The sequence below is a fragment of the Copadichromis virginalis genome, linkage group LG8, assembly GCF_057382275.1.
Source record: "Copadichromis virginalis isolate Kocher_CV1m ecotype Utaka linkage group LG8, C_Virginalis_male_GT1.1, whole genome shotgun sequence".
NCBI classification, from domain to species: domain Eukaryota; kingdom Metazoa; phylum Chordata; class Actinopteri; order Cichliformes; family Cichlidae; genus Copadichromis; species Copadichromis virginalis.
The window spans coordinates 2,694,000-2,838,178 of NC_140625.1; the positions used below are offsets into that span (position 1 = coordinate 2,694,000).

The following is a 144,179-nucleotide window of genomic DNA, read 5'->3' on the forward strand; positions in this document are numbered from 1 at the left end:
CCGCAGCACGCTGGTGTCCCTCCGCTCCGTCGAATAATTGGTACTATTTTTGCTAATACTACACCGACTATTACCGCCACGAGTCGAGGCTAATATAATGAACGGCTAATGTTCAAATTCCTTGTTATGCTCCCGCTCTGTTAGCGGGACTGCACTTCTATTTCTGCCATCACAAGCAGCATTAATATAGGAAGGTAACAATTCAGGAGGAAATTATGTTTATATCATCTATATTTTGTTTAATATGTTCTTTATATTAATATATATTATAAATAATGTAATCATTTATCCATTCTACTAAAGGTATACGTTTTTCATCACTATCCCAGTATGAAAGTTGGGGTTTTTTGGTGCGTGTGTGTGAGAGAGAGAGTTTTTTTTTCTTTTTTCTTGCAAAATTACTATTAATCTCTACTCTTTAATGGCTACAAAGAACATACCCAGTGTGCTTGGGGGGTCTCAACAACAACAGTCTGCCTCAAGCTGCTTTATGTTGTAAGGTAAAGATCCTACAATAATACAGCGAATACCCCAACATTTAGTTGACTCCTTATGAGCAAGCACTTTGGTGACAGCGGGAAGGACAAACTTCCTTGTAACAGGAAGAAACCTCCAGCAGAACCAGGCTCAGGGACTGACGGGAAAAAGACACACAACTAGAGATTATTAATAACTAATAATTACATGCAGAATGGTGTACAAACACACATAAAGGTGAGTCAAGAAGAAACACTTAAGGAAGGATTAAGGGTCATCCTTATAATATTCTTTGTCAAAAAGGAACGTTTGAAGCCTAATCTTGAAAGTAGAGATAGTGTCTGTCTCCTGAATCCAAACTGGAAGCTGGTTCCACAGAAGAGGGGCCTGAAAACTGAAGGCTCTGCCTCCCATTCTACTTTTAAATACTCTAGGAACAACAAGTAGGCCTGCAGAGCGAGAGCGAAGTGCTCTAATAGGGTGATATGGTACTACAAGGTCATTAAGATGAGATGGGGCCTGATTATTTAAGACCTTTTATGTAATAATAAGGGTTTTTAATTCAATTTTGGATTTAACAGAGAGCCAATGAAGGGACACCAGTGAAATATACTCTCTCTTTTTAGTCCCTGTCAGTACTCTTGTTGAAGCATTTTCAGGCACTTAGCCTATTCATAGGTTTACAGTTTTTAATGTTGAAGCATTAATAAATGATAGGGCTTCTCTGAACAGTCTTGTTGCAATGGGGTCTAAAACACACATTGATTGTTTGGAGGAAGTAATTACTGAAGGTGAACTCACAAAGATCAATTGGACAACAAAAGTCTAAATAAATATCAATGGTATTGCGCTGTGGAGATGTAATACTTCACAATGTATGACTAGCCGAGTAATTGTTGTTGTTGTCACTGGTCGGATTTACTTGTTTAATCTAATTGTTATGTTTTTATGTGATGCCCAATGTCAGTAAATTATTGTGTCCTGAATGTTATGCATCCATCCGCCACCAGGTGGTGCGTTGTTGTTTGGGGGAGTCTTGTATCTCAGTCCGATCTTCTTGTTAACACAATTAGACTGAGATACAAGCAGTGGAAATTTTCTCAGAAAGGTGGATGGGCTCTGCCTTAGCGATAGGGTGAGGACTTCAGTCAGTCAGGAGGTGTTCAGAGCAGTGCTGCTACTCCACATCGAAAGGAGACAGCTAAGGCTAGGTGTTTTGGCTGGGCATGTCTTTCCAGGAGCAGGCCCAGGGTATACCTGGAGACATCAGATAGAAACTCTGATTAAGGTCCAGGAGGACGACAAATATCAACAAATACAATTAAAACACTTTCTGGGTCTTTGGTTGATTGATAACCTCGAGTGGAAGATTGTTGCCACTCACCCGCCTCAACTTGAGCTTCAAGGATTCTAACAGTTAGTATGACTCGGGTGTTGATTCATTTAAACTAAGATAATCCACCTGCTGTAACCAGGTGTCCGTAAGGCAGAGTACATCAATACGTTGATGAATTATTAATTCATGTACCAATAGGAACTTAAGAGAGAAACTTAATAATCTGCATTTCACTGTTTTACTCTTTGGTGCAGTTGTAATTCAGTTGAAATTAGTTCATTTATATAGCGCCAAATCACAACAACAGTTGCGTCAAGGCGCTTTATACTATAAGGTAGACCATACAATAACACGGTAGACCCCGCAATAGTTGTAGATACCACATTGTTCTTTCTTTGGGACTTTTTGTTGTCTTTTGGTGGTCTGGAGCTGACGCAGTCAGGTCACCTACTAATCGGAAGGTTGGTGGTTTGATCCCTGTCTGCTCCAGACTGTGCACTGTATGAACACTGAGTTCTCAGAGTAGAAAAGCACTATATAAGAACCAATCCATTTACCAGACTGAAACTCTGCTTCCTGGTCTCAACTCTGGATAGTTTGGGGTGTTTGACCAGATTCCTAGAAAAGAGATTAGCTCCATCCAAGGATTGGATGTTGTAGCTCCTAACAAGACCAGGTATTCCCCAGAAAGTCTTCCAATTATCTATAAAGCCCACATTATTTTTTGGAACCGTTCAGACAACCAGCAATTTAAGAAGGACATGTGGCTAAACACATCACTCCTGGTCCAATTAGTGGGAACCAGAGAAAACTACCTAGTACAACATTGTTTTGACTGTTACATACTGATTCAATTCAAATTTTAGTGACCTCTTATTGATGTAGCTGACTGGTATTACTGCCAATGGGAGTTATAGTTTTACAGAATTTATGTTTATCCTTAGCCAACAGTTTCAGAGCTCCTGCGATGTCACCTGCTTTGGCCACTGGAAGATACTTCACTATGGTTGTTGGTGTCAGCTTCATGTCCAAAAACAGAATCAGCAATAGCCAGAGTTTGTTTGGTGTTGTTTATTGGGTTGGATGATTGAAGTCCTAAGAAACATGACATTTTGGCAATTTAACAATTTATTCATTTAACAAACACAGGCCATAGAACCATGTGGAAGGACGATACACAGCCACAGCAGGCTGGCACTTCCTTCTCATGCTAGTCACCACTTGGTCACACACTGCTGTGGGCATTCCATTCTTCAATGTCACAAGTCAGCCAATGTGAATATATTGGTCACTCTGGCATGAACAGCACGGCCAAGTTGATCCCACAGGTGTTTGGTGGGATTGAGGTCAGGACTGCAGGCAGGCCATTCCATTCTCTCCACTCCCAAATTCTGGATGTAGTCTCTAATAAACCCCATTCTCTGGGGAATTAACATTGTCATTTTAGAGGATAGAGTCCAGGCTCAGACTGTGGAGATATGGCATTGCTGTTATGGTAAGCTGTTTGGCAGGCAGGGGTTGGACCCAAACGCAGGACTCTGAGACGGAGAACTTAACTTAAAGCAGCAGCTTTTATTTGTTGGCAAAAATGAACCTAGAAACAAAATACATGAACAATAAAAGATAAATAAAAATTCAAACTTGGACTAATGAGCTGAACTTGGGAGATGAGACGAGCACCGACAACTAATGCAGAGAATACTGCAGCTTGGATTTGCAGAACACCAGCTTGAAGTTGCCCAGTGGCATGGGCCCTATCCACATCAACCAAATGTGGCATGCACCAGCAGATGCCAAATGACTGCTGTAGTATTATTGTAAGCACCTAGGATATCAGAGTCAGTGGCACCAAATCATAACAACAGTCACCTCAAGGCGCTTTATATTGCACAGTAGATTGTGCAATAATACATACAGAGAAAAACCAACAATCATATGACCCCTATGAGCAAGCATTTTGGTGACAGTGGGAAGGAAAAACTCCCTTTTAACAGGAAGAAACCTCCAGCAGAACCAGGCTCAGGGAGGGGCGGGGCCATCTGCTGTGATTGGTTGGGGTGAGAGAAGGAAGACAGGATAAAGACATGCTGTGGAAGAGAGACAGAGGTTAATAACAGATATGATTCAATGCAGAGAGGTCTGTTAACACATAGTGAGTGAGAAAGGTGACTGAAGAAGAAACACGCAGCCTACGTCTATTGCAGCATAACTAAGGGAGGATTCAGGGTCACCTGGTCCAGCCCTAACTATATGCTTTAGCAAAAAGGAAAGTTTGAAGCCTAATCTTGAAAGTAGAGATAGTGTCTGTCTCCTGAATCCAAACTGGAAGCTGGTTCCACAGAAGAGGGGCCTGAAAACTGAAGGCTCTGCCTCCCATTCTACTTTTAAATACTCTAGGAACAACAAGTAGGCCTGCAGAGCGAGAGCGAAGTGCTCTAATAGGGTGATATGGTACTACAAGGTCATTAAGATAAGATGGGGCCTGATTATTTAAGACCTTGTATGTGAGGAGCAGGATTTTGAATTCTGGATTTAACAGGAAGCCAATGAAGGGAAGCCAAAACAGGAGAAATCTGCTGTCTTTCTAGTCCCTGTCAGGACTCTTGCTGCAGCATTTTGGATCAGCTGAAGGCTTTTCAGTGAGTTTTTTGGACATCCTGATAATAATGAATTACAGTCGTCCAGCCTGGAAGTAATAAATGCATGAACTAGTTTTTCAGCGTCACTCTGAGACAGGATATTTCTAACTTTAGAGATGTTGCACAAATGGAAGAAAGCAGTCTTACATATTTGTTTAATATGTGCATTGAAGGACATGTCCTGGTCAAAAATGACTCCAAGGTTCCTCACAGCGTTACTGGAGGCCAAGGTAATGCCATCCAGAGTAAGAATCTGGTTAGATACCATGTTTCTAAGCTTTTCAGGGCCGAGTACAATAACCTCAGTTTTATCTGAATTAAGAAGCAGAAAGTTAGCGGCCATCCAGGTCTTTATGTCTTTAAGACATTCCTGCAGTTTAACTCATTGGTGTGTGTTATCTGGCTTCATGGACAGATAGAGCTGGGTGTCATCTGCATAGCAGTGAAAATGTATGCTATGTCTTCTAATGATGCTGCCTAAGGGACGCATGTATAATGTAAACAGAATTGGTCCTAGCACTGAACCCTGTGGAACTCCATAATTAACCTCAGTGTGTGAAGAGGACTCTCCATTTACATGAACAAACTGGAGTCTATTAGATGGATATGATACAAACCACTGCAGCGCAGTTGTTAAGCTGAAGGAGCGGACTCTATGGCAGAACACACAGAGATGTAAGAAGTGCAAAAGGTGCTTTTTATTTACAGTGCCCGGAGTATTTACATAGGCTGGGAGGTTGTAAAATAAACGAGGGAAAACCAGGGAAGGAAGCTGACACGCATTCGGAGTGAACGGGGAAATCAGCGCACACAGGGTGGATCTACGGGAAAAAGGGAAACGAAGTTTTAGGGGAAGACACCAAACAATCGATAGCAAACGGCAACAGGCATGGGGAGAGTTGGGGAGCTCACTTGTCACACCGTAAATCTCCGGGATGCAGAGGTAGATCTCAAGGTTGATCTCCATAGAAATCCAGGAAATGCGGCTTCACCAGCACCTGGCAGCACCAGCACCAGCACCAGCACCTGGACCCATCACCCGGGTGATGGGTCCAGCTAAGGATACAGGAATGCGGATAAGCAGACCAAATCCAAAACATGGGTTTGCCGTAGTGCACACCGCAGAGCTCAATCAACACATTAAAACTCAGGGAGGCGACAACATTCCGACACCAGGCGTCCGTCGCGCTGCTCCTTAAGAACGCGCTATCAAATGACGTCTGATGTACCGCTGGTGTGCCAGCATCCTGTGACACACCGCCCCAACTACCTGTGCTGAAAAAGGAAGCAAAACCCATGAAGCCACACCAGAGAGACCCCACCAACTCCTAATAGCAGTACCTGTAATACCTACAGCATGTTCTAATCGCTCTAATAGGATATTATGGTCGACAGTATCGAACGCTGCACTGAGGTCTAGCAGGACAAGCACAGAGATGAGTCCACTGTCAGAGGCCATAAGAAGATCATTTGTAACCTTCACTAAAGCTGTTTCTGTGCTGCAGGCATGTGCAGGCAAGGATGTTTGATATGAAAGGAAGGTTGGAGATTGGCCTATAATTAGCTAAGACTGCTGGGTCTAGGGATGCTTTTTGAGTAAAGGTTTAACTACAGCCAGCTTGAAGGCCTGTGGTACATAGCTGATCATTAGAGATAGGTTGATCATATTTAAGATTGAAGCATTAAAATGGTAGAAGTTAACTCAGAAAGATCAATGGGAGAAAAAGACTAAATGAATATCAATGGTAATGAAAGTAGCTGTAGATAATGTTACATCTGTGAGATGATTATGAGTTATTTTTCTCTAATGGTTAAAATATCTATCTATCTATCTATCTATCTATCTATCTATCTATCTATCTATCTATCTATCTATCTATCTATCTATCTATCTATCTATCTATCTATCTATCTATCTATCTATCTATCTATCTATCTATCTCAATCAGAATTTAAAATGCAGCTGGCATGTTTGATCTCTCTCCTGTGTGGTTTACTCCACGTCTTCCATCGACTTACTATAAACAAGCAAGACTAAAAAAGGAGCAGTGAAGGCAAGAGGAGGAGAATAGGGCAGAGCAAAGCAGAATGAGAGAGGGAAGGTCTGTGTGAGTCTCCTACTCATGTGTAGCCCTGTCCAGGATTGCGCATTTGTGTGCTTTTGCGTTCATGTGCTTACGTCTCAATGGAGTGGAGTGGAGGCATCTTAAGGACATCGTCAAGGTTTATATGCGTGAAGCATGTAGCAATCAGCCTGCAGTGATCTCCAGGCTTGTGGGATGCAAGATAAGGAGAGAACGAGAGCTTGACGAGCGATGGAAGAAGAGCGGCATTGAAAAAAAAAGGGAAAAGATCCTGAGGAAATGCAGTCATAGAACGGACGGACAAGGAAATGCAAGAAAGAGAAAACAAAAGAGTACGAAGAAGGCACAGAGCAGCGGTAGGTATCAGCAGACGAGTAAGACCAATTTGAAAGCAAGAGTATTGTGATAACTATGAAGAAATGACACTGTGGGATGAACATTATTGGATTCTATACTGTACTGTACACATTTATATTGTGCTTTTACATAATACAAGACCTGCTGGGGAGCTCTGCTAAAGACATCCCAGTTCCTTAAATTAGCAGAAGAACTCACTGCATATTCAAGGTTCTTTATTTGTCACATGCATAGTTATACAAGTATAACACACAGTGAAATGTAGCCTGACACGCTCCTCGACATGTGCATATTCATGCTGTTTAAAGAAATACTTCAACGGCTTTCTAGATTTCTAGCCCTAGATGAGTTGGTCAGATGTGACCAGTCACAGTCAGTGTACAGCTGAGTAGGGATGTGTTTGGTCTTCTTCGTCTTTCAGCGGCCTCCATCTAGCCCTATCCCTACCATCCTCCATCACACCAAGCCTCTCACTATCCCTCCTCTGCACACATCCAAATCATTTCAACCCTGCCTCTCTGACTTTGTCCCTCTGATATACTCATTTCCAATCCTGACCAGCCTGGTCCTGCTCTGCTTCTGGTTTTTCGTCAGCACTACCATCTCCAAACCATACATCATAGCAGTTCTCCATACCAGCTTATAAACTTTTCCTTTCACTCTTTCTGCTGTCCTCCTGACACTCAGTCCGCACTGCCTGCTCTCTTCTTCACAGATTTTGTGCACTGTCTGTTGTTTTGGATAATAATCTCCAGGTATTTAAATGTATCTACTTTCAAACACTTGACTCATCCCTCTTCTCTTCAGTGCATACCTTCACCTCTCTAGGCTCTGTTCCATCTGCTCCATACTCTCCTTACAGATCACTGTAGTCCATGCCTGACCTCATGTGCCAACTTGTCCAACACTATCACAAATAATGAGGGGCTCTCAGAACATCTGTGATATAATCCCAGCTGCATCTTGAACCCATCTGTTACTTCCACCCTACAGCTCACCACTGTCTCGCTGTCCTTATCGATGCCCTCCACCACGCTCGCATACTTCTCTGACACTTTTGACTTCTTCATCCAGTACCACACTTCTTCTCTTGGCACCCTATGATATGGCTTCTCTAGATCCACAAAGACACAGATCAGCTCCATCTGACCTTCTCTAGATTGCATTGGTAGTGCTCTTTCTGGGCAAGTACAGCTTCATGCTCACTAATCATTACCACTCTTTTTATCCTAGCTTTAGCTTTTTCCCATAGCTGCATGGCTCATTAATCTCTCTGTAGTTACTACTGTTCCATAGATTACTCTTGTTCCTGAAAATCGCTACCAGCACATTTTTCTCCACTCCTCAGATGTTCTCTTACTTCTTGAAGATTGTGTTAAACATATTACAGTTTTTCTCGATTGGTTTGGCTCATTTCTTGAAACCGAGATGACATTCTCAAAACCATAAGGTCATTTGGCCAAACAGTCTTACTGTCATGGTCCGCGGCCCGGCGTCCGGGGTGCTGTTGGGATGCCCACGCCCACGGGCGTGGCTGCTAACCCCACACCTGCATCCCATCCCAGGCGATCACCAGGTGGACTATTTAATCCTGCCCTACCTGCTGCTCCACGCCAGTCCGTAGTCGCCTCTCAGCGATCACAACTCGGCGTTTTTGCGAGCCACCTGCCTGTCCACCTGTCCGCCTGAGATTCGGAAGCACTATCAGCCTCGCCGTCTCGACCCTTTTGGAGCCCCCCCCCTCTGGTTCACTCAGCCCGGCTACCTCCGTAAGACGTATACTCCACCTTCCCTCGTATGCTGCCTTTTTTCCGCACCCCAGTAATCTGTTTCTCTTTTTTGTTTTGCAGCTTCTCACAGCCCCGCTCTCGGCGTTCCCTGCGCAGTTCACCTCCCCAGTCCCTCGGTTTCTTCTGGTTCCATACGTTGTTTTTTCGGCTACCCTCACGGGACACCTTTAGTTATAATAAATTTGCTTTCTTTATTCCCTCCTACCCTGGTGTGTGTGTTCTGCTTCTGGGTCCAGCTTGCGCACGGAACTTCGGTTCATGACAGTACGGACTGGCCAGTATGGACCCAGCAGATCCACTCCGCTCCGCTATTAATAAACAGGGCGCTATCCTCGGTCGCCACGATCAGCAGCTCCAGTCTCTCCAAGACCGTTACCAAGAGCTCAGCGACACTCAGGATAAGCTGCAAACCAGGCCGCCCGACCCCGTGCACCGCAGTGTTTCGCCTCCGTCGCTGGAACCCTTCCACGGGGAGTTAGACCTGTGTGGGGGGTTCCTTTTCCAGTGTTCCTTATTTTTCAGCCGCACGCCTCACGCTTTTCCCACGGATGCCGCTAAGATCTCCCACTTCGTGGGATTGTTACGGGGGCGTGCTCTAGCATGGGCTGAGGCTTACTTAACCTCTCACCCCATTCGCGAATGTGAGTACGATGAATTCCTGGAGGAGTTCCAGGCTACATTCTCCCCTCCGGTTTCGGAGGACGATGCCGCGCAGAAGTTGCTGGGGCTCCGTCAGGGGCGGCGCAGTATTGCGGAGTACCTAGTTGACTTCCGTACCCGAGCGGTCGCCGTAGGTTGGCCCGATTCCGCCCTCCGTGGGGTTTTTTTGCGGTCACTAAACGACCAGATGAAGGACCAACTAGCATTTCACGAGGAGACTAGATCCTTCGAGGAATTAGCATCCCTCGCCCGTAGGATCGATAGACGCTTGCGGGAGAGGGATGCCGAGCGGCGGCTTAAGCCTATGGGCTCCGTATTGCGCCCCGGGATCCGCGTTTCTCCGCCCCCGCCCACGGCTGCGTGTGCGCGCTCTCCGTCGCCTCCCCCGCCCGAACCCATGCAGATCGGACGCTCTCGGCTGTCTCCGGAGGAGAGGGAACGCCGATTTCGGGCTGGAGAATGTCTGTACTGTGGGAGGCCCGGTCACCGCATCGCTGTTTGCCCGGTCCGCCCAAACGACCCGGCCCACCGGTGAGTTCGGGGATACGGGTGGGCAGCGCTCTAAGCACTAGTAGACCCCGATTGTTATTGTCCGTTACTATCGTGACTCCTAACCAGACTTTTACATGCCCCGCGTTGGTGGACTCCGGGGCGGAACAGAAGCTTATGGATGAGAAGCTGGCTAAGAGGTTAGCTGTGTCTCTTACTCCACTCGAACCGCCCATCCCTGCGTCCACATTGAACAACCAAGTGTTTGCATACATAACTCACCAAACCGCGCCTCTACGGTTAATCACATCAGGTAACCACCAAGAGCAGCTGTCCTTTTTCACTTTTCCCGCTCCTGACACCCCGCTTATCTTAGGCTACCCCTGGCTACAGAGACATAACCCACACATAGATTGGGCCGGAAAGAGTATCGCGAGCTGGAGTGTGTTTTGTCTGGCGAACTGCCTGAGGTCAGCCGTTCCCTCCGCCTCAGCGGAACGGAGTCCCGCCCCGCCACCCGCACCGGATCTCTCTTCCGTGCCTTCCGACTATCACGATCTTCGGCAGGTGTTCAGTAAAGACGAGGCGCTCTCACTCCCGCCTCACCGTCCATATGACTGTGCTATTGAGCTGCTCCCGGGTGCATCGCTGCCCTCCAACAGATTGTATAACCTGTCTCGCCCCGAAAGAGAAACCATGGAGAATTACATCCAGGAGTCGCTAACTGCAGGACGTATTAGGCCGTCGTCCTCCCCCGTGGCTGCGGGTTTTTTCTTTGTGGGAAAAAAGGACGGGACGCTTCGCCCCTGCATCGATTACCGGGGTCTAAACGACATCACCGTCAAGAATAAATATCCCCTCCCACTCATTAGTTCTGTTTTTAACTCACTCCAGGGAGCCACAGTCTTCACCAAACTGGACCTGCGGAACGCCTACCACCTGGTACGGATACGTGAGGGCGACGAGTGGAAGACCGCCTTCAATACCCCGCTAGGGCATTTCGAATATCTGGTGATGCCGTTCGGGTTAACGAACGCCCCGGCGTTTTTTCAAGCCCTAGTCAACGACGTGTTACGGGATTTCCTGAACGTGTTTGTTTTTGTGTACCTGGATGATATTCTGATTTTTTCCAGGACGCTTGAGGACCATCGCATCCATGTGAGGAGCGTGCTGCAACGGCTGCTCGAAAACAGACTGTATGTCAAAGCGGAAAAATGTGAGTTCCACGTCTCATCCATTTCCTTCTTGGGCTACATCCTCACAGGTGGGCAGGTGAAGACCGACCCGGTGAAGGTTAAAGCGGTATTGGAATGGCCGGTTCCGGAGTCACGGAAGAAGCTTCAGAGCTTCCTGGGGTTTGCAAACTTTTATCGCCGCTTCATACGGAACTACAGCCAGGTGGCCGCGCCTCTCACCCAACTCACCTCACCCAAGGTGCCTTTCACATGGTCCCCTGAAGCCCACGCAGCCTTCGCTAAGTTGAAGCGATTATTCACGTCCACACCCATTCTAACCCATCCTGACACTTCAAAACAGTTTATTGTTGAGGTTGACGCGTCTGATGCAGGAGTTGGGGCGGTTCTCTCCCAGCGGTCTGGGCCCCTGAATAAACTCCGGCCGTGCGCCTTCTTCTCACGCCGACTCTCCCCCGCGGAGAGGAATTACGACATCGGCGACAGGGAACTCCTAGCAGTAAAACCTGCATTGGAGGAATGGCGTCACTGGCTGGAAGGGGCCGAACAGCCCTTCCTTATATGGACAGATCACAAGAACCTACTGTACCTTAGAACCGCCAAGAGGTTGTATCCACGTCAAGCTCGCTGGTCCCTGTTCTTCGCCCGCTTCAACTTCACGCTCTCCTATCGTCCCGGGTCACGGAACATCAAACCCGATGCGCTCTCCCGTCAGTATTCCCCCGCTGGCCAAACTGCCCTCGGCTGCTGAGACTGCCCAAGCATTAATCACTGAGGTTTTCAGGCTCCACGGGATTCCCCTGGACATTGTCTCCGATCGTGGTCCCCAGTTCACCTCACAAGTATGGAGGACCTTCTGCTCCATTCTCGGCGCCAAGGTCAGTCTGAGTTCCGGTTTCCACCCGCAATCCAATGGGCAAACTGAACGTCTCAATCAGGAGCTGGAGACTATGCTGAGGTGTGTGGCTAGTCAAAACCCCTCCTCCTGGGTTACCTACCTGCCCTGGGTGGAGTACGCCCATAACACCCTCACCTCGTCCTCCACCGGATTATCTCCTTTCGAAGCGTCCCTCGGATATCAGCCTCCACTGTTCCCTGAAGAGGACTTAACTCTCTCCGTCCCGTCAGCTCCACATCACCTCCGGCGCTGCCAATGTGTGTGGCGCAGCGCTCGCCGCGCCCTCCTGCGCGCGAAGGAACGACACGCGCACTACGCCGATCGTCGCCGCGCCCCAGCCCCTGACTACCGGCCGGGACGGAAGGTTTGGTTGGCTGCTGGGAACATCCCGCTCCGGGGCACGTCCCGCAAACTGGCTCCCCGTTTCATCGGGCCGTACGAGGTGGACCGAGTCGTCAACCCAGTGGCGGTCAGGCTCCGGCTTCCGGCTTCCGGCCTCTCGGCGTGTACACCCCACGTTCCATGTGTCTCAACTTAAGCCGGTCCGCCTCAGCCCCCTGTGCCCTCCTTCTGAGCCCCCTCCTCCCGCCCGGCTCATCGGCGGCCATCCGGCCTATGCGGTCCGGCGGATCCTGGATGCGCGCCGGCGCGGGCGCGGCTGGCAGTATCTCGTGGATTGGGAGGGGTACGGCCCCGAGGACCACCTCTGGGTCCCGCGCTCCTTCGTTCTGGACCCTCGTCTCATCTCTGCTTTCCATGCTTCTCTCCGCAGGCGGGGTCCCGGCCAGTCGCCTGGGGGCGACTCTTGAGGGGGGGGTACTGTCATGGTCCGCGGCCCGGCGTCCGGGGTGCTGTTGGGATGCCCACGCCCACGGGCGTGGCTGCTAACCCCACACCTGCATCCCATCCCAGGCGATCACCAGGTGGACTATTTAATCCTGCCGTACCTGCTGCTCCACGCCAGTCCGTAGTCGCCTCTCAGCGATCACAACTCGGTGTTTTTGCGAGCCACCTGCCTGTCCACCTGTCCGCCTGAGATTCGGAAGCACTATCAGCCTCGCCGTCTCGACCCTTTTGGAGCCCCCCCCCCCCCCCCCCCCCCCTCTGGTTCACTCAGCCCGGCTACCTCCGTAAGACGTATACTCCACCTTCCCTCGTATGCTGCCTTTTTTCCGCACCCCAGTAATCTGTTTCTCTTTTTTGTTTTGCAGCTTCTCACAGCCCCGCTCTCGGCGTTCCCTGCGCAGTTCACCTCCCCAGTCCCTCGGTTTCTTCTGGTTCCATACGTTGTTTTTTCGGCTACCCTCACGGGACACCTTTAGTTATAATAAATTTGCTTTCTTTATTCCCTCCTACCCTGGTGTGTGTGTTCTGCTTCTGGGTCCAGCTTGCGCACGGAACTTCGGTTCATGACACTTACAGTTCTGCCCAACATTATAGCTCACTAGCAAAATCAAATATCTTTCCCCAAACTCTTCGTCCATGCTTCAAAAGCATATTCCTTTCCCATATAAAAGGTCAGTACAGTCAAAATAGCACAGATCCTTCTCAATTGCCTTGGCACATGTGCATTCATTTAGTGCTTTTGTCAAAATAACCTGGATGGTTTAGCACAACACCATGGATCCCCTGCAAAAGCTCATATCTCTCCCAAAAGAGTTTATCCATGTGTCAAAACTAAATATCCTTCCCATATAAATAGTCAATGCCCCCAAAATGCATTATACCTTTGGCATTGTTTAAGCACTGCAAGTCAAAATGCTTAGACGTTTTGTCACTGAGACACAGGTCTAGCAACAGAATACCACTATGAATAAAACTAAAAGACTTTACAGTAAAATCAGCCTCCAATAAACCACTCATACTCAAGGAAACTGTAAACATTTTTATTCGTACAAAGAAATGTTAACATTAGAGAACATACTGTGAAAAGAAAACATATACAGGATTCTGTAAATGTGAACAGTCATAAACACAAACAAAAAACAAACAAACTCTAGCCTAACATACTGTACATAAAGTTTCAGAACTATAGTACAGTAATATTTTCAGTGGTCGCCATTGTCACCCTCTCTTTCCTGGCCACCATCCTCATCCCCCTGGCCATCGACGCGCTGCTCTCTGTCAGGCCATAAATTCTCATCCACATCGCAACGGATATTTTCTCTTGCGATGCAGCGAGGGAAGAAACGGCGTGAATGTCTCAACCATCCCCTACATTGATCCCCTGTGATGTCCTCACATGCAGCATCCATTGCATGCAGCAGGGCCCTCTGGTCTTGAGCCTGATGCTCATACACCCTCCACCTCCAAGCTGAAAAAAACTCCTCAATTGGATTTAGGAAAGGAGAGTAAGGTGGAAGAAACTCCATTAACATCCGGGGATGGGTGGTGAACCAGGTTCTGATGCGTGGGCCGCGGTGGAAGTTCACATTATCCCACACAATGACATAATGTGGTAGCTGAGGTCCTTCTTCACCTCTCTCATTTTCTGGGATCAGATCAGTATAAAGGTGGTCCAAAAAATTGAGGAGCTTTTGTGTATTGTAGGGCCCTAAACTGGGAATGTGTGTGGCCACACCTCTTTCTGATATAGCGGCACACATTGTTATATTTGCTCCTCGCTGGCCTGGGACATCCACAGTGGCTCGGTGGCCAATGATGTTACGGCCACGCCTTCGACCTTTGGCCAGGTTGAAGCCAGCTTCATCAACGAACACTAGGATGTGAGGGGTTTCGTTGCCTTCTAATGCCATTATTCTCTACAATAGAATAGAAATAAATCTAATCAGTCAAGTAGAGACAGATACTGCAGGGAGGATCTAAAGTACTGTAAAAACAGGGAGTGGAAAACTGAAGACAATTTCTAGGCAAAATGCTCTAGTCACACAAAGCTGGGTTCTGAAGGTAAAAAGGATAACGCAAAACAAAAAAACAGTGGTAACCATGTCTTACTGTAATAGTGTTACAATGATAGACAACCAGTAGTTGACTTACATGCACATACTGGTACCGCAGCCCTTTCACTCTGTCAGAGTTTCTCTCAAATGGTACCCTGTAAATCTGTTTCATGGTCATCTGATGTTTCTGCAGTACCCGGTCTATTGTGGAGATGCTGATAGAGTTTATATTTTGGAACATTACATTGTCTAGCAGGATTGCATTACGAATCTGTCTCAGTGTGATGGCTGTATTTGCAATGACCATGTTGCATATTTCTCGTTCTTGTTGTTCATTTAGAAGTTTTCTTCTGCCACCCACTTGAGGCTGTCGTCCAATCCTAGACATACAAGTCAAAGGTCAACACTGTAAATTTGTTACAAAATGAGTTACCAATGTAATTGTACTGCTGTTTTATGGTACTAAAAGTGTGATGCACTGCACAGTGACTGGAATACTATTCACAGTATTTTCTCCATTTTTTTCTTTGTCATTTTTATAGTATCATATAACATGACATGAAGATATTACAGTACTCTAGGCCTACACACACACCAACACTGAATAGTTCAATAGCATAGTTCTGTACCTGTTTTCCCTGCGAAAGGTTTGGATGATGGAGGAGACTGTAGACCGAGGCACATTAGGCTGCACTCGGCGACCTGCCTCTGCCATTGTGAGGCGATGGTTTATAACGTGGTCAATAAGGGTGGCCCGGATTTCATCTGGGACATCATGGTGCCTCCGTGCTCCTCGGCCTCTTCCCCCTATTCCTCCACGCATTCTCACTCCTCCTCTTCTTCTTCCTCCTCTTCCTCTTCTTCTTCCTCCTCTTCCTCGAGCAGGAAGTTGCTGTTGTACTTGGCGAGGTGCTTCCATGTTCACACTGCAAATGAAACTGGCCCCGGGCCAAGCTCTGTCTATATACTTTTGGCAGCAGTCATAATCATAGACAACACCTGTCAGGTATCTAAACAACCTGTTTGATTGGTCATCTGAGATGTGGGAAACTGCTCCTTCGTTAGTTCTAATTTCACCTGATTGATTGTCAGGTACTGTCATAACTTTATCAAATGTTCCAAGACATACTTTCATGGTATTATATCTTTGACTAATTTTGACAGTTGAACAGACAATTGTGCATATGATGACTTACACAATGAAACCATGCTGATATGTTTTGGAGTGAGTAACCATTTCACTGAAAAATCAACTAATCAGTTTAGATCGCCAAGATCTATTTATTTGGAAAATGTGCTAAATGTGGGCTCATTGTGCTAACTGTAGCTACTTGTACATAATCATTTGAAAAGAAGCACAAAGTCACTTGAGACATGTACTAAAGCATTAGCAATTTGATGAAACCAATGAAAAATGACATTCTGTTGTGAACAATTGCAAGGTGGTTTGGAGATTTGTCCATGTTATTTTGAGAAAGTCAACTCGGTTTCAAGAAATGGGCCAAACCAATCGAGAAAAACTGTAATAAAAAATGTCCACGATGATGCGGCTCATCTTTGGGGAAGATCAGTGCACCTACAGGATTGACTTGGAATCAGTGATGGTGTCATGCAGAGACAACAACTTCCTTCTTAATTCACCAAAGACATTGGAGCTCATCGTGGACTTCAGGAAGAAGGAAAGGTTACTCAGCCATTACTCGTTAACAGGAAGTGTATGGAGAAGGTTTCAGTTTCCTGGTTTTTGGGAGTCCACATCACGGCGGACTTGACCGGTGGTGTTAACACAGCTGAGGTGGTGAATAAGGCCCAGCAAAGACTTCATTTCCTGAGTGTGATAACAAAAACAAAAACCCCAACAACATCCACCTCAAACTGCTGGTATCCTGATATCGCTGCTCAATAGAAAGATTACTGACGCATCGTCTCTGTGTGTGGTTTTCCAGCTGCACAGCGGCACAAAGCACTTCAGCAGGTTATCAGAGTTGCCCAGAGAAAAGTCAGTTTGCCCTCTCTGGAGAAACTTCACAATACCCACTGTTTCAGGAAAGGCCCCAAATTTTGTGTGACCCATCACACACATATCAAGATCTTTTAAATTGCTGCCATCAGGCAGACAATACAGGACAATAAAATCAAGGGCAAATAGGCTAAAAAAGAGTTTCTACCCCACAGCCATTCAAAGATTAAACGCAATTAAAGTATAATTTCTAATTATTATCAATGAGATTGATGCAATCTCCTGTATATTGGGGGCCACGATGGCTGGTTGAGGGTGTGTTCAGGCCAGATTAGTACTAAGACCGAGAAAATGTGATGAATAAACACTTACAGCTGGCAGTCACTATTGTAATGATAAAGTGAAATTTACACTTTGATCTGAGCAGCAAAGCTCTGCTAATATTTCCTGACTCATTTTTACAGGCTTCACACGCTGAATAAAAACACACACACTAAACAATATGTATTATGTATGTCTATGATTCTATTTTGACTTCTTTCAGTTGAATGATTGGGACAAAGAGAGATTGTTGCTTTCATTTCATTTTAAAGTTGCCTGGTGTAATTACTGGGATGCAGAAGTAAAAATTCAACCGCCACCACTGCAGTGTACTCACAAAGAAAGACCCAAACACCTTGCGTAATGGGAATTGCCTTTTACCAGAGGCTGATCTTCAGAATACAGCATATTTGTTCTGTTTGGTTTGTCTGCAAATGTGTATGTTTCTAATTAATGTTGTTGCTCTCTATGACATTAGACCAGTGAGCAGCTGAGGGTGAGGAGGTGTTTTCTGTTCAGCCCTGAGCCTCTGATGCTTTCCCAGACGGATTGTGTGACCAGACAGGCTCCTCTCCTCGCTGAGCTACACGCTGTAGCAGCCGCCTTCATGAATAACAAGTAGCTATAAAACCAGACCCCCCTCCCAGTCTTACCCACATGCCTGAACATACCTGCACAATACACTAACATGTCTGCATGGGTTTACAAATATCCTGATACAGAAAGGCACAAGCTCATAGCTGCAATTGTACAAGCTCAGATGCTGTTATTACTTAGATTATTATTACCTAAATTATTATTATTACCTAAAGCAGACACACACAAAGAAGCGCCATTCTGAAAGCTGACAGATGGGGTTTGTGTGTACTGATTACAGTTAGGTCCGTGAGTATTTACACGATGACACAGTTTGTGTTATATTGCCTCCGTACACTACCACGGTAGAGTTTAAATCAAACAATCAAGAATTGCAGATTCTTACCTTTAATTCAAAGGGATGGCAAAATTGTTTTTGTACATAGTCCCCATTTTCAGGTGATCAAAAGTAATTGGACATTTGACCAAAAAGCAGTTTCATGGTTGAGGATGGCTTAACCTTCCTGCCTTCTTGGGACCTTTTTGTGCCACTGCTATGTGTTAAATGGCTGCCATTTCCACTGTGTTCAGTGGAATATAACCAAACTTGCCACAGGATAGTTTTTACCTGTCAATGTTAATATTCCAGTGTGAATTCCTTAAATCAGCCAAAAATGGCTGAGCAGCAGAAATCCCCACACCCATCACCCTGGGGACCATTTTCTGCCCATTGACTTCCATTATAAACGCTATTTTTCAACCCCAAATTATCATCATATGATTTTATTTTTTCTTCTTTTCTTGGATGTCAATGAAGACTCAGGGCCTTGAAGTTTTAATTTTTAAATTGCAAAAAAAATGCAAAAAAAATAATGGCAGGTCAAAATGTATGTTGGTGCCAATCTTTGGTCCATCTAAAGGCCTACTTATAATGACAATCACATATTACTTCAACTGGTTTTTTGTGGAAATATTTAGTTTCGTTTTTTGGTTTTTGGGGCTTATAACACAGGGCGCTCATGTAATAACACTGGGATTTGAAGGGTTAAAACAACGAAAATATAATTAAAACTTTACATGAATATTTCAGGGAGAAGTAGTTTTACAAGGTTGGCTAATTTAAAGTGGAATAAAATATGGATATATGGTCTTTTTATGGCGTGGCTGAGAATGGTCCCTAGGGTGATGGGTGTGAGTTTTTTAAAGGATGGCAGGAGGGTTAAGCAGATTAAAAAAAATCTGGGGTTGATTCAAATGTTGAACTTGTATTTGGAGGCTGTTTACTGGAACTCTCAATATGAGGTCCACATAGATGTCAGTGCAAGTGAAGAAGGCCATCACTAAAAAAAAGGCCAAATCAACAATGAATGTAACCACAAAGATGATGAAACACAGCTAACGTGTGGAATTCTGTCTGTGGTTAAGAAAATGACTTCAGAAGCCGTCATGAATGTAAACACAGAGGGTTTCACAACAAAGTGCAAACCGCTGGTTAAACTCAAGAATGGGAAGGGCAGATTAGGCTTTGCCAGAAAACAGAGCTTGCACAGTTCTGTAAAATATTTTTGGACAGATGAGACCAAGATGAATTTGGTACCAGGTGAACCAAAAAGACTGAAGAAAGAAAAGAACAGCTGATGATCTGTTATGGCATGCACGAGTGCCTATGGAGTCAGGTCACTAGTGCTTATTGACCATTACATGACAAAACACTTTTCTGCATAACAACAAGAAACAGACACTTTTTATTTGGCCCATTGGACTTTATGAAATGCTTCAATATTACTTACCCTGATGTACAGTAACCACCTAACCCTTTGCTTTCCAACGTTTATGCGATTAAAGGCATTGTTTATTTTAAAAAATCGTGCTTTCACTTTTAGGTTATTCAAAATGTATTTTGTATAATAACAGCTACAGACATGAAGACTGAACGTAAGGTGGAGGTCAAAGGGCGCGCACCTGCCGTTTTCATGCTCTGAAAAATATTTCCCTCGTGGTTGGCTAGAGCTCGCCACGAATCGACAGCAGACCAATCGGAGCACAGTAACTGAGTTTAAAATGCCACTCACTTAACCAAATGGATGTGATTGGCTAGCCAAACGTGGCCAGCCAATTACAATTTCAGGTTCGTCGTAAACAGACTGCACTGGCCAATAGCATATGCGGAGGGAGGGTGTTTATTTTCCCTAATGACGACAGCACCTTTCTTGTGCCAGGAACTGAGCAGCGAAGCAGAGAAGGAAGGAGGAAATCTGATGGGAGGGAGCGACTACAGCAGGAATATTTAGGATACGCGCTTCGTCGTGTAGCTATGACTCCAAGGACACTGCAGTGAGGTGTTCCTGGTGTGTTGGCTAGCTGATGTACGACGAGATTAGCTAGCTGTTTCTGTTTACCGAAGTTTGGGCTGAAAAGTTCACGGCGGTGCGGGATCGGCGTTTAACATTATTATTGGCTCTGTTCTACTGCTGAAACAGACCTACAGATACAGAAGACATGGTGTCCTGGATGATTTCGAGATGCGTTGTGTAAGTACAGAGACCGCTCAAGGAGAACTTTCCTCGTTTTATGAGCAGCCGCTGTTTGCCTGGCCTGCTTGGCTAACCCGTTGTCGTGCTTAAGCTAAGTGGAGGCTCGAGTCATTTAAACTTGTACATTCGCTCTAAAACAACATCGCTTACGTCCATGCAGAGCTACAAAGTTGTTCTGTTTATGAAATCTAGTGTTGTGGGGACGCAAGGTATGTAATCTTGTCTGAAGCTAATGCTAACAGAGTCATAGCCATCCGTGGTGCTGGTGAGTCAGTCCTAAGGAACTGTGACTATTGTGAAGTGGAACTTTACAAGCCTTTACATGTTCCACTGTGAAGGAGTGTCAGGTACAGCTGTCAGCCTGGAGATATAACTAACCAGCAATGCCCGGTTCAACCTGTTATCCACAATGTTGTCAAGACGCATGAAGAAGTGCGCTGCTATAAGTGGGGGACGGATTTGGTTACTGGATAGTTATTAAATATCCAATGGCATATCACTGGATATTACGTTGAAATTACGTATGATTAAAGCAGGTGTTTAATGTGTTGGGAGCATGAGAGACATGTTGATCTGGTAAGGAAAACAGTAACTTGGGAGTCGACATAATTCCTTTCTTCCCGTCTGCTCCTCCCCGTGTCTGCGTACGTCCACAGGGTAATGGCGGATAGGAACACCAAAAGCCCTCTGGGGAGAGAATAAATGCTCCTCATTTTTAACTAGTACAGCCTGTTACTGTATAATGAACACAGTCATGGGCTGACGGTGCTGCACTTGGGCAGTTATGACGGTGCTGAAAGTACAGAAAGAAGGTGTGTTATTGTCTTAGACCAATAATTACATGCACACACATTCCTTCTAATTTTAGATTCATTTGAACAAAAGGAAAATTGTATAGCCAAGTGTACAAACCACATTCGCCTGTACAAATTGTAGCTAGAGTGATAATTTTCATTTTACTTGGACAATAACTTATCCCAATCCTGCTGAGAAAAAGCCTTTAAATCAGCATGCGGTCCATTACACATGCTCTTTTCCAGTTGCTGGTTTGAAATTCAGTGTAATTTTGTTTAGTCACACATTTATTACAGTCTGCTATATGCTTATGCATCGCCACAAAGAGACTGTTATCTCCTACACAGATAATGTGGCGAGTGTTACCATCTTTTTGCATCTCTCCACGATCTCATAGCTGGTGTATTTTATTATAGCTGAAATAAATAAGGTTGTGTCTACACATAACAGACAACTTGTTGTTAAAAAAGTTCTGTACTTAGACCCCATTTTTACTTTAACTTGCTAAAGAAACGCCAGCGGTAACAGTTTAACAGGCATCAAATTGTATTTTTGCTCCCACAAGATGATTCCAAAAAGCTGTTGGTGGAACATTCAGCATATCTAAAGTGGAGGACAACATCTCAGATGAACAATTGCTGAAAGTCATTAAATGAGAAGAAAGAGGACAGAAGTTTCAGACTCTCCTTTGCACGTTGTGTCAATCAGCTGCCACAGCAGCTCTGCCTCGACTCATTGATAACAGGTAGTCAGAAATGTGTATAGAAGGACTTTGTGTTGGTATCCTCAGATGCATGTTACCATTTTGGAATCAGCTTTGTGCCACAGCTTAAAATGTTTGCAGTTGCTAATGTTGTAGAAATGCTAAAGGTAACATAATGTATCTAATAGCGTTTAACACTACTGCCTCCTCCACAGTCAGCACCAGCATGTGACTGATTCACAACGACTTTTTAGTAAAAGAGCTTAAACAGTGTGGTACTGGTACTGACTATTACATGTTTGCTGTTGTGATGTCCCTACTTGTGAATATCCATTTTTATGGACATTGCTTACTTTTCACATCTATTTTCCTATCTGTTTTTTTCCTTATGCTTTTATTTGGCTCTAACTCATTTTCATATAGAGTTAATGTTATCTATATGTTAAAGCCATAAAGAACGGCACACAAGGATATAATACTGTGAAATAAGGCAACAGCACAGATGACGTGGCAAGCATGCAGTAACAGCAATCAGTCAAAGTCACTGCCACAGGCCCAGTTTGATTAAGGCAAACCCCAGGCTAGAGCTTTGGTTGGTTTAGCCCATTAGGCTGTGCAAGTGACCTATGTGTTTAGGCTAATGCAGGAAAACATCCCCTCTGTAAGCAGTGTCCTCATGGTCACCACCAAAAAAGGAAAGCAAGTCTTCAATTTGAGATCAAGGACTTCTGTCACTCTGCAAAGAGAACATGTAGGTATAACTAACGGTTTCTGTAGTGCACAGGGAAACCCTGGAAGTGTCACCGTAACATAGGGATAGAATCCAAGAGTTGACATTGTTCTATTTTAAGGTGATGAACTCAGCATGAGGAAAAGAGCAGCAGCACCTCATTCTTACGCGTTTCCTTTTCACTTCAGTGTATCTCCCTTTCAGCAGCTATTTCCCTCGTCTGATTGTGCCGCAGTAGAAAAATAAATCAAAGGCTGATTTTCAACCTGTTTCTAATTTTAGGCAGCACCCTCACAAGTCTGCAAGTTAATGTGCCAAATTTTTGTGCCTTTCTTCAAGTCTGTGTATTCAGCTTGTTTCATAGTTGCCGCGTCCTTTTAAGTTTAGCGACAAAGATGTTTGAGTAACCTGCTTCAGAGATAACGATAATATAACAAAGGAAGCAGTGATTAAAAGACACAGTGGGATTTCAGCATGCTCAGCTGTACAGGTCCAAAAAAGTTTTCCTTCAAAAGAAAGTTTTTGTTGTAGAAGCTCGCCTGTCTCTGCCCGTCTGAGACCCTCACGTTCACTTGTATTGAGGGGAACAAAGTCAATATTCATGCACCAGCTTCACTGTGCTAATGTGTGTGTATTATCCTAACCATAGCTCTCTAGCTAACCACCATGTGGCGCACCATTACATGCCAGCTAGCCAACTTCAGTAACCCTACAAATCAGGCCGCTGTGTGGTTGTGTCTTTATTTATATCCAGTGATAGCAGAGCTGTATGTTTTAGTTTTTCAGAACTCCCTCAGTCAGAAAACGTCCATCATCTTTAGATAGAAACTAGTGATCTAACTCTGTGCTAACTTGTAACGCTGTTAAACTTCTTAAATCCTGTTTTTCATGGATGCTTGTGTGTTCAGCTGGATTGTCACACCTTTTAGAGCAGCCACACTGATCATTTGGACGGTTTTTGACTCAGCAGTGTTTGAGTTTGGGAACTTAAGAGGAGTTTGGACCCAGAAACAGCCATTGACTGTGTTTTTAGTGGAAAAGTCATGTAATCAAGTTCTTATTCCTAAGGCTCAAACCAGATGGTGGGAGCTAAAATCTTGGATATCTCTGGGTCTCCCACTCCTCCTCTCTTCATTGTGTGTGTGTGTCTCCTGTGTGTTTTTCTTCTGTGTTTTTCTTCTGTGTTTTTTTTTTTTTTTTAAACACTGCTCTGTGTTTCTCTGTTCTTTCCTTCCAACTCCATCCATCTGGTTTTTGGTGGTGTACGATGTCAGGAAGCCAGGGAAACTGACCTGTCGCCCAGAGTCAAAACCCATCTGAAAGCATTATTTTCACAGCTGCATGCAGAGAGAGGAAGGGGTGGGGCTGTGCTGAAATGAAGCTAAGAGGAAATCAGAGGGAATATAAAGAAATGGACAGATGCTAGTTTTGGCATGATGACATTCAACATGTTTTCTGTGAGTATTTGTAGTTTTCTTTCTTATCCTCGTGCACAGGATACGTTTAAGATCACGAAAAATGTCAACGTGCTCTTGCTACCATAGTAACTATCTAAATGTTTCCTAATAGATTTTTTTAATATAAAAATATACGACACTCCTGTTGTTGTACTAAAGTGGTACTCACAGAGGTCAGACACCATGGCATCAGTAAAGATGAAACCTCTATGTAAAGTCTGTACCAGAAGCATGCCAAGGGTGTGACATACAAAACAAGGAGTCCAGCCTGGGAACGATAGACCTCCGTGTAGATGGGACACAGCTGAAAGTCTAAAGGAATCTCTTTGATCCTGAATGATTCAGTTTAAAATAAATATTAGTACATAAATCAGCACAGTCACATGACCCATAGTAATCTAATTAGGCCATGTGAAGCTCGATGACAGGAGGACATTTGATACTTTTTTCAAACTTCAGATTTGTCCTCAATTCGTCTTATGCCAGGTTCTGCTCTGGTGTTAGTTTGCACAGGTCTTTGGCTAAACAGAGTAAAGGACTGCACAGTAACTGTAGTTTAAGTGTAAATAATAATGTCTTGGTTAGCATGTTAGTTTTCTAAAACCAGAAGGGACCATATTTGGATGATGTGGTACAGTATTAAGTGGTTAGCAAGCTGTGAAACACAAACACATGTGCTAATTAGTGCTAACACTAGACTTTCATTCACGAAGACTGAGGCTCTGTTTCATACAGAAGCTATTTTAAAATGCCATTAAAAATACTGAAGAAGGTGCAAACACAGTGGAGAGGTCCAGTTCAAGCCTCAAACAGGACGATTGGCTAAAGTTCCCAAGTCAGGAGCCGTGTCAGATCAAAGTGGCTGCACTCCAGCGTCATAAGTAAATTCACCCACTTTACAGTAACTGTCGATAGAGGAACAGAACATTACTTTTACTAGGTAACGTATCAAAGTTGATAGCTATGGGGATGGAGGCCAGATTCACTGGCCGGTTTGCTGTTGCAGCACGTACGGTAGCTGCTTCTTCACAGTTTCTTGTTTTGCACATCACCAACCAGAACCTGCACCAGGTGAAGAAACGACTGGTGCGACTGCGCTGAGCTCAGTGTAGTTGTAGAGCAGAACAAAGACTACTGTGGCTGCTGCAGTCTGAAAGGGTGAAGTAGCAGTGACTCTGCAGAATGAGAAACTGCCCGAAGAATTGGCTGAGTATATTACTCAGTTATTTTTTTATAAATAGTTTGCAGAGAATTACAGAAAAGACAGATTAAAATGCATTAATTTAATAATGTAAGACAGTGTGCTGAGAAACAAGCTGCAAGTGCATTAAGAAGGATTCACTCACCCTTCCAAGTCATCAAATTCAGCTGTTTCATCGCCCTTATTGTGACAGGTGTATAAATCAAGCACCTAACCATGCAGACTGCTTCTACAAACATGATGGATGCCACCTGTGCAACAAATACAGCTGTGAAGTTGCCTTACTGCTAAATATTCCACAGTTGGTGGTATTGTAAGTGGAAGCAACTGGGAAATGACAGCAACTCAGTCACAAAGTGGGGTCAGCTGATGTGGAGACACAGCGTGTGCAGAGTTGCCAAGCATCAGTCACTCAGAACAGTGCTTCATGGAGTGGCTTTCCATAGCTCAACAGCTGCATCCACAGTGTTACGTGTCGTGACTGGACTCGAGAGCAGTAGAGATGTTCTCTGCAGTGACGTCTTCTGTCAGGCCAACAGATGAGTCTGGGTTTGACAGTTGCCAAAAGAAGGTTAGCGGTCTGACTGCACTGTGCCAAATGTGAAGTTTGTTGGAAGGTGGATTATGGTGTGGCGTTGTTTATCAGAAGTTGTGGCGCAATCCAATATAACCTCTCTGAGATGAGCCAGGAATTCTCGGGATCAGTGCCTGAACACACAAATGTGCTTCTTGAAGAATGGTCAGAAATGTCCAATAACACTCCTAAACCTCGTGGAAAGCCTTCCCAGAAGAGTTTGAAGTTGATATAGCTGCAAAGGGTGGGCCAGCATGTATTTATAGACAGACATGCAGTACAGTGTATGTGCATGACCTGTCCAGAAAATCTCTGGGAACTATTTTCCCTCCAGTTCTTAAAAAAAGTTTGAAATAAAGCTTTATTGCTCTTGATCTTGGAATGGGCATTGATTGGCTGCTGATGTTTTGATTTTGTGTGGCTTAAATATTTTTATAATAAAATGTATGAAATAGCTCAGGTGACTCCTGCTGAGACAAATCCACTCTTGAGGTTTGATTTTCCTGCCTGTGATTGTCCTACTTTCCTGGAGGAACCTTCCACACCCGCCTTCACTTTCCTGCATAACATACCGTCCTTTAAGTTTAACAGCGTTCACCACCAATATGGGTACTCATGGATTTGTTACCAAGTAATATCTTTGCCTACGTGACAGCAGATGTGGAAGACTCACTTTACATCTTCGGCCACATACAGCTCTCTTTGATTTTAAGTGGGCTGGACTTTCATTGGGAAAGTAAATTCCCAATGAACTAAAAACATTTAACTGCACATTTAATCTCTGAGTAAGAGTGTGTGTGACGAGTCGTCTAATCGTTGCTGCTGTCAGGAGTCGGTACAAGGCGTGGCTGTAGCTGCGGCGGTAGAGCAGGTCACCTACTAATCAGAAGGTTGGTGTTTGGTCCCCGTCTGCTCCAGTGCATGGCAAGTATCCTTGGCTAAGATACTAACCCCAAGGTGTCTCTGCTCCACCGTCAGATTATAGAACATATCTTACATGCAGGAAGAGTGCTTGTGTGACTGGGTGAATGAGGCAGGTTGTGTAAAGCATGTGCTCAGAGTAGAAAAGCGCTATATAAGAACCAGTCCATTTACTAGTCATTTAATTGAATTATTTTCGTATAGCATCCATAGCTGTAGTGGAGATTTTTATCAGTGGGACAGGCTGTAAAATGTGTGAAAATACAGTTAAAAGAAGAAGAAATCAGTGGGCCTGACTGCAGTGTTTTCTGGGCTGATTCTGAATCTTGGACCTTATGTTTGACACCCTTGGTATGGCGAGACCAGGACGTCCTTGCAGGCTCTTGTCCCTGTGTGTCTGGGTAGTCCAGGGTCTGATCTTGGCAGCTTTCCTGTCTGCTTTAAACGCTCACACAAAACCCATTCAGCACCAGAACAGAGAAACAGGATTCAGGTACAGAGTTTTGTTTTCCGTCGGTGGCTCGGCTGTGTGCTTCTCTGCCCTTGAACCTGCACTGACATGACGCAGAGACGTGACGAGCGTGTGAAGTCTTGGTTACCTCGATGTTTCTATAGCGACAGCTAAATATAAACAGCTCTGTTTGTTGGCAGCTCGCTGGTTACTGAGGGGACTGTGGTCCGAGGCGGTGTGTCTGTGTACGATACTGTATCCGTGAAGTCTGTGGTTAGAGATTTTTATAGTGCAAAAATGATTTAAAGGCTTCCATGTTTCCTAAAAGTCTGAAAGTTGTTCATAACTAATCAGTAAATAAGCCGATTATTTACAGCCACGGGGCAGTAAATACTCAAAGGATCCGTTCTTGGTTGCTGAGCTCTTGGTAAAATCCTCAACATGTAGCAGAAGGGTTAAATCAGCTCCTTTATTCTTACACCATCATGAGATTATCTGATATTTTTGTCTTTATAAATGTCGAAACATTTTGCAAACATGAAAGTATTTATGTTGTATCCCATCACTGCTGTTGATGTAAGTGATCAGAGTGATCGGGCACTGGAAGGCGGAGTCTTGTTTTTCTTTTAATCTGATCCAATACTGGATGATTAGAATGATCGATGTCTCCGGCCTGTTCTCGCTTCCTTGTGAGGCGTGTTCGGTATTATGAACATCAGTTCCTGTTCCAGCTGCTCGTGAGAGGAGGCTGTGTGCCTGTCTGTGGCTGCAGCGCTGTATCGTGTTGGGTGCTAACTGGAGAAGTTGAAGATGGCACTGATATGGATGATGGTATTTCTCTGGATCCAGGCTACACTTGGGTACGAGAGATTCTGTTTAGTCCAAATCTGTGTTTAGCAGATACCATTTAATCTGCTTTGGCTGTTTCCTCTGTACAGAGTTTCTCACAGGCTTCTTATCATTTGGTTTTCTCTGGTGTTTGCAGTGCTGTTGTGAGACTGGTCAGGTGTATTTGAGTGGAGGCACAAACAGACTACAGCATTAAGATCAGGATTATTTGATTTGGATGGAGAGGATCGTCCCACGCTTATGCGAGCATGTCTGGACTCGCTGTAGCCGCTGCTGTTGTCATGGTAGCTAGCGGCAGTCCGGTAAAACTCATGAAGCCCGTCTTTCTAACGTGTGTGTTTTAATCGTTTCCCGTGAACATCCGCAGAATTAAAGCACTGAAATCTTTATGATGTTAACATGAATCATTCTCACAGTTAGCACAAATTGAAGACCACAAAAATGTTGGGACTTTCTGCAAGACAGGGAGCAGGTCCATGACCACTCCCAGTCAGCTGCAGTCTTCAAAGCAACTTTAATGCGTTCAGACGACAGCAGTAAGACACGGCGAGTCTATCATTCGTCTGGTTTTTGTTTGATATGGGGCTAGTTTGGCAATTACATCGATTCTGTTTGTTATAATACAGCGATTAACCATTAAAATGAACAAAATCACAATTCTGTTTCCATCTACATGTATAGAAAATACAACTACACAAATGTAGTTGCTTCCATTCAGAGTCTAGCCAGAACCTTCAGACTTACAACAGAAATGCCCCCACAAAGAGCCATGCAGTTGCTACAAAATGTCTACATAATGTCAGCAAATTCACTTTTATAAAAGAACAAAAAGAGCGCGACTAGTTTAGTCTCCTCTTCCAGAGAGGCGCTCGCAGGTACTGGGACAGCCAGATTGCAGTAGTTTGCTGATTGCAATTAGACAGACATTATTTGCAAACCTTTGCCAATCTGTGTGAGAGTGATTGCAATCAGACAGCTATGTTCCAGCTGTGTACCTAAACCTTGCTTTGTGATCAAAAGTGGTGAGACTGTTGCATCCTGGTCCATGCTCGACCTCTCAGCCACTACATAAGTTAGTTATTTATTCATTTTTGTGAAAAACCCCCAAGAACAACCAAACAGTCCAGTAAAACTAGACAAGGTAAGCAGGGTAAAACAAGGTAACCCACAACATTGCTGATGGCTACTAGCTAACTAGCTAAAAGAGTAAAAGTTCTTTACTGGTTTTATTCTGTCCTATCGACGAGTCAGACAGCTTTAAGAAAAGACTGGTGACAATTTCCACACTTTTTACGTTAAATGTGACGTACAAAAACTGCAATGATACTAAAGCACTTATTTTGTGCTGTAGCCATGCTGTGCTTCTCCTGTCTGTCAGTGTTTCCTGTAATCTGTGCAGCTGAGTAATGTTGATGGCAGCTGACAAACTGAATGCCGCCCAAGAAGCTGTGTGTTCTTATGTGGTGCACAGTCAGGGTATATCTAGCTTGTGCATACTGGAGAGACCTGCACACTGTGCTGTAGACAGAGTAACCTCAGTGCAAGAGGCGCTTAAGGAAGAGGGATTGGAGGAAAGGAGTGTCCCACTTTAAATTTATCGAGTCGCTTATCTTGCATTGTGAGTCACTCCTTCACAGGCTTCTACCATGAACAGTATATGGTGTTTACCTAGTGTGGGTGTGTAGATGTTCATTGTTTTGCTGTGTGTAACGAGAGCTCTCCTAACGTCATCTGAAACGCTTGATCCTTTATTGCTCGTTGTGCAGTTTCTCTTTCGTTCGGGTGAAATTCAGTATATAATTAAAAAAACGAGGCCTGCACAGTCAAAAGCACCTCAGCTTCAGAAACCCAGCTTCACATTCTTCATATGATTTTCTCTGCTTGAATCTTAGCACACAGTCCTGAGTGAACAGTGCAGTATTTTGGGGTAGTGTTGAAAACTGCATAGAAACCAAACTGTTGCATTATATGACAGAGGAAAGTGGGATATAAATGAGTCCCCACATTGTTCAGATGCAAGAAATGATGGTTTTTAACAATAAAAACGCAGTTTTGGACGTTTGCCTTAGCTTGCATGGTGGCACTGCAGGCTTTCAGCAGTGTATGCATTGGTACAAACAAACCAACATAAAGATAATTTCTTGTATACATGTGAAACAGAATGTATAAACCTGCAGCACTGGTTCACCACTCAGTATCTACTGTATCATATACACCATGTACGGGCCCGTCTTCGCTATGTATGCCTGCTGATCAGCGTGTTGAAATAGGGTGTGGGTTTAAAGGCAAAGCTGTGTTTCCACATACCAGCGATGTTACAGTGCAGAGAACTTTCCTGTTAAACTTTACTAGAGAAACTGTATTTGTGTTGATTAAATTTGAGAGAAGTTGTCATGTGTTCTGTCTCCATGCAGGCTGCTGTTTGGGACTCTGTATCCTGCGTACTACTCTTACAAAGCTGTCAAGACCAAAAATGTTAAGGAATATGTAAGTTCAGAAATATTACTTTTTATTTACTTCTCTTCTCCTGCATGACTTCATCTCACACACAGACACACTGTGGGGGGGTGAGGGGAGGGGGGGTCTAAGTTATTAACATTTGTTAATGTTGTTTTTAAACATTAGAAAACATTTCATTTCAACAACTTCGACAAATTAGGAGGTAACGTGGGCCAAAATGATCTGGAGCATGATTATAGCTTTTTCACTTAATGAGTAATTATACCAGCAGGCATGCAAATGAATAATATCATCAAGTGACGTCATTTTGTATGTGAATGCGTCCAGCATGGTCCTGCTGACACAGCCGTCGTGCTTCATGTGCTTCATGTGCTGTCTGCATATGTCAGTGAAACTGAACATATGATGTTGTAAGTTTAAAATATCTTATTTTCATCATTATGTACCTTTTTCAAAATAACCTGAATGGTGATATTAACTCAGAGATGATATGTGCAGTACAGTAATAGACTATGTTGGACTAATGCAGAGCAGGCTGTGTATCCACTGTTAGTGACATTGACTGCACAGCCCCTTTTCCATCAGTACCTACTGGGATCAACTGGGTATGGTGTGCCACAGTTTTCCATTAGGTCATAGTACCTGGTACCAGGTGTGGGGTTTTTTTTTAAATAAAGTACCTGCTTGCCCCGGGGTTCCAGGCGATCCAAGCAGGCACTAAAATGTGAGGTCATCAGACTGCATGCCACTGATTGGCTGGTCAGTAGCGTCACTCGGTGAGTCACGGACAGTGTCTCCTTCATGAAAATTAAAATGGCCATTTTTGAAACTCTGCATTGAATGAAATGGCAAAAACCCCCAACAAAAACAAGGCCATGATCTTTGAGAGTGACGAAACGCCACGGGCCAAACACCAGGTATTGTGTCGACGTCCAACTTTGTTGTAGCGTTCGTGTCGCATATTAATTACATTGCAGGATGCTCGGGCGTGTTGCTATGACAACAACCTCGTTAGGTAGTACTGGATTGGGCGACCAGTCAATCCGTGGGGAGTTGATCCGAGGAGGTACTGATGGAAAAAGGAGCTCGTGTCACATTTTTCTACATTCAGGCTGCTGATGCTGTTTATTTTGACTTGACAACTTCCACTTGTTACACAACAGCATCTTTGTGCTGGTTAGCGGTGTGAAAGCAGCCAGCGCTCATGATGTTCTCCCGTATACATTCTCCTATTTACTGACCACTTTATTAGGTATGAATCGATCATTCAGTGTGCCTCTGTCTGACTTCAGAACTGCTTCATGACTGCATCGACGCAGATTCAGCGAGGTGATGGAAGCAGTCCTCAGAAATGTAGAGATGGATTTCTACAATGGCGGACCTTTAACTTGACTCTCTGCAGTGTTTACATGCTTACATATACAACACAGTTTCAGTCCCTCCACACAAAGGGCTCAGTTCTGCTTCTCTGCGCCATCTTTGTTTACTCTTTCCCACCCAGGCTTCTAGACTTCTGATTGGCCAACATTTCTACACGGTTAGGAATATATCGCCACCTGTTGCTTTGGCATGTTCCTAGCAGCGTTTTCCTTCGTTTTTGCATTTACGTGTGGGCGGGATTAAAAAAAAAAAAAAAAGAAAGCGGTAAATCTCAGTTTTCAAAAGTACCCGTGTACGTGTGGACGTAGCCTGAACCTCAGTTTGAACTTAAGCAAGCCGACTTGCTTAACTATTAAATCTATTGGTAGATTAATAGTTCTTTTGAAGTGAGTTATTTCTCCCCTGTGCCATTAGAGGACTTTAGAGTCACCCTGCCTACCAAAGCTCACTTTCATCTGTGATTACAGTCCTCCATCCTTTGAAATATTTTCTTCTCTGTCAGTTTTAAAAATGCGTTTGATGGTTCGAATGATTTGATCTTTCATCTCGATTCAGACATTCTTGTCCTTGTCTTAGGGACTAGCCCCTCTGGTAGATACCAACTTGCTTTCTTTAAGTCTTTTGCAGAATGTTAAACAGGTCTTGGGACTGATTACACATTTGAAGCACGGCTGGATGCATATAGACGATATGCCCTAGAGGTGTTTTGGCTAAGGAGTCGGGTGATGTAACTAATACCAGTGAGAGTGACATTCCAGTCTGCTGAGTTAGTAACACATTCACATACAGCTTTAACACACCCTGTCTCAGACTGCTGCGTCTTTCACCCACTTACTTTATCCTTATCTGCTCTTCTTGTTAGACCTCTGCTTTTACTTTGCTTTTGCAGAGGTTCATAAAGGAATGGTTGGAAATGAAGATCAGTACTGTTTCTTGTTTCATGAAGCAAGCTGTACTTAAGCTGACCAGGAGAAATACTTTGTGTGCAGCGCAGCAGCTATTCTGCGTCTCGTTGCTGCTTGTTTGTAGCTGCAGCTCACCCTGCAGAGGTTACTCCAGTTCATGACAAACTTGAAACAGATTCAAGTCCCAGCCTTCTTCTTTGTTCACTGCTTATGAAAACGTGCACGTACCATTGCGCTCACTGACTGATGTTAGTGATGTCGCTCAGTTTCCAGCAGCGTTGTAGTCGGAGTTGTCCATCCATGTACAGTCGACCACACTCAGTTGTAGATAAACAGGTCTGAGATCAGCCGTGTGTATCCCTGCCATGATTGAGCAGGCCTGTCTGCTCCACCATGTGAGTACATACAACATATCTTTTGCAGTGTGTTTTGGAAAACTTAAGCTGTTGTGCATCAAATGCTTTCCAGATGGTGTTTCCTGATTTAAATTTATATTAATTTTGACAAAATCTCTAACACGGTGGATTGGACTCTGTGGTTTACAGATGGCTGTAGACGCTGTACTTTCAGAAAGGTTTGTGTTAGGTGGCTACAAAAACCCAAACAGTCCTCTGGTACAAGGACTGAACTGTAAATGAGTATGAAAAACAGCCAATAACCAAATAACAGCTTTCAAAGACCTCCAGAAAGCTTGGAGAGCTGTTGCTCAAGACCACTTAAATCATTTTAAGAAGGTCTGGGATGAAGTGAAGGATGACTAAAGACCTGAGCACATGAGATGTTGCTTTATGGTGCTTCAGTGGGGCCAGTATATCGGCCAGTATCAGCTATTTGCCAGTTCAGCGTATCTGCACTTTTGATGGCTGATCAATGAACATAGTAAAGCAGAGATGTGACAGATGGCCTTAAATCATGTTGCATGGTTTTAAGCAACTTACCTTTTGGCAGCATGTGTTTGGAATACCACCAAAAGAAATCAGCTGATCCAAGTATAGTCTGGCAGAGTGTAAACAAGTAATCCACAAATCTCATAACTAACTACATACATCAGATTCTTTTTAATCCCTAGATATCAGCGTATTGATCGAGTGGTGCCCTGTCAGCACTGCTTGGTGAGGTGGGGAGAAAAACCTCTGGGAGAAGCTCCAGCACAGGTCGTGAGAGAGAGAGAACTTTTTAGCACCGATGTAAAAGAAAAAGCTGCAGTCGCTGTCTGTGCTTCACTTACAGGCTTTTCAACCAGTCAGCGTTCTTTGGACTGAATGTCATTGCCAACATGCTGGAGCCTTTTCGGAGGATTGAACTCAAAACTGCCATAAAGGCTCCGTATAAGGAATCATAGTTTGTCTGCAAAGCCCAAGAACTAAATAAATTAAGACCAAACATTATGAGCGATGCAAACACACTTTAAATAAAAGCTTGTTAGTCTCTGCAGCTGAGGAACATAAGATGTGGGTCAGTGCTTGAGAAAAGTGTTGTGATGCTCTGTGTGCACCTTAGAAGTTTTGGTATGATAGATGATAGATGACAATTTGATGACTAATCGATAAAACTTTAGTGTTTCTTTCATTTAGTCAGGATGAATTGATGGATGGTTAATCAGCTGCTTGGATGCAAGTTTGCTCAAAATTCTTTGAGTTTGTTTCAGAGGCACAACTGAAGCTCGGGTGGTCGTAACTGTTGCCCACCTTTTAGCATTTTACCTCTTAGCTGTAAGCGTGGGTGTTATCACACAGTGGGGCTGGCAGTGTGGAGCATCTACTAGGAGGCTGAGGTGTCGGGCCACCAGAATTTTGATCTAAGTTTAACCTTAGCAGTAGTGGCTGTGCAAGTCTAATGTAATGTTTCTTCTCCCCCCCCCCCCCCCCCCCCCTGGAAGGCAGTTATTCAAAGACAGGGTCAGTAAATGTCTACTGTAGCCCCAGGAAGCTAAAAGGCTGCTGTATAGGTTACATCTTAATGTCCTTTGTACTGATAAAATGAATGAAGGAGGAAAGGAGCAAATATTCTATCAGAAATGGAAAGCAGAAGGAAGCTGGGAGCTGAAATGTCTGAAGCAGAGGGAGACTGAACGTATAAATTAAACCTCTCAGTGTCAGCTCACTCTTTACATTTAGTGTGAGTGTGAGAGATGGGTGAATGTGTTTCCCTGTTGTTTCTCTTTCAAACACACTCTCACAGAGATGAGTGAAGTAATGTCATTAAAAACGATGAGAAGTCTTGGCTGACTTTCCATAATCTGCATTTTTTGATCTTGGATGTTTTTCATGGTGAACAGCTGTTCAGCATGACGGAGTGGTAGCTGAAAACCCCCCTCTGTGGGCAAATGGGACACAATTAAGCATCACTTATTTACTCACACACACCTACTGCTTGGTTTAACATGGAAATCCAGTCAGACGGGACTGGAAAGCCGTCAAAGAGGGACGAAGGAAGCCAGACCGCCGGGGGGGGGGGACCTTTGTCTAAGGAGCTTGGAAAGAAAAGCGTCTGGACTTCTTTAAGTTGCTTGAAGACGTTTCACCTTTCATCCGAGAAGCTTCTTCAGTTCTAAGGTCAAATGACCTTAGAACTTAGACCTTAGAAGAAGCTTCTTTGACTACGATGACCTGGATGACTGAGAACCTTCACAGACGTCCTCAACCTTTGTTTCACTGCTGCCAGCCTGCGAAGGAGGCAGAGGCTTAGAGAAAGAACAACATCATTTAAAAACGAGTTTATTAGCTCAAAGCTGTCCACTGGGGTTCGTGACCATGTTCGCTTGTTACACCAGTGTGGAGCAGGGTTCTTAGTAGAATAACTTTTGAATGCTCTGCTCAGCTCACTCGGGCAGGGATAGCTCAGTAGGTAGAGTGGTTGCCCCATGATCGGAAGGTCGGGGGTTCGATTCCCCTTAACAGCTACCCTGAGGTACCCCTGAGCAAGGTACCGTCCCTACACACTGCTCCCCGGGCGCCCAATGGCTGCCCACTGCTTCACTGAGTGAATGGGTTAAATGCAGAGAGCAATTTCCCCACGGGGCTCAATAAAGTACAATAATGTACACTTTCTTCTTCTTTCTTCAGTCAAAGCTGAGGTGGTTGATCATCAAAAATGATCAATTCTACCCATTTTCAAAATGCAGCTTTTTAGAAGCACCCATTATGCCTCAGGGCATGTAATGTAAGTCAAAAGAAACCCCAAGTATGTCACGTTGTGGGCATTACTATGCTATAAACGTCTTCTACTGAAGGACGCTGTCACAAATACAGGAAGTGTGCCTGTGTTTATTACACAAAGTGATGCACTCTGGGTCGATGATGCAAAATGGTGGCACTCCAGAGCCGCTTATTATAACTAACTAACTAACTGTTCAGAGCTACGCTTCCACTACTGTAGATATATTCATAGGACATCTGTTTACCACACACCGGCACATCTGTATATATGTAGCATATCTTTATATTTGTTCATAGTACACCTGTATATCTGCCCGTCTGCACAGATAGAACATCTGTGTGCTGTACAGATCACCTGTATATATTCATCTCTACTCGACTTATCTGGATATGCTCTGCTCTTATTGCACTTGCTGCTCTTGCAGTCTGCATCTAATCAGAAGTGTGTTTTGTTACTCTGTATTCATTCATGTGCAATGACAATAAAGTGGAATCCTAATCCCGACAGACCAGAATATACAAAATATGAGCTGCTTTTGGTTTTAACTTCCTGTGCGCAGGAAACGAGGGATGCAGTATGAATCCTCACGGCTATGGAGGGCCAGGAGTGACAAAATGAATTAATTAAATACACAAATTAAGTAATTAATTAAATGTGTCATTAATTAATTAAAAATTGGAATTGATTGAATGAATAAATCTATCAATAATTAATTAAAGGCACGATCATTCCATTTAAAACATTGAATTATTTATTTCCTATTTTATTAATGACACGTTTAATTAATTATATAATTGCTTAATTATTTACACATTTAATTATTTATTCCGGTTTTTAATGACGTATTTATGTCATTCATTTTGGCAGTCCTGGCCCTGTGGCTGTTCATGAATGAATTTCAGCCCATCAAAGTCAGGGGCGGGGTTAGTGCTGAAGTCACACCCATTGCTTTGGGCTGCTGCGAGGCTGTATTCTAAACTGTGATATGAGTCTGTAGGTGCTCGTATCCTTCTTGCCTTCAGTCGTATTAGTTTCCTTCTGGAAGTGTGTGATGTGTTTCATAGTTTCTAACAGTGAAACGTAACGTGACATAAAAAAGCACGCCCCACACAATCAGATGTTAATCTGATTTTATTTTTATTTTAGTAAATCTCAAAAATCCTAACAGACAGAGGTGCTTAGATTACAGTTGAATTAAAACAAACGGATGATGTCATCATTTCTTCATGATCAGCATGCTGGTTCAGACGCTGCTGCTCTCGGTGGACATGCTCCCTCTCTGTCCTCCTCGTATAACAAAGATTTTTAATGTTAGTGTTGATATTAGTAATGTTAAGAGGTGATGCATGGTTTAATGCTCAGCCAGCCTTTTAAACGATGATTCATGTCTCTCTGCCTGTAGGTGCGATGGATGATGTACTGGATTGTATTTGCCCTCTACACTGTCGTGGAGACGATCACTGACCTAACACTGGCATGGTGAGTTTGCCATGAATGTTAAACACAAACGCAGTGAATCAAACATTATGTAAACCTCGTGAACTCACATGTCGTACAGATACATCTACACTGACTGTGTGAGTGGAACAAGTTGTTTTCCTCGCTACCCTGAATAATAATGATAGAAATGTACTCTTTCCTAGTGTAACTAGAATAAACTTGTGGTAATGTGGATGTGCACTGTGTAGGAACAGAGTCACATTTGCAGGAACTTCAGGTCGAGTTTCAGTGATTTTATGAATCTCTCATGTGGCAACATTTAGCTCGAAGGAACAATGTAACGATTTTGAGGAATTGATGGAGAACGATGTTTTTTTTTTTTTTACAGATGTTATATGCAGTTAAACTTTAAAACACTGACATTTCTAAAACCAATGAGAAGTTTTTGAATATTTATTATTACTCATTAATAAGAGAAAATAATTTCTTACCCGGTTACTCGATTAATCGATAGAATATTCGATAGATTAGTCCATTAATAAAATAATCGATACCTGCAGCCCTACAGCTGTTTTATCAGACAGTCACAGAAAGTGCTGGAACATGTCGGTGCAGTCCAAAAAACCATAATAAACCTTCAGAGCTGTGTGCAACAAAAACTTGACAACAGGAGTGGGAGTGGGTGCATATCTCTTAACCTGTTTTTCTGCAGTGGAAAGCATCATTATGTACCATGGGTTAAACTTACCGTGTGTGTCTCCATATCCAGGTTTCCTCTCTACTACGAGCTAAAGATAGCTTTTGTGGTCTGGCTGCTGTCCCCTTACACCAGAGGAGCAAGTCTTATTTACAGGAAGTGTCTGCATCCTTTGCTGTCCTCCAGAGAAAGGGTACATTCATCCGTACATCCACGTGTAATGCAGGTCACACTGCTTTGTGCCCAGTTCAACTGTGTTCTAAAATGTAATTGTTGTCTTCCTTTAGGAAATAGATGAGTACATTGTGCAGGCCAAAGAGAGAAGCTATGAGACCATGGTGAACTTTGGCAAGCAGGGCCTGAGCATTGCAGCCACCGCTGCGGTCACTGCAGCCGTCAAGGCAAGTTATTCTTTTTTTAATTTTTCACGTGAGTGCACTACAGTTTTATGTTAGATTGCATGGCTAAGTCAGTTTTCATCTTCTTTCTCACTACGTTGCTACAGAGTAGGGCTGTGCGATATGACCAAAATCTCATCTCCCGATATAAGACGTCTATCGTCCGATAACGATATAAATCACAAACATTTAACATTTTCTGTAAAGTCTGTGAATCTCGGGCAGCTCGACTTGTGTGAAGTGTTTCCTGCTGGGCGTCGTGTAGCTGGAGTCGAGTGTTTTAACCGATGCATGAAACGATACATTTTTAGACATAAGTTGTAACGGCGCCGTTTTCTTTGAGTATTTATTACACGGCGTGCTGCGGGGAGAAGCCTGTTCTAACGTTTGAGTCTGAGCTTTATTTTTTAGCACCTGGCGTCTTTTTTACTTCTCATCCGTAAATAATCTGCTCTTTCATGTGATTCAGTTTATTTTGAAAGGTCTCAACAGGATCTTGAGCTTTATTGTGAAAGGTTTAAGTGGAACATAAACAAACGGACACACGATGGTGTTACCGTCGTTGTTGCTAACGACAACGCATAAAAACAGGCGCTTGTCCGTCTGTAGTGTGGTTATATTAAATATTAGAGAGAGAACTTTAAGAAATGAACATAGCCTCTACAGTGACATCAGAACCATGAACAAATATGGCTGTAAACAGTTTATTTTGCGACACTACGAAACAAACGATAGCGTAAAATGAAACGATACACGTTTTTATATCGTCATCCGATACATATCGTTATATCGAACAGCCCTACTACAGAGGAATAAAATACCAGTCTGCGGCTTCAGCTCTCTTTGCTTGCAACAGCTTCCTTTGTCTGTGTTCTACAGTAGCGCCTGTGGGCACTGAATGTCCTTATTTAGCGTGCTAAATCAGACGTAAGAGCATACAGACCAGGGGTCGGCAACCTGCGGCTCTTTAGTCCTTACAGTGCGGCTCCGCGTGGTTTGGGAAAATAAATTAGAAGTGTTTAGATGAAGTGTATTTTATTTATATTAGTTCTTTTTTAACTTGTAGTTCTAAATTGGAAGATTATTGTGATATTGAAATATAAAAATAAAATTATATTATTTTTTTCATCGCTCAAAATAAGCGTCACACTCGTGGAAGCTGAAACGGCGTGCATTTATCGAGACTTTCAGCCCCACGTAGGCCAGTTATGGACCTTCGGATCCACATTATGTCAGCAGCTCCACCGTGAACTATGTTAAAACAAACACGCTCACGCCCCACAGACGACAGCTTACAGTCCTGTAAAGATAAAGTGACTTCGTACAGCCCCGACCTGCAGACGCTGTGCGCAGAGGTTCAGGAGCAGAAGTCCCGTTGTAAACATATCACAGCAGACCCGACGATGTTTGCATGAACGCGCTTTTCAGCATCTCTTTATTGACCACTTTACACACACGCTTGCTGTACACACACAGCCGGCTGTAGCTTTGCAGCTCACAGCCCCACACATACCACCAGACGTTAAGGTGGCGAGGCCTGATTGCGGGTGCAGCTCAGGTGCGTCCGCCTCCCCTGCAGCGGCGCTGCAGACCACGCCCCGCCACACACATTAACCAGGTAAAATACATATTTAGGCAGAATTTTGCAAATATATATTTTTCATTTTTTAGCAGCATAGTGCTTATTTCCCCAGTTATTTATTAAAAGTCAGGTCAAGGCTCCAAAAGCACAAAGGTGATATGAGGGGGGCGGCTCACAGCAGTTTTTGTTTGCTGGATTATTTTAGTTCAGCTTTTGTTGTATTTCTTTAAGAGTTCAAAATGTGTTCATTACATGAATAAAATGTAGTTTTCTCTGTAGCACTTCATGGATGTCATAAGCAACACGCCTTAGTTGTTCACACAAAGCATAAAGGTAAAAAACAATATACACAGTGTTATCTTCATTTTAGATGTCAACAAGTATTTTCTTTTGCGTGGAAACCGGCTCCAAATGGCTCTTTGGGTGTTGAGGTTGCTGACCCCGATATAGACAGTCACTGTGGCATTGGTGCATGACTGAGTGCATAGGAGATGAATCGATAGCCTGTACGAGATCTTCACTTGACGATGTGTCTGATAGCCTTTGCACATGCTCACACATCCTCTGTGCATGTCTGTGCCTCAGATGGTCTTCCTGCAGAGCCAGTATAAATAAATGACATTTGAACTGGTTTCTTCAGCATTTCTTGAATACCTGAGTGATTCAGATACGCCCAGTTGATCTCACGCTTCACAGCACCTGAGCAGTGGGGATGCACTACAAAGAAAAAGCGAATGGTGTCAGGTTAGATCCACAGTAGTACAGCAGTATTTAACTGTGAGACACTACAAAACAGTGAACCCCTGTAACAAATTAATAACTGCTCACATTATTATTATGATGCTGATGATGATCAAGGATTAGTCTGGTATTAAGTAATTTTATTTGTTTATGGGAGCAGCTGAAAGCAGCTTTATTAAGCAAGACTGAACAATTGAAGCCCATGTTCAGAAATGGAGGAATAATGACTAACTAGTACATTATTAATGATTAATAGTATGTAGTTATTATAATATCGAACTATAATACAATTCTATTGTGTGTTTGTGTGTGTAAATAAATAAAGACTCAGAATTAATCTGAATTGATTGGACCGCTCAGCCAGGATTTAGCAGGTGCAAAGTTCAAGTATCAGAAAATGTTAACATTATGTTAGGATGGTCTCTGTTAGTGTTACTATAAGATGACATTAGCTATGTTACCTTAGCCTAAGCATTTATCCAGTGCTTGCTAACACTTTAGCCTGTGGAGCGGTGTCGGCCGTGTCAAACTAAACAACTTGAATGTTGTTAATGAGTTCAAACTGAAGGAAGTTGAGTTCTTGAGTGGTATTTCCACGACTGCATTGAACAAGGTTCTGCTGACCGTGCTACCCATCGACTCTGAATGGAGTTTTTAACAGGCCATACTTCATTTAAGCGTAACTGAAGTTCTTCAGTGGGATTAGTTTGTGGCTGACTTCAGCTGAGTAACAGTGTTATGGTCTGTTTTAGAGAAAGAGCACCTGCTTTTTCACATAATGAACGAGGTCAGGTGTGCATATTCTAACACAAAGAGGCAGCACTCAGCAGGATCAACGACAGGTCTGGTTGTTTTTGTGTCCTTGCTGTGTCAGTGCAGCCTCCTGTCTCCACTTGCCTGAAACACCCTGTTAATCAAAGCGATGCCTCTGTCACTGCCCTGCATCTCACTTCTCTCTCGCTGCCTCACTTTGAGTCTCCTATGGTTCCTCCTTGACATGAAGATCTTCTTACATATTTCATCTTTGTGTTCCCCGTTTGTCTTTACAGTCTCTTCTTTTCTCCGCATGCATGTTTTGTCATCACAGGGTTAGTAGCAGTTTTTCATTTCTTTAAAATAGGCTTGCATCTTACTAGGAATTTGATTGACCTTGGCTTTTACAGTAAAACCATCTGAAATGCACATAAAATCAATCTGTCTGAAATGTTTTAGCTGAGCCTAGAGCTGTGGTTAGACATGCAAACCTGGCACCTACACCACATGTACCTGCTGTCACAGACTGAGAAGAAAAGACATTTCAGAGCTTTTCCTCCGTCCAGTTTACAGTTCAAAGCTGCTTCTTTGTCCATCTCACAGCATGGGACCAAGATTCAATAAATGAAGTCATAGCAAACAAAGTAAAATCTAAAATGTGTTGTAATGTGGAAGCTTGCAGTCCTGGCTGGTTTGGTAACCAACCAGTTTACCAAATGAGTATTACAGCTCGCAGTGCTCCTTTTGTGAGATGTGTCTGTATCCACACTGATAATTGATAAAAACATTTGCATTGCTCTTGGTAACTACGGGACTGAAGAACTTATTGCTAATAAGATCACATAAACATAGTTTAGCTTTGAACAGGTAATGAAGGTCACATCACAGCAGATTAGATCCGAGTACTTTCTAACCATCATCTAGGCAACTCTTGGTTAACAATTTGCTAGTTTTAAGCAGATGCAAACAATATAAACAGGGACTATTTTGATGTTCCTGTCACTGCTATCCGGATGGTGCAGACACGCAGTAAACATGCATTTAAGTTGAAAACACTGTAGTATGAAAATGTAGCATCATTGACCCGAAATGTAAGCAGAATAATTGCTTCAATGTATTATTAACTCGGAGTGCCCCAGAGAAACCCAACCACTGTCCTCCTCTGTGGTTGTGTTTTTAAGAATTTGCTGATTGCAAGTGTAACAAACTCGACTAAATATGAGTTGATATTGTGTGTTTGTTGGTCATCAGCATGCAGGGTTGTGAATGTTTTGGATCCTGGGGGAACACTGCAGATCTCAGCTGGACGTTTGCTTTTGAGATGATGTTTTCTGCATCTGCACCAACTTGCCTCCTGTCTTCCCTCTGACGTTTGTTTCTTTTCTGTCTGCACTAACATCCTTGTGTCTTCAGGGTTTCGGTGGTTCAGCAGGCTGCTCTGGGAGGTAAAAACCAGTCAGTGTAAGCAGCATGGACAGATTGTTCTGTTTCGTACAGCTCAGCATCCACCCTTTGATTATCGTCTGTGTCCAGACCCGCTGCTTGAGAACATCAGTTTTAATTTGATTCTTCTTTTGGTTTTGGTTTTGACATGGACTTGGTGGTGTTGCAGATACATGTCACTCATTATTTACGACACTGTTTGTTTTTCATTGTATGTCCCTTAATGTGTTTGACATTAATTTCATTGTTACAGCAGCATGCCGGGGCTTTATGTTTACAAACAACAAACAAAAAGAAATTAAGAATTATGTATCAAAACCTTCTAAATCACAAAGCTCTAAGAATAATAATAAATGAGCTTACATTGGTGCTACAGGGTGAAAATGTCCCTGTGAATGTCTGACTTCATCATTTTGTTCGTATTAGTGTTTACCTGTAATAGCCCAAATATACTGCTGTACATTACAACAATACCCCCCCCCCCCCCGCTGTTCATGTTCTTTGTGAAGTGTTTCCGTGGTAACATCTTCATCATCATTCAGTAGCATCCCTGATCTGAATGTATTCTGTACCTCGTTATTCACAGTTAGCGTATTCTTGTCATCATCAATTATTCGTTATATGTTTAATTGATTTAAGCTTTAATTCCCAGATCTGAAGCAGACGGTATCATTTAATCAATTCCATTAGGTATCATTTACACTAGTGGGTCTAGTTACAGTGGAAATGCAGCTTCAGAGTGCTGAAGCCTGTTGCTGTTGAAGCTGTGGTGCTGTGACTGTGGCTTTGGGCCTTGTTAATGACTCTGCACCCTCTCTGAGAGTCCAGTGTGGATGAGAGGCATCACGAAGGCAAACGAAGCCTGTTTCAGGCTTTATTTGTTCCTGAGGCTTGAAAAACAAGTGAACTAATCCTTTAATGCAGAAGGTTCCTTTCATGATGTCTCCCAGTATTTCATGTTTCTAAAAATACAGCAATGATGAAGGACAAACACAGATCGGCAGCACAACAAGAAACGAGTGTTGTGGAAAAACATGTAATGCTTCTTAAACTTTTTAATGTAAAAATGTTGTCACAGCAAAGTCATTTAAACGACATGTTTGCATTTCTGTGCTCCACCGTCGGTTTGTCTCACAGGTCTTTAAAGCTGCATGAAGCCCTGTACAGTAACAGCGCAGCAGTGCGGACTGAAGTTTAGTTTTCTCTAATGTAAATATTCTCTTCTTCATGTAAGATACTGATAGTCCAACATATGAACGATCTCCTCCACCTCCATACTTCAGTAAACTTGGATCTATTTCCAGAAGTGAAGGGTTGCTCAACAGCAGCTCACAGTGCTGTAGTTTGCAGTGTCTGTTTTTACTGTCAGATTTCTGCCGTTCCAATAATATCTGTCCTGTATTAATATATCATAGTGGTCCCAGTGAACTAGTAAAATCTGAACAGCTCAGTGTTGATATTAATCAGTCACAGCTACACGATGACATTCTGGATACAATGATGCATAAATATGTGGAATTATAATGCATCAAATTTGAATTGTAGCTGTTTAGATGTGACGTGTGTCTAAGGTACAGATAAGCAAAGAAATATTTCCAATTATACAAAATAGTTATTATGAGGATTTTGATTGGTGAGTAATGAACTCTAGATATCTGACACTAGTTGCAAGCACACAAATACGTCTGCTTTTAATTTAGACAAATTAAAGTCTACAGTGTCTGTTATAACAACTGATGGGATCAGGAACAGGACACCTGTATGACTGTAGCCATTCACGTGAAAGATGACTGCCACTCCTGGAAACAAAAGCATCACCACATGATTCAGATTATTGATAAACTACAGGCTCTTTCTGTGATTGTAACACATCAGCACTGCTGATCTCTGAGATGTTTTTGTGGTGTAATGCTGAGTGTTGTGTGTGCTGCAGGGTCAGGGGGCCATTACTGAGAAGCTGCGCAGCCTGAGTATGCATGACCTCACACAGATAGACCAGCAGGACGACAGAGGAAACCAGCTGTACCAGTACAGCTCCCATTCTTCCAACCCTGCTGTCAGGAGGTCTCGCAGCAGTGACGCTCCGGATGGAGATGGTACACACACACTCACACACACTCGTGCGCTTCTCTCATAAACGTAACACAACTTCTCAATCACAACAATTCATGGTAAAGGAAACAGAAAGAGTAGAGCAGCTGCTGCTCCACATCGAAAGGAGCCAGCTGAGGTGGTTCGGGCATCTGACAAGGATGCCCCCTGGGCGCCTCCTGGGTGAGGTGTTCTGGGCATGTCCCACCGGGAGGAGGCCCCGGGGCAGACCCAGGACACGCTGGAGAGATTATATCTCTCGGCTGGCCTGGGAACGCCTTGGTGCTCCTACGAACAACCTGGAGGATGTGGCTGGGGAGAGGGAGGTCTGGGCCTCTCTGCTTAGGCTGCTGCCCCCGCGACCCGGCCCCGGACAAAGCGGATGAAGATGGATGGATGGAAACAGAAAGAGAAAACAGTTCGTAAACAGAAACCTAAAAGAATAAAATCTGTGATTAGAGGTTTGACTAGAACCCTGACAGCTGATTGATAACATGTTTGATATGGTAGCTTTTTCTAAACAATGCTAAGATGAGATTTCCAGCCAAAGGTCAGTCCTTCGTGGTGGATGAAGGTGGCGTCGTTCTGTCTGTCACTGGTTCTCGCCACAGTCTCCATGACAACTACAAAACGTCTCGTATCTGAGGAAGCCTGCTGGGGTTTGGAGCTTTGCAGTGAGCCGGTGACTGGACCTTTATGTTCCCCCTGAAAAGTGTCTCCCTGCTGTGCACAGTTCAAAACCAACCAGGACCCTGAAGAGCCTGAGCTCAGCGTTTAGACTGTTGTGTGAGCAACGATGTGCGCAGTGAGCACATGTGCTCAACACATGCCATGAAGGGATGAATCCCAAACATGACTCCTGGAAAGATATCAGTGAAACTCTTTCCAGTGATATTACGTTTTTATTTTATTATGCGTTTGGCAAAAAACGCCAAAGCAGTAATCCATGAAGACTGACGCTGGTGATGAATGAGAGAACATTATTTTATTACAATGCTGACTAATAATAATTAAGAATAATGACAACCATCATAAATAATGATGATGATGGTCAGAAGAGAACAATAAGGCACACATGAGCAGGACTTTGTTAGACAGCTACATTGTTACCTTTGCACTTCTCTGTGTGTGTTTGTCCTCAGCGTGATGACAACTGCAGGCTGGTTGGATTTCAATGAAAACACTGAGTGTGAGATGACTTCCCAGCAGACACAGGGGATGAGATAAGGCTGTGTGGGATGCCAGTGGAATGTCAAACACACTCTCCTGCTCGCGCTCTCTCTCTCTCTCTCTCTCACACACACACACACACACACACACACACACACACACACACACACACACACACACACACACACAGCAAGTAGGTGAGGTGTGGAAAGAGACAGAACGGGGGGTGAGGTGAAGGAGGCGAGGACAAAGATGAATGGAGATGTAGAGACGGATGGGTGGATGTAAGGGAGAAAGGCTGCTACACAGCATCAGGATACTGAGAGAGAGACTGTATTATGTATTCAGCTCAGACGACGAGGAGGAGCTACAGAGAGATGAAGACGGAGATGTTTATGCCTAACAACTCTCTTTTGTGTGTGCTCCTCGCTGCCTCTGAGGCTTCATATGTCTGTCATCCTTTTAACAGACTTAAAAATGACTGGTGATGATGCACATTAGGGCTGTTCGATATAACGGTGTATATCTGATGACGATATGAAAACGTCTATCGTTTAATATTACTATCGTTTGTTTTGTGGTGTCACAAAATAAACTGTTTATGGTTTATTTTCTCATGGTTTTGATGGTCGCTATAGTGACTGTATTAATTTCTTAAGGTTCTCTCTTTCGCTTATATTTAAAATAACCACACTACGGACAGATAAGCGACTGTTTTTACGCGTTGTCGTTAGCCACAGCAATGGTAAACCCTGCATTTGGCTCCGCTTGTTTATTTTCCACAAACCTTTCACAATAAAGCTGAAGATCCTGTTGAGATTTTTCAAAATAAACTGAAGTGATGACAAACAGAAGGACCAGTGAAAACGAGTGGCTACCTCTGTAGCATGGACATGGTTTGGTTATGAAAAGTCTGACACGGACCAGAAAAGCGTACTGAGGTCCCCACCTCAGACTCAAACACGACAAACCTCTACCACCCACGCAAGGATCACGTGAAACAGTGTGGAGAGAGTTTACGGATGAGAAGCAACGAAGAGCCGTCAGGTGCTCAACATAAACCTTAGACTAAACATTAGAGCACGCCGTCTGATAAATACTCACAAAGAAAATGACGGCCGTTATAAGTTATGTGTAAAAATATATAGTTTCATGCATCAGTCAAAACATTCAGCTCCAGGTACACGACGCCCAGCTGGAAATACTTCAGCTGCCCGAGATTCACAGAATTGAAAATGTTTTTGTGATTTCTATCGTTGTCGGGACGATAAATGTCTAATATCAGGATATGAGACTGTGGTCAAAGGGCACAGCCCTACTGCACATTCATTTTACTATTAACAGATCTGATGCTTAATAAATCCTGCATAGAACCTTTGTGTTGTTACGACCACGTGTGGATGAGACGCACGGAGTCGGGGATGTAGAGGTGAATGAGCTTGAATACCTTGAGCCATAGTTTTCACGTGATTCGAGAGCTGCGGTACTGCGGCCCTTTGCCTTCCAGCCATCCTTTGAATATCTTTGAGTTTACCTTAAGCAAAATACCAGACAGTTGCTGTGTGAGACGTACTAATCAGCCTTTACTTAAAGCTGCCACGAGAGCGTCGAGTACGGTACCAGCACATGAACGCACCTCCCCTAACCCTGCGTTATAGGCTCGCACCAATCCCTGCTTCTCCACAGCGACCCGGCTGTCAGTGGCGGCTCATGTAAACTATAGGAACAGTTTACCCGACATCGGGTGACAAACGAGAACACTACCAGAGCTGGTCCTGCACTGTCCAAGTCAACAAAACATAAGATTTGTGGTAGTTTGTTTAAACCAGCTATGTAACACTTAATTTTGCTTTAACGATGAATAATACCTGTTTTCACCTTCTTCACATTGACCCACCCAGATGGAAAATACTTTGAAAGCTTTCAGTCCTGTGTTAAGAGCCTACACAGTATAAAAGATGGGTGGAGCTTCTGTGGCATCACCCACTGGTTTCCATTGTTGGAAGGATGCAAAGATATGGACGGGGAGGGATGGTTTGTGACTGTAAACTGTACACAAACTGTGTATGACCCAAAATAGTGACTGAGACCATAAGAAGCCAGGTTTTTCTCACTGACGTCTTTATGGAAGAATGCAGGTTACAGAAGTCACAGCCTCGGTTTGTACTGTCTGTGGTTCTTTGCCACAAAAACACAATAGAAATAACAACAAGGTCGACAAGAAGAATTGAGGATGACATCATTGCTATGAAAATTGCTGTCAGTTAATTGAAGAGCAGGGAACATGTTCCACTGGACAGTCTACAGATCAGAGCACTGCTGAGGCATGGTGCACTGTTCTGGATCTGCACTGACCACAGGGTTAGGGTGTTTGATTCCCATGATGCACCCAGTGCATCATGGGAATCCCCAGCAGTCTACACCTATTGCAGCATAACTAAGGGAGGATTCAGGGTGACCTGGTCCAGCCCTAACTATATGCTTTAGCAAAAAGGAAAGTTTGAAGCTTTAAAAGTAGAGATAGTGTCTGTCTCCCGAATCCAAACTGGAAGCTGGTTCCTGAAAACTGAAGGCTCTGCAGGATGTTTCTGTGCGAGCGCCGGAGCCGTGCTGTGCAGTCGTGAGTGTCGTTCTCTGTCACAACACATGATGTGGTTTCTTCTTTTTGCTAGTAACTGATTGTGAGTGTGTTTGGTAACGATTCATTCATCCAGTCCAAATCAACTTTGTCGTCATACTAATATTCAAGTATAGTGCATACAGTTGATACAAGTAGGAGTGTGTATTGGCGAGAATCTGGCGATACAATATGTGTCACGATACAATATATTGGGATACTAAAAGCCAGACGATATTTGTGTTTGTGTTGATTGTATGAGAACTCACAGTAAACAGTCCAAAGTGTTAAATGAGCTGTTAACTAAAACAGAGGGATACGTTTCACTCTCCAAGTTCAAAATGAATGGAGAAATGTCTTATCAGAAGATAAACAAAAACCACTTTACTGATAGAAGTAAACAATGTAACACTGAGGTCTTACTTAGTGAGTACTATCATTTTAAAATACTAATCCAAAAACTGCTCTCTGCAGCATCAAAAAGAAGCACTTTTATGTGACCTTAACATAAACAACTATACATGAAAAATGAAATTGCTTGAAGAATTCATCCAAGTAAACAATATAAAGTGCTAATAAAAGAAGCCCTGCCATGTCCACCAGTGGAACACTTTTTGTGCAACCTGAAAAGGAGTTTGTTCGTCTGTGACTGAAGGTTCCACGGATCAGTATGTGATGAGCTGTGATCTCGAAGTCCAAGCAGCTGTCTGCTGAGCTGGGAGTCCAGGACTGTCGCTGTGACTTCTTGGTACAACTTTGGAGAGCGATGTCTGCGATATGTTGTCCGGAGAAACGGTGTAACGGGGCTCCAGCGTTGTAATCATATCACCGAATCCTTTATTCTCTACTGCGCTCAGACAGCGCAAATAGAAACAAGTACCGACTGCGCTGGTTTTGTTGCACGAGTCAGTTGCTGGTAGTTTTAAGGTTAGCATTTGATGCTACGTTGCTATGGTACTCGTAAATTTGTGTTACCTGAGTATTTGACTGTGGCGGTGCAGATTTTACGGACTTTGTAGCTCTTGTCAAAGTTTTACTGCCTTGTTTTGTCCTAAATCCAAAAGAAGTCCACACATCTGCTTTGAAAGCTGCTGTGTCCTCTCCTCTTCTGTCATCAGTGAGCTAGCACAGTTTGCCACACGTCCGCTGGTCCACTTCTTAGGTTTGGTAAAATAGACGCTTCTACGGCACATCCAGTGTTATCGCGAGACCTTGTTTTTCCATCATAGTGAAAGCGGTAAACACTAGCGGCCGGAGTTTGAATTGCTACACATAAAAGAAATACACAGTAAATGCAAGTAAATTCTCAATAAAAAAATCGATAACACTGCTTTTGAATATCGATTCAGTATCGTAACACGAAACATCGCAATATTCCAATGTATCGATATTTATCCCTGGATACAAGAGTGCGATAGTGTGAGGCAGTCCTGTCCATGATGTGATGTCCACGAGCTCGTAATGATAAGCTCAGTGCAGTGAAGCTGCAGATGTTATTAATAATGAGCTTGTGCTGTTGTGTGTTTATGACAGTGGAGCCAGAGAGAGGCGGCACTTCTGGTGTGTGCTGCCCTCTGCTGGGACACATGCGCCTCACAGTCATCGCTCACACTCTTCAGTGTTACAGTTTTCCTGTTGTTGGTCCTCACAGGACCTCACCAGTTTGATGGTTTTGTGTCTCGTTGTTGTTTTAGTATCGTTGTGTATTTGATTTGTGCTTCTGTTTCCTGTTTATATTACTGTACTGAATATTTCAGTTTGAGTGTGCTTATTGACTGTGGGCCCTTTTAATAGTAAGAACAGTATAAAAAGTCTTACGTTGAATTTGGTGATCATTGTTGAAACTCAGACGTGTTGGTCAGCACGGACGCCTCACAGCAGGAAGGTCCTGGGTTCAAATCCGGGCACTCCAGCTCTGCCCAGAGTCCCAAACATGCAACTCTGAGTCTGTCACAGCTGTGAATGTGAGCGTCTTAATCTCTGTGTGTTAGCACTGGGCACCTGTGCAGGGTGAACCTCTTAAGTGGAGGAGAACAGATGGATGCAAACATTGTGTGTCTTGGTGATTCCTGACGTATGTGTTTCTGTTCTCCAGAGTACTATTATGATCAGGAGGAAAGGACGGACGAAGAGGCCGAGCCAACCTTCTCTGAAGACGAGGCTGTGAGTCAGAAAGGACTGAGGCGATCGCAGAGCGTCAAACTGTCTCGATCCAGAGTTCGCAAAGACGTGAGTGTTCTGTTCCACTGAGTACGCACATTAGTGTGTCGATACATCCTTCTGCCACAGTCAGTAGTGCTGAATCTCTGGACTGCATGCACACTGATGAGTGTTTTTCTTAAACGTTGTCACCAGGCTCGTTACGGATCACTGAAGATTAAAGGCAAGAAGAGACCAGCGCTGAGCGCCGTTAACTACGGAGTCTGAAGACATTACTGCTGTCACATACATACACACAGCTGAGCAGGCTGCTGGTTGGTGGATGGTACTGTCAGCTTGTTTTTAGCTCTGACTTTTCACTCTGCTGAGCTCTTTGACGATCACCTTTCTGCTGACATATTTATTACACGCAGTGGCTCAAAGAGCGCTCGCTCTCAGCGAACACGGGCTGACTTTGTTGTGGGACGTGTGATTTGTTTCTTTCTTCGTTAGCATTGTAGACGTGTTTCTATGTGTGTCTAGATTTTAGATGAGCTGTTGATTTGTTTGTAATTTTACAGGACACATGCCACCTAAGGCGTCCTCTGTGAGGAGTTCATAAAGTCATGCTTCACTAGTTTTCATGCTGTTGCATCACAGCATAACAGTAACCCCTCAACAGGCACAAGCTTTGGTTTCTCCACTATTGTCAACTTTTTGCATCAATGATTTTTCTTGTGCAAAAGACCAAAATCTCAAAGTTTGAGTGAACCTTCAACTATTGTGTGCTTGGCTGGAGTCACGTGACACTAATGGCTAACACTCATACTCTACATAGACATTTACATTGCTTTTAAAATAGCTTGTTAAAAATCTTAATTAAAGCTTTATCAGGCAGTTGTTGTAAGAGCAGCAGAAGAAGGGCGAATGTCTAATAACACGTCTGTCTTATTAGCAAACATGAGCGAGCTGCACATTCAGCTACACAACAACAACACAGTTGTGTTACTAAGTGCATTCAGGAGTAAATCATCCTGATTTGGATTGAACTTCATTCCAACTTTCAGCTCAGAGTGAAAAATCACTGTTCTCGTGGTGGAATATAAAATGTTGAACTTGCATTTAGAATAACCAAAGTTGTTTTTATTATATATGTTTTTATGATTTATTTAGCAGTTCAGCTTCAAACTCTATTCGAAAAGTTTGGCATTAGTTCTGCTTTTGCTGCCTTTTAGCTGTTTTACCTGCTCGTACCACTATTGTTGGAGTCTGGACTTGTGGCCTAATTGGTACCCACTTACAGTACCAGTGGAGAGCAATGTGAAAGCATGAACATTTGAGGAGAGCAGGCCTGACAGAGCTGATATTCAGACTCTTCTGTCGGGGGGAAACAACGTGAATAAGAGAGAGTGTCAGCACTTGTGCAGGCCTGCAGCTCCCACTCTTGATGATTATTTTCTGTTTTTTATTGGTGCACTTTGTACTGTGTCCCGATCACTCCCTGGTTGTAAATTTCAAGTCGTGTTTTGTGCTATTACTCAAGTTTTGCTTTCTGAATGGTGTTTTTTTGTGAGGTGATCAAAAGGTGTTTTGTATGCAACCATGTTTTGCACATATACCTCCTCTTATACTTTTTTATCTTTATGCTGTCCTTGCTTGTCATCTCAATTTTAATGTAACTAGCTGTGAGAGGATGCAGAGCACGAGGTGGCTGATGGATGCTGATAACAGCTGCTCGTAGCATTCGTTTCCTCGCACACTGCTGGTTGAGCGACGTTGTGATTTCTGCGTTTCTCTGGCAGAAACGATGTCGATGTGTCATCGTGCTCCTGGTTCAGCAGGTCGTCCTAAAGCAGAGGAATTTTCAGCCTTTTTTTATTTGCTTTGATGCAACAACAAGCCAAACGTATTCACATCAGCGGGTCCATGTAACCATTGTAACTGACTAATGATACCAAAGCTTTATGTATCCACACAAAGCACTGTGGCTGTATGACCTTTGTGGGGAAGATACCTGGTGTGTGGAGGTGTAATAAAAGAAAGTTTGTCTGACTGCAGTCAGGCCAACAGATCCTGTGGTCTGTCCATTATTATTCAGTTCTGAGAGTTTGCAGTGGATCTAATGTAGCGCCCATATTTCCTGTTAAAATCTTTGTGTGAGACTATGAAACAATACTGTACAGTGTTAATATTACAGATGGTGAAACAGACAATTCATTTTATTACAAAATTATACAAATGTATGAACTGTACTCCTGTGGTGTTGGGCGCTGTAACAGTACTCTGGCCCATGGTCATAATTCATATTTCAGTGTGTGGTGCCACTCGGGCTTTTTCAGGAGCAAAGTGTGGACAGATCATTTTTCATTTGCTACTATTACAGTTTTTCTCAGTTGCTTTGGTGCATTTCTCACAACAGAATTGATCTCTGCACCACTACTAAGGCTCTTCTCAAAACAATTAGTGCAAACTGCAAAACATGGTGGATAACTTGCAAAAGCGAGTCACTTCATCAAAACAAATATATCCATCCAAAGCAAGTACTTATATCAAAGTGTCAGGGCGTCACAATTACAAGTCACTACACCAGCACCTTTGCTCACAAAATCAAATGGTTTGAACATGTTCTCATTGTGACGGAGTTCTTTGTAGGTGCTTCCCAATGACATGTCAAGTCTGGACAGCATGCACGGCATGTTGAAAACCATAACTTGCAAAGGAAAATCAAGACACTTCCTCTGCACTCTTGATAATATTTAATTGAAACTGTTCACAGCTTTGTGCAACTGGGGAAATACAGCAAATCAAACATTTTACAGCAAACAAACTCACATAGACAGTAAACCTTACTGCAGTAGTCATGAAACAAAAACCTGAAAAACAGACACTGCTGCATATCAATCATTGATATCTAGACGCTCCCGTCTGTCTGCCCACATATTTGCATCAACATCGCAGCGAATGTCAGCTCTTTCGATGCATCTATGAAAGCATCTTCTGGAGTGTCGAATCCACCCTTTGCAGGACTCTGCTGTGATGTCATCACAAGCTGCATCCATAGCTGCTAGCAGGGTCATTTGGGTACGTGGATGCCTGTCATATACCCTCCACCTCCAGGAAGAGAAAAACTCCTCAATTGGATTTAGGAATGGAGTGTAAGGAGGAAGAAACTCCATAAGCATCCTGTCGTGTGCTGCAAACCACTGCCCGACTACAGCAGAGTGATGGAAGCTAACATTATCCCAAACCACTACATACATTGTCCGATTGTCACCAGGATCATCCCTTTCATTTTGTGGGATTAGGGCCCGATAAAGAGCGTCCAGAAAAGCCAACAGGTGTTGTGTATTGTATGCACCAATGTGAGGAATATGGGTGTGAACGCCATTTTCTGAGATTGCTGCACACATTGTAATATTTCCTCCTCGTTGGCCTGGGACATCAATGGTGGCTCTTTCGTCCACGCCGTCTGCCTTTTGTGAGATTGAATCCAGCTTCGTCAAGATATACAAACGTGTGCAGGGGTTCCCTGGCCTCCAATTCCAGGATACGCTATCCAAAGGATGAGAATAAAAAAGTCTGTAATGGTGCATTTGGCACAACAGATTGTACAGTTTGAACTGTGAATAGGATTACAGTAACATGCATAAATGTAAGTGCAGTACATGGCCTAAACTTTTACAGTAAACAGAGGTACATATGCAAACATGTTTTACCTGTACATACTGGTGACGGAGCTCCTTCACTGTTCCGTTCAAATGGTACTTTGTACAACTGCTTCATGGACATTTCATTCCGTCTGAGGACTCCGTCTATGGTGGGCATTGATATTGACTGAATATTTCCAAAGATGGTGTCATCTTCTACGACAGCTCTTTGTATTTCTCTCAGTCTCAAAGCGTTGTTTGCAGCCACCATTGCACAAATTCTTTCCTCTTGCTGCGGAGTCAAAAGTGGACCTCGTCCACCTCTTCTAGGTTGTCTAGCAGTCCTTTAAGCGCAAACACGCTTACAGTAATGGTTACAAGACTATCATTCTAAACTCCTTTCTTTACAGCATTACTGTATTGTACCACAGCACACTATGCCACACCAAGTCTGCGCTTCAGTTACACTACGTCTATATGTAAAGATCTATAAGGTCATGTCCTAATGCAAATCTCCTGTATGACTATGAAAGTGCAGAGCAAATTAGTTTGTGCTGAATAACTACATTACAGTATGCTCACCTGTTTTCCCGACGAAATGTCTGAATAATGGAACTTACAGTAGTTCTCCCAACATTTGGCTGCACCCTTCGACCAGCCTCGGCCATTGTGAGGCCATGGTTTATCACATGACCCACAAGTGTTGCTCTGATTTCGTCAGGGACGTGTCTATGTGGTTGGCCTCTTCTTGCCCGGTTTTGTCCTCGTCCTCCACCGATCCTCACCCCTCTTCCACAAGGCTGACGTTCCATGTTCTGCAGTTTTGTAGATTCAGTATGCACCTCATGCCAATCCTGTCTGTTGGTTTACATTATATATATACTTGTAGAGTAGGGGATCCTGTAACGCGATTCACCTGTGACTGGGTAGAAGAGGCTTTTCATTGGTTGCAAGTAAGAGTAACACACACCAATATTCACTAGTGTGAGATAAGGTTCACCTGAGAAAAGTAATTTATGGAGATTTTCATGGAAACTCCTTAAAAATAGGGTTTTCAAAATGGGTGTACAAATTGTTTGACAAGATGTTCAACAATTTTGAGTGCACTGACACAAGCAATGAAATGAAGACTATTAGTTGTAAGGACAATGACTATTCAGCCGGCACAAGTATAAATAATTGTGACATTCATGATCAAAGCAAGGAGATGGTGATGAACAGCAAGTCAAAAGTGACCATTCTTTAGATATTTGTACTTATTCAACTGCTTCATGTCCAAAGGCATTTGCCTGAACATGAAACTGCCACAAGGTTGTGCCAAAACGACTACATGTTGTGGAGGTTGAACTGACTATTGTGCAAAGTTTAATTCTGTTGTGAGAAATGCACCAAAGCAACTGAGAAAAACTGTAATAAACTACGTAGAAGCTGATGATTGAAGCCGCCCACAGAGCAGCTTTTGGACTTCTCCCTTTGCCAGAAAAACCCGTTTTGCCAGAGCTGCTCTGCTCAGAGTTCACACCAACAGCAATTAGAAGTGTGTGCAAATCACACAGTACAGAGTTTGTATAGGGCTAAGATGAATCTGACAACAGCACATGAATGTGGTTCTGTCAATATAAGAACACTGCCCGTCACTGACAGCAGTAAAGCCAAGAGTCTGATCCCAAAGGCTGATTCTGTTCATCTGGACGTTTTCAGAGGGAGAAACTTTCATCATCAGGTGACGTCTTCAGTCTCAGCTGACTGCAGGTTCCAATCTTATAAACAGGACATTTGCATAATGACTGAAACCAGCCCACTGATGGAACAATGGGCTGGGAGGTCAGGTCCTTAATCTTAATCATGCAAATTGATGGCCATTGATCAACAACCACTGATCAATGGCCATGAGTCCCATTCGCAGAGAGTTGGGGAATGGCTGCAATCACAGCATTGTAAGATGGTGACAGATGTACCCTCAGGCCCCTCCTCCATTCAGAGATGGTCTTTCCCTCCTTGACTCCGCCCTAAAACCAGCATCCCTCCCTGTCCAGGATGTTACATCCTCATCACTGAACGAGTGTCCACTGGCCTGTAGGTGTAAATAGGCTGCAGAGTCCTGGCCTGACGAGGTGGCTCTGCTGTGTTGTGCCGTCCTCTTAGCCAGAGGTTGTTTGGTTTCCCCGATGTATAAATCCTGGCACTTAACAGCGTACACTATGTTACTCTGTCTGTGTCGGGGACCCGATCCTTGGGGTGGACCAGCTTTTGGTGCAGCGTGTTTTGGGGTTGAAAAGCCAGAGAAGTCACTTGGATGAGTGACGAAACATTTCTGTCATTGAAAACGTCCAGATGAACAGAATCAGTCTTTTAGGATTTACTTACCTGGATGATTGAGCGTGCAGCGAGCATGCAGCACCTGGACGACACTCCAGAGCTGCCTCTATATGACATCAGTTACAAAGCTGCAAGAACAATGGAACCAAATGAGATTACACACAGAGCTCTAGAAGATGTGCTTCTGTTCACTGATCTTGAAAAGGAGATCAGCCAGATTTAAAATAAGATTTTTATTTCTGGCTTTAAGCCTTTATAGATGGGCTTAATGACTTGCAGGAAAAACAGTCACCCCAGCCATAAACTGTTCAGACTGCTTCCATCAGGAAGGAGGTTCTGCAGCATCCGGTCCCGTACCAGCAGACTGAGAGACAGCTTCTTCCACCAGGCCATCAGACTGCTGAACACGTCATAGACACCTCAGCTTCACTACTGGAACTTTAACATTATGCACTCCACACTGTATATAAATGCCACTGTTTTGCACATGTCTCACTCTGTATATTTTATATATTTTATTATTATTATTTTATTTTTTTACTATTTAATTTGTAAAAATGTGTACACACACACACACACACACGCACACACACACACACACACGTAGGAAAATATTTAGTATACACATCCAGAAATGCATACACTATTATATATTGTACATATATTTATTAGTTTCAGGTTGGCCATTCTTGTATTTTGCTCGTTTGTGTTGTTGTGTTTGCACATCTCTGTTGCTTGTGGGGCTCGCACACAAGAATTTCACTCGCATGTGCTGTGCCAGTGTGCCTGCACATGTGATGTGACAATAAAAGTGATTTGATTTGATTTGAAAATGGCCCAGTGTGGTCCCAGGCCTCTGTAGTAGCAGCATATGAGCCACCTGCTCAACTAACTTACCTATATTGGTGGCCCATTCTCAGAACCAGTGCTTACTGAACTGCTCAAATACTACTTGACATTTCCCTGTAGTTGCTTCGACAGCTCTAGGTGGTTTGCAAGTGAAACCCTTAAAGTGAAGCATCAGCAGTAAGAATGTCTTCAGTGGTGTTTTAACAAATCTCTGATCCAACCGGCCACAAGTGGCGAGCTGGGACACAGATGTGTGGGCCTTAGTTAAGCGCTTGGGCATTTGGAAGAACTGAGGTGGTTTTAGAGCTGCTGCTTTCAGTCAATGAGTCAAAAACTTGTCCAAAAACAAGACAACTTGAAGCTTTTTCAGCCGCTGTGATTCTGATAGCTGACCATCTGGCAGGTTTGTCATGCTGCATTCATGCCCTGTGAGAATGATAAAGCAGCTTCTGTAAAGCTCATTTCAAAAACACATGAATAACATGAAATCCAAATGACACTCTGAGACTGACAGTCAGTTAGCTTTATTCAAAAACAGAACATCATTTTGTACAACTGTTCACATCACCATCGATTTAAAGGCCAGCTAAGCCAAACACGTGGCTTACAATGAATGAGTTTTGCATAGCTGGGAAATGCAGCAAAGTGTCCTGTGTGTAGCCACGTCTTCATCTTCATCATAGTGGATCCAGGAAGGAAATGCACTCTCTTAAGTGAATACACGAGTTTGTACAAGTGCCTCGAAATATGTGATAGTATGCATGCACGTGCTGCATGCATTAGACTGCAAGCAACACAGTAAACAAGTTGCCTCGAGTCCTCTTTATTCTGTTGTGCCGACATAAACGATCAGCTTTGCTCGTAGACATGCTGGACTAAACGCTTGCTCAGCTCGGTTAAAGCTGCACCACAGCTTCAGTTCAGGAGCCGGTGAGTGTCGGGACGTGAATGATCCATCAATAAGAATCTTTTAAAGGGATGGCTTTGTGATTAAGCTGGACTAGCCTCGCTGGATGTTCACTGACGGCCTATGATAATATAAACGTGCCCTGCCTGCAGTTTATGCTGCATTCTGCTCCTTCTGTTGTCATGGATGTTTGTGATCAGATTTTATGATGTGGATCAAAATATCTTCAGTTATTTGAGGCATCCAAACAAAAAGAAATTCACAAAGTCACATCCTGGGATGACTGTGAGCCAAACATTTAAGAGAGCTTCAGATTACTGAAGGTGCTTCTTTTGGCTTTGCAGGTAATGTACAAACTGCCACATTTGGGACTAAAAACGTGTAACTGACATAAATTGTAGTTCCTCCACCGGCCACTTGAAGCTCGCGCCAAGAGAGACTCTTTCCCCTTAGACTCACGTTACAATGCCCAGCTACCCACATTAGAAAGCATGTTCACTGGCCTCAAACAATAGTTTTACCCTGCCACAGCTATAAGGAGGGTGAGCAGCCTTTCATGCCTCTGCTATTTGGATACTGGTGAGGCTTAACTTTGGGGCTTGACACAGAGTCAGCCCGTCACCGTCTGCTCACCCCAGTCAAGATGAGTTTATTTGAGCTGAGTGCTCTGCTGCCTTCATGCTCTTTGTGTGTTGGAAACCAGGCCTGCTGAGATGCACCCGTCCAAGAAGTCAAGTATTCTGACTGTATTCACATGTGGTCTACAGTAAACACAGCTGATGTTACCATTAGAGCACACTGTAGTTTAATGTATGCGTGACCACCAGATGATATGGTACTGCAAACGCTCAGGACTAAACATTTCCATTAATGAATAATTACTTGGTTTCAAAACAGGAAATAAAATGCAGACTACAGTTTGTTAGCAGAGTCAACAAGACACGATGAATGACGTCAACATCATAAACAGTACAGACATGAAGATCCTGAGACACAACAACCCACAACTACACTTGTTTTTGAAGAACTGTGTGAAGCATCTGATGGACTCTGCCCTTTGACCTTTGAAGAACACTGTCATTATTCACATGGTGTTTGTTGGAAACCTTAATGTATCAACTCTTCAGAATAGATCAACATATCTGCTCGCTGATGACACTGTGTGCGCGTCAGCCCTCATTCCTATTGATCCCCACTGACACCCATTGATAACCCGTGTGTCTCTACATTTCTGGTGGGGAATAAGAAGAACATCAGAAGGCTTGTTTGTTTTATAAGCCTTCAAGTATCTGCTCAGAAAAACATCAATGAGTCTATTACAAGCTTTTCCCTAACACCAGTATGCTTTCTTATAATTAAGTTACACATGATCTGAATGCATCTGTGTGGATACAAAAGAATTTTAGGAGCAGTTCATCCAGACAATCGACACTCAGTCTTTACCTCTCATGTCACTTAAAATCCAGCTCAGGCCTGCGGTGCCGAACACCTGGAACAAAACGTCCAGGACGGAGTTCATCCGCAGGACCAGTTATTCTGAGAACAGCTGAGTTTGGAGCCACAAAGCACACATACACAGAATTATGTCATAACTCTTGTAGGAAAGCTGTGTGTGTGTGTGTCCTTTCATAATAATGCACACACTTGCACACACCCCCACTTCCACAACACCTTAAATAAAGTCTAAATCTGTGGGAAACATCAGCTGATCTGCTGCTGACAGAACTAAGCTGTCGTTGAATGCTGTATGAGATCTGGGTCATGTGATAACACAGTAGAAGTCTGAGACATAAGTGAAAGTTTTGGGAAAACCTTGAACCTTGCCCGTATTCCTGTCATGCTGACACACAGCCTCGCTGCTGTTCTCACAGATTAGTGAACGTTTCCTTTATCTGTGGCTTGGACTGCCTTGCACCAGTGATAGTAGCGTTATCACTTCCTCCCTCTCTGATGTTCCCGTTTGTCGTCTGATTCCACCTGAGCAGAGGCCTCGTGGGTCGAGCCGGTAGCTTTCACTGTATAACGTTTTGGCATCTGAACTCAAAGTCGTACTGGTTGAACCACATGTATGTGTGTGTATGTGTGTGTGATGTGTTCTATTACAGCTTATCCCTGTCTAGTAGCTCCTGCAGTTCATTCTGGATGTCCTCTGGCAGCTCCAGAGGAGGCAGGTCATCCAGACACAGGTCTTCCTGAGCTGGCATTTCCAACGGTGGCAGCTGAGGGATTGCGATCTCCTTTCCCTTCCTTTTACTCTCCCCTCCCTGTCCAACTCCGGTTCCCATAGGACCACCTGCTTGTGGGAGCACCCAGAGCTCGGAGCGCTCCACAAAGTCGGCTGCCTCCGAGTGCAGCCTCATGTTTTCCAGTCGTAGCCGCTCGTTCTCGGCTCTCAGCTGCTGGTTTTCGTTCGTCAGGCCGTCAACCAGGAGTCGCAAGTTCTCGATGGTCGTCTGTTGTTCTTCCAGGCGCGTTTTGTCATCTTTGGTGGTCTTAGATCCCGAACACACTGGAGTTAAAATCTGTGTTCCTCCAGTCTGCCGAGTCTGAAGCTGGTATAGTAAGGTGTCATACTCCCTCTCCCCGACGCTTCCAAGCTCTGCAGCTGAGGCGCCTGGAGAGGCATAGGGCCGGCTGCTGCCCGTGGACGGAGATTTTGAAAAGAACCCTGGCCCGGTAGCCTGCACTAGACCAAGTCGTGTCTTAACCGCCTCTCGCCGAGCTTCTCTCTTCCAGCGCTCTTGGATTAACCGTTGCTGTTTAATGTGACTGTCCCTCTGCAGCTCCATGGACAAACGAGCCTACAGTCAAGGAACAAACAATCACTCTCCTGATACAAGACATACACAAACAATCAGCTCTGAAACTCTGACGATCAGGCAGGTGGGTGAGTGACTTCTGACTTTCCTACGTTTAAGATTTGTCTGTTTTTAAGACTACTACAGATTACTACTTATTGAGATTTGCACAGAGACTGATTAACAGTAGTAGTGCTAATAAAAAAAATCCTCAGCATATCCAACCAAGAAGAGGCCACGGAGACCACATGTCAATGTAGTTTTTATTTACAGCAGACATGTGCAGGTCACCTCTGTCACTACACCCCTGAATCTGCTCTGTGGTCCTGCTCTGCCCCTCTGACACCCTCATGTCTAATCCTGTCCGTCCTGGTCAGGCCTAATGAGAAGTCTTAGCATCTTCAACTCTTTTTGTTTGTGCTGCTGTCTCCAAACCATACATCACAGCAGTGTGATGTACAGGGTCTGCGGTTACACCCGTCTCCTTCACACATGCATTCTGTCTCACGTCTACTGATTTTCATTGCTCTTCTTCAACTGTCAACATGACCACTGACCATCAGAGCTACTGATGTACTCCTGCCTGAAACTCCGTCTGTCATTCCTGCTTTTACACCTCACCCACTGTCTCGCTGTCTTCCTGATGTTACATGTTCAACATTACATTAAGTTTATTTTCCCCTTAAATTTTTCTTTGATGATAAGATGGACATTTTAGAGGAAGTGACCCTTAACTTCAGCTGCTGCTTTAAAAAAAACAAACAAACTTGAGTTGTCATGGCTTCAGTTTTCCTCTGGGGTCTACGTCAGCGGTCCCCAACCTTTTTTGGGCCACAGACCGGTTTAATGTCAGACAATATTTTCACTCATCGGCCTTCAAGGTGTCGCGGATAAATAGAACAAAATAAAATGACACGACCGAGACAAAAACTGGTATTTGGTAAATATAATATTAAACATGAATTCACTGTGTAATTGTGTAACTTTTTTAGCAGCGTCCTCCTGAAATGCGCCAACAACACTGAGAGTAACATCCTCCTCTCTGCCCCTTAATGCTCTCTGGTCGCTATGGTAACATGTAAATATTTCTTTCAAAATAAGACACAACTACAACACGGGAAAAGACCCGGGGAAACAGAGTTAACGATAAAAACCCTGAAAACCATAAATTTCACACCCGAGCCTCAACTCTCGCTGCCCGGTACCAAACGACTCACGGACCGGTCCGCGGCCCAGAGGTTGGGGACCGCTGGTCTAGATGATCTACAGCATGCTACAGGTGGTGTTAGAACTGTGTGTGAATCTGAATCAGCATGTTTACATGACAGAGAATATGTTTCACTCCATCACTGATCAAACACAGAGAGATAAAAAGATAAAACTGAGTGTCTCACCTGCTCACACACGGGTGCCTTCATTGCCTCAGTCAGAAAATCTGGTAGTGAGACAGTGTGTGTGTGTGTGTGTGTGTGTGTGTGTGTGTGTGTGTGTGTGTGTGTGTGTGTGTGTGTGTGTGTGAGAGAGAGAGAGAGATGAGACAGAATACACACCTAACACACACACAGTATATTGGATTAAACATCAGTTTAATGTATGGTCATCACAATAAGACAGAGACAGTATTTGTTGCGCTGGATTGGAGTGAAGTGGATGTATTAAAAAAAACCCAAACCCAACAACACCACCCTTCCTCAGACGCTTTCTTATAAGATGTTACCATGGCTACAACATAAAAGTATATAGGAAGTGAAATGCAGTTTGCTTATGTGAGGAGAGTCAGCACTGTAACGTTCTACTCGTTGTTTGGTTACTTCCTGATTCTGCATAAAAGCAGATCAAGTCCAGAAAGAGTCCAAAGCACATTCAGTGAACGACCTCCGCTCTGCAGAGCATCTACAGAGGAGCAATGCACTACATGGCAGGACTGTAAGGAGTGTGTGTGAAACTGAGACTACCTGCTGCTTTTCCATGGCAGGAGATGGCCTCTTCATACTTCCCAGCAGCTACCAAACGGTCGGCCTGTCTGCACTGCTGGTGAGCCTGAAGAACGTAAGACAGGGAATGCAATGTGTTACGAGAATGTTAAAGAGGTGGTGGAATGAAACCAGGGATAATATATGAAGCAAAAATACGAAACAGAGACTAGCTTCCCCTCTTTACTGTAAGAAAACTTCTTGTCATACGTGAACATTAATGCTATGAAAATGAGACTGATGATCCGATAGAATCTGAAGACTTTAAGTCTTCAGATCCGATAAATTGGATTTTATGTGATTTACTGTGTTTTTTGTTCTTGACATGTTACACTAGCTGGTAGTTCTACTGTAATCCTGGATGACCGAGTTTCAGAGCTGTAGCTAAGTTAGGAGGAAATATTAAGATCAAATGGAGAAGGGTTTCATGTGTCGCAGACATGCTCCTGATCAATCATCTAAAACCCTGACTGTGCATTGCTGACATGGATGGCCTATGTGTCTGCTAAATGCTGACAAGCGGGCCAGAGTCAGCATCCAGCTGACGTCAGAAGGTGCCGTTTTCATCTGGAACGCCTCCTCAACCAATTTATACTTGGAAAGTCGGAGAAGCCACAAGAACCTTAAGTTAACAAACAAGGATCGTGACAATGAAGGTAAAGATTTTAATCTGTAATCCCACTATTGTATTTGTGACTCACTACATAAACCATACGAAGGAAACTGACCAGGCTCTGTCCACTGCTTCAGTATCCTGATATATATCCTTTGTGTACATACAGCACCTACATCTCCTGATGATTTGTGCCCCACGAGTAAATTTGACCTGGGTGCACTTTATTTTTTAAACATCTTCTCTTTCACTTCTGCATCTCTATGGTGCGGTTAGCGTATATTGCTAACCAGAGGTGTGGACTCGAGTCACATGACTTGGACTCGAGTCAGACTCGAGTCATTAATTTTATGACTTTAGACTTGACTTGAAAAAATGTTCTAAGACTTGTGACTTGACTTGGACTTTTACACCAATGACTTGGGACTTGAATTGGACTTGAACCGGTTTACTTGAAAAGACTTGATATTTTACCCCAAATATAAAATTTAACATGCATATTATATAGAGATTGAAAATGTGACGTCATTCACGGGTAGAACCGCAAAGGATTCTGGGAACTCGTGGCAAGCGGTACTAGCGCACGCAGGCTTTCAATTGAAATCAGTCACACAGCGATAAAAAGAAACACAAAAATGTCAAGAAGCCGTTGTATTATTAACTGCAATAGCCGGTCGCATGACAGCCACGGGAAGCCGACGGGTAAAGAGATCGTTGTTATCGGATTACGTCGTTGAAGAGAAATTGTTCAGCCATGTTTCCGAAGTAACAAAGACGGCCTGGATTGCAGCCATTCAAAGATCAAATATAACGTCCCAGAACACTCCAGCTCACAGGTTAGTCTGCTCCAAGCATTTACACGAAGGTCAGTGTTTTTTAGTCGTTAATACATAATTTTTCTTAACATAATTGGTGATATAGGTTACAAGCAAGTCTGGCGCTGAACAGAAATTGTGGCGCTATGCTCCTTTATTTATTGTGCATAAATAGTGAATTGTCCTGACACAATATTGTGTTTCGCTTCTGTTATTATGGTACATTGACAAAAACATATACTTTTATTCACAGGATAAAACAGGTTTTTTGTATCACTAATTGCCCAGTACGATTACAGCATACAGTATTATTGTCACTGCTACATTTCTGTGATGCTACCAGAAATTATTTCCACTGCTAATTAATTACCGTTGAGCTCAAAGGTCCTATTAATAAACGGTTAACGAATGTATATTTATGAGGACGATTTGTGAGACTGGTAAACTTATGATACGTACGATGGTCTTTACTTTCTACACGGTGCATTTCAAGGTCCTGCACCCATCCATCGGTAAACTGTACCTGGGCTTGTTGCAGTGACCTGAAGTTACTAAACTTCATGAGTGTATGCACTCACTCCAAGAACCGTATGATTATAAATATGCATATAAATATGCTACAATGAGATAGCTGACTTCATCTAACTAGCAAATGTTTTCCAGGCTACGTTGGTGATACAGTTTTTTTAATGTGTATGATATTTTTGTCATGCGATTTTAAAGCTGGTCCTACAACCGCATCCAAGAATGACATGCAGCTTATCTCAGAACTGTCGGTGAAAATTATTCTAGGAGCTAGGTTTAATTGAGCTGCATTTTAAAGAGGTGCAATTTCACAATTTGTGTATATTTTCTAAGTTCACTATTTTGTCATGTGTTGAGAAAAACACAGATTAAAAAATTACATGGTCTAATATTTACATTTAGCATATAACTGCAACATGCTTTTTTTCGTTGTTTTTTTTTAAAGACTCGAAAGGACTTGAAATTCAAAGTTTCAGACTTGTGACTTTACTCGGACTTTTACACCAGTGACTTGAGACTCGACTCTGACTTGCCTGACATTACTTGAGACTTGACTTGAGACTTGAGGATAAAGACTTGAGACTTACTTGAGACTTGCAAAACAATGACTTGGTCCCACCTCTGTTGCTAACTATTGCATGATCCGCCATTGCTGTAAAAAACGAAACGTTCCGTTGGAGTGAATGGGGATGACGCGGCTCTGGTTCTGATTTCCGAGGTAACTGAAACGTTCCCATAAATTGGATTTCCAACTCAGAAAGTCGAAGTAGCTCCACCAATGAGTGTAAACAGCAACCCAACCGTGCCGGTCTGTTCGGCCACGGTTGTGTATTTGTCACCGACTAAATAAACCATGCGCAGAGCGCTGCTTAGCCTCTGTTCGGTGTGTTATGAGGCATAAAAGCATTGCGCTATGTTGCTAGTGATGCCTGAATGGCTCTGCTAACGAGTAAAACAGATCCATATATTCTTGTTTTTCCCGACTTTACGCCTTGAGAGTAACGCCAGTCTCTGCTCCAACATCTGACTTACGAAGCAAATGGGTCGCAGCAAAGCTAACAACAAAGCGGCTAGCCGCTAGCTCCTAGCTGCTGTAAAGATAGCCTCTTATTGCAACATCAAACTTACAAGGTTGAGCGGGCTGTCCACGACCTCCATGGAGTCGATCCTTCGACGGCTTACACTACATGAAACGCGCCTCTGTCCCTCACTGACTGTCATTCGCACTGAGATTCAAAAGCTCGAATAAAATAATTACAAGAAAATTACTGTAAAGGAAGCAAGAGTCGCCTCGCTGCACAGCCACAGCAGCGTCGTGACATCACAGCTAGCTTGCATCTTGATTGGTCAACTGTGGTGCTGGGTCGGCTTTCTTCTTCTTCTGTTAATTATTTTAACGGCGTCGGTAAAGCATGCAGCAGCATCACCGCCTGCACTGGCGTGTGGACAGATTAGCAGAGGAAACGAGCTGTATTCTCAATCCTGTAGTTCAAAGATGCTCCTGTAATAATAACATAATCTGTGGTGCTTCCTCTAACATGTAAAGTTCTGATTACGATCCTTTCAATCACGCTACTAAATCTCTCCCCACTCGCACTTATTGCATTTTTAACACTTTCTGTCATAATAGAGTAAAGACGGGGTGTTGATGGGTGTAGTGTATGGGTCAGTCCTATATGATCTCCTGCTTTGGGTTCCTGCCCTGCATGCTGTTCAAAACTACTTACTACTTAATGGATTCTCTGTAGATGTATTTGTGTGTCCACTATCTCAACATTCATATCAAATCTTCTGCATATGATTATGAATTATATTTTTTCCTTTGGTGCTAATTTTCTATAAACTGAATTCATTTTTGCCAACAAGTCCACCTTTATATTCCCTGAACACATACACGTACGGGCAGATAAGCTCTTCTTTCCTCCCGTCTACTTCGACTTGAGAGACACACAAAGCAGAAACTAGACTTGTGTCTAACTTTCTTTAACACCAGTTTAGCTTCTCATCAAACAAGCATGTAGAAATCTCACCACGTGCACCTGTAACCATGAATGTACTGATTTTTAGTATTTTTTTTAAAAAGACATGATTTTTTTAACTGATAAAATAAATAAATATAGGATAAATCCCGACTTATTTGCACAGTCTTCTACTTCCTTTCCTGCAGGCTGCATTTTATTTCAGAGACATTCCATTTTTCTACCCAGTGCGCCCCATCTTTAGCATAACGCAATTTTCCTACATTTGTTCAGTCTTTTCAAAAACGTCATTATTCTTTATGTTAAGTAATATACGACACATCATACGACAGTCGGCACCTATTTTTACTTCTTTTGTCCTACCAAACAGGAATTCTAATGTCAACTTTTACAATTTGCTATTTACTGCTTGTTTTCTGAGTTGCAGAAGTCCCTCACCACATTTGATGAGGAGCCTCTGTTATCATCAACTCTATGCTCCCTGATCTTAATGCCATGGATCTATAGCTTAACAGATTTGTTGGGTCTTTACCTGAATTGACTATTTACACTATAACTGCTTGGTTTGATTGAGGGGATTGGGATAGCTTGTGCCCTTTACTAATATACACACAATCATGATCATTTATGAACTTTTTCAATCTCTTCATTCACATGAACGAGTTCTGCTACGACTCCCCACATCACATTTCCTCTGATGGGGACACCAACGTCATTCAGTATATCAGTTCTCGGTGTGTTGCTAGGATTATGATAATAGACCACACAATGACATGATATCGTCACACTATGTTTATCTGTCCATACCTTGATTACATTCATAATATTATACCATGTCCTATTCTGGGATAAGACATACCACATGTATGTCCTATTCTTCACCTTTCTAGTCTGTCTGTGACTCCTGATTGTATACCAATATCTGACACAATCAAACTGTCATTTCAACCATATTTCTTGAATACATATTAAATTAGGCGTTTCTAACAATTCTGAAACAATTTTGTAAAATTCTTGTCCATTGGCTTCAAGACTCATTGAATTCCACAGTGAATACACGAAGAGCCATCAGACCTTGACAGAAAGTTAGTATTTCTGGAATTTAACATTCTTCTACTGTTTCACAGTGTAGTCCTTAGATAATAATTGTATTGTTTTTTCCTGTCTTAAACAGTAACCGCAAATACAGTAACACCCGGTTTCCTTGCAACAAACAGAGTCACAGTTTTGTGTGAGAGCTGCTCTTCCGAGCACATCCCACGGATCTGTTTACTGCGGAGGCCTTTTGAGTGTTTTTCAATCTTCTGTTTCTTTTTGGTGAGTCCGAAGTGTGGCGTCAGTTTCCTGTTCTTAGCTGACAGTTGTGCCCCCCACTGTGGGGGCCCCACTGTGGTCTTCTGTTGCTGTAACACAGATATGTAAATAACGCAGAGTCATAAAGATACACGCAAAAGAGGTCATTTCTTTAACGCTGTCTGTAAATCCCGCTGACTACAGCTCATTCATTACACATAAAACCAGACAGGGAAACACAGGCATCACCGAGCATCCTCCTCCTCCTGCTGCTGATTCAAGCGACCGGAAATAGAAATGTTTCTGTAAAAATAAAACCTCAACGATATTCATATGTTAGCTTGTTTATGCTACGTTATATATTAAATCTCATGGGTCTATTTTTTAAATTCATCTTTATTCAGTGGTTATTTCTGAACTCGAATGAATCTAGTTTTTTCTTTTCTTTTTCTTCACGCGGTTTTATTGCGACATAATAAACAGAAATGCTTTGCGTGCTTGTCTCACGTGACAGCCTGTTTTGTTTTCGTTTAGTGCTGAAGAGGAAGTGTCTTTCTGTTTGGTCGGTGGGATTCAAATATATAAGACAATCGCGAGCTTTTAACCGTATAATATCTTAGCAGGTATCGTACGAAGGTTCTGCTTGTTCCGTAGCCCGTGTAGCTAAGCCGACTTCCGCCTGTGCGTCCTGCGCGGACACGTACGCAGCATCCTGGCAGCTTTAAAACGAGAGTGTTAAATGAAGTACACGCCAACAGCAAAACCACTGATGCTGATGACAAAGACAAGTCATACGTGTTTGATAGTTTCCAGCATGGCCTCTTTGGTCCTGCTCATGATGGTGCTTTACGGGACCATGAGCAGCCAGCAGCCGGGCGGCTCGAGCCTCAGACACGACTACCAGCTGCTGGGCAGACCCCTGTACAAACTGGATCTGAGCTGGCCCAAGAACCCGGAGCTCTACACCGGAGACGTGTTTGGAGTGGCAGTCAACCAGTATGCTGGGGTGGTGTATGTGGCTCAGAGAGGTAATCACACTCTGTTGGTAAAGTACTTCAGAGTCAAACATCATAATGGTGACTGCGTCATCAGTGTGTCAGTGCAGATGAAGATGATCTTAATTGTTACCTGTTACGATAAGGTCGACATTTGGAAACTGCTTCATTACAGAAGTTAATTTAAACACAACAAATATAATAAAGGTAGTAAAACAGTGCTGCTGAGGTCAGATGAAGTAGCTCACTGTATCAGAGTGTAAGGGCACCAGGTGGCAGCGATGCTTTTATAGATGTTGCCAACGCAACCCAGTGTGGAGCAGGGCTGGACTGGGACACAAAATGGGCCCAGGCATTTTGAGTAGAGCCCCCAGGTATTGTAGGAAAAGCTACAAAGCCTTTGAATGAAACACTGCAGTGACAGTGATGTACAGTCTTGTTGGTATATGTATGATTTCTATACAGGTTACATCAGATGACCACTTTAGTTTAAAGATTCAGATAAATATTTATTAAAAGTGAGACATTTTAAATAAGAATAAGACAGAAAAGTATTTCTTTGTGCCCCCCTCTCCCTGTTAATGCCCTACCTGCCCCCCTAGCAAAACTTTCCTAGACCCGCCCCTGCACAGTTACCAGCTGTCAGCTACATAAAAAAAAGGATCCTGGTGTTATTTGTCTCTCAGAAACAGTTCATAACTTCAACTCATCCATGTCACCTAAAAGGTAAACCTGTTTCTCCATCACAGCTCTGATGATTCAGTAAGGACATCTCCTGGTTTCATCTTCATGTTTCCCTCTCACCACATAACCAAACCATATCATGACCAGCAGCTTTACAGCTGTGGCTCCAGCAAACATCAGCTGATACTAGAAATTAATATTAAATAAATTCTAACAACAGCTGATCAAGCTTGAACGTGCTGCTGTTGTTTAGCGCGACATCTGCTGGTTTCCTCTTTCTGGCACAGAGTGGGCGATAAACAAACAAGAGAGCCGATCAGCTGATCATTGATCAGTTTCATGATTGAAGTAGCAACGGGAGAGAGAGGGGGAGATAAGAGAAGAGGCAGCTGTGCAGCAAAGACACAGAATAACTCCAGCTTTGTAGCTGAAGTCTGGGACGAATCAATACTATTTTCTTCTGTGTATCTGTGATAAGACAAGGGGGCGGGTGCATCTGACCTCCTCGGCTGTAATTGGTCCATTTCAGAATTGATCATGGCACATTGTCCAATCAACCACCTTTCATTGTTTATGCCATTACAAAATAAGCAAAAACCAAAAAACCTTGGCCCGTAAAAACGAAAAATCACCATCGGCCGAAGGCTGGTCAGCTGTGGTGTGGAGGGACATCTGTGTGTGGTATTTAGTACATGATACAGCGCAGTTTTGAATCTGTGAATGTATTATCAAGGTATCTGTAATCTGAGTAGATACACCGAAAGAAGAAGATGATTTTAAAAAAGAAAAAATCACTCAGAAAATGACAAAACGTCAGTACACACGAGGGGTTTGACATTGTGCTGCAGTTCTCTGTTTAACAAGTGCATCAGTTTGTGGACAAACAAATTCTGCAGTGTCACAGTTTTGTGGTCAGGAGTCAGTCGTGTAATAATCAGCAGTTATTTCTCTTCTCCTCCTTTAAATGAAGCACATGTCAGCTCTCAGTCCATTTAACCCAGCATGTCAGCACATCTTTCAGCTTATCCCACACCGCTGCGACCTCTCTCACACATGCACAGCATCATACAGTTCACATGCAGATCTTGTTAGTAAGAGAGTCGCTGCATCAAGCTGACTTGTAGAGCTCCTCATGGACAAACACCAGCTCACATCATTGACCTTTTACAGCCATACGTCCTCAGCAGGGACTAAAACTAAAGGACACCAAGCTTTGTTAAATGCTGGCTGCATGTGGAGTCTGATGCAGTGCAGCATATATGTCACTGTGCTTGCATTTACTTTCCTTTAGGTGACAACGCTCCGAAGGTGCTGGTGTTCACTACAGACGGAGATTACCTCATGTCCTGGAATACAACCACCCTGGAGAAGCCTCATGGAATATTTCTAGCAGATGCAGCTTCATCGAACCCCACCGTGTGGATCACAGATGTGGGGAACGGCCCGTATGGTCACTGCATCAAACGTTACACGCCATCAGGAAAGTTGCTACAGGTGATTTGGTGCTAAGTAAAGCTGTTTCTGAAGTATCTAGTGTGATTCTAGGAATAGAAAACATCCTGTTGATTCTCGATTTGTTCGTCTCAGGTGCTTGGAACGCCAGGAAAAGCAGGTTCTGGACTGGACCCCCTGCAGTTTGATCAGCCCGCCGAGATATTTGTCCACGACTCTGGGGAAATTTATATTGTGGACGGTGATGGAGGGATGAACAACCGCCTCATTAAGCTGTCCAAAGAGCAGAAGGTGATGTGGATGCATGGAGAGAAAGGACAAGGCCTAGCTCAGTTCTACATCCCACACAGCGTGACCGTGGACACGGCCCAGAGGGTGTGGGTGGCTGACAGAGGAAACAAGAGGATCCAGGTTTTTAATTCTGTCACCGGGGAGTGGCTGGGGACGTGGGGGAGCTGCTTTACTGAAGATGCACCCTATTCTGTGCGCCTTACCCCAGACAAAAAGTACTTTGTTGTTGTCCAGCTCAACACCAATCAGATTTCACTGCTGGATGCGCCGCCTGTAGGCATGATTGGCCAGTGCAGAGTGGTCAGTGTGATCCAGTTGGCTGATGATGTGAAGCCCCACTTGGTAGACCTAGACCTGAAAACTGGGGCTCTGTATGTGGCTGAGATCGGAGCTCAACAAGCACAGAAGTTCACCCCCTTTAGTCTGGGTGAAAACTTCCTGTGACACAAGCTAAAACAGCCTGACTGATCATAAACGGTTTATGATCGAGCGTCAACAAACAGGATGTTTAATCCTTTTAATTAGCTGGCTTGAATCAAAAATCAAAAGGGGCTCTATCGTGTACTTTACAACTCTTTTTCTTTCTGGGACTCCACTACAGCAGCTTTGCATGATCACAGTAAGCCCACTGAGGCCCAAGTTTAATCCATGACAGCCCCAACTTTAAACTCTAACCGGAGACAGTCCGGATATTTCTGTGGTTTAGAAAATGTTCTGCTGAGTATCAGGGAACAAACCACTCACCAAAAACAAACTAACACGTTCTCTAGAATATAGGGCTAGACTTGGGGTCCAATCACTAATAGAGGGTTAAAGAAACTGCCCTTTATTTTAAAGTGAACTTTAAAACTGAAAAGTAGTACAATTTCACAGCCTTTTGCTCAGTGGAGTTAATTTTACCTCCTTAGTTGAAGCCTGTCCTCATTAAATGTGAACAAACAGTTTAGTCTTGTAGACACGCACGAAGAGGGGAGATGAAATGAGGTCTCCTTTAAGCAAAGACTGGTCTCAGATTCACTTCAGTTGAATTCAGTTGTATTTACATAGTGCCAATCTACAACAGCAGTTGCCTCAGAGTGTTTTATATTGTGATGTAAAAACGATATGACAGTAATAGACAGAAACCCCTCTGAGCAGGCAGAACCAGGCCCCTCCGGCCCGGCGGCTGAAGGAGAAGAGAGCAAAGAGACAAACTCGAGCCAGAGTTAATCACTGATGATTAGATCCTGCGTTACAACAACGTCTTGTTCTTTCAGCTACTTTTCAGATTTTGTCTTTTGTCAAAATAAGATAAAGGTGAAACAGAGTATCATGGTGATTTGTTTTATCAGGCTGTTGTTGTCGGTCCTCGCTGTAGTCACGTGCCATTTGTAATGTTCTGATTTTGCACTGTTTCAGCAGATCAGAGCCTCTCTGAGATGTGTTCCTTCTTTGCTGCAGACACTTTAAGTTTGTGTGTTTTGCCTGAACCAGAATCTGGTTCAGGCAAAAGGCTGGAGCTGTTCTGATAATATCATCTGATAATGTTGTTAATTCATGTATGATTGATTTGTGTTTTTTGACACAGCAGATGTGTAAAATGCTGCAAAATATTTACATTAAAATCCATCCTAATGCTGTCAGCACTCATCATTGAACACGAGCAGCCATAAAGCTGTGTCCATCACGTGGTCAGAGTCTAATCTGGCCTCTGTTCCTTGAGCACAACGAGTGGTTTGCATGTTGTTGGAAACAGGATTGTACATCTAGAATCAAGGTGTTTCCTAACTGTAGTTTCTGACTTGGCTAAATGTTGTGAAAGACTTTTCTCCACAGTCATTCACTTTGAGTTATGCTGTGCTTTGCACGGCAATAGTCACCCGCCACCATCATCACCGTGCAGTGCAAGAATCTGCTTTGCTCAGATGAGACATGCTTTAGTGTTTAGAGTAACGGGATTGTTGTATATATTCTCCCCTCATAAAATTCATCGACCGCAGCTGTTTGTGGAGGCTTGTACATCAGTGCAATGGAATACGATTTATGGGCAGTTTAACGTTCTGACTTTGTTTGTTTGGCTTCTTCCAGTAACAACTCAATGATACATTAGAACGTGACAGCAGTCGGGATTTGATCAGGAAAATCAGCCTAAAGTATGAAGCCTGATAATGCAGATCCATAACAAGGGTCTGGTTATGGGAAGAGCCTTATAACATACACTGCTGAGCAGCGGGGGAGTGAGGAACAGGTGACTGCATAAGTCAGGTGACTACAGTCACATGGCTGACAAACAGGCAGAACACGTTTACTGAGCAGGGTCAGAAATCAGATTTGTATTGTTGATTGTCATTTATGCTTAGAAATATTTACTTCTATATGCTTAGAGTTTTGTAATTAGTTGTAGATTGGTAGAGGTTTTGATCCTTGATAGTCTGCAAACTTTGTGTGTATTAGACAGCACTTTGGGAGCATGAGAGGTCATACCGTGTCTTATTGTTTTATGGTAGGATTAACGTAGTTGCGTCTGTTCTAGTCTAAGTGCTCTTTGTTTAGATGAACTGCAGGACTTCCTCACCGTGTTATCTAGGATGAACCATCTAGGGTGAGGGGGAGGCTACCCTCTTCCTGACCAAGGATGTTTGACCCTTTGATCAGCAACACACACACACACACACACACACACACACACACACACACACACACACACACACACACACACACACACAAGGTACTCTTTGTGTGTATGTAGACGTCATATGTTAATGAACTTATGCATATTCATGTAACCTCAATAAAAGAACAGTGGTACGGGAGAACGGACGAGAGCAACTGGGGTCAAGCGAAGGAACGGCGCCTGTCCGGTTCTCTCCCGTGCACGAGAAACATGAAGAAGCTTGCCTACTTGTGTCTTGCTTTGCAGTGTAATTATATTGCCTTCAACGTTCCAGCGGATGGGTTCAAGCTACAAACCTATCAGTGCGTCTGAATCTTAGTCAGAATATCTCAGCCTCTACTGCTTTGGTTACTCGTAGATCACCTATGTTTCTTCCATAATTTCATTATAAATGTCAATCATTGTTTATATTCATTGTGTTTAAGAACCGTTGCCACTCACTGGTTTACGACATTAATCTGTGATCCCATGAGGCACATTTTCAGACTTGTTGGAGACTGCTGTAATATGTAAACAGTCGGTCTGTGTAGTTTCAAAAGATCATTTTCCAATACTGAGTTCATCCAAACATGTATTACTGTCTGCTCTAAATGCAACTACAATTTAAATCCTTTACATTCAATAATAGTCCGTATTTGGGAAATTGATTTGCAGAATATCAACACATCAAACAACACACAAAGGTGTCAGGTCACTTTAAGTAGCATCCAGTAAGGGTCCCTGTCTGTCTGTCTGAGGCGCTTTTATTTTGGTGGACTGTGTTTAGGTGCTACCACTAGGTGGAGCTGTATCCACATAGTTTGTACGTCTCTCCTGCTTCTACAGCTGAACGCCAATAAAGAAATACAGCATGATGAATCTCTTCATCCTTCATTAATGTTATTGATTCACTTTGAAAGGAAGGAACTAACTAACATATTCATGTCCACACTCTGGCCTGTAAACAACCTTTTTCCTCTGACTGAATAACACACGAGAGTCTCTCAGTAACGAGGAAGCTGTCCTGGGGTCAGTTTAAGCACGTTTGCAAGGTTTTTTGTGTTGGGCCTGGAATCTGTTAGAAACAGGAATGGGTGTGTGACGCATTGAATGAACAGACACTGTTCAGCTGCAACAGCACATGTGATATCAAAGGAGAGGTAGAAGCACCTCGTGTAGGTCAAACTGAACAATGCTGATTTTATTAAAATGTGCTAACCTCAGCCTTAATGCTCATTTGGGCTTATTTCCCAACTGATTTCATCCTCAGTTATTAAAATTATTTGTAAGAGAAACTTTCAATGAAAATAACTGTTGGTTTCACCAACGTAATGTCAACGTTGTTAAAAGTTTCAAAATATGATTGGGGACATAAAACACAGGGACATAAAGGTGCTGGCAATATTTGTAATTACATTCTGCAAACAGCAGCAAACCCGGGGCTGTTGGAGCCTCGGTGCTCAGTGTGCTCAACTAAAATACTTTCAAACAAACAAAGAACATGCCAAACAGTAAAAGTCCAAGTTCAGGCTGTTTAATTCTTTAAAAAGGTTAATTGAGGTTAGTGTTCAGAATAACAGCCTGACCTATAAGGAACAGTGCTCTCTGTACTGTTCTGCCCTCGCCAGTGTCTTAGAGGAACTCTGTAGGCGTCCATGCAAACAACAGAAAAATGTGAATTGACTAATGCCTCATTGAATAAAAAGAGAGAAGCGAGAGAGATTCAGGAAAAGAGCAGAGAAAGATGGGAGGACTCGGGGAAGAAAGGGGAACTATACCGAGATGTGTGTGAGAGGGAACGGGGTCACATGGATAGGAAGATGAAGGGGTACAGATGAATAAAATACCACACAAAGCTTGGTAACACAGTGGGGTCATTGTTGCCCCGTTGTAGTGGCCTCTCAACACAGGAGCACTAATGAAAGAAGAGAAGACGGGCGAGGAGAGCGCAGAGAGATGTAGCAGCCCCGCGCTAGGAGCTGTGCACTGGGCACTGTGATGGTACCGCAGAGGAGAGCCAGAGCGTCTCAGCAAGGTCAGGGTTCAGAAATCATGAGTCTCAATTCCTTTGATTCACTTTGATCATTTCATCTTAATTTATTTAGATATTACATTTTCTACATGTATAGACAACGTCTCGTTTTAAATAAAGACTGTGGCAGGCTGCAGACCCTGCCATCTGACCTATCCTCTCCCTCTGGGACAAACACAGCTCTTTGAAGGCAACTACAAAGCTCATCCTTCTGACCTCATTTCCAGTCAAGCATCTCAGTCTCAGTAAATGCTCAAAATGTGTATAATTACCCTGCCAGGTAATTATACGAGCTATTGCATTCATTTCTTGATCTTCATGTAACTCAGCTGGCTTTCTTCAGGGTAATATTAATATTTCATCCTGCTAGTCTATATGATCTGTCTGCTAGTTCAGTAGTTTGGACAATCGTCTCACAGCGCTAACTAGTAATCCTAGTGCTAGTAATGCTGTTGGTTTTATTAACTTAAACAACTGCTAATTTGTTAGAATACATACAATTCTACAGTGTCATCAAGCTAGTCATAGAATACAAAGGACTGCATGCACTAATTAATGTTGTGTTCAGTGGAACAATGAGCACAAACACAGGACACACAGGGAGGATTTTTATGGTTTATTATTGTTGTCTTTGTTGTTTTTCTTTTGAAAAACAAAACAAAAAGAAAACGTTCAACCCTGAAACTCTGGAATCTAGTAAAGGAAATAGAAACATGAAGTATAATATATAATTTGACAGTATTTGAAATATGCATTTAATAACATGAAAGAGAGTGTGTGGGATTTCTTCGATCCTCTGTGGACGAGTCTCGTTGCTGCTCTTGCCCCGTGACCACCTCGGCCTGACGAGTAAACACAACGCTCTCTGCTGCTGCTCCTCAGGTTTCTCGCTGCATTCTCACTCGGGGGAAGCTTCACGCCCCCTGCGAGTATCTTCCTGCGACAGGTACTTCTGCTTTTCCCGATCAGCGTGCAGCTGTCGGGGATGTGTGTGTCGTTCCTGTTGACTTCCATATAATATAAAGGAATGTGAGTGTAGGAGTTGTCCTATTCTGCACACCAGGATGGTCCCACCGACACACACTTTGTGCATCTGCATCACACTTTCCTTATCATGCACGTTTCTTTTTGCTTGGCATTCTCACTCTCATACAGCTTTTGTTCTCCTTGTTCTCCTCTTCTTTTATGGTTTCTGCCTCGTTGGCTGTTTTGCTGACAGGCTCCAGCTGGATGTCATGGCTCGGAGAGAGGCGGGATCCTGAGTGTGTAGGTTGGTCTTTAGAGGCCTTCTGTATGGGGAAAGCCCACACAGTTCACCCACACACCTTCCACGCACACCCAGGAGGGATTCCACTCACCACAAAGGGCACTTCCCTGTTAGAGCTATTCATTTGTTAAACGTGTCATATTAAGGACTGAGCAGTCCCCCCTCCACCCTCTTTTTAAAAACCTGGTCAGGAAAATGAATAAAAATGTTACCAAGTTAAAATCAAAGTGTTTAGTTTGATGTTTCAGTGACAGCAGTGGCGCTCAGCTCTGCGGCTGCATCTTGTAACCAGGATCAAACACAACTTCATCAGAATCCTGCCAAACGCTTGTGTCTGAGTGTTGAATGACTATTATTAACTTAAAAACATCCAGATAATGATCATAAATGGTTCACATCTATTAGTGAACATTATTCTTATCATTTCCTCGTCTAACAGTAAAAACTAGTAACTAAACTTTTATATAATTTGCATTCATTATTATAAAGTTTTACAATTGATACAATTGCTCATGTCTTAATCTCGCAGAGGGTAGAAAGAACATCCATTTTTACTTTTTTAAAAATCTATTTTGTATATATGTGTGGTGTAATCATTTCTGATGGTGTGACAAATTATTTTCAGTTGCTGAAACGTGCGCTGGATGCATCAGGGCCATGCAGGACAGCTGTATGTGGGTTTCTTTCTTTGTTTTTATCGTCTTGATTTGACAGATGTGACATGAATTTAAAACGGAAAGTAATTTACTTAAATGCCACATGTCTGCCTCACTCTTTGCCTAATGAAGACTTTGAGGAATTCAAACATTACCTGTTTTCACTCAGTTAAATATTAGACAGCTTCTATCTGCCCATTGTGCAGATAGAAATGTGTGCAAACCGTGTGCAGGGCAGGAACAGCTATATCACTAACACAGCTGCAGCTCTTTGCAAGCATCTGTACAGACAGCACACTAATGCAGCCTGCTAACAAAAGCAGTGATGAGTTTATAGCAGTGTGAACTCCATTTCTACCTGTACATGTATCTGCAGTAGAATGTGGAGGTTGTATTGACACTGCATTGAATTCAGCACACTGTGTGATGCAGTGGGACATTATTCATGTTATTACATACAAAAGTTGTCTGTGGTAAGCACTTTTCTGCTCTGCACGAGCACTCAAAGCGCTTTCATTCCCCCATCCACACATGCAGTTTATTAAACCTTCACACACATTTTATCGGCGTCTCCAGTGACCAACTCTGGCTTCGGTATCTTGTTCTTGGACGCGTAGAACTGGAGCAGCAAAGGATCGAGCCACCTGCTCTACCTCCTGACACACAGCACGACGAGCTCCGATAAAGTCATCTTGAAAATGCAGATTATTTTTCCCATCACTTCACACCCACTCACTGACTTCTCGCTGTAGCAGAAAGCTAAAGGCATGCATGGACATTACTGCTGCTGTGTCGTCAGTCCTGTCATGTCCTGTCAAATACACAAAGACACGGGAAGATGGATGAGTTGTGGCATTGTACATGTGATGGCACACTGATGGCGCTCTTTCTACACTTAAGGAGGTAAACAAATATCAGATAACTGCAGGCAGACATACTGCTGGTTCTTTAATCAGTCTTACACATTACTTTGGATCAACTGTGGGCAAAAATCCTGGAAAATCACAGCACACGTCAGCTGAGCTCAGGAAGATCGTTTAAATGATTAAAAGCAGAACAAAAGTTAAACTGACAGAGTTTCTTTGACACAGAGAAATGAGATGTCTGAATTTACTTATGTAAAGCCTGGGAATAGCAGTCCTGAGGGGCTGGGGACAAAAGAAACAGCAGGGGGTAAAAGAGTACACTGGTGACTGTCTGGACACACACACACACACACACACACGCACGCACACACACACACGCACACACACACGCACACACACACACACACACACACACACACACACGCACACAGTAAATACATTAAGCTTTTAGTGATCAACACTATCATCAGAGCCACAAAGAAACTAAACTCCAAAACTAAACAGAGCAATGAGATCCAGCTCTTGCTCAAGCCGACAGTAATAACACGACAGTCTACGTAACTGCAGACGTGAACTGTTCTCTGTAAATCATCGATATCTAAATATCATCAGAAATGGTATCTGGTTCTACACGATGGACAAATCACCTCCGACAGAAGAAAGAAGGAGCAGTCGGGGCTGACAGATCGTATGGAGCTACCGGCCGTGCGGAGGCTGGGTGTACTGACCATCACCTTGGAGATGGATACCTGCAGTTTTGTAGCGTAGCACCGGCACATTAAAAGAGTGCACGGCATGTGCAGAAAATGTGCTGTGTCGGTTTAGTTTATGAGACCCGTGACACATTTTTTTCAGCATGTATGTAAACCTCGTAATCATTCTTTCACCTGCAGAGAGCTTCCTGACCTTCATTACAGACGGTTCATGGCTTCTGTTTCACAGGTTTAGTACCAAAGGATTATCTTTGTATTACAGTATGATGCTGACTTTGTCAGAAAAGCTTTAATGTTTCGGTGGGCTCTTTAAACAGGAGGCAGAGGGTTTTTCACTTGTGCCTGAAAAATCAAAACAATTAGCTGCTCGTGATTACAGCCTATTTTATTCATTATTTCCTGGTTCATAAAATTCTATTGATGCATAATGATATCTAAAGATCTAGCGATTTGGTCCGGTACCATAAAGTTATCATTTCATTAGTAATCATAATGGTCTCAATAGTTTTTGTAAAATTTCCTGTTAAACTTGAAAATAAATGATGACTTTAGTAAACAGATCAGACTTCAGTTGATTAAATAAACTACCAGGATTCTGTGAGGAGACAGGAGCCTGTCCGACCTGCTCTGGATGCTCTATATTGCCAGTGTGTATGAGACTGTCGCGCTTTGGTTTTTGGCCAAAGTGATGAATTGTGAACACAGAAACACCAGATTTTGATTTGTGTTTGTCAAATAGAATAAAACACTGATCCTGTTCAGATCTTCTGTCCACTCGGATTACCCAGTGATGAGCACACAAATGAAACGGGTACAGTATCGTTCCCCGGCAGAAACACTGCATCAGTTCCTGTCTGTGGTTGAACATTAACAGGCTGTGAATAGGACTGAATGTAGCTCCTGCTCTTCTGCTGCATCCTGAGGCCCTGCTGAGAGAGACAGGACACTGCTGGTGTCTCGACACCACTGAGCCCTTCAGCCACATCCGTCTTTGTTTGTCCGGACAGGACAAGACAGTGATGACAACATGTCAGCCATAATAGCCTGGTTTGTAGTTTTCTGCTATAGCAGGAACTCAGTCAGCGGCTGGCTGTGACAGAGGAAGCAGGGAGGCAGATGAGAAGCATTATGCTGAGCTTTTAGACTCGTTCCATCAAGATGCTTGTTGTCACAATTTGTTTTTCCACTGCTCTGCTGACGACCCACCACCACATTTCAACTGGGCTGACTGGGCCATTGCACCTTGTTGCTTTTCTTTTCTTTAGACATTCTCTTGTAGATTTGTGTGCCTGGGATTTACATCCTATTACATGATGCAGTTTCAGCCACGCTGTAGCTCACAGAGCCATGTCTTTATATTTTCCTCTTAAGTGCTTTGCAGAGGAGTTCATGATTGACTCAGCGACTGCATGGTGCCCAGGTGCTGCAAAACAAGTCCAAATCATCATCTGTGTGCACGGTATTGGTTTAAGGTGTTTCTGCTGACGTGCTGTTTGGTTTCCTCCAAACATGCAGCCGTGCATCACGGACAAACTTTGGTGTGAGCTGTCCAAACAACATCGTTGCAGACGTTTGGTCCTTTGTTCAAATGCAACTTTGTGATTTGTAGAGAGAAGTGGCAGGCCTTCCAAACACATCATACCTGTTCAGTCAGAACTTAAACATGTGGCATGCTAACTGAAGTCTGTTGAGTCTGAGACCTCTTGTGATTTTGCAGTTTCTCTGATCATTGCCGTCTGATCTCTTTGGATAGATTTACTGGAATGTCCACTCCTGGGAATTCTGAATGTTTTCCTTTACTGCTCATTGGAGAATAATAGACGTTAAAATGTTTAGAATCAGCCTCGTAGTCCCTCCCACATTGATGCGCCACACTGCAAAAACCTGTAATATTCTGGCACATGGGCCACCAGAATTATACTGGAAATGTACCATCCCATAAAAATAAAGAATTTTCTCCATGATCTAAAAACAAAAAGTTTACGTAATAATGAATAATGTAAAAGTTAATACAAATAAATAGTAAAATGATAAATAGTAAATGAAAATACCCTAGTTGTTTTTAACTGACATAAAATCTAATGTGTTTTAACATATTTTTTCTATATGAAATAAAAAGTAGTTACATGTGTAAAAACAATAAAATGACCTAATAACATGGTCAGCTGTTCTAATATAATTAATCAGTGCTGTTATTAGTTTGGCTTTATTTTCTATTTCATGTGAAAATTCAATAAGTGTAATAATAATGTAATAATCTGATTCATTAAACCAAAGTCAGAACACTCACTGTTATAATTACAATATAATGACAAACACAGAGCTTATCAAGTGCATCCTGATGGAGGGGCTTTATTTTGTGTGGTAATGCTATAACACTGCTGCAGCTGAGAGACTTTATCTTTTTATATAATGACATAATTTAGAGAACGACGAGATTCATTTTGCAATGACAAATCTGAAACGGTAAAGACACACTTACTTTCTGTGCCTCAACTTTTAATTCTGTTAACAAATAGACAGAAACAGAAAACTTTAACCAGTTTGTTGTGAAAACAAACATGCTCTGATTTTAATGAGCCATAAATAACAGAGTTAAAATCAAAACTGCCAGTGATCAAATGAAGGGTTCCCTCACACAGAGCAAGTTTCCCTGGTGCTTCAGACCTAAAGATGTTTGGATACGTTTAAACAGCAGAGTTACGTTTCAGTCTTGGTGCGCTTGACAACGTTTAGGTTCACTGTGAAACGCTTCACAGGAAGTCTATCAGGATGGCACGTTCAGAGGTGCAGTTTGCAAGAAGGTTTTCTGTGTCTCCAAGCACAGTTTCAACAGTGTGGTAGATACATGAGGAAGGCAGGACAGGACTGTAGGAGGGACAGAGCACACACTGCCAATCTATTAGTGGACTGCTCACAATCCAGCACCAGAGATGATGTAATAACATAGTAATAACATAATAATAACAATTAACACTGCGGACTAGGCTACATTAACTACAGTCCTTTTCATGTCTGTCTACAAAGAGTGTTACATTATGACACACAAAATGAAAGCTGATGGTGACAGTAATCAAGACAATTGAAAGCACTGTATATATACATACACATATACATATAATTTCATATACAGGGCCTTTTAGGCTTTTCAGTGAAACATCACAGCCTGACAAGTGTAATTTCTGAAAATCCTAAAAAGCTCTTGGTGCAAACTCGCCTTTTTAATAACCGTTGACACCAACAAGTCATATAATGAATCTGCTTAGAGAATAAAAAACAAACCTGTGTGAGTTCAGAGGACGTGGCACTGATGCAGTCTTGGCTCTCTGGGAGGATTTTACCTAACACTGAACCAACTCTGACTGCTTTCTACCTGCTTAGTGTTTGTAAGAAACTGTGTAAAATTTAAATAAAAAACAAGAAAATCAAACAATCGTACATTTGAATGTAATTCAATTCATATATTTACATACGTGGCCTTAATTTACTTAATAGACTGATATTTAAATTCTAAGCTTACTAAATGGTTAATGCGTGGTTTGTGTCTTGAGGGTTGCTGTAAAGTTTCCACTGATATTTAGAGTAAACATGTTAAAACAAGTAAAACTATAAACCAGCTGTGAACCTGCTGTTAGCCTGTAATGGTATTAATGGTTTGGGCTAAAATACGCCTTTGACAACATTAACCCTACACACTGAAACATCATGTTTAAGAGCACCCAATGCATTTAAAGGTTAAGCCAAGGGTTGCTGACAGACAGCCATATTCACTGCTGCCCGCACTGGTGCATCACGTAACCAAAGGACACATCGTGTGCGCTGTTTTCCATGGACACGAACTGAAATCAGACTGTTATAGTGCAAGTGTGCAGGACGAGAAAAAGCATGTTCCCTTCTTTCTATTCACCCAGGGCACCGACAGCTGAAGAACCAGAGTAACACAAGTCGCAGCATAAGGGTAGCTTTAATGTAATTAGAATCAGAAGACTTTATTACTCGCTGAGGAAATTATGTACTATTACTATTACAGCTTAGTACATGTAACATGTAACATCACCACGTTACTGAAAATGTGCTGTGATTACAGAGCACCCACACACCGCATTTTTCATCTGCAGTTTGATCTTTATGAGCGAAGCTCCTGCAGAAATGACACCGTTGTCTCCGTCCTGCTGCTCGCCGGTGTGTTCTTGAGCATTGCACTCATTTTGGTCGGAGTTATAGCAGGTAAACATTTCCACCTTTATCTCTGCTCCTTACTGAGTAACTCACCTTCATCAGTGGGACTGGCATGGGATTTTTTGGTGCTCCTCAACTTGAATTTAAACCTGACAAAGTTATTTTCTTATCCCTCTGCATGATGTGGATTATAAATGGTTAAAATGACCCGAGAAGCCGAACAAACACACACAGCTATAAAATGTCATGTTTGTTTTTTGTCTGAAATAACATTTACTGTATGATATGTATATGTTGTATATACCTGTTTTATAAAGTATGTAGAATAAGTCCAGCCATGCAATGTTAGAATAATAGGAAACAACTCACTGCACACAGAAAAAGTTGGAAAAGAAATATTTGTTTCTGTAATACAAAGTGCTCGTCTGTCAGGTGCTGCCCAGGCCGCCTCTTAGTGTCGCTCTTGCTTTTCTTCAGTGTTCCTGCCGATCTCCATCTGAGGAACGCAGAAAATGAGCGCAGAGCTCGAGGGCACACGACACACGATCGGATTATTCTCACAACTGAGTTTGAACAGGTGCAACAACACTAAGTGGTCATGGATGGGTTGCATTTTGAAGGCAAGTGAACAAAATGTGCTAAATGATGCAATTTGTGTTCAGAGATTTGCAAAACTGTGATTTAGAATATTTGACCAATGGTACAGTGCTTAGAGTTCAGCAGCTGGAAGTGATGTTGTTGGTAAGTCATGAAAAAGTTATGTGCAATAATGAGAAATCACATGAGGGGAAAATACTGAACACGGTTATTTAAATGTATTTAATACTTGTCAGTTTGAAGAGGCCTCCTGTACGGTGAAACTGTGAGACTGGCAGGTAGAATCCAAACACAGGACTCCACAAACACAAGGTGAAACAGTTTTATTGCTGATCTCTTCACAAGGAAAACCAGCGAGAAAAAAAACCAAACGATCATTCTTCACAGGAAACACTCACAAGGAAGGACACAGCCACCAGGGAAGACTGAGACCACAGACACACAAAGAGAATAATGAGGGAACAGACCACAGATGCAAACACAGCCGACACTGAAGACTAAAGGGACAGATGAAGCACAAGTGGCCAACGTGCACGGATTGACCCACAGAAGCTGAAACACAGACTGAGGGAACAGAATGGGATATAAAGGTAATAGAATAGAATAGAATAGAATAGAATTCAACTTTATTGTCATTGCACATGCACAGGTACAGGGCAACGAAATGCAGTTTGCATCCATCCAGAAGTGCTTTAGTGATATAGATATATTACAATATATATTAGCAATAATATAGATATGTGAGTATATTACAGAAATGGGTCTATTATGGTATGTTATAATGTACACGGTATGAAGTATGTTGTGAATATTCTATAACTATAAGTATGTACAGGCTGTAGTGAGTACAAGCTATGTACAGGCTATGTACAGATAATACACAGATTACTGCAACATAACACTAACACTGACACAAAGAGCCTGAACGACAACAATACAGAATAAAGAACAAAAAGCGAAACCCTGTAAACGCCCCAAACCCTGGGTCAGAGACAGGGACCATGCTCCACACAAACAGTCTTCTGCATGCTCCGTGGGACCCTTCTGTGAGCTTTAGGTCTTTCCACAGATTTTCAGCTGGATTCAGGTCAGGTGACTGGCCTTTTTATTGGCGTTTGGGATCACTGCCTCGCTGAAACGTCCACTTTGTTGGGGCGAGGCCTTTGGGGCTCACACGGTGTGTGTTATAGCATCCAAACTAGATTCTCCCAGTATTTCACAGACTTGTTTAAATGTTGTGCAGCAACAACATGTTTTTCCTTAAGCACTGGAGTCTTGCATGGTGATGGTGGCTGAATGCATTACTACTGTACCTGCTGGTTCCAGGTCTCCACGAGTTGCCCTTGGCTCTTGGACAATAGCTTGGACAATTCTTTTCAATGTAATTAATGAAGTTCTCGTGGCGTCTGACAGTAGACGCGTCTCTATATGCCCTGCTAGATTTGAACTAAAGGCCCGTCTGAAAGAGAACCCCATCTTACAGTCATTTTGATCAGGATATGTAACAAACACATTAAACTTATATCATGATGTTGCTAAAATGTAAAACTAGCCAATGCATTTGTTTCTCGTCGCTGTGAAGCTCGTCTACCATGTATCACCCAAAGCCAGGCTGTGTTATGTGGTCATTTTAGCATACAGGTACTGCACAACGTCAAAGCATGAACTGGAGGACCATCTGTTTGGTGATTAAGACGGGAAAAACCTAAAGTCTCCTCCGTATGGGTCCTTTATGTGGCAGCAGACTAACAAGGCCAAACTCTGACTTAAACCGTTACCCATGTCTGTCTTTGCACTCACATACACAGAGTACTCGTTCTTCTCTTGGCTACTTGCTCTCGGGTTTGGCGCAGCAGATGATCTGCCTCTAACTCGCCCTAGCCTTGGCATCCTCACCAAGCCTTCTCATGACCTCATCTGTGTTATTCCTTCTTTCCTCAAACTCCTCAGCCTGTCGCTCTAACGTGCTCAATGCTGCCTAACCCGGTCACTCCCAATGAAAATGTTAACATCCTCAGTCTTTTTTAACCCTCCTGCCATCCTTTAAAAAACTCACACCCATCACCCTAGGGACCATTCTCAGCCACGCCATAAAAAGACCATATATCCATATTTTATTCCACTTTAAATTAGCCAACCTTGTAAAACTACTTCTCCCTGAAATATTCATGTAAAGTTTTAATTATATTTTCGTTGTTTTAACCCTTCAAATCCCAGTGTTATTACATGAGCGCCCTGTGTTATAAGCCCCAAAAACCAAAAAACGAAACTAAATATTTCCACAAAAAACCAGTTGAAGTAATATGTGATTGTCATTATAAGTAGGCCTTTAGATGGACCAAAGATTGGCACCAACATACAGCACCTGCCATTATTTTTTTGCATTTTTTTTGCAATTTAAAAATTAAAACTTCAAGGCCCTGAGTCTTCATTGACATCCAAGAAAAGAAGAAAAAATAAAATCATATGATGATAATTTGGGGTTGAAAAATAGCGTTTATAATGGAAGTCAATGGGCAGAAAATGGTCCCCAGGGTGTGGGGATTTCTGCTGCTCAGCCATTTTAGGCTGATTTAAGGAATTCACACTGGAATATTAACATTGACAGGTAAAAACTATCCTGTGGCAAGTTTGGTTATATTCCACTGAACACAGTGGAAATGGCAGCCATTTAACACATAGCAGTGGCACAAAAAGGTCCCAAGAAGGCAGGAAGGTTAATACAACCACTACAAAAACAATATTTATGTCCAAAATGCTGACTTCACTACCATCTTCTAGATCTTTCTGTCACATATCACTCGTATACTTGTCTCTCTTCTTCACCTCTCTGACCACAGGTAAATCTACTAGTTTATAATCACTGACATACCTGCTTTGGACTGTGAGAACAGAGACTCTACCGTAGCAGCAAATCTAAACCCACAATCTGTTTGGTGTGAGGTGACAGCACTGCACCACATACTACTCTTATCTACAGCTGTGATTAAAGCAGTTGGGAGTTAAAGGTGTTGACTTGCACAGAAACAAACGAACGATGGCCCCATTGTTCCAAACAAATTCACTGAGCAAACAAGACGGCGCTGAGCAGAAAATGAGCAAAGTGACTCCGAGTGCAAGATTCTTGAAATTTCACTTTCACACAACAGAACTAAAAGTTTCTCTCCTATTACTCCCTGAGTGAATTTGTTTCTTTGCATGCAGATTAAAGGGTATTATTCACAAGAAAGGGGAATGGAGATTGAATAACTACAAAACTAATAAGGGAAATGGTTTGAGGAGTTTCTTTACATTCCCTTCTTATGAAGAGAGGGAGAGCTTTTGCTATATTTGGCTTCCATCAACCTCAGATCACATCATTTGCACCATTCAATAAAACAGTAAATACATCAGCACGGGCTCCGAGGCCTCTCTACAGCAGAAACACAACACACACAAAGATGATCAGCAGAGACAGAGGGATTCTTGATGATTTTCTAATCAGGTTTATTCCTCTTTCCTGTCATTAGTCAAACGATGACAAATCCATTTGATCTCCACTGTGTGATGTTATATGAACTTCACTGGGGAAACTCTCTGCTCTCCTGCCCAGATGAGCCTGAAACCTGAACCCTCACATTCCCTTTTTTGTTTAATTGAAGCATTGAGAGGCAAATTAAACAATAGCCTAGTGTAATTAAATCTCAGCAATACCCTGTTGTGGTACTTTCAGCTGTAATGATGTTTTTGCCTCACTCCTCTCTCGTGTTCCCCACCAATTAAAACTTGCTAAAGAGCATAAAGACAGCTGGATCGAGTTCTGCTTAATGCCACTGTTGTGGTTTTTGATTCGTCCTCCAGTGGCGCTGAAATCCAATAAATGCTATAATTGTGCTTCCTTAATGACAAGACACAGGTGCAGGGTGATTTGTTTTTCTTGATTTGGCGAGCGCCATAAAATTTATGCGAGACAAAAAAAAAGTTGCTTAATTGCTACAGAAAAAGACACTGACTTGAAGATTATGTGTGGAGGTTTGAATATAAGGAATGACCCAGAAATCAGCACTACAACAAAAAAACAACATTTAAAGACTGTATATTTACAATTTTAATATTTGGAGGATCTAATTGAAAAAATGGAGATGTATGCAAAACGGGCTTTTGAGACGGTGAAGATATATTTCAATTCCCTGTTGTGTTCTTTATGCTGGACACAAACATCCCTGTGCCCTTTCCTGACCGATGCCAACCTGTTAGATGTCTGCCTCGTGTTTTTCCTCCCCAGCATCTCCAACGTCTTGTTCATCAGGAATCATATTATTTACACTATTCTCTGTAATCTTATAGGCCATTAACAGGAGCGCACTGAACTAATAACAGTGTTTCAGGCTGGGAATGTTTCTCCCTTGCAGATCACTCTGCTCATGTTTTGTTTTTCTTGTGCTCAGAGTGCACGTACACAGCTACGTGTCTTGGTGGTGCCTAACTGCACCTAACTGTTGCATAATGAAGGTGACAAAGTTACAACTGAGGCAAGGAAGAGTCACAAATCATGTCGAGTGAAAACAACGCAGCACTTTAAATATCTTACACTTTGTATCACATCACAGTTCATATGTTCGTGTGTTTGAGAAATCCCTTTGTTGACTTGACGTGCAAAGTTCAATGAGCTGTAAAAAAAGTGTGAAATGTTTAAAATAAGCGGAGCCTTGTCACAGTCTGCTGTGTGACCTGCAATTTAGGACCTAAACCCCAGGAAAAGATGGAAAACCCAAAGAACAACTGTACTGCGTGAACCAGGTGACCACAGGAAAACTCAGACCACAGGAGCACAAAGCAAGTGGGTCTTTTTCCTCTGCAAACACTACAACAAACTAAGAATCAGACAGAAGCATTAAATAACAGAAAAAGAACGTAAAATGAGAAAACTCCAAAATGCTAGCTCACACACCCAGGATCATGACAAGCATTAAACATCTTCAGCAGTAATGCTCATTAGTATATGTCAGGGTGTACTTTCCCCTGCAGGTGGATCGGTGGGCGGGTCTTGCCTCACCTGCACCCTCCGAGTCGTCTGCTCATCAGGAGGCTGTGGATGTAAGCTCAGCTGTGACTCTGGGTCTCTGCCAGGTTCTTCTCATCATATTACCTCTGAGCGTTCCTGCCAAGTAGTTATTCCTGTGTCTTGTGTTTCTGGCTTTGATTAACGATTTTGTTTGCTGATTTGTAAAAACTCACCTGGCACAGGGCAGACACTCTGCTTGTCTCTGTAAAAGTCAACACATGCCTCTGATTTTTAACAAAAATAAAACAGACGCCTTCGTAAACTATTACCTATGAATGGGTATTACATCTATTTCTCTCAATATTTGATTGTTAAATAGAAATAATCAATACAATGAATAACTGGCACTTGATGAAGTTTATTTATTGCAGTAATTTACTACGCAAAAGGTGTGATTAGTAATTAGTTGAAACACTATAACTTCCAGGAAGTGTCTGCACAAGTTAAGTTTAATTGGTTAGTTTAATTAATTTAATCAGTTTATAAATCGTTTGAGTCATACCAGCTTTAATGTTAACATCTAAATGCATTTTAAATGGTTTACTTCTAATAATAACATAAAAAAGAGACATTCACAAAAAATTCACAAAAACAATTTACACATTTTTTAACAGCTTTACTTCACCACTGAAAACAAAGCCTCATCTACTAAAGCCAAACTCAGAGTGTGGAGGGGGACAAGAGCACAATCAGTACACGATGCACATTTATATATTATATTCTACATGTAAAATTAAAGTCAAATTTATAAAGTCAAAAAAGAAATGCTTGTGATTACTATCACAGTAACTCTGAAGATTTCTCCCCTCTCCTCTCCTCTCCTATCCTATCCTCTCCTCTCCTATCCTCTTCTCTCCTATCCTATCCTCTCCTCTCCTCTCCTATCCTATCCTCTCCTCTCCTCTTCTCTCCTATCCTATCCTCTCCTCTCCTCTCCTCTCCTCTTCTCTCCTCTCCTCTTCTCTTCTCTTCTCTTCTCTTCTCTTCTCTTCTCTTCTCTTCTCTTCTCTTCTCTTCTCTTCTCTTCTCTCCTCTCCTCTCCTCTCCTCTCCTCTCCTCTCCTCTCCTCTCCTCTCCTCTCCTCTCCTCTTCTCTTCTCTTCTCTTCTCTCCTCTCTTCTCCTCTTCTCTTCTCTTCTCTTCTCTTCTCTTCTCTTCTCTTCTCTTCTCTCCTCTCTCCTCTCTCCTCTCTTCTCTTCTCTTCTCTTCTCTTCTCTTCTCTCCTCTCCTCTCCTCTCCTCTCTCCTCTCTTCTCTTCTCTTCTCTTCTCTCCTCTCCTCTCCTCTCCTCTCCTCTCCTCTCCTCTTCTCTTCTCTTCTCTTCTCTCCTCTCTTCTCCTCTTCTCTTCTCTTCTCTTCTCTTCTCTCCTCTCCTCTCCTCTCCTCTCCTCTCCTCTCCTCTCTCCTCTCTTCTCTTCTCTTCTCTTCTCTCCTCTCCTCTCCTCTCCTCTCCTCTCCTCTCCTCTCCTCTCCTCTCTCCTCTCTTCTCTTCTCTTCTCTTCTCTTCTCTCCTCTCCTCTCCTCTCCTCTCCTCTCCTCTCCTCTCCTCTTCTCTTCTCTTCTCTTCTCTCCTCTCTTCTCCTCTTCTCTTCTCTTCTCTTCTCTTCTCTTCTCTCCTCTCCTCTCTCCTCTCCTCTCCTCTCCTCTCCTCTCTCCTCTCTTCTCTCCTCTCCTCTCCTCTCCTCTCCTCTTCTGTGACAGGGCTGGTTGTTTAACTAGTGTCTGTACAACTGAGTGGCATTCAATTATAAGCGCTATTATCAGCCTGGAGGTTAGAGCCCTGTCTAATTCACTCCTACTCTGTTGTCACAACATTAAGACCCCCCCTGCCCCCCCGCAGCCCACTGTTTTCTCCTCTTTTATCTAAACTACACACATTGGCAATCTGATAATAATACCTGATAATGATGTCTACCCCACCTCCTCTGCTCCCCACCCCCCACTAACTCATCACCAGCTAAATGAAAGCAGGGAGCGAATGAGCTGCTCCTACGCTGCTTTAACAGCATTAAAGTGTTGGGGCAGGTACGATTTCCTATCAGTTTTATTCAGCAGGAAACACGAGACTCACTGGCATCATTAGTGAGCAGACATAATGTAATCACTCATGACCAAGAAGATGTGTGCTTGTGTGTGCTTGGCAAGGGGGTTGATAGGCCTATATTACATATTACACAGCAGCGATTATTAAAAGTGAACTTTTTGGACTTTTCCCATTATGATCTCTGTGTGTTTTATCCTCAGCCCTGTTAATCTAAGGTTGACGTTTCTGTTTTAAGACCTGGACATCAAGGGGATTGAAGGTCAGAGGTCACACATTTATCACAGCAAGGTGGCAGTTAGCCGAGTGACAAACAAACAAAGGATAAATAAAAGTAAACTAAAAAGAGGATGAAATGCACGAGAAAGTAGGACTATAAATGAGCTGACGACAGAGAATAAAGGCTGGGAAAATGAACAAATGGGAAACAAAAGGAAAGAAACAGGCACCAAAAAACCAAGTCGATGATGAAAGGAGAAAAGCAACAGGACAATATTGGAAGAAGGAAGACAAGCTTTCAGTTTTTCATGGCTGCCACAGCATCCTGCAGCGACATGCCACCTCATCCAGTTTGTGTTTAGTTGGACCATCATTTATTTTCCAACAGCACAATGAGCCCAAACACACCTCCAGGCTGTGTGAGGGCTGTTTGACCAAGAAGGAGAGTGATGGAGTGCTGCACCAGACAGCCTGGCCTCCACAGTCACAGTGACCTAAACCCAATGGTTTAGGTCACTGTGACTGTTTGGGATGAGATGGAGCGCAGAGTGAAGGCAAAAGGACCAACAGGTGCTCAGCATCTCTGGGAACTCCAAGACTTTTGGAAAACCATTTCAGTAATCAAAGCTAAGGGTGGATATTTTAAAGAATCTGAAATGTAAAACATGTTTTGAGTTATTTCGTCAAAAAGGGTGACAAATGTAAAAATGTGAAAACATGAAATCTGAAGAAAAACGGGAGTGGAAGTAGTCACTTCTAACTGAAAACAAATGGTAAATGGCCTGTATTTATATAGCGCTTTACTAGTCCCTAAGGACCCCAAAGAGCTTTACATATCCAGTCATCCACCCATTCACACACACATTCACACACTGGTGATGGCAGCTACATTGTAGCCACAGCCACCCTGGGGCGCACTGACAGAGGCGAGGCTGCCGGACACTGGCGCCACCGGGCCCTCTGACCACCACCAGTAGGCAACGGGTGAAGTGTCTTGCCCAAGGACACAACGACCGAGACTGTCCGAGCCGGGGCTCGAACCGGCAACCTTCCGATTACAAGGCGACCTCCCAACTCCCAAAGAAAGCAAAGACGACAGGAGAAGAATCATAGATGTCAGAAACAAAGAGGAACGGGGCAGCTATGATGAAGCTGAAAGACTAAGCAGGAAATTAGAAGAGGAAAGGAAGCAAAAATGAAAACAGGATGAATGAAAGAGAGATGAATAAAACATGAGTAAGAAAAAGAGATGAACGGTGGCTGAACACAGGTAAACAGGACAAAGGGCCAGTTAGAAAAGAAGACAAAAAGAGGAGGAACAGCAAAATAGGAGTGAAAACAAAGCAGAAGGGGGAAGTGTTGAGGAGGACAGGAAATGGGAGAACTGAAAATGTACAAGAAATGGAGAGGAGTGGAAATGAGGAAAAATTATGACATGAAAGAGGAGAAAAAAAGGTGTGAAGAGGAAAGAAAAGAGGGTAAGCGTGACCAAAAGTGGAGAGCCTCTTTATGTGTGATGCATTAGGTCATAATACATAAAAATCCTTCCAATGCACCATTATGCTCCCCATTCTCTGTGTGTGTGTGTGTGTGTGTGTGTGTGTGTGTCTGTGTGTGTCTGTGTGTGTGTCTGCAGAAGAGGGCTGTTTGCAGTTCACATGTTCATACTGCAATTTTGTACTCTGGCTCTTTTGTCCCTGTGGTTGTGCGTCGCTGATAAGCTCCATTAACTCACTCATATCACTGTTTATTTGCATTAAATATGACATGAGTCAGATGGTCCATGTTCACAGGTCAACATGAAGCTGCTACATGTGTGGAGGAGATAGAGTTGTCTATGACTCAGATATTGAACACAGACATTGTTTCAGATAATCCTCCCACGACTGCTGGTGTTGAGCCCATACCTGACTTAAAAAGGAGACCTGATCAGCGACATGATTGGATGTGTAGCCAGACTGACCCCACTTCCTGTAAATGGCCTGCTTCTAATATTCATACATATAGAACAGATATCAGTTGATTTCAAGCTATGGCCAGGAGACCATGTTGACTTTCAATCTGCAATGTCACCAGCACACAGCATAACTATCATGGTGGAAGTAGTCACCGTGACAGTCATTTGTTTGAGACTCTGCATGATGAAGCTTCAACATCAGCCTTTGGCTGCTGCCGTGTACATTTTTTTGAGCCAGACATTTTATAAATTAGTTTTCTTTCTTTTCTTTTCTTTTCTTTCACACCAACACAATGCTTGCCATGTTTGACTTCCTGCAACATTTTTCCACTTACTAACAATTACATTCAAATTGCTGCTTTCAAGTTGCAACTCTAGCACCTATCACACCGTTTCAGGAGCTGCTGGAGCCTGCTGCCCCTGATGGGGGGGTACTCCATGTTCAGGTCACCATTTCATCCCAGAGCTAACGCAAAGTGCCAACTACTAAGCCAAAAATAAAGGAGTAAACATTAATAAACAGGTAACATAGACAACATCATTATAAGTATTAGGAAAACGAAAAGACAGTAATTGTGTATCAAATATGTAACACAACAACAAATATGCACCCTGTCCTCACAAAAGTGGTCAGAACAGGACTGAGAGCAATCTAAAACAGCAGCAGTGCTGGAAGCACTCTAACACATACTATATAGTATTAGTACTACATAGTACTACATAGTACTATATAGTACTATTTAGTACTATTTAGTACTATTTATTGCTATATAGTACTATTTAGTACTATTTAGTACTATATAGTACTATTTAGTACTATATAGTACTATTTAGTACTATTTAGTACTATATAGTACTATGTAGTACTATTTAGTACTATTTATTGCTATATAGTACTATATAGCAATAAATAGTACTAAATAGTACTATATAGTACTATTTAGTACTATTTAGTACTATTTATTGCTATATAGTACTATTTAGTACTATATAGTACTATTTAGTACTATTTAGTACTATATAGCAATAAATAGTACTAAATAGTACTAAATAGTACTATATAGTACTATGTAGTACTATGTAGTACTATATAGCAATAAATAGTACTAAATAGTACTATATATTGCTATATAGTACTATATAGCAATAAATAGTACTAAATAGTACTATATAGTACTATTTAGTACTATTTAGTACTATATAGTACTATGTAGTACTATTTAGTACTATATAGTACTATATAGTACTATGTAGTACTATTTAGTACTATATAGTACTATATAGTACTATTTATTGCTATATAGTACTATATAGCAATAAATAGTACTAAATAGTACTAAATAGTACTATATAGTACTATTTAGTACTATTTATTGCTATATAGTACTATATAGCAATAAATAGTACTAAATAGTACTATATAGTACTATTTAGTACTATTTAGTACTATATAGTACTATGTAGTACTATTTAGTACTATATAGTACTATATAGTACTAAATAGTACTATATAGCAATAAATAGTACTAAATAGTACTATATAGTACTATTTAGTACTATTTATTGCTATATAGTACTATATAGCAATAAATAGTACTAAATAGTACTATATAGTACTATTTAGTACTATTTAGTACTATATAGTACTATGTAGTACTATTTAGTACTATATAGTACTATATAGTACTAAATAGTACTACATAGTACTATTTATTGCTATATAGTACTATATAGCAATAAATAGTACTAAATAGTACTATATAGTACTATTTAGTACTATTTAGTACTATATAGTACTATGTAGTACTATTTAGTACTACATAGTACTATATAGTACTATATAGTACTATGTAGTACTATTTAGTACTATATAGTACTATATAGTACTATTTAGTACTATATAGTACTATATAGTACTATATAGTACAGGTACTGAGACGCACTCAGATTTTTTTTGGTAATATTTGTTTTATTTGTAGATGTTCTGTATTTTAACAGGAAACTTCCAATTCAGTTCAATTGAAAAACATTTATATAGTGCCAAATCAGAATTTTATATTATATGTTTGCATTTATCAGATTAACCCCCCCATAAGCACTTGGTAACATTATGATGGAAAAACTCCCTTTAACCCGAGGAAGCCTCCAGCTGAACCACGCTCTTGAACACAGTGAAGGGGAACATGACAAAAGAAACACGTGGAAGAAAGCCAGAGTTTAAAATGAATAACTAATGATTCAATCCAGCAGTGGTTTAAATACATGTAGAGTAAAAAGAGGTCAGTGGAGCCCATGCCTACTGCAACATAACTAAGGAAGAGTGTGCAGGTCACCTGGTTGGCCCTGACTATAAAGAAGGGCAGTCAGCAGTTCACAGACGTGTCCTTTTATGCACTCTGTTTACTTTTGTGTTTTTAAGATAAATGTAAAAATATGTCTGCTCGTTAGCTCATCAAATAATTAATGGCAAATCATTAAAATATGAAGTTCATCTTCTTCATGAAGAGACATTTTCATTTTTATAGCACCTTTTAACAACAAGACGATGACAATAAATGCGGCACATGAGGCGTGAAAATGCATTAAAATAACGTCTAAATGAACACAATGAAATATATAGAACATACATAAGCAGTATGTATGTAAAAATAAAAAGTGTAGCTGTGAAGGTTTCTCTCCTGGTAAACGAGAGAGTCTGAGGCAGAGAAGAAAGGAAAAGCATTTTAACGTCAGGACAGAATCAATGTGAGGAAACTAATGGATCACAAGTAACACGAGTTGGTCTAAATGTTCCTGTGTGTCAGGACTTTATTGATGGAGGATCAATACAGCATAAGTGACCCCAGATCTGTTTTGTTGTCTTTATTTATGCACGGGGCAGCCCTATATACAGGGACACGCACACACACGCACACACACACACACACACACACACACACACACACACACACACACACACACACACAAGATCAGGGGCGACACCAAGACGGGTGACCAAAATTTGCCAGCCCCCAAGACTGTCCCATTCTGGGAGAGCTGGTTCTGCTGAGAATCATTAAAGTGATGGTTGGGACTCTGGCAATCAATCAATCAATCAGTTATTATGGATTTCAAACTCTTATTTGTTTGTCATGTGTTCAGTGATATCATCTGAAATTAGAGAATAAGAAAAGAACTATATGCCTGGTAATTTGCCATATTTTTAAGTAACCCACATTCACCCATGTGTGTATACAACAGCATAATGAAACTGGAAATTCTGGTTTTCTGTGCCACCCAATATTTTTAGCAGGCCGTATACGTCCACCCCCATGAAAACATTCTGGAGGCCCACGATTAAACGTTAGAAGTTAACGAATCATTTTCACATTCATTTTCAACTTCGCTCACTTCATTTGAAGGCCTGCCTCAGTTTCATAAAGCTCATATGAGATAAACGTAACATTTCAATCAGGTCAGCTCAGGTCGGTGTTCTGCTGAAAAGGCCTCCAGGTTCTTCTTTATTAGTTTAGAGCTTCTGGTAGATGCTACAGATACTATATATACAGTATGTAATGTAGAGGAATTCTTTTAGTAGGATTACACTTAAAGCACAGCTTATTTTAATTGGCTCTTCAGTTGTCAGTATAATTCTATATTTGCTTATTTCACCAAATGACATGTTAATAAATGATAAGTCCGGTAATGTTGGTGAACAGAAAGGAAAATCCCGAGCTTGGACCAGACGCTGCTGAACCGATGGCCTTAATGTCAGACACACACTCATAGCTGAAGCTAACAAATACGCAGAGGGGATTTCCTTTCCCACCCACAACTTTACGTGTGTGTGCGTGCGCGTGTGCAGTTGTTTGTGTGGTTGCACAGGAGCATCCACACATTTCTGTGTCTTGAAATTGACATTTAGTTTGGTGTAGGCCTCCAGTAATACGAAGCAGTGAATTAAAGGTAAACTGGGGGTGGAGAATGCATATGCATGTTTTCACATCTATACTTAGCTTACAAGCTAAACAAGGCTTTATTCGTGCAAAACGGTGCTTTAACGCAGCACATGACAGACATGTGAGCAAAGAACAAAACAAATAAATCTTAAAGAACACAAAATCTGCCCTGAAACCGAAAAAATGAGCCAAATACTGTATATCACACTAAATGAGTAGGTGAAGGAAGCATCCAGAGTCCTATCAAAATAAAACTATTACTCATACTAAATGTGTTATCTTTATTTTAAAAGGCCATTGTTAGACTTTTTAAACCTAGACATAGCACTGGTCCAAAGTATTGAATTTATTTATTTTTTATCTTAATTTATTATTAAGTATTTATTGAAAGCCTGTTTACTTTCAATAAAGCTGATTCTGGTAGATCAGTAAGTTTTAGCAGTTCCAGTACTTCAAATGCAACAGTTGCAGCAAAGATGCTAAAAATATGCTTGTGCATGTCAATATGTTTTTTCTGTCCATCACTATCGTGCTTCATAATGGCCAGAAAAGTGGTTTTACAGGTTGTCATCTCACAAAGTTGATTGACATAATTATATTGGCTTTGTTTTTGAGAACTGAGGCTGGGTTTGTCAAGGCTGGCTCAGCTGGTTCAAATCAGATAAGAGATTAACGTAACCCTGTGGCTGTGATCCCACATCGGCACTGAAAGTGATAATTTAACGTTTCCATATTTTCTCAAGTTCAGATTAAAACAGACAAACACTGAGCGCACAGAACGCTTTCACCTCTGTGCAAATTATCCCCTCATGTTAACGCGTTTCTGTAAGATACTTTTTTGCTGTTGGTAAAATGTGGATGGTTTTCTGTAATTGTAAGCTGAGCTGAAATTTGTTCATAGATTTTGATCCGGCCTGTTTCCACACATGCGGCAGTTTTAGGCTGCATTTGTTCTTGGAGCCTTTTTCTAAAGCAGATTGTGAGGGGAATGTAAATGAAGCCACATTTACAGACAGAAATAAGTCCCAGTTTTCATGACAAATGTCATATTATTTAGTTTAGTAGAATAATATCTTTATATTAATATTTCTGAACATTCATCCTGATAAAGATGAACCGTAGAATTGGGATGGATTATTTTCTTTGCATAGAAACAGCCCTTCCACCACCCTCTGTCAGCTTGTCATCGTGGTCTCTCCCTGTCTCTCAGCTTTGTTCACAAATATGATTTATGCCAGAAATTGGCACACAATCAGAGTTCATAATATTATCTTTATTTCTCTCATTCATATCATTTAACTGCACAATGAGGCCTGTGAATTTGATTTGTCATTTTATCAACTGAGACTAATTGATTTATGCTGAACCGCCCGGCCTCCCCGAAGATGGAAATTGGAAAAAAAGCAGCCATGTTGTAATGTTGATGGATGGTCAATACTGGGGGCCTGACAGTGAGAAGCTCTGACATATGGTTCGGGCAGCAGTCTAGGCCGCTTTTGACAAACAAGGGTTGGAGGTTTAGTTCTGGGGGTCAAAGAAGATCAGAGTTAACCTTTGACCTTAACGTTCAATTGTCCCTGCTAACATATTCAAACAGAGCGTGTTGTCTTTATTAAATAAAAGGTCTCAGACGACAACACGACCTGCATCCATGACCCAGTAGACGTATCTTATGAGATGCAAATTTCACATTTTACATTAACAGTCTCCTGTATCATCATTTTGATAAAGGTAATCATTAATAGGGTGGAATAACTCATTTCTGTTATTCACCAATCAGTGTTGGTCAACTGTGCAGCTTATGACACCGTAGCTTGGTCAAGGCGTACAGCCCTGCATTAAACGGCTAATGTCAGATAACTTGTCTGAGACTCCCAGTACTCACAATGTTCCCAGCACATCCTGTGAAGGAGTACTGGCAGGAAAACGGTGGAGGTCTGAGTTATAAGCAAACACTAAGAAGCTTGTTTTCAGGTTTGGGGCAGACTTTGTTTCTGTCTCTCTTTCAAATAATTGTCTTTGGACTTTGAAATGCTAACATCATTGCTAAGTGCATTTTAAAAGTAAGAACTATTAGCATAATTCTGGTGACATTTAACCACATTGTGCTCAAGGTTTGGTTGGATTAAAAAAGACTTTATTTTGTAGTTTATCTTGGAAAGGCCGATGAGGCTTTGAAATAGTCTTAAGAGACATTTGTTATCATGTTACGATCATAAAAAACTCTCAGCAGGTCTGACCGTTTGAAGCTTTTGTTTAAAGACTAAACATTATTATTAACTATTTGCAACATAATAAAAATGCGAGGTGGTAATTGTGATCCTCAGTTTGCTCCAAGCATTGATTCAAATCTAGCCTCCCCCTCTTTTCGCCTCCCTGCAAATGAGTCTAATCCAATCAGTATGTTATTGCTGTGACTCACTCTGCTCAACAAGTCCATTAACATAGCTAATAAGTAGACTTAATTGGCTGATTGGCCCATTTGGCCTGGGACCTGGTGGATCATGTTTTTCTTTGATTCAGTCTCAGGTTACCAGCGCTCAAAGACTGCTGTTGATGTAAACAAAGTAAACATCTTACATCCCTTCTTTAAACACTGACTGTGTTGTATAATAGAAGAATTACTCATAAATGTTAAGTGTAATGTATCTGTGGTAGTGCATGGTTTGTTCTACAGAACCAAACAGTGAAAATTGTCTGGAAAAGGGTGGACGCGTAGATACTATCTATCATGCCTCTATGAATAGTTCGAATCATGATCTTGGTGTGTGGAAGCTTTGACTGTGTGGTGTGACATGACAGCCTTTTGGTGTCTGCCAGCTCTCATTCCTGATTCGACTCACTCAGCTGGAGTCATTCATATCTACACTGTACCATGTTCTGCACTGCTGTTTAACTTGATAAGGCCAACGTCTGATCATCAGTTCCAACAATTCTGTGTTAGTACAACATATTCAGATGTGTCAATACTTTGCCAAACTCAGGAAAAGACCCAAAGTGTTACCCTGAGATGAGAGGAAGGGTTGTGATGTTCAGTCTCCACAGTGAAGTGAATATTTTGTGACTAAAATCGAAATCTTACTGCAACTGTGTGCATGAACAAGCCCAGTGTTTTATGGTTAGATGAGACAAAGACTGAACAGGAGGTGTATTTGAAGGAGTAAAGGTGAGGCTTTGAAACCTAAGAAAACTGTCAAGCGTGGTGGTGGTAGCGCCATGCGCCGAGGCTGAGACTGCACAAAGGGTTGTTGTAATAATGAAGAAGGAAAAGTACCTAAAAATTCTTCAACTTTAAAACCTGGAGATTAGCAGAACAATGCTACATATCAAAGCTGGTTTGGGACTTGATAAAGCAGGTCTGTCCTCACCCTTATGGAAAATTCCTTCTTAAAAACCAACCAGTTTAAATGAACCAATTCAGCAGATTGACCAAATATCCACCAACAATTATGCCAGAAGCTTGTGGCTGAGCTGTAACTTGCTAGGAGACATATGACCAAACTAGTGGCGAGGTTTCTGTAAATGTACAGATCTGAGCAGTGTTGGTCAAGTTACTTGAAAAAAGTAATCAGTAACTAATTACTGATTACTTCCCCCCAAAAGTAATCCAGTTACTTGTATCTGATTACTTAAAAAAGTAATCAGATACAAGTAACGCGTTACTGCCCATCTCTGGTTCTGAACCTGTGTGGATGAAAGAAAATCCAAAACATATTTTTCTAACTCATTAAAGATGACTTTAAAAACAATATTCATTCAGCCCTGGTTTTTATTTGTATTTTTATTGAACCTTCTGACAAAAAAAAAAAAACGAAATTAAATATTAATTTGAATATATTAGTTTTAACTTGTTTCCTTTAACTTTAAAGGGTTTTAAGTACAAAATGAGCACAATATTGATGCCTTTGATCAGCGCTTTTAAAGTTGACCACAAATGTATAGCTGAAGTCGGGGAGTGAAACAGGGATGCTCAGTGTTTCCTCACAGTCTGGCACGAGACAGTCACCTGATCCAGTCACCTGATCCAGTCACCTGATCCAGTCCTAAATGTATCAGGAAGGAAAGCTTTCGTCTAATCGTAAGAGTGGAGATGTCTGTACTAGTCTAGTATGAAAAACTGTATGAACCAATTTTTTAACTCTGAGACAAACTGTTTCAAGTTTTACGCAGAAGAAAGAAAGCCAACGAAATATTGTGCATATTAAATGACATCTCCTGGTCACAATGAACTGTAAGGAAATGCATGAATTACTGAAGGAGCAACGCAGTAAAGGTAAAACAAACACACACTTAATTCTCTGCTTTGTTTGCTAATGACAGGACTCTTGCATGACAGCGGGGTCATTCATCTTTTTGACACCCTCCTACATGAACACACACACACACACACACACACACACACACACACACACACACACACACACACACACACAGGAACAGGATGTCATATTTCAAATTAAAAAGCAAATCTTACATTTTAACACAGCATGAAATTGTGAAAGTAAAAGTTAATGAAGATGATCAGTTTTCATAAAAACATTGAAGTCATCGAATGATGGAGATACACGTTTAATAATGCCTGAATGCCAGTCTGCCATTATCAGGGCTGTAAAATTTTATGATTCGAGTTCAGTGGACGAGGATCTACACGTACAGTCGATGTGTGCGTCTGTGTTCGTACAGATCAGTCGGGTCACATCATCAGACGTGTTCTTCAATCAGTCCTAGTGTCAAGTTCACTGTCTGGGTCTCAGTGTTGTGCGTTGCTTTCTGTTTATTTTGATAGTTTCCCATCTCACGCATTGCCTGAGTTTTACATTGTAGTATTTTCTTTGAATTTGTAACAACAGCTATGAAACTGCCTATTTTAGTGCTGCAGTTTGGTCAGTTTGGCTGTGACAGTGATGAGCAGTCGGGCCGGTAACCTTCATTTCTGTGCCTACATATTTTTACAGTAGAATCACTGTGATGATCACTTTGCAGTTACATAGATTGCATGTGTGCCCTCATTACAACATGCCTATGAGCTGGTCTTGTGGGACTGTAGCTACAAGTTTATATTATTAACTGATAATTATGCAATCCAGCATTTCAGTTTACGTTACAGGGTAATGTGAAAGTAATACGAGTAGAATAACAAATTACTTTATCTGAGCAATGAGTAATATTGCCTTTATTGTAGTAATGACCCTAATGCTGCTGATTGTGATGGATAATTTACTTTGGAACAGAACAAAAGACCACAAATTAGCTTCATGTATCAGTCTGAAGCCAGTGGATGTCATTAAATGCAGCACGCACTGGTTTTTCGCATTAATGTTAATGAACTGGCAGATATTGACCCGTATGATGTGCGGGGGTCTTTAAAAACCTGATTTTGATTGAACCCTTGCGTTGCCAGTAGTCATTAGTTTCCAAACAACAGCAGCAACAGCAGCAACGCAGAAGACAAGTGAAGACATAAAGCTGATGTCCAACATTAAGTAAGGCTACTATAGTGGTAAATAATTTCAACAGACAACAAGCTATTGCTGAGAAACCTGATACTATGATTAATGCTCGCACTGACTAATGGAGAAAGTTCCACCTTGTTTAGAATGTACACAAATCAACACACAAACACCCCGATGGTTAGCTGGACTCGATCTAGCCCTTATGTCTCTATGTGACTACAGGTAGTAAATTAAATAGCGATTAGTTGAAGTCATTTGTTTGCCTGTCTGACACCTGACCGGCTCTCGGGAGGTCCTGGAAGACGAATGGAGCGCTCCACGAGTACGAAGTCAACAGGTGAAGATTAACTGGCTTTAATGATGCCATTTGCTTAATGTATTTGCTGTTTTCTTTCTGTCTACTTCGCTGTCTGTGTTTTCACCACAAAGAAAGTAAAGTGCGGGGAGAATTGGGAAAAATTAGGAAAATTCAGAGTATAGTCGAGAACAGCATCGATTCAAAACCCCCAAAATGTTTTATTGTTTTTATTCTTTATTTTGATTATTTTATCAGTTGGTTTTTCTTAATCATTGTGATTTATCCACCAGCGAAATGGCTACGTGTTGCTTTGTAAGTCTTGTAACATAAGCTTCTATTAAAAGTCTATTAGTGTCTTTGTCCCTTGTATCGCACGCTTGGCGATGGAGCGTTTACTAACTACAGACTGATCACTGACTGACTGTAAACCCTCTTTGTTTGATCATTTTCTAAATAACATTTCAGTTTGCAGTAATCGATTACACAGAATTGGGAAATACTTTTCTTCACAGTAGATGTGAAAGTGCTGTAACTAAGTTTATGGATATAATTCCTCCACTGTTATCTTCTTCACTGCCCTGTGCCGATACAGAGCAGCTACCTGAACTCCCACAGAGGTTGAATATCTTGTTAATAATTGTACATCTTCACTGCATACGACTCTGGATACTGTAGCTGAAAACGCCTCAAATCGCAAGTACTTGACTTCTTGGTATAAATTTCAAATGGGTGCCTTAAAGCAGATAATCGTAAGGTGAAGAGGAAATGGTGTGTCCCTATTTTTTTCTTTAAGCCTGTCCTGTCCAGCAGAATTCTGAATGCTTTGTAGTGCCAGACGTATTTGCTTTACCTCGAGGAGACTATCTGCAGGCTCCACTTGTTAATGTTTCTGTTTAAAGATCATCATTTAGCCTAGAGAAATAGTTTGCAGCTCTATTTTTTAAAAAGAAAATAAGAAAAACCCGAGGTTTCGCTTCAGCACTGTAGCCAGGCTGATAAAAAGCCAGCGCTCTGTTGAGCAAAGCATTCATTTAATCTTAACTAGTAATAACTGAGTGAATTTCTTCACAAATAAAATTTTAACCATTAGAGAAAAAAATATTCCTAACCATCTTACAGGTGAAGGGACTGATTCTTATATAGCGCCTTTCTACTCTCCCAGAGTACTCAAAGTGCTGTATACAACACGCCTCATTCACACAAGCACTTCTAAATGCAAGTGCAAACTTAATCTACAGTCACACTCCGATAAACGCATCGGAGGGCAACTAGGGGTTAGTATCTTGCCCAAGGACACTTGACATGCAGACTGGGGAAGCCTGGGATCGAACCACCAACCTCCTGATCAATAGCTGATCGGCTCTACCACCTGAGCCACAGCCACCCCATAAAAGTACCTGTACATATCAATAATATGTACAGCTACTTTTAATACAGTGATATTTATTTAGACTCTCTTCAACTAATCTTTCTGAGTTAACTTCAGTAATTACTTCCTCTAAACCATCAACATTTTAGACCCCATTCCTACAAAACTGCTCCAAGTGGTCCTTAACCTTAAATCTTAAATATGATTAGCGTCTAATAATCGGCTATGTACCACAGGCCTTCAAGCTGGCTGTAGTTAAACCTTTACTCAAAAAGCATCTCTAGACCCAGCAGTCTTAGCTAATTATAGGCCAATCTCCAACCTTCCTTTCATATCAAACATCCTTGAAAGAGTAGTTGTCAAACAGCTAACAGATCATCTGCAGACGAATGGTTTATTTGAAGAGTTTCAGTCAGGTTTCAGAGCTCATCACAGCACAGAAACAGCTTTAGTGAAGGTTACAAATGATCTTCTTATGGCCTCTGACAGTGGACTCATCTCTGTGCTTGTCCTGCTAGACCTCAGTGCAGCGTTCGATGCTGTCGACCATAATATCCTATTAGAGCGATTAGAACATGCTGTAGGTATTACAAGTACTGTGCTGCAGTGGTTTGTATCATATCTATCTAATAGACTCCAATTCGTGCATGTAAATGGAGAGTCCTCTTCACACACTGAGGTTAATTATGGAGTTCCACAGGGTTCAGTGCTAGGACCAATTCTGTTTACATTATACATGCTTCCCTTAGGCAGCATCATTAGAAGACATAGCATACATTTACACTGCTATGCAGATGACACCCAGCTCTATCTGTCCATGAAGCCAGATAACACACACCAATTACTTAAACTGCAGGAATGTCTTAAAGACATAAAGACCTGGATGGCCGCTAACTTTCTGCTTCTTAATTCAGATAAAACTGAGGTTATTGTACTCGGCCCTGAAAAGCTTAGAAATATGGTATCTAACCAGATTCTTACTCTGGATGGCATTACCTTGGCCTCCAGTAACGCTGTGAGGAACCTTGGAGTCATTTTTGACCAGGACATGTCCTTCAACGCACATATTAAACAAATATGTAAGACTGCTTTCTTCCATTTGTGCAACATCTCTAAAGTTAGAAATATCCTGTCTCAGAGTGACGCTGAAAAACTAGTTCATGCATTTATTACTTCCAGGCTGGACGACTGTAATTCATTATTATCAGGATGTCCAAAAAACTCACTGAAAGCCTTCAGCTGATCCAAAATGCTGCAGCAAGAGTCCTGACAGGGACTAGAAAGAGAGAGCAGATTTCTCCTGTTTTTGCTTCCCTTAAATCCAGAAATGAATTTGAAATCCTTCTAATCATATGAAAGTCATTAATAGTCAGGCCCCATCTTATCTTAAAGACCTCACATGCTCTCAGACTGCTGATTTGCTTGTGGTTCCTAGAATGGGAGGCAGAGGGTTCAGTTTTCAGGCTCCTCTTCTTTGGAACCAGGTCCCAGCTTGGATGCACCATCTCCACTTCTAAGATTAGGTTTAAATCTTTTCTTTTACACATAGTTAGCACCTGATCAGGTTACCCTAAACCCCCCCCTGATTGTTTCTTCTTCACTCTCTGTGTTTAATTATGAGTTATTATTTCTCTCTGGCGCTCTTCCACATCCCTCGTCTCACTCCCAACTGGTCGGGGCAGATGCCCCTCTTGTATCTTCCCACTATCACCAAAGTGCTTGGTCATAGTGGGTCATATGGTTGTTGGGGTTTTCTCTGTAAACCTCACAATAAAAAGCAACTTGAGGCGTCTGTTTGATTTGAAGCTGTATAAGTGAAATTGAATTGAACTGAATATGAGGTGTTTCCAATAACATAAGCACAACAAGCAAATGAGCTCTTGCTTTGTCTCTCTCTCTCTCCCTAACTCTCTCTCTGTCTCACACACACACACACACACACACACACACACGCACACACACACACACACACACACACACACACACACACGATATAGATGCAGATGCCCGTACCTACATTCATACATGCTTACAACAGACACACATTAGCGCTGTCTCCATAGCTGTCTAATGACTTTTTTTAAACGCTTTATTGCTGTTACAAAACATTATCATTAATGTTTTCTGATGATGGACCAGAAGTCAAATGTCAATGGTGGAGCCCAGCTTGGTCTAATGAGTGAGGCAGGGGATCGCTTTAATGAGTGGAAGCCGATAAAGTCTGACCTGCTGATCTTTGGCTGCTCCCTGGTGATCCTCCACACATGCGGTGGATGACAAATGGGAACCAGTGCATTCATTTCAAAATTGTAAAGCCATCACTTAAAAAAATGGGATCCTCATATGTGAGAAATCCTATCTGCCCCAGAGCTTTGAAAAGGAAATATCCTAAAACTATAAACAGACTTTTTGTTTCTTATATCACATCTGCAATTATTTAAATGGCTTTAGGTATGAATGAAAAACGTATTCTCATGTCAGGCACACGGCTCATCACATGTAACTAATATAATTTATATATTGTTTCTTTATATTTTATTTTAATTTATACTTTTCATTGAGTTACTTACCACTCTATTTATTTAAACTGTTTATTATCCGTTTATTTTTTAGTTAAAAAAAGGAATTTCTTTTACCTTTTATATTTTATGTAGCATTTAAAAATAGGAGTGAGGCTAGAACTTAAATATCCTCATATTCACCAGCCCCTCATTAAAGATATACAGCCGTAAGATTTGTCAGGGATGCTCTTTTTCTCAAAAATAAGACCGGCCCATTCCAGCCCCTATGCTGCCTCCTGCAGCTGGCCCACAGGCCGGTGCTGCTTCTCCGGGCTGAGCCCGACCAGGCACTGTCCCTCAAACCTCCTCCCCAGGCCGTGCTCCAGGTGGGGGACAGGGTGAGCCGGTATCTTGTCTAGATTTTCCTCACAGGAATTTTCTGAATCACTCCTTGTCTGCCCCTCACCGGTTTGTCTTGGGAGACCCAACCAGAGGTAAACAGCCCTGACAACATAGTTGTTGGGATCACTGGTACACACAGATCCCTACAATGGTTTAAGATGGCAATTAACAGAGGGGACAGTGGTAATTAAATCCTTTATAGACAGTCAAAGTGAAAGCACTGGTTTCTTTATGTGGACTGTACAGTTCTGTATCCTTTGTAAAATCATATCTCCTGTGATCTAAAACATACATTTATATTTTTATATAGATTTCTTCATTAATAAATAATATTAATTACAGTCAGATGATTAGTTTATCTTTCTCTCTCGCTCACTTTTTCTCCTTTATCAGTGCAGATTTCAAGATTTTGTTAGTATTAACATTCTGTATGTTATCGGTGTGCAGAGAGCAGAACAAATGGAAATTTTCTCTTTTGGAGGAGTGGGAGGCTCATTTTAATGGAGTGGGTCGCAGAATGGGCAGAAAAGGGAGATTTTTATCTTGTACCTCAATAATATTCACACATGCAGTGGTGTGAAAAAGTGTTTGGCCCTTTACTGGTTATGTTTGTCACACTTAAATGTTTAAGATCAACAAACAAATTGAAATATTAGACAGAGATGACACAAACACAAATGCAGTTTTTAAATGAAGGTATTTATTACTAAGGGGGAAAATCCAGACCTACATGGTCCTGTGTGAAAAAGTGATTGCCCCAGGAACAAATGAGAAACAAAGTAACTGGGATCTCTCAGTCTGGGAAAGGTTAGAAAGCCATTTCTAAAGCTGTGGGACTCCAGCGAACCACAGTGAGAGCCGTTACCCACAAATGGCAGAAACCTGGAACAGTGGTGAACCCCAGCAAGGACTCATCCAAGAGGTGATAAAAGACCCAGAACAACATCCAGTTAGTGTCATGACTCCACCATAAGAAAGAGACTGGGCAACAATGGGCTGGCTCGTCTCAGTTTCAGGAAACATCTTGATGATCCCGAGATGCTTGGAAAATACTCTGTGGACTGACGAGACAAAGGCTGAACTGAAGGTGTGTGTCCCGTTACATCTGGGGTAACTCAGCGTTTCAGGACAGGAACATCGTACCAGCAGTAAAATATGGTGGTGGTGACGGTCTGGGGCTGTTTGGCTGCTCAGAAAGACTGGCTGTGTAAATGGAACCAGGAATTCTGCTGTTTACCAAAACATCCTGAAGGAGAATGTCCGGATGAGCAAAAAAGCAAAATGAAGACTTTGGAGTGGCCCAGTCAAAGTCCTGAGCTGAATCTGACTGAGCTGCTGTAGCTTTAAAAGGTGGTTCATGATTGAAAAGCTCCCAGTGTGGCTGGATTACAACAACTCTGCAAAGATGAGATTATTCTTTTCTTTTAAATTCTTATGTGGGTTTAAAGCTTTTGGGTTGCTGTTTTTTTAGCATTTTATTTAGGGAACCTTTTTTCAAATTCAGGGTAATAAGATTAATTAAACATGTCATCAGGAGCAGAAAAAAATTCTATTGTTCTTGTTGTTCAACTATCAAAATCAAAAAGTGCTGCGTGCGTGTTACGGGTGTAAATTTGATGACCACCTGTAAAACAGAAACAAAGCTGCACCGTCACTTTCACCAAAAATACTTTGATCATCTGGATTTCACCATTAATTCCATCAGAGGAATGAGTTCAGTAAAGCAATATTCTAAAATAGCCACAACAAAATGAGTGCGCTCCTCTCCACTGTCACATCACTTCAGTGCCCTCCTTCTTCGATTCCTTTGATGGTCAGTCTCAATGAGGAAAAAGCCACCTACACCAATTTACAAAGAAAAATAGAAACCTCCCACAGAAAGGGTAGAAGAAAGAGCCAAACAGGCAGCCGTCTCCCACATGGTCACCCTCACCGCTTTCTTTGCAAGTGTGTGTGTAACTTAGGGGTACTCTAACAGTGCGGGGTGACAGGGGGAATTTGAGGATGTGGGCGGACAGTGACGGGTTGCATTAAGGTAAACAGACAATGAGGGGTAAGGAGAAGTGGCAAGCAATGATTTCAACACTGTACTTACTGTCAGCACTTTCCTTATTTAACTTTTAAAAATTCCAGTTTATTTGATTCTTTGCTGTGGTAACACTTACGAGGGCCCTATATACAGCTCTCTTTAACTTCATAGAGTCACTGAAGCTCTACCATGTTTCTGGGAAATGGTGACATCATTTGGTATTAATTATACAGAAAATGTAAGCTGTCGCCGTTTTCCTGTTTTGTCTGTGGTGTGGACTAAATTTAACGCTTCATTCTAGGAAACTTCTTTAGAAATTTTTAGTTAATATTTTAGCGTGCACATGTCAGCCTCATTTTTAAGATGGAAAGGAACTGTGCTGAAGCTTAGTTAGAGTTAGAGAATTTGTTGTGTTTGTTTCCCCCAATATCTGAAATAGCATAACCTTAAAAAGCTGAAATCTCCTGGTCTGTGCAGCGCTCTCGGGTGAATCTTTAGAAGAATCCAAAGAATTTAATGGTTCACTCCTGAGTGTCTTGTTTTAATGCATCTTCAGAGTCTGACTTGGAAATGAAACAAAGGACTGGCTCATAATAAATGGTCATAATTATGATGATGATGAAAAACAGAAAGTGTTATTTCTACTTTTAACGTTGGACTTTTCAAGATTAACTTTACTGTTTGTGTTTTGACTGATGTGTGACTGTGTTTAGTATTTTCATGGAAAGAATGGAAATGTCCATGAAAGCAGAGGTAGATTAAAAATGATCACAATTCACTGTATTTTGAAGAGATTTTAAAGCAGTTTGTTGCAAACGTTCTGTGACACTGGATGGTTGCCTGTGTTGATACGTGAAATAGTAGATAACAGATAAGAAGCAGATACTAATCATTTACGTCAGTATTTTTCTTCACTGCTGTGGAGTAAAAAAACGATCCGCTTGGTATGTGGAGTGTTTGTCCACTAACTATTACTAAATGAAAACATAGAAGTAACAATTTGATACAAAGTTCGGTTTAACTTCATTTCTCTGTTGTGTCAGAACAACAGTTCGTTCTGATCCCCAAGTTCCCCATTAAATATAAAGCACAATTTGCCTTGTTACTTTAATTTATAACTTCATCACCCATAGTGGGTTTTAGAAGAAAGATGAAACAGCACAAAGATAAAATAACATAAAGTTCGTGCAGATATGGGGCCAGATTTCCAAGTGGGCTTTGGAACTGCATTTGATGTTAAAAAGAGAAAGAGTTGAACACAGAGGGATTATGTAAGCTGGTGCAGCAGCAGACAAATGTTGATTGATGTGGTGATAAGGGAGAGCTAGGCACTTGTTCTGCGTTCTCCTCTGACTCAGTCTGGACCTGATGTTGAAACAAAAGTGGTAATGAAGGCCCTGCGAGGTGTGGGTGTGCCATGTGTTCAGCCATGACACCCCCCGTCTCGCTCTACTTCTGTCCCGTCCTGCCCTCTGGTTGTCTTACTGTCCTTTGTGTCATTCTTTCTTTGCCTTCTCCATTTCCTTCTTCTTCCTTTGCTCCTGCCATACTGTCACTCCTTGTCAGATCATTCCTTCTCTTTACGGCACATCTGCATCAGTATTTTCTTTTACTACCTCTTGCTCCCTGTTTTTCCTTGGCTTCCTGCGCCCTACCAAGAGAAACTGGAATTTTCTCTTCTCTTTCTTGTAACCCAATTTTGCTCAGTTCACTTTTTTCCTTCCCCTTTTTTGTCTCTCCTGATGAATGTCTTTGTGATTCTAACCTCTTCTTCCTTTTCTGCTGTTTTTCTGTATTTACTCCTCCATCCTCACAATGCTCCATCTTCTTCCTCTCCTTCTCCCTTATCTGGCATAGCTTTTAGTGCTTGCTTGCTTCTCTGCCACAGTGTGCAAACATTTTTGCGTCTGTGGGCGAGACAAGAGAAAAACAGGCAGCATTATCTGAGGACGTCCCCACAGCCAAACGGTTTCCTCATCTGAGTTCGTGGGGGCGGATGAGAAACATTCCTGAAAATGCGAAACATTCAGATGAGGCTTAATAACGCTGGGGCTTTTCAAATGCTTTCAGTGTTTTGCAGAATCTTAGGAGCTTTTGTGGTGGCTGAGCTATTGTCAGCATACTGCTCACACAATCACATCTTATATGTTTGTCCTGATGTATGCTGCTGTCACTGACCTCACGTATACACTGCTCGTGATATGATGTTTGTTATTGTGGGCTCATACATGTGGTTTCATTGTTGAAAGGTTGAGTCTTAATGGGAATTAGACAGGGGCTCATTCACAGATGGCCAATCTGGAAATCATTAAAACTGAAATGACTGAATTTTATTTGTTAAGTGGAACTCGTGGTAAACCCCATCATTCTTTTTAAAGTAAAAGTCGTGCCTTAAAAAATGCACTTCAAAAGTAACACAAAGATAAATTTAAATATTCTTAAAATAAATGTTCAGATAAAAAATATCTTTTTTCATTCATTTGATTCTAATTTCTAGAAGAAAACATTTTCTTTCAGATCAAAGGAAAGAAAAGAACACAGATGTGTGTATCTTACTTTGTTTACAGCGAACTCATTTTCATATTTAAAGTTACAATTTGAGAAAACACTTACTATGTGATATATAAGGAGTGGGTGTGGGAGGGGCTGGGCTGGATTCAGAGCAGTGGTCTGACATTAGGCAGTTTACTTTTTACTGCAGTCTTCTTCACAGAAATCAAATGAAAATAAAACTTTCGCGCAGAATCTTCCACCTACAGGGAGTGCAGAATTATCAGGCAAGTTGTATTTTTGAGGAATAATTTTATTATTGAACAACAACCATGTTCTCAATGAACCCAAAAAACTCATTAATATCAAAGCTGAATGTTTTTGGAAGTAGTTTTTAGTTTGTTTGTAGTTTTAGCTATTTTAGGGGGATATCTGTGTGTGCAGGTGACTATTACTGTGCACAATTATTAGGCAACTTAACAAAAAACAAATATATACCCATTTCAATTATTTATTTTTACCAGTGAAACCAATATAACATCTCCACATTCACAAATATACATTTCTGACATTCAAAAACAAAACAAAAACAAATCAGCGACCAATATAGCCACCTTTCTTTGCAAGGACACTCAAAAGCCTGCCATCCATGGATTCTGTCAGTGTTTTGATCTGTTCACCATCAACATTGCGTGCAGCAGCAACCACAGCCTCCCAGACACTGTTCAGAGAGGTGTACTGTTTTCCCTCCTTGTAAATCTCACATTTGATGATGGACCACAGGTTCTCAATGGGGTTCAGATCAGGTGAACAAGGAGGCCATGTCATTAGTTTTTCTTCTTTTATACCCTTTCTTGCCAGCCACGCTGTGGAGTACTTGGACACGTGTGATGGAGCATTGTCCTGCATGAACATCATGTTTTTCTTGAAGGATGCAGACTTCTTCCTGTACCACTGCTTGAAGAAGGTGTCTTCCAGAAACTGGCAGTAGGACTGGGAGTTGAGCTTGACTCCATCCTCAACCCGAAAAGGCCCCACAAGCTCATCTTTGATGATACCAGCCCAAACCAGTACTCCACCTCCACCTTGCTGGCGTCTGAGTCGGACTGGAGCTCTCTGCCCTTTACCAATCCAGCCACGGGCCCATCCATCTGGCCCATCAAGACTCCCTCTCATTTCATCAGTCCATAAAACCTTAGAAAAACCAGTCTTGAGATATTTCTTGGCCCAGTCTTGACGTTTCAGCTTGTGTGTCTTGTTCAGTGGTGGTCGTCTTTCAGCCTTTCTTACCTTGGCCATGTCTCTGAGTATTGCACACCTTGTGCTTTTGGGCACTCCAGTGATGTTGCAGCTCTGAAATATGGCCAAACTGGTGGCAAGTGGCATCTTGGCAGCTGCACGCTTGACTTTTCTCAGTTCATGGGCAGTTATTTTGCGCCTTGGTTTTTCCACACGCTTCTTGCGACCCTGTTGACTATTTTGAATGAAACGCTTGATTGTTCGATGATCACGCTTCAGAAGCTTTGCAATTTTGAGATGGCTGCATCCCTCTGCAAGATATCTCACTATTTTTGACTTTTCTGAGCCTGTCAAGTCCTTCTTTTGACCCATTTTGCCAAAGGAAAGGACGTTGCCTAATAATTATGCACACCTGATATAGGGTGTTGATGTCATTAGACCACACCCCTTCTCATTACAGAGATGCACATCACCTAATATGCTTAATTGGTAGTAGGCTTTCGAGCCTATACAGCTTGGAGTAAGACAACATGCATGAAGAGGATGATGTGGACAAAATACTCATTTGCCTAATAATTCTGCACTCCCTGTAGTAAAGTGACAAATGAAAATGCATCTGTTACTCAGACAACTCAGATCTGTAATGTTTCACATTCATTATAATGTTGTTGAGGTGACAGTGAGTTCAGGATTTTGCAGAAAACGTCAGTAGACCAGCTGATCTCATGTTTGTTTACTTCCTGTTTATGTGATTTTTTCCCTTAGCAAATTCTAAGTGCTTCTTTTAATCACATTATTTTATTGTATGATGCCTTGGTGCCACTGGATTTTAACATGTCTCACACTCATACAGTAAGACAAATGGTGGGGGTGTAGTAAGGAAGCTGGGGGAAGCAGACAACTCCACAGGAAGAGTCTTTTGTGTCTTCGAGGACTCTGGGAGGCAGCAAGGGAGTGTGAAGCTTAAGGTGTGAAACAGCTGTGTATTGCCTTTTGTTCCTGGAGAAGGTATTTAACTGAGAGCCATGCTGGGCTCAGACTGCTGACCGTCTGTCCCGCGATCATGCAGGGACTTCATCAAGCTTGGTTGTCTGTTCTTTGTGTGTTTGATTAAAGAATGTTAGCTACCGCTCGTCTGCAGCTTTATTTGGATGGAAAACTTCCACAGCAGGCAAAAAAAAGCTTTTTGCTAAAAAAAAGATTCAGAGCAGAAGTTTTTTGCACTGCATTTTAAAATGAAAACATATTGCATTTATTTACAATTAAAGACACAGAGCAGAAAGTGTGTTACTGTTTTACATCCACAGACACACAAGAAAAGAAGCAGGCAACATGAGGTCAAGTTATGGCAATTTTATTTGTGTGTTTCAGTGCATGTATTTAGATTAGAGTTTTTAAAAAACAAACAAACGTCCCAAGAAGAAGGATGGGGAGAAAGAAAGGTGGAGAGAGGAGGAAGAAACTATTGAGATGCTGCTGGGTCAGTTCTTCCTCAGCAGTCTGCTCCAGAATCCCCTCCTGTCCTCGGCTTGCTTTTCTTTTGCCTTCAGTTCGTTTAAGGTCTTGTTGAGCTGCTCCTCGGCATGTTTAAATTTTTCTTTCAGCTGCTGTTCGGCCAGTTTCCCTTTGTGTTTGAGGAGCTCTTTAGCTTCCTTTTTGTGCTTTCGCATTTCTTTCAGTGCGTCTTTGCAGTCTTTCTTGGTCACCGTCATTTCTTTCTTCAATACCTTCACCTCAATTTTCTCTTCTGCGAGTTCTTCTTGCACTTTCATCAGTTCCTTCTTCATGTTTTCAGTGTGACTCTTTGTATCTTCCATTTCTTTCTTTGCTTCCTGTGTTTTAATTTTCTCTTCCTCCAACACTTTTTGAGCTTCCAACAATTCTTTCTTCATATTTTCAATCTCATTTTCTGCCTCGTGTTTACGTTTTTTCTCCTCTTCAAGTTGTTGCTTTACATGCAGTAATTCCTTCCTTAGTGTTTCAGCTTCAGCCGTTACATTTACAGCTTCTTGAGTTGCCAACTGCATTTTCCTTTTGCCCTCTCCAAAAGCTTCCTGCACCTCCTGTAATTCCTGCAGCACATTTTCTGCCTCCTTTGCAGTTTGATATTTATTTTTGGCTTCTTGTGCTGTGCTTTTCTCTTCCTCCAATGCTTTTTGAGCTTCCAACAGTTCTTTCTTCATCTTTTCATTCTCCTTTTCTGCCTGTTGTTTTCCCATTTTCTCTCCTTTAAGTCTGAGACCCACATGCAGTAATTCCTGCAATACTACATGAGTTTCAAACTGTGAATCTTTAGCTTCTCCTCTTGATTTTTCTGCCTCTTCTTTTAATTTGACATTTTCAGCCTGTATCATTTGAAATTTAAAATGAATCAGCTGTACTGTAATGCATGGTGAAGCACTCGCCGATCCTCTTCTCGTTCTCCCCTTATTCATTTTGGCCTTTTAAACAAAGGAACCAACGTTTTGTAGAGGAGTGAAGTGACGTTTTCGATGTTTCTTCGTCAACTGTCGTTTGTCCTGCACAGAGATGCTGCTGTAGATGTGTCTCTAGCTGTGTCTGGATACAATGAAACATGCTGGAACTAAGTGCTTGTGTTGCACAGTTCTACTGAACATTCCATTTCATGCATGCTCCGCCCACATGGTCAGGAATGTCAGGTGCTGCATCACCAAATGTTGCTCCCGTTGCCTAGCAATAACAGCTGTTTACTTTTGGGGTCTGGTTCATTATTTAATAAAGAAAACATGTCCAAGTATTGGGTGCTGAGGCTCAGCGCATATTCTAGCCTGCTGTGTGGGTGGGCAGCTAGAAATCACTGGTGGGCAACATGAGTGAGGAGAAAACTGGAGCAGCCAAGCAGGGAGCTGCAGGTTGCTGGTTTGAGTCTCTGTTCAGATGCTGGTGTCTCCTCTCTCTGAGATGTCTGCAAACTGTCCCAGATAAAACAATAAGGATAATAAACAAACACGTCATCATCATCATCATCAACTTTATTTATAAAGCACTTTAAAACAACCACAGCTGACACAAAGTGCTGTACATTGGAACTGTAAAATAAAATTACATGAGATATAAATAAAAAACAAATAAAAGAAGAGTGAAATCATTAATTAAATAACTACTGCATTAAAAAAGAAACTAAGTCTCACTGAGGTTAAAAGCCAAGGAATAAAAGTAGGTTTTAAGACGTGATTTAAAAGTGGAGAGTGAAGGGGCCTCTCTAACATGCATGGGCAAATTATTCCATAATTTTGGAGCCACAATAGAGAAGGCCCCGCCCCTCTGAGCTTCCTCCTGGATCTCGGTACCTCCAGGAGCAGCTGGTCAGCTGACCTGAGAGACCGACAGGGTATGTGGGGATGAAGAAGCTAAAATAACAATTATGACTCTGATGTGTTTCATGTGTAGCAGGATGGCCTCTATACAGCAGTCGCTGCAAGCATCCACATCGCCACACTCACTTTTCTTTAAGCAGGCGTGCTGGGCTCCTCCTAAGGAAAGTTTGAAACTTCATTTCCTTCATGCTGGTGAACTTTTTACCAAATATTTCCATCAAAGCTTCTCCATCACTGACAGGGATTGTTTGGATCTTCACACTCATCTCCACCAACCCTAAAAAATGAGTCTCACTTTGCTCATATAATGCCAGGAGTGTCTCCATATTCCACAAAAGTCTGTGCAAACATGTAACAGTATCCCATATTCATAGAAATATTATTGATATTATAACAAAAGCTGTCACCAACACAATTGTCCCAAGTGCTTTTTTTATTAGTTATTGCAAATGCTCGATTGCAGTTCTTGCTAGATGACAAAACCACTTATTAGGTTTAGAAGGAAATGACTTTTTCTACATGAGGTAAAGTTGGAGCTGTTTCCCCAAACTAAATGAAACCATCATTTAAAAAACTACAATCTGTATTTACTCTGAACATCTGTGTTAACATTTGGAAACATGTAAGTGTAACAAACATGTTAAAACATAAGCAATCAGGAAGGGGCATGTATAGGAATTTCTTTTACTTATGCATTAACTGTGAGAAGGAAAAACTCCTTTTATAAGGAAGAACTCTGAGGCACAAAGAGCCATCTCCCGTGAACAGTTGGGGATGAGGGCAGAAATGTGTTGCACTTTAAAGGCCAGAGTTCCTCGCTGACAAAAGAGTGCTAAATGATGCAGTTTGTGTTTAGAAGTTTCCAAAGTGGAAACCTGGAAGTTTGGAGTCATGTTTGACCAGGATGTGTCCTTCATTGCACATATTAAACAAATATGTTATTCACAAACATACACATAATTAGTGTGAGGCAGACAATCACCGAGGAGGGAGAACAAAGAAATACAAGAGGTAAAACTAATAATAGTGTATAGATACGTATAGAAGGTATTATCCTCACCAGATGAACCAGCATACTGCCTGTTCTCTGTCCTTGCTTGAGTGTTTGGTTTCTGGATCTTATTGTGGTCCACTCCTGTGGGGTGTTGGGATTGGGATGTTGGACACATGTTCACAAGGAGAAAAAAAGAAAATAAAAAGAGAGCTATTGATGTATCAGAAGAATATAAAGTGACTGGAGCTGGTGGAACATGTGATATTTTCAGTTTCTGCCTCTCTCACCTACCGGATTAAGACAGCTGTCGATAATTTCCTGAACACCCCCTAAAACAGAGAAAAAAGTAAAGATGTTTGAAAATGTGTTAAAGGAAGCCCAGCATTGGCTGGGTACCTCTGGTGAATTAGAGCTTGTCAAATATTATCATGTAAGCAGAACTCCCAGGGCTTTACTGTGTGCTGGCAGAATGATCTGGGCTGGTATTGATCATTTATTGAGATGTGTGCAGTGCTTGCAAGGTGATTTGTCCAATATTCAACAGGATCTCTTTGAAAATGATTTTTACAATGTTATATTAGACCCTTGATTTCCCTAATGACCAGACTCCAGCCTTATGGTCCACAGGAGATTCAAAATTGTGTAAACTGGTGTAAATATGTCTAAGAAATCAGTGCATCATGTAATAACTGGTAAAAATTCAATCTTTTGAATACAAACTAATAATACTGCCCAGCTGTCTGAAAATGAGCTCCACACTGCCACGAAGGACCCGGATGAGGATGAGGAGTTCTTCTTCCTCAGTCATTCATGACAGTTACATCAGCTTTCGGGCCAAACAGAACGGCGAACAATACTGCCTTACACGTACAACTGTCATCATAATGTGTATACTAATATATTGTTTGGTGACTACTTTGTCCCCGTACATATTACAGAGCAACAAAAAAAGCTGCATTTTAAATGCATCGTGTGGACATCTGTAACTGTGATCAAGAGCCAGGACAGAGGAGAAAAGTAGTAAAGGATGAAAAAATACAAAAACCAAAGTTACATAAACATGACGGCCTGTTGGTCTGTTCATTTATTATGTACCTGTGAAGGGAATGTACATGTATAATGATGAGTACTGCCCAGGTCTGTCCAGCACATTATAACCAAAAATGATTAAATTACAGAACAGCCCGATTACATTTTCATGGGCAAAAACACAAAAACTGACCTCAGCATTCGGTTATTACAGTTTCTGGAGGTCCTGTTCTAACTATGCACTACGTAATTCCACTGTGCAATGAAAGGTCCTGAGCATCAGTCTGTTAGCAGGCAAACACTCGGCCGCATGGCTGAGATGCAGCGACCGGGGTTTGAGTCCCATCCAGGGCCCTTTGCTGCATGTCCTCGCTGTCCACTGTACCACTACCCAATAAAAAGGGCAAGAACACCCCCACCAGAAAGGAAAGGTTCTGCAGACACCAAACATCAAGTTCTGTTTCAAACGAGTTTGTGCCATCATCTGTGATGATTAAGGTTTAAGCAATTTTAAGGCAGTTTGACAGATGAGTCATCTGAGAGAAAACAATCACAAACTGAATTGTCATGCATGTCAGCATATTCCCACAAAGTGCACTAATAAACTTGTCAGTTACTCACCAGATTTGCTTCCCATCAACTTTTTTCACTTCCCTAAATTGAGCACTGAAAGATCACTTTTAATAAACTGTAGGAGCTCTTCTGCTCATAATCTGAGCTTCTTGGATGGATCAGTACTGTGAAAACTAGCAGCAAAACTAACTGAATGTTGCCTGGATATGACACAGGCAAGTATTCCAATTATATTCCAAGTTTTCCAACTTTATAGAACTGAACGACCTAATTGTCCAGTGATCATCTCCACATTAGGCTGCCTGGGCCGTGGTACGGAGACACATGCATACACTCAGTGCATGGGTTTACGAATGAACACGTTAACAGGCAGTTAATTTCCCCGCGGTGATCATCTCCAGGGTCAAGCACAGGCAGCCAGAGATCTATGGCTAGTGACGAGGGACACAATAAATCCAACCTATAAAATGTGGACCAGCCTCATTAGTCACAGCTTTCATTATGGCACGGCAGTATGTGTCAGTGTGCTAATGTGCCATCCTTCCACCGTTTCACTGGAACTATATATGTATGTGTATATGTTTAAAGCATGTGTGTCTCATTAATATCTGTTCAGGCCCTGAGGAATCGCTTTTGCCACTGACACACTTACACACTGGTTGAGGTTTGGCCATCTTCATTTCAGGGTTGATTTCCTAAGAGACAAGAAAGTGATACTGAGACAAAGTAATGACAAAGTGTCACCATCTATTCAGCGATATATTTTCTTATCAGAGTGCGAAGCACACATTCATTACCAAACAGGACTGGACAGAAGGCAGACTGCAGTGTTTCCACAGTGGAACAGTGAGCCAGACCACAGCAGCACTGCAGTGTAGTGTGCAGCAGAGGTGGATGGTGATGGGGACAATGACTGTACGCTTTCTGGAACTTTACAGGGGCGGCATCATGTTTGTATTAGTAAGGTGGGAGGCTTGTAGCTATGCTTAAATCCAGCACATATATTGTCATCACTGACACAGAGCTTACAGTCGACTATGAACAGCTGTTGTGCTGAGCGGATTATGTTCATGGTATAATTAGTGTTTTAAATTGTGAATGGTAGAGTTTTATTAGCAGTTTTTCAATGAACTGAAACATGAAAGTAAAAGAAACATAAAGCGGAGCCGTGCACTGTGTGTCTGGTTATGCCTTTGTGTGTTCTTGTGGTGAACTTGTGGGTTATGTGTATGCATCATGTTGAACCTTTGCCACATGGGTGTTTAAACAGAAAGTGCCCAAGAGGAAGGCAGCATGCAAGAGGACGAATCTCACATCGAACAGATTTGATTTATGGTTTATTTCTCATACATGCTGGCTTATAAAATGCAACTTTGAAGGCAACCCTCGTGTTTGGGTTTACATCCATGGAGTCTGTAATTACGTGTTTCCTAAACAGCACACGTGAGATTGTGCTTTGCTAGTCTTTCTGTTTTGTCAACCCTGCAGCAACCATCCAACCTGCATTCACAAAATATTACAGCTATTGTCTGAACCAGGGGTACGCAAATATGAAACATTTAAGTTAATTTACTGACTGAACTCTTATGAGATGAAATAATTAAATAATTGTGGCTGTTATGGATTCTAGTTACTTACTAGGAATTTTGTCATGACTCTTATATTGAGTGATGTGTAAATTTCAGCTGCGTATTGAGTGTAACTGTGCGTACTTGAGGATGGAACAGCTTTGTTCAAAGACTCATGGGACTGTTAATGTTTCATTTCAAATTATTGATATGGACATGACTATTTCTATTGCACAAAAAGACGAGAGCGCCATGGTAACAACTGCATTATGTTGCTAACACAACTTTGGCTCTTTGCAAGCAGCTGCACAGACAACATGCTAACGTCAAGCTAGCCAAGAACCCAGAGTGATGATGTTCTGCTGGGATGAGTGACCCCAGTCCAGCAGCCAGACCCAGGACTTCAGCAGGTAACTGATGAGCAGTCAGGCTGGAGTCCCCGTTTCTACCTGCTGTTTTGTTGTAGCTCCAACATGTACAAACATTTGACCACACAACGTGCAGTTAATTTGGCTGTAATGTCTTTACTATGTTGTGGTGGCTCCTAAATTGGAGCCAATGAGAACTGATAAGAGAATCAATAGGTTTTGTGTTTAGACTTTGATCTGTGTGGATTTGCTAAGTGGTTTCCAACATTCTTCTGGTCAAGAACAGTGCATGAACAGGCCAACATCAATGTAACTCCTGTTGTGATCAATGACACTAATTTAATCATTTTTGCTCAGACTATACATGCACAAACCGAAATACAACAAACTTGTGATCTCTGCTTTGTTCGCGTCTTTTACTTTCTAACGTGCACTGTTAGAAAGCCAGTAGCATGCCATGTTAATCCAGTGTTAAGAAGAAACAACAGTTCACCTGTTATTTTTAAGAAAATCTGAAAACATCCAGGATTTCAACGTTTCCAAAAGTTGAATTAGTCACTCAAGTTAGATTTATATAAAAGTCATAAATAAATAAATATTTCTATCCAGAATTGAATATCAATGTAATATCAAGGCCACATTTACTTACAGTCTGCTCTTATGTTTACTGCAGGCATACTGAACAGGTCGGCTCTGGCACTGAGGGTGACACAAGTGTGAGAGCGAAGTGTTGGGGTGATATGGCACTATGAGGTCCGATAAGATGGGACCTGATTCTTTGAGACTTTGTATATATGTAAAAGAAACATACACACTGTGACGGCTTGGTTACAACAAGAAGTTTTCCACTCACTGACACCTCAAATGTAATCAATAGGACGTTCAGACCATGATAATGTTTTTGTGTGAACATTGGGTTAAAAGATGCAGCAGGGCAACCCACCATAAAATGTTGTTGTTATTAAAGATGCTCAAAAAGTGGAAATTGGGACACAACAAAAACGTTATTGGTATCTGGGTTTTGCATAGAGGAGTGGTGGTTCAACAGCACCACTAACAAAGTTTCAGTAGCCACAGAGCTACTGTGCCTGGGATATCAGATGCTTCTCAATGATGTGAGTTGTCAGCAGAGAAAATGAACTGGCTGCTGTTTCTATGTTAGTTTATTGGTGACTATTATCTGAGCAGTTTTTCTCTTCCATCAGTTTTTGTTATTGTGGCAGCATTCAGTAAACATGGGCCTAGGTGTGTTGAATAATATTAGGAAGTATCAGGACAGTACGATTCCAGCCCAGACAAATTCATCCCAGCCAAGCTCCTGTTCTAGGCTGTTTGAGACAAGGCATGTCTCTGTGTAACAGCAGACTGGAGCTTTCTTCTTTTATCCACTGGTATGGGTTCTCTCTTTCCCTTCTTTTCTGCTTTGGACTGATATCAGAGCATTTCCACTTGCTTTCATGTTTCACACTGCAGGCGATGAAAGCTGTCAGTCGAGAGTGCAAAAGGCTAACAGTCATGGAGTTTTAAAAGCTTTACAAGAAGAATTATGGATTTAAGAGTGGTGACTCTCAGGGAAAAAAGGAGGGCAATGAACTTCCACCTCAGAAAAAATGGATGAGTGTGTGTCCTGGTGGGCAATGGTGTAATGGTTAGAAAGGCTGTAGAAGTGACTTTGGGCAGGACAGGTAAAAACATGCTGCTCATTGTAAGATTGGACTTCAGTGTGTGAGCTATGTTGCTGGTTTACCCAGACTAGTCTGAAAAGAGACAAAGAACATTTTAAAGATGCAAACATTGCATAAATCTTCCAATCATGGTACAGTTTCCTGTGCTGTGCTACTTAGTCTCACAAACACAATCAAAATGTTGCGATTATTTTATAAACTATACAGTTAATAAAATAAGAAATGAATAAAAGAACATTACATTTAAAATAGGAAGATGACATATTGAACATGAGACATTTTTTAAAATGTATTAATTTAAAGTTTCAACATTAAAAACAGGACCAACAAAAGACTAAAAGAAACCTTGTGTAATACAGACAGGATATCTTACTACTAATTATATTTCTTAGCAAGAGGCTGAAGTAAAGATGGGGAGTTCATGACCCTACAATAAGCAAAGGGCTTATCAATTAAACAATATTTAAGATATAAATATTTTCTTGAACAGAGGCTGGTAGTGTGATCACCGGACTTTCAGATAGTACTGCGCTGAAAACAGACATCATTCTGGAATTAAAATCACTGTATGGGCTCAGCAACACTCACAGTCAGTGGACACAGTTTACTGCAACACACAAAGAAAAAACCTTTATACAAAAGGATCAAGCAACACTTCCACTTTCTCTGGGCTCCTTTAAGGGGAATTGAAGCGAGGTAAGCAACTAACCTTTGGCCTGACCATTTAAAATCTAAAAACAAATCTTTCTGGAATCTGTGGGTTCCAATAATACTGTTGTAATCTGTACAGGTTTCAGATCTGCTGCTTCCAAAGCTCCGTCTTTTTAAGTAAGAAGAAAGGAAGGCCTCCCTTGTTTTATTATTCAGTAAAGAATGGAAACAAAGCAATATAGAGTCCAACTACAGTTGGTCTCCTCACTTTCCAGACTCTTGCAGTGTTGTTAAACAAAGAATAATGCATCAGAATGGAATCTTTCCATCAGGCAGCGGGGGAGGATGATGGACAGACCTGGCGCACCTAAACGTGTTGTGAGAGTGCGCTGGGAACGCCTGGCAGAGGCCCCTGTCCATGAGATCTTCAACTCCCACCTCAGGCAGAGCTTCAACAGCATTCAGAGGGAGACTGGGGACATTGAGTCTGACTGGACCACGTTCAGCATCTCCATTACTGAAGTCACTGTACTGAGCTGCGACCGCAAGGTGGTGCCTGCCGTGGTGGTGACCCCCGAACCAAATGGTGGAGACCAGAGGTGAAGACGCAGTCCTATCAGGCTTGGTTAGCATGTGGGACTCTGGAGGCAGCTGACAGGTGCCGACAGGCCGAGCACATGTGCTAAATCTTCAGGAAGCTGTTGGCTTTGCTTTCACATGAGACGCTCGTGTCAGATCAACGTCTTCTTTTTCAGCTCTATGTGATTTTATCTGAACACAAAGTTGATGTGTGTGTGTGTGTGTGTGTGTGTGTGTGTGTGTGTGTGTGTGTGTGTGTGTGTGTGTGTGAATCTCATCTGAAATAATAAAGAGAAATAAATGAAATAATGTTAATAAAACCCTGGCAGTCTGGCAGTGCTGACTTTCCAATACTTGGCCCAGTCAAAGTGTGAGACGAGAGATCAAATGCTGTGCTGTCCATCATAAAATGTCTCATCTGGTCACTACATTAAAATACATGAAAGGTTGCTACTGCCACAAATTTCAGTCAAATCTGCTTAATGCTAACATCGATTGACATTGTAGTTCAGAGAAAAACCAAAAATCAATTCCTGATTTGGAAAACACTTTTAACGATCTGTTGGAAATACCAAAACCATCTTCTTCTAACAGCATCTTGAAAACTCATGGGAGTGTGATATGGTAAACATCTCGAGTTAGCACAGTATGTCACCGCTCACTTTTGACATCACCATATAACAGTTATTGTAACCTACCACCTACCCAGCAGGGAAAATCCCTGTACTGTCCCTCGAATACTCTCTGTATATGAATATGTGCCTGTGGTTGTCAGTGTCTGCTGCTTGATTAGACTGGAGGATATATTCATTTGGATAAAACATGACATTATGACCTGTGTGGCCTACTGTACAAAACATATGTGGGCTCTCGGTGACTTTGACAACTGCTTTTATTTATGAGATTTGAGCTTGTGGACCGTATACCTTTCTGATTATATCATACTGTCATTATCTTCCTGTTAGATAACTTATAGACTTTACCACTCAGGTTATATCACTGTCACAAGTTTAATATGCAAGAATATACAATAATTTCCTTGTCTGTTTAACTGTCACAGTCATCAATACAAAGCCCACACTGGATACAGTTTGCTTTTGTAGCCCACATATTTTCTCTGTGTGGGAGTTGGGTGTGTGCATGCAAATATATGGCTGTTTAAAGTGTGTGAGTGGGGTGGAGAGAGACGATGAGTGTGCAGCTGTGAGAACGATAATATGGTTGGAATTGAAAACCTGACAGAGACAGTGGCTGGGACACATACAGTGCTGACTTTGAATAACCATATATGGAGAACTGAAACGCTTATTAAGGATTTTCAATGGCCTATATCTGAAGTCATATTAGACAACAGGCAAAAGCCAGTATGACAAAGCCTAGCAGCAGGCTGGACAGTACATTCATTTATAACTCCCAGTGTAAGCGGTGCCAGCAGCAGTTGAAAAATATGAAAACTGTAGTAGCAGCAACAGTGATGATGACGGGGGCACTGAGTGAAACAGCATTAGTAGGTCAAGTAAGTCGGGTGAGATCATTAATTATCACTGACTCCATCAGTTTATACTTTTAAAACATAGCCCTACTGCACCAGTGGGCCAGCTCCTGTTTCTGTGTGTGTTTGTGTGTGAATACAGCACAGAGGCCTCTAACTCTGGCACTTTTATTCTTATTTATTTATTTTCTCCCTCATTAGCTTCTCTGTACCAACTCCCTGGTTAAATTCCCTCTCCTAACATACATGAGATTTGTTGTTTTGACTACCTGTTGGAATGATTTCATAGTGGTGTTAAGCATTATTATTGTGAGTGTACATCACTCTTTATCCAATATTAGCAGTGAGATATGGATCAATGATCTGGTAAGCTCATCATCAGCCTCTTTGTTGGTTTCCAGCAGGGTCAGTTCGAGGTTTCTTTGAGATGATTACAGAATATTTTCAAGCGTCTCACAGCCTGAGGTCACTGCCAGGCCTATATTTGGATCACAGCAAGACAGTAGTGACTGTGCAATGTATCTGTACAATGCAACACACACAGTGGAAAGTTTATTCCACTAAAGGTGCCCGATATTTTCTGCGTTCTGTCTGTCAACTTTCTCCACCCACGAAGGGACTTTACAAGATCAGAACAGGTCTGTGAATTCTGTGCGCGTGTGTGCGAGAGAGAGGAAGAGCCAGAGAAGGCACACTTCCTAAAGAGGCCACAGGAGGGCATGCAGTTTTCACGAGTACTAATAAACACACTCTGTGTCGTCCCAGTTGTTTAAACTAAATTTTGGCCCAATTGCTATTTTCATTGAAAAATGGCGCTATGCTGATAAAAATGCAAGAGTATGTATGTGTACCACTGTAAACTCGTGGTCCGTGTGTGTGGTTATTTCACAAAACCTATAACCGCTGCCTCTATAAATATTGGCTTCCTTTTCCTTTTCTATAAATATCTCTCAATTACTATAGTTAACTCCTCGGTGAACTAAATCGAGTCTTTCCTAGAGCATAGTCAAATGAGAGCGTCAGAAATTTCCGTGCCCATGCAGCCCGTCTACCAAAGAAGTAAATTCCACCCCTCTGTCCGTCTCATTTGTTTGTGGTTATGCCTCAGTGTCTTTCTCCCTCTTTCACTCTCATAATGCTCAGCTCGGTAAAACTCGTCACTTTCCGATGATCGTTTTCCGGAATCTAACCCAAATATGGAACATGGAGGGTGGGCCCATTCGTGCCGGATTCAACCTTATATGGGTTACGCCTGAGACCGGAATTCCTCCTCTTTTGATCGCAGAGCGCTATTAAACAGCATATGCGCGAGAATAAACGTGTAAACGATGATAAGACAGGTGCATCAGTGAGGGCTGCATGCGCTTTTTATTGTGTGCTCTTGCTGTCAGGTTCTGCGCAGGTTGTTGCAATTTTGCAGCAGGTGGAAAAAGTCGCTCTTATCTATCCTGGAGCAACGGGCTCTCCATTGACAAGAGATTCCCTTTGAAAGCGTCATGGAGCCTTCCGGCCAATCAGCTTCTTCGTTCTTCTTCGACTACCCCTCCCACTTCCATATTTGGTTAATGACGTTTTGAAAAGGTTCCCCATATATACATACTAGTGTCAGGGCCCCCGTTCCCGTTACTTTACACCCTTTTAACTCGATCATCAGAGCATATGAAGAACACGGAGCTCATCCTTTAACACACGCTGACTGACAGAGACATGCAGTGGTGACCCCCTGCGTGGCTGGGTTACATATCCCCTATTTGTGATAAGCTTTGAGGTAAAGAACAGAAAGAACAGGACAGAGGGCAAGGAGACGCGCTAACTTCGATCCTTCTACAATGACGGCTAAAACTCTGGAGAAAGTGCCGGTGAATCTCGGAGGGTTCGCGCATGCCGAGAGCGTCTACTCCATGGATGACATTGCTACCAGTTTGCCGACCTCTGTGGCGATCTTCCCCAACAACGACTTGGGCGCGCATTACGACCAGATTAATGTGGCAGCAGGTAAGAAAACAGTGTGTGTGTGTGTGTGTGTGTGAAACATTTTATACATCCAACATCCAAAAACAAAACAATAAAAAACTGCTTTTTTTTCAACATTTCGCAAATGACTGCAAGAAAGAATAACACGGACACATTTCTGTTAAATTTTGGAGTGCTGTACTTAAGAAGTTTGGGATGGTAGGAGCGCAGTCCGTGCGTAACGGAACACAGATGCACCTGCTCTCTGTCACTTAAAGCCCACTTTCCGGTCTAGTGTGAAGAGGTTAATGAATCATGCTTTCTGATTTGTTTCCCCCCGCAGATGGCTTGATGGGCGCAGACATGAGTGCAGAAAAACGCTCCTTGGACCTCTCTTCATATTCCAGCAGCTTCTCGCAGCCTGCAGCCCATCGCAACCAGACCTTCACCTACATGGGGAAGTTCTCCATCGACTCTCAATATCCAGGTAACTGGAACCCCGAGGGAGTGATCAACATCGTCTCGGGGATCTTCAACGTGGCCCAGCCACCTCCTCCTCCTCCTCCTCCCTGCTCTTCAGCGTCCTCCTCCCCGGCTTCTTCAGGATCTCCCAATCACTTCTCCAGTGGTAATTTGAGTTGCACCATGGCGGCTCAGAGCCAGGCAGAGCTAGAGCACCACCACCACTTGTACTCACCCCCGCCTCCTTACTCCACCTCCGGCTGTGGGGAGGTATACCAGGACCCCTCTGCATTTTTGTCCACCTCTACCTGCCCCATCGCCTCTTACCCTCCACCCTCCTACTCGTCACCCAAGCAGCCCGGAAGCTCAGACGCACCAGGGCTTTTCCCCATCATCCCCGACTATTCGGGCTTCTTCCAGCCGACTTGCCAGCGGGACATGCACACGGCAGGCATCCAGGATCGGAAACCGTTTGGCTCTTGTCCTCTTGATACCTTCCGTGTCCCTCCACCTCTGACCCCCCTGAACACTATCAGGAACTTTACTCTGGGGGCTCCGGGTAGTGGTGCCTCCGAGGGAGGGGCGCCGCGGCTCCCCTCTGCGTACAGCCCACAGAATCTGCCCCTGCGGCCAATCCTGCGACCCAGAAAGTACCCGAACAGACCCAGCAAGACACCAATCCATGAGCGGCCGTACCCCTGTCCAGCGGAGGGCTGCGACCGGCGTTTCTCGCGATCGGATGAACTGACCAGACACATCCGCATCCACACTGGACACAAGCCCTTCCAGTGTCGGATCTGCATGCGTAACTTCAGCCGCAGCGACCACCTCACCACTCACATCCGTACGCACACGGGAGAGAAGCCGTTCGCCTGCGACTTCTGCGGCCGCAAGTTTGCTCGGAGCGACGAGAGAAAGAGACATACAAAAATTCACCTGAGACAGAAAGAGAGGAAGTCCTCCACTGTCTCCTCTTCCTCCTCTTCCTCATCCAGCAGCTCCGGACTGGACCGGTTATCAGGCGGCATCAGCGCAGCCAACGGGATCTGTTCGTAGGTTTCCGTGGAAAGCTTTGCTGTCACCGAGGCAGTGTGAACTAAAACTAAACTAAGAAGAAAACCTAAAAAAGAAGGGTACGATCAGAACAGTTCTTCAGCTATTGTGAACTAAAGACCGCGGTCCAATCACCAGGATGGGAATAAACAAGAACTTTTGTGCAGTAGTGCGCAGATACGCACATTCTCCCATTCCTGCCGCAGAACTGAGTGAAAGACTGACACGAATGCACTTTGACTGCACAGTCTATTGAAAATACAAATAAAAAAGCCAATACAATTCATACAAAATTAATAGATCATTTGTAATGTGAAAGGGACTTTATGAAATAAAATCTAGCCAACACTTAACTAAGAGCCCAGCTTTTGTGCGCGAATGTGAAATAACTGCAATAACGTTTCCAAGAAATTAAACAATTTTAAGTTATTAAATTGACAATGAATTCATCTTAACATGTTTGTGGAACTCTTAATTTTCCCTTTAGTGCCTTGCTGTGTGTCTTTTTGTACACATACTGATTCAAGGACGCTTCTATCGCAATGTATATTTGTCCTTTCATATGTAAAGTTGGAAGACATTCTATTTTTGTACGCATTTTGTCTCGTGTAACTCCATTTGTTCAGCAGTTGTGGTTAATGTTTAAACCATGTTGGAGTGTAAATGTTTGACTCATAGCGACTTGACCATTTTGATTTGATTTGATTTTTTGTTGTTGTCGCTGTTGTTGTTGTGATGTGTGTTTTGAGACTTATTAAATGGATCAGAATGATAAACACAGCCGGTAGAGTCCGATTGGTTCATTGCTCTAATCTGCAGCACCCGAAAGCTGCTTTTATGAGACCTACCGGGTCACTGCGCTGAAAGTAGTGAACGATACTTTTTATTTGCATTCTAAAAAGATCTGTTGACGCTGGAAATTTTAACGGGTAAATCCCACGTTGCGTCACCAATGGCATCTCTGACTCAGACTTTTGCCCACTCAGTTTTTATTTAGGTGTCACATCAGGTTACAAACAGGCTATCATATGCAAATGATTTGTTTTACGCTCGCCGACAGCAGCAGAACAAGTCCGTCCTTTGACGCAGCGAAGGTGAAACAAAGCATTTGCGCAAACTTTAGAAGTTTAGACAAAACATGCGAAGCGCACAACATCTACATCTCACACCACTTTGATGCGGTTCGTTACTTTAAAAATGAACTAGATCTAAGAGGAAATATATGTTTATGAGAGGCAACAACAAAGACGAACGATACTTCCACACAATTCATGAAATGAAATCATTTTACAAGTGCTGCAACAAAGACATTTAATCCTAAAGTTCACTCTCTGGGGTTATTTGTTAGTTGAATAGTTAAAGAACTATTTTTGGAATCACGGAGACTAATCGACTTCAGGTCTATTGATCAGTGTGGAATTCCTATTCACCAGCATTTCTAGAAAAAATAGTATTAATAATAATAATAATAATAATAATAATAAAAAGCTTTGGTATATAAAGTAAATTGTGTTTAATTTGCTCCTTCAAACTGTTACTTTTACAAACTTTAATAAATATTTTTTAATGGGTCTCCTATTTATCTTCAAATGTTTATTTTTCCGTGTGTGTGCGTGTTTTTTATTATTATTATCTGTTGTGAATCAGAAGCAAACGCCTCTCAGCGATGGGAAAACGGCGGTCACCTGTTTCCTTTCCATTTACCAAATGTCTGTATATGAATAAACACCCGGATGTGGTTCTTTTCACTTGTGGTGGAGCCGAATTATTTATGGCTGTTTTACTTGAGGCTTTTTAGTGTGTATTACACATCATAAACAGTATGTAGCGATGTAGAGTACTAAATGCTTCAGAATTTTGGTCGTATTAAGGAAAAACTGCTGTTTGCTGTGCCTTTGAGAAGTAGTGAGAGAAAACACAATTTTATTCGGGTTTCTCGTTCCCCTCAGATGGCATATAGACTCGATTTCTCTCAAAGTAAAGGGATTTCCTTGGCAATAAAGAATCTTCTATTAATGAAAATATACGATTTCATGAAAACCGTGAAATTCTTCTAAAGAGTCATTTTAATGTTACGCATGTTCAGATATTGGTTGAAATTTTGCACTGTTTTCTCAAAACTACAGTTTTAAGACTATATTCACGAAATAATTTTGTACACACTCCATAAAAATACTGTTTACTAATGAGAAAAATGCAACTATGTCCAACCCCTGCCTGACTGCCTTGAAAGTCCAGAAAAATGAGAAAAATATGAAGTAAAAGCAGAAAAGCAGACCGCAGCCGCACACCGTCCTTTCTACCTGTTTCTGTGTAAAGCTGAACGTAAGTTAACCTGAGACTGGGTTGTCCAATTTGTCTTCTACGTTTTTCTTTCTTTGTTTTCAGTCTGAGACGATCGGCTGGCAAAAAGTGATTTCGATATTTCTTAGTGTTCTATATTTGTTTTACATTTTCTTTTTCTCTTTTTTGATAAATCGAGCGTAGTCAACAGGAATTGAGACGAAATAAAGAAATGACCTGTTTTTGAAAGTGTCTCTTGTACCCGAGTCCGTTCTGGCCATTTATCCTGATAAAACTGTGATGTTAAATTTGTTGCCATTACTGCTGCGCTCTTCGTTTTAATGACACATTTTACGCAGATAAATAAAGGATATAAAGTGACTTCACTAAAACCCGATTGCAGATTCTACTTTGGCAGTAAAGTTGTATGCGAGAAAGTGATACGGACAAACACTTTCTGGCATACAGACACACGCACAGCCTTGCAAACAGTATGCTTTAGCTGTCTGTCTGTAGGGGGCAGCGTCAAAAATACGTGGAACAACCGGTTTTCGGGCTGCTGTTTGTGCTATTCTTGGCCCTTACTGCGTTTTTGATCGTTGGTGTTTTTCATCCTTTTCTCTTTTGTGGTGAGCGTCAACATTTAACTGTTGTCTATTTATCTGTTGCATGTCTGCATGCAAACGCATCTGCATGGGTTGCATACCCACATTCCTTTGCTGTATGTAGCCAAATACGTACATGAATGAAAGCTAACAGTACTGTGATTATTTTTGAGATTCACTCTTAGAGGACAAACCCAGAAACCTTGAGCTAAAAACCGAAGTCTGCAAAAGCTGAGAGCCAAAAGTAATATTTCAAGTCTTGATTTCATCTACTTGGAAATGTAAGGAAAATAATAATTATGGGTTTATTTATAGTAAATTCAGTTTGCTGTGTTATGATATAATGTTAGCCAACATGAAATGCATATATGCTTCTACATGGGTCAGTATAGTAGTGTGACCATTAGCTCCCAGTGACTTTTACAAATTCGTTAGGATGGTGATGGTTGCCTAATTGATATTAGTTCAGACAAAGGCCTATTTCTGTTAAAAGGGAGTTCTTGCTTCCTGCAATCACCAAGTGTTTGCTCACAGGTGATCAGCTGATCAGGCTCTCTCTATAATATTGTCCTATCTTCACTCTACAGTATAAAAAACATTGATCTGAACTGTTACTATATGAATAAAACTAAACTGAAGTGAAAGATGTTTGAACGTTCACGCCCACTCTAGCTTCATTACAACAGTTCAGTTCAATTTTTTTAAAATTTATATTATTCTTTTATTTATAGTCCCAAATCACAACATCAGTCGCCTCAAGGCCCTTTATATTTTAAGGTAAAGACCCTAATAATACAAAGAAAACCCCAACAAACAGACAACCGCCTGAACAAGCACTTGGTGAGAGTGGGAAGAAAAAACTTGCTTTTAACAGGAAAAAACCTCCAGCAGAACCAGGTTGAGGGAGGAGGCGGGGCCATCTCTCACGACTGATTGGGGGTGAGGGTAGGAAGGTGGGATAAAGACGCACTGCAGAAGAAATGATTAAATGCAGAGTGGTGTATAAATGCATATTAAATGAAAAAACTGAGTGAAGAAACACTCAGGGCATCATGGGAGCAGTTTAGGTCTTTTGCACCGTAAATAAGGGAGGCGATCCATGTCACCTGATCCAGTCCTAACTATCCAAAAGGAAAGTTTTAACCCTAATCTTAAAAGTAGAGAGTGTGTCTGTCTGAAAGCTCGTTCCACCAAAGAGGGGCCTGGAAACTGAAGGCTCTGCCTCCCATTCTACTTTTAACTACTGTAAGAACCCCAAGGAAACCAGCAGTCAGAGGGCAAAGTGCTCTATTGATAAGGTACTACAAGGCTTTTTGGATGGGATGGGGCCTGATTTTTCAAGGCCTTGTATGTGAGGTGGATGATTTTAAGTTGGATTTGGGATTGAATGAGTGAAGCCAGCCTTTTTGATAAAGCACATAGTCGTGGCAGGATCAGGTGACTCTGAATGGTCCCTTAATTAAGCTGAAGGGTGGAGGCTGCTGGGAGCTCCCCATGATGCACTGGGTGTTTCTTCCTCACTGACCGTGTGATTACACATCATGAATTATTACTAATCTCTCCTCTACAGTGTGGTTTTTGTCTAGTCTTTCTCCCGTCACCAGGTCGCAGAGGATGGTTGCCTTTCCATGAGTTTGCCTTTACTGGCAGTTTCTTCTTTTTAAAAGTGGGAAGGAAGATTTTTGCTCAAAGGGAGCTGTTTGATTCGGGATTTTCTCAGATTGTCTCAGTCTTTCCATCTTGGTCAGTCGCTGTGAAAATCATCAACTCTGCCACCGTCTCCACACCATACATCATAGCAGGTCTCACTGCTATCTTGTCAATCTTCCCTTTCCTTCTTGCTGCTTTCTTTTGTTACAAATTACCCGTGAAACTAATCTCCACCCACACCACCCTGTCTGCACTCTCCTCTTCAGCTCTCCTGTTCACTGCCCATTGCTTTGGATGGTTGAGCCCAAGTATTTCAGCTCATCTTCACTATCTCTACTCCATGTCTACTCACCTTTCCACCTCCTCTTTCTTGGCATGAGCTGCTGCCTACTGATCATTAGTCTGCTTCTTAATCTCGCATTTAAAAAAATCTGTCAATGTAACTTTTAACTGTGACCCTCTGCAGTCAACAATTGAGCAAACCACTGTACTGTCACTGTATCAGCACATGCAGTAGCTTTCAAACTGGTATTTTACTCTGCGAAAAATGAATTAATAATTGATCAAATGAATAAATGAAGTGTAATCTCTATCAACATTTGTTTTCATGTGTTATTCTGTCCTTCCCTTTTTCTTTGTCATTTTGTTGTGTTATTTTCTTCCTTTTCCTTGTTTGCTCCTGGTGTCTAATTTCATTCATGGAATTCTGTGTTCATATTTTTTGTATTAACAGGAGTAACTTAAACCATTCTAGTGGCTCTCTTTAGTTTGCTGTTTACCAGTCAGTGCTTTCTATTGCATCAGGAACATTACCTCAGAATCCAGACACTTTTCTTTCCAAGCTCCTTAGACTACGATGACCAGGATGACTGAGAACCTTCACGGACATATTGTCGTACATTTTGAGAGAAACGTTTCGGAAACATTCACTACGGAGTAGGGCTGGGCCATATCATACCGTTCACGGTAATACCGGTATAATGTTGGGCAACGATAAGAAAATGAGATATCGCGATAGAATATAGAATAAAATAAATATAAATATAGAATAAAACGCGCAGGCGCAGTGCCTTTGTTTTCATACGCGCATGGCGGAAAAAGTATGGCGGCGACGGAGAACGAGAAGGGTGAAAGCGGATCGTTGAGTGAAACAGATGAACCAGAACTGGTTTGTAAAAATGCTGCAACTTCACTGGTGTGGAACTGGTTTAGCTTTCGTCCGTCAGATACACAACAAAGCACTTTTTTTGGTAGCGCATGCTAGCGGGCCGTCGTTATTACCGTGTTGTTTGGAAAATACGGCGCACTTAAAATCAATCCTTTGATTTTTCTGAAAGTCGACAGAGCCCCTTATAATCCCGTGTGCCTTATGTATGAACTCTGGTTGTGTTTACTGACCTCGAAACGATTTTATGTACACGGCGCTCGAAAATCTGTCAAATGTTTCAGTGCGACTTTGCTGAGCTACGAAGCCGCAGCGTTTGATGGATTGTGGGAGCATTACGGCTATCGTAGGCGGAGCCTCGCGGAGTGATACGTACTGTGCTTCAACATAATGTTACCATATTGTGTGTGTATAACTGTTTTTAAGTTTTGTGGAAATTATACATGGTTATGCTGAGGATGTGTCGGCCAGTTTCCACTGGAAATGCCCTTTGGTTAAACTGTCAGCAAAGAATTTGCATTTGCACTGTTACGTGTTTATATAACTTTAATGCACATAAAAAACAGCTGCTTGTTTCAGTGACAATACATTGATGGGGTTTTTTTTCACTAATAAAGCTGTGGAGTTGTAAAGTATTTTGTCTCCCATCAATTATATCGTCAGTTATATCGTTATAGCAAATTTTCAAATTTATTTTGTGATAAATATTTTTGGCCATATCTCCCTGCTCTACTACGGAGTCAGAACCTACACAACACAGAGAAGAACACACACCTGAGAGCAGTCAGAAAAAATGGGTGAAGAACTTTTCTCACTGAACCTGAAAAGAAAGTGTTAGCCAAAGGACTCAATTTTGCCATTTCTCCTCAACAGCTGTCCATAGTGGACCTCATCACAGCCACAGAAACAGCCATGCGGACTGATAAAATATCACAAACAGAAGCAGAGCAAATCAGGATGAAAGTTTCTGCCACCCTCTCCAGTCCCTCCGTCTAACCTCACAGTACAAGAAAAAGAAGGTCGTCGCTTCCTGAGCAAAGACCACAACATCACCATATTACCAGCTGACAAAGGAAGGTACACCGTGGTTCTAAACACAACGGGTTACCACACAAAGATCACTACACTCCTCAGTGACAACAATACCTACGAAGCCTTAAAGCGAGACCCCACAAGCAGCTACAAAAAGAAAGTTATAGCTTGCCTTCAAGACTTTGAAAAGGACAAAACCATTGACCGCCCTACATATCATCACCTTTACCCAGGGGATGCCATACCCTGCATTTGTGGACTTCCTAAGATCCACAAGGAAGCTGTCCCACTCAGACCCATAGTCAGTAGCATAAACTCAGCCACTTACAACATTGCTAAACACCTTGCTACCATCCTGGCACCTCTTGTGGGGAACACCCTACACCACATCAAGAACTCCACCGACTTCACCGACAAGGTCCAGAAACTTACCCTGGATCCAGATGAAACCATGGTGTCCTTTGATGTAGTCTCTCTCTTCACTTGCATACCCACCACGGAGGCCGTGGAGACTGTCAGAAAACGACTACAAGAAGACAGCTCCTTGGAGGACAGGACCAACTTCACACCCGATCAGATCTGCACACTGTTAGACCTCTGCCTCACCACTACATATTTAAGTACAACGAAGGCTTCTACAGACAAAAACATGGCTGTGCCATGGGCTCCCCCGTGGCACTCCCACAGAGCTTAAATGTGGGACTCTCCACCATTTGACCTTAGAACTGAAGAACTTTCTCGGATGAGAGGTGAAACGTCTTCAAGCAACTTAAAGAAGTTCAGATGCTTTTCTTTCCAAGCTCCTTAGACTACGATGACCTGGATGAGAACCTTCACAGACATTACCTCAGAATCACAACCAATTAAAATATTAATGAAAACATTAAATGAAATATCTATGTAATATTTTTAATTATTATTTTTTCTAAAAGTAGATCAAGCACAAAATTTCAATAATTATCCACCTGTGTTTGCAGGTGCCTAATGGTGCAGTAGACTATGTAAAAATCATTCAAGAAATTTTTACAGGAAAGTTTTTACAGGCAGCTACTATTTTATTTATTTTATTTTATTGCTGCCAAAATGGTTTCGGCATTTTCAGGGCGTATGGCTGATAAGTTGCTGGCCTATCTGAGCCTCTGATAGTGACTCCAACAATCACAGTCACAGTTCAAACCCTCAGTAGCGATTTTTCCCTGGCAGTTGGTAATCTCCTTTGACATTAAACAAAGTGTTTGTGAGATGTGGAAAAAGCAGCAGGAAGGTAACAAGTGAGATGCAGTGTGAATTTTTCACCCACTATTATGACATATAAAAATATGATAAAAAATATATATTAATATACTAAAATGCATAAAACCATTATTCTTTTTTTATTTTTGTGAAGTGTGCTCCTGTATTTCCAAATAAAAGGCTTTGCTTTAAAAACTGCTTATAAAAGTATAATATATTCAGATTAAACTGAAACACATCATGTGATTCTTCTTCAACAGTTTACAAAACTTCACCCTAATCCAAGAGTGATGTGAACAACAGTTCGATCCCTTTCCTTATTTGGGTTTTAGAGTCAGAGTCATAACAACGTTAGTCATACTTGTTGGCTTCTTTCTGAAAACACTTCCTTCAATCGACTTTAACCAAAAAAGGAAACAACTGCTCAATAAACAATTTATAAGTCAGAGATGCCAATACAAACGATTCTTTTCCTCTTTTAATCTCCAGTCGCTTCTAAAGCCTCCTCATGGGAGATGCTATATCTGTTTTCTGAGATATAACTTGACAGTGGCTAGGTGACACTGTTAATCGGTTAACTGGTTCATCCTTACAAGTTGTCGAGTTGTTAAAGTTTCTGTTGAATGTGTGCGTGTTTCAGTTACTATCGATAAACCAGTTCATCTTTTTATTTATAACATGGATGTATCTCCGATCACAGGGGACTAGTTTTACAGTAACATCTTCTTTAGAGGCTCTTGTCTCCGTTTTAGTCTTTTAGAAACTTTTGTTTGCTCTGTTATGTTTTAATATTTATGTTAATAGTAATTAAGGACAAAGCTTTTTAGTTTACACAATGGGGCTCTTGGGCTCTAAGTGCACAGAGAAATATTCCACTGCTTTGTGTTCAGATTACGTCAGTGAAGCTGCTGACTATAGCAAAGAAAACGTGATCGTTTATTAGACACAAAGTAACCTTTAGCCATCACTAGATTGTATCAGGCCCTCCTTTTGGGAATCTGTACACTATATTACTGTTACTGTCAGCTCCAGGAGTACGACGAGTAAGTAAGTAAGTAAGTAAGTAAAATTTATTTAAATAGCACATTTCACAGATAAAAATCACAAAGTGCTTCACAATAAGATCAGACATACAAGTCAAAATGAATTAAAAGCCCGTTTGTATAAAAATGTCTTCAGCTGCTTTTTAAAGGAGTCAGTGGAGTCTAGACAGCGTAAAGGCAACGGCAGAGAGTTCCACAGCCTCGGTGCCTGAAAAGCCCGATCCCCACATGTTTTAAACCTAGTACGTGGGACCACCAGTAGCCTCTGACTTGAAGACCTAAGTGCTCGGGATGAAGCATGAGGTTTCAACAGGTCAGAGATATACTGGGGAGCTTCACCGTGCAGAGCTCTAAAAGTTACAACGAAAATTTTAAAATGAACCCTAAAATTTACAGGCAACCAATGAAGAGAAGCCAAAACTGGAATAATGTGTGACCTCTTGTTTGTACCAGTTAAAAGTCTTGCCGCTGCATTCTGTACAGACTGAAGGCGATCCAGAGCTGGTTTGTTGAGACACGTAAAAAGACCATTACAATAATCCAAACGAGAAGAGATAAAAGCATGAGTAATCATCTCAAGTTCTGCCTTTGACACCAGTAGCCTGAGTTTAGAAATGTTTCTTAGATGATAAAAACAGTTCCGGACAAGTTGTTTAGAGTGTTTCTCAAGAGACATCGAACTGTCAAATATAACACCTAAGTTTCTGAGACTCGACTGAAATGAAGGGTCTAAAAAACTGATACTGCCTAATTTCTGAGAGCATGTGATCAGGTGCAATAATCAAAGTTTCTGGTTTATCTGCATTTAACTGAAGGAAATTGTCATTTAACCATTGTTTGATTTCTGACAGACAATTATTTAAACAAGACAATTTATACAACGAGGAGTACAAGACACTGATCCAAGATTTTCTTGAACGCTGTCAATCCAACTACTTGCATTTTAACACCAACAAAACCAGAGAGTTAGTGATGGTCTTCAGGGGCTGCACAGAGAAGAGGGACACTTTGAATCTGGACAGAATGGTGAGGAAGGCAGCCTCCTCTGTTTGCATAGCGCTGAAGAGCCTAACAGACCAGCGGGCAGTAAGCGGAGCAGCATCACTAACAGCCTGCAGTTGGTTTCCTGCTCCACGGACAGACCAAGGAGATCATTCCTCCCACAGGGCACGCGACTCGCTAACGCCAGTGGGTGGGTGTAGAGACTTTAACATTACTGTCAGCATTTCTCACTGTTCCACAGTCTAATGCACACTGTTCACCATGCACCTTTATCAAAAGGTTATCTATAGTGGACTTTTAAATTTGTAGCTTTATATTAAAATATAGAAACATTCTATTTATTGGTGTTTATTATTATATGTCTATAATATTTGTGGATATTGCTGGAATGTAGAATCTGTGTAGTGCTCTCAGTGTAAGGTTGGCTGTCACGAAGAACAAAAAGGGAAACAAAAATGGTGTTTTATCTCCCACTGTTCCCAACGCGGGTCATCTCATCGCTCATTTTTACTGTTTTCTCTTATTGTAGTCTTTAACTTACAATTTAAGCACCGTTAGGCAACTGTTGTTATGATTTTGTGCGACATAATTGAACCTCAGAATCATGGGATGACAGAGAGCAAAAAGGCATCCAAAGAAGAAATATCCTTCAAAGAGTCTGGAGAACTATTCCTGAAGACTACTCAGAGAAATTACTAGAAAGCTTCGCTAGAAGAGTTCAGACCATGATGAAGAATAAAGGCGATTATTTTTGTTTATACACTGTATTTCTATTTATTTTCCATATGCTTCTACTTTCCCTAGCAGAATAAGAAAAATCAGGAGTGGCTTGTGAATATTGCAAAATACTGTACGTGTCACGTCGGCAGTGGCAGACGAGTGGAGGTTGGAAGTAGGACCCAGGAAGCAACTTTTGATGCGAGTGAGCTTTATTTTAAGAGGTAGGAGAAAACAAACAGAAACAGCAAGGCGAGAATAAAACTAACAAAACAAACCTGAAGCCAAAACCAGAGACGCAGGGAGACACGGAGGGAGATCACACAGGCAAACCAGCAACTAACAGAGGCAAACACAAGGCTTAAATACACAGAGGGATAACGAGGGAATGAGACATAGAAGGAGGACACAGCTGGGAGTTATTGACAAGACGAGACAGGAAGCAAAACTCAATACATTTAGATAGGACACAGACTTTCAAAGTAAAACAGGAAACATAACTTGACTAGGAGGGAACAGCAACCATGGAACACAGAAACAGAAACCAAAACGAGAAAAGATAAACAAAGACAAAATCAAAGTTCAATAACGATACAACAACTCAAAACACCTGGTCACTGACCCAGGACAGTACGAGTTTCTGCAGGCATTCTGGAAAAATACAATATGTTGATTGGGTCAAAACAGCCCATCAACAGCTGACAGCACTTTCCCTCAGGATCAGCACTGCAGACTACACTCTGACTGTCAGTGGTGCAGGTCACTGACAGGGCCAGGCAGGTTTCTGCTGAGTAACTCAGCACCCACCCTCCTCCCAAAATATAGTAACTTTCGTCAGATTTTAAACTCTATTAACGATAAAAGACATTTTTTATTTGTGAGCATCTTCATCTGTTTTATTGCTCCACATACATTCATCATCAAAGTAACAGCATCATGGTCATACTGACACAAATGTGTGTGGAGTCAAACGTAGGGAATTCCAGGCATAAGCTCAGGTGACATACGTAGGATTCACGTCAAAGACAGTGAAAATGGTTAAAATATTAAAGTTATCCAATACATCTTCCATTTCCAGCACTTAGCCATAGCCATCTTTGTAAAAACGGCTTTTTTCTTTCCTCTAATAACTGACCAAACCTGTTTAGGAAGCATGTCATGGATAAGTGAAAAGAATAAAAAGAAAGCGTAAATATAATGTGTGCAGTGAGTGGGTACATGGCCTTCTTCATAAGTGTACATTCATTATTCACATATAAGGCAGACAGGAGAGCTGCAGGCTTTGGCAATGTGGAGGCTCTCTGCAGCAGAGACCAACAACAAGCAGCACAGCAGAGATCCTAATGATACCCCACCATTCACAAAGTGTTGCTAATAACATTCATCAGTGTACACGGCCACATAATGATCTGAAGGAAAACACCATATTAGGAATGAGAATTCCCCGGGATCACAGGGATATTTGTGGAAGGCTGTTCAGTTGTCCTGACTCCAGGAGGGCTTTAAGTCAGTTTAAGCCTGTGTATACCTCTGCACTAATATATTATCCTTAACCAAGAGCAAGGCAGTCAGTCCAGGTAACTTCCAGGTGATTATGACTCAATTTTTGGTTTTCCTTCTGGAAGATGGCAGAACAAACAAGTCTGTAATGCTTTGTAGTGTGTTTGCTTTCGAGCGCAGGCTTCTATTACACAGAGACTGCAGGCCCTGGGTATGATTCCCCACCACACCAGAAATCCTCCGGCTGAGGGATTTCTAAGAGCCACACCTCCTCTTCCTTCCCCTTCTCTCCCTGCTGTTCCTGGTGACCTTTTGCATCGGTTTCATCTTCCAGTGCACTTTGCAGGACTTTGTAATAGTGACAGTCTCGCCCATCATCTGAATTGTACGGAGGAGCCAGGATGTCCAGGAAGGCGGCGGGCCCATCGACTGCGTAGATCTGGTGAAGGTTATCCCGCACAGGAGTGAGGAGACATGGCCCGCTGTTCTCTGAGTACTCAACCACTGAGCGGAGCACGGCACGCCACACGGAGGTCATCTGCAGTGGGGGTACCGGGGGGTCAAATACGGGTGGGACTGTGGTTACAGCCAGGTTTTGCTCCAGCTTGTCAAAGCAGCGGACGTTCACCTTTCCATAGAGAACCTGGACCACAGGACAGGAAAAAGTTAGCAAGAATGGAAACTAGTTACTTGCTGACAAAGAGATATGCAAATAGCTTTAGCCAGAAGTTAAGAACATTCAGCTTCTGGATAGCCTTCCTAAAGCCCCGACCTTAACAATGTGGGGACTATATTTAAAAGCCAGGTCCATGCTGGGAATCCAACCAGTTTAAAATAACTATTCATGTAACTATTATAACTGTTTAGTCACATGTGTGAACAGAAGCTCATATTCTACAGGTGCGACAGCTAATTGTAATCAATTACATGTATTAGGTCATTTTTACATGTACTCAGTTATTTTGATTACTTTGGCTGGAATGGATCCGTGTCCAGCCGTGTTTTTGTCCTTACTGCTTCTATGGGTACAGGGTACAAGGTCAGTAGCAGCCAGGAGCTCCTGCGTGTGCACACCTCTATACATGCAGACAGTTTGGCAGTATATTAGTCTGGAGCATTCAGATGTGCATTAAATGGTAAATGGTAAATGGCCTGTATTTGTATAGCGCTTTTCTAGTCCCTAAGGACCCCAAAGCGCTTTACACAACCTGTCATCCACACATTCACACACACAGTCCACTGGTGATGGCAGCTACATTGTAGCCACAGCCACCCTGGGGCGCACTGACAGAGGCGAGGCTGCCGGACACTGGCGCCACCGGGCCCTCTGACCACCACCAGTAGGCAACGGGTGAAGTGTCTTGCCCAAGGACACAACGACCGAGACTGTCCGAGCCGGGGCTCGAACCGGCAACCTTCCGATTACAAGGCGAACTCCCAACTCTTGAGCCACGATCGCCCCGCATCGCGATCGCATTAATAACACAATCTTCCTGGGAGTGGATGTCTCACTAAACTTACTCCAAGATCAGACGATGCAATCCTCAGAGAAAGTGCAAAAATCCCAAGAGAAACATCTCGGCTTCTACAGGCCTGCGTTAATATGCTAAATGCTAGTTCATGACAGTACAATTAGAAATAGACTGAACAAGTATTGACTAATTCTAAGAGTTGCCAGGAGAAAGCCCCATCTCGCTATTATGAAAATGTCAGCACATCTGAACACACCACACGATGTCTGGAACAACATCCTTTGGACAGATAAGACCAAAATGGAGATGTTTAGCTATAAGATACACCACCACACTGGAGAAAACCAAAGACACCACATCAGCACCTCATACCAACTGTGGTGGAGGGGTGATCACTGGTGTGGCAGGCACAGGAGCTGAACAACTTGCAATTGGCTTTTTTGGTTTAAAAGCGTTTATAACAAACAAATTAGTGCACTCTGACACTTCTAGTAGAAGACAACCACAAACCCAAACTAAAAACAATCTTCATACTGAGTATTTAACAAGCAACAGCTACTTTTGGCTGCTCCCTTATTCACAAATATTTGATTTGGTAGATTTGTACAGCAGATGCTGATTTTTGTCTCTTACCAAATACCTCAAAATGTTAAAGTAATACATTATGATTTTTCTCCTTCCACACGATGTATGTCTGCATACAGTAGATACACAGTCTGTGTAAAATATCATTTATTACAGTGTCTGTATGACGCAATTTTGGTCAAGCTTTAGCTATCAGACAGATAGCTCTAGCTGTGCT

At 42.1% G+C, this 144,179-nt stretch overlaps 6 protein-coding genes and 1 long non-coding RNA gene across 9 annotated transcripts in view; 3 read left to right on the forward strand and 4 right to left on the reverse strand.

Moving 5' to 3' along the window:
* Nucleotides 1-13,971: 13,971 nt before the first annotated feature.
* Nucleotides 13,972-15,833, reverse strand: LOC146702497 (uncharacterized). The gene is made up of 3 exons (XM_085467293.1): nt 15,453-15,833; nt 14,921-15,203; nt 13,972-14,685 (listed from the first exon to the last, which is right to left on the reverse strand). Exons 1-3 carry the CDS (start codon nt 15,740-15,742, stop codon nt 13,972-13,974), a joined length of 1,287 nt encoding a protein of 428 aa, XP_085323419.1. The 5' UTR covers nt 15,743-15,833.
* Nucleotides 15,834-19,768: 3,935 nt separating this feature from the next.
* Nucleotides 19,769-52,941, forward strand: reep3b (receptor accessory protein 3b). Of its 3 annotated transcripts, none has more exons than XM_085465402.1 (8): nt 19,776-20,211; nt 30,310-30,382; nt 37,202-37,278; nt 38,009-38,129; nt 38,224-38,337; nt 44,787-44,949; nt 50,827-50,960; nt 51,087-52,941. In XM_085465402.1, the coding sequence occupies exons 1-8, from the start codon at nt 20,180-20,182 to the stop codon at nt 51,156-51,158; spliced, it is 786 nt and encodes a 261-aa protein (XP_085321528.1). In that variant the 5' UTR covers nt 19,776-20,179; the 3' UTR covers nt 51,159-52,941. The 3 variants fall into 3 exon arrangements, with proteins under 3 accessions (XP_085321529.1, XP_085321528.1, XP_085321530.1); XM_085465404.1 differs by lacking the exon at nt 19,776-20,211 and adding an exon at nt 23,751-23,899; XM_085465403.1 differs by lacking the exon at nt 30,310-30,382 and having other exon boundaries at nt 19,769-20,211.
* A 668-nt stretch (nt 52,942-53,609) lies between these two features.
* On the reverse strand, nt 53,610-56,843 carry LOC146702499 (uncharacterized). Its single transcript, XR_014922068.1, has 2 exons — nt 54,587-56,843; nt 53,610-54,422 (listed from the first exon to the last, which is right to left on the reverse strand). It is a non-coding gene; the product is annotated as an uncharacterized LOC146702499 (long non-coding RNA).
* A 1,350-nt stretch (nt 56,844-58,193) lies between these two features.
* nrbf2b (nuclear receptor binding factor 2b) lies at nt 58,194-66,659 on the reverse strand. Its single transcript, XM_085465405.1, has 4 exons — nt 66,445-66,659; nt 63,346-63,430; nt 62,785-62,825; nt 58,194-61,393 (listed from the first exon to the last, which is right to left on the reverse strand). The coding sequence occupies exons 1-4, from the start codon at nt 66,535-66,537 to the stop codon at nt 60,692-60,694; spliced, it is 921 nt and encodes a 306-aa protein (XP_085321531.1). The 5' UTR covers nt 66,538-66,659; the 3' UTR covers nt 58,194-60,691.
* A 2,421-nt stretch (nt 66,660-69,080) lies between these two features.
* On the forward strand, nt 69,081-75,517 carry LOC146702501 (NHL repeat-containing protein 3-like). The gene is made up of 3 exons (XM_085465406.1): nt 69,081-69,616; nt 71,559-71,761; nt 71,855-75,517. The coding sequence occupies exons 1-3, from the start codon at nt 69,328-69,330 to the stop codon at nt 72,452-72,454; spliced, it is 1,092 nt and encodes a 363-aa protein (XP_085321532.1). The 5' UTR covers nt 69,081-69,327; the 3' UTR covers nt 72,455-75,517.
* A 52,324-nt stretch (nt 75,518-127,841) lies between these two features.
* On the forward strand, nt 127,842-130,455 carry egr2b (early growth response 2b). Its single transcript, XM_085465407.1, has 2 exons — nt 127,842-128,202; nt 128,504-130,455. Exons 1-2 carry the CDS (start codon nt 128,037-128,039, stop codon nt 129,676-129,678), a joined length of 1,341 nt encoding a protein of 446 aa, XP_085321533.1. The 5' UTR covers nt 127,842-128,036; the 3' UTR covers nt 129,679-130,455.
* Nucleotides 130,456-140,595: 10,140 nt separating this feature from the next.
* Nucleotides 140,596-144,179, reverse strand: part of adoa (2-aminoethanethiol (cysteamine) dioxygenase a) — a 5,186-nt gene continuing 1,602 nt past the window's right edge. Inside the window, exon 2 of the mRNA XM_085465409.1 lies at nt 140,596-142,548. Within this exon, the coding sequence (XP_085321535.1) occupies nt 142,093-142,548 (456 nt within the window). The 3' untranslated portion in view covers nt 140,596-142,092. The remainder of the gene's footprint in view (nt 142,549-144,179) is intronic.

What these genes read in the sequence shown, in the direction of transcription:
- LOC146702497 (XM_085467293.1), bottom strand. Translation starts at nt 15,742, where the DNA reads ATGGAAGCACCTCGCCAAGTACAACAGCAACTTCCTGCTCGAGGAAGA. An exon ending in ACCTTTCGCAGGGAAAACAG is followed by an intron (nt 15,204 to 15,452) that starts GTACAGAACTAT and finishes TTGTATGTCTAG; the next exon opens with GATTGGACGACAGCCTCAAG. An exon ending in TGCGGTACCAGTATGTGCAT is followed by an intron (nt 14,686 to 14,920) that starts GTAAGTCAACTA and finishes ATTCTATTGTAG; the next exon opens with AGAATAATGGCATTAGAAGG.
- reep3b (XM_085465402.1), top strand. Translation starts at nt 20,180, where the DNA reads ATGGTGTCCTGGATGATTTCGAGATGCGTTGT. An exon ending in CCAAAAATGTTAAGGAATAT is followed by an intron (nt 30,383 to 37,201) that starts GTAAGTTCAGAA and finishes CTCTGCCTGTAG; the next exon opens with GTGCGATGGATGATGTACTG. An exon ending in GATCCAGAGTTCGCAAAGAC is followed by an intron (nt 50,961 to 51,086) that starts GTGAGTGTTCTG and finishes CGTTGTCACCAG; the next exon opens with GCTCGTTACGGATCACTGAA.
- nrbf2b (XM_085465405.1), bottom strand. Translation starts at nt 66,537, where the DNA reads ATGACAGTCAGTGAGGGACAGAGGCGCGTTTCATGTAGTGTAAGCCGT. An exon ending in TGGACAGCCCGCTCAACCTT is followed by an intron (nt 63,431 to 66,444) that starts GTAAGTTTGATG and finishes TACGTTCTTCAG; the next exon opens with GCTCACCAGCAGTGCAGACA. An exon ending in AGGCACCCGTGTGTGAGCAG is followed by an intron (nt 61,394 to 62,784) that starts GTGAGACACTCA and finishes CCTTGACTGTAG; the next exon opens with GCTCGTTTGTCCATGGAGCT.
- LOC146702501 (XM_085465406.1), top strand. Translation starts at nt 69,328, where the DNA reads ATGAAGTACACGCCAACAGCAAAACCACTGATGCTGATGACAAAGACA. An exon ending in GGTGTATGTGGCTCAGAGAG is followed by an intron (nt 69,617 to 71,558) that starts GTAATCACACTC and finishes ACTTTCCTTTAG; the next exon opens with GTGACAACGCTCCGAAGGTG. An exon ending in CATCAGGAAAGTTGCTACAG is followed by an intron (nt 71,762 to 71,854) that starts GTGATTTGGTGC and finishes TGTTCGTCTCAG; the next exon opens with GTGCTTGGAACGCCAGGAAA.
- egr2b (XM_085465407.1), top strand. Translation starts at nt 128,037, where the DNA reads ATGACGGCTAAAACTCTGGAGAAAGTGCCGGTGAATCTCGGAGGGTTC. An exon ending in CCAGATTAATGTGGCAGCAG is followed by an intron (nt 128,203 to 128,503) that starts GTAAGAAAACAG and finishes TTCCCCCCGCAG; the next exon opens with ATGGCTTGATGGGCGCAGAC.